The sequence below is a fragment of the Phragmites australis genome, chromosome 7 (genome assembly GCF_958298935.1).
Source record: "Phragmites australis chromosome 7, lpPhrAust1.1, whole genome shotgun sequence".
Taxonomy (NCBI): Eukaryota; Viridiplantae; Streptophyta; class Magnoliopsida; order Poales; family Poaceae; genus Phragmites; species Phragmites australis.
In genome coordinates, this window is record NC_084927.1 from 36867613 (window position 1) to 36997482 (window position 129870).

A 129870-nucleotide genomic window follows, 5' to 3' on the forward strand; every position below is an offset into this window, starting at 1 on the left:
TCCCTTCCTGGCCGCCATTAAAGGCGTCCAAGTAGCGGTCGGGCAGCTGGGCGCAGTGGTGAAGGCCAAGGAGGGGGAGCTCGAGGCCGAGCGCGCCCGCCTGGTACTGGAGAAGGCGCAGCTGGCGGGCGTCCAGGAGGAGGCCCGTGCGGCAGCCGCGCGGGAGCAGAAGCTCCTAGAAGACATCCGCGCGGAAGCCGCGCGGGAACGAGAAACTCTGAAGACCACGCGGGCAGAAGCCGCGCGGGAACGAGAAGACGCCGCCCGCTTGGCTGAGGCGTCGAGGCAGCAAGCTGCCGAGGCCCTTGCCAGGATGGGGTAGGCGCAGGAGAGGGAGGTGGCGGTCGCAGCCCGGGAGCAGGCCGCGGAGGAGCGGCAAGCCGAGCTGGCCCGCCGGGAGGGCGCGGCCGAGAAGACGCGCGCCGACCTCCAGCGCTGGGAAGACGATCTCCAGAAGATCAGAGAAGAATTCAAGCGCTGGGAGGAGGACGTCTCCATCCGGGAAGTGGACAACGAGCTATCGGCGTCGGGTCTTGGTGCCCGGGAGGATTCGGTGGCCCAGCAGGAGGATGTGCTGGCCCGGCGGGAGAATGAGCTGAGTCGCCGAGAAGGCGAATTGAGTCGCCGAGAGGGCGAAGCCGCTGCCGCGGCGGCCGCCGCGGCTACCAGGGCGGAGGAGAATGCGAGGCACGAGGCGGAACTGGCCTCCCGTGAACGCGCCTTGTCCGAGATGGTGGCCAAGGCGAAGCAGGCTGCCGCCCTCGCCGCAGCTGGCGGTTCTTCCGGTCCGGCCGGGGACCAGGGACTCGAGGCACAGCTGCGGGCCGCCAAGGAGAAAATCGAGACCGCCTTTGTCTCGCGGGTCAACCTTGAGCATATGCTGGAGGACATACTCCGGCGGATGCGACGGGCCATGGAGAAGGGTGGTCTCGGACGGCTTGTCGACGACAAGAAGGGAGACGGCCCCGCACGACAAGTGTTGGGGCTGCAGCAGGTCTGCGAGCGCCTCGAGACCCTGCCCTGGGCAGTCCAGGAACTTGCCGCCCGGGAGGGATGTGGCTTGGCACATGCCGTGGCCGAGCACGTCCTGGCCTGCTACCGAAGCAGGGACCCGAACTTCCCATTGGAGCCGGCGCGGGAGGGAGTGGTCGAGGCTGAGGAGGAGGCCGCCCGGGCAGCGGTCCGGAGTACCGCCTCCGTGGTGGCGGCCGGCTTCAGGCGAGAGGTGCCGCCGCCGCCAGCCCCCGGGGACGACTCAGAGGATTCAGCCGACGCCTCCGCCGCCGATTAGACCTTTCATAGCCTTTGCCTTTCTTTTGCCGTCTCAATGGATGTAAATATTAGGAGTGAACCCTTAGAAAAACGCCTTGTATATGTCTTGTGAATATAATGGCAGCTTTTCCTTGGGCTCGCAACTCCAATTTCTCTGTGTGTTTGATGTTTCTTCTGGTGCTCTGCCTGGAAGTCCCGGGGAGTACTCAGTCGGGCCGTTCCCGACCTTCCCATCCCCGAGAAATGAAGTTGTTCCGATCGCTGACGTTGGCGCAGCCAGCCCTCAAGCTCTCGCGAGTCCGCACTGCCTAGGTTAAGAAACGAAGACACAGACTCCCTTGCCCGGGAGATAGATCGATCCTGCTCGGAACACGCCGTGCCTAATGAACACTTTTTCACTTTGCGACCACTCAGTTAGTAGAAGGGAGACGTGTGCGGGCGAGAATGTGACCAAGAGTCCTCGCGGTCCGGTGGTGCCCGGGCTTGAAACGGGCCGGACCGAGCACTGACAACCTGCCCCCGAGACCTGAGCTCCGGACTACCCGAGTGGCTCGAGCGATAGGATTACCCAGGGTACCCGAGGACTCGGTAGTGCTTGGGGTCCTTAAAAGCGGACCGAACACCACGACCACCACGAAGGGCTTCGGTCAGACATTATCGCAAGCACGCTACTCTTTTCTGCAAACCGCTCTGTCGTTCTGGGAAAAAGTAGACACGCGGCAGGGTTTTTGCGTGCGAGGAGACCACCTCGCCGAACAGATTAAACCGCGAGAGCCCCCGAGAGTGACTCGAGGACATAAATTTACTTAAAGCAAACTTGTCTGAATATAACCACTCACCGGACAGCTGTCGGCCTTCCGGCTCATCGATCCAGGAGGGATGTGCTTCCGAGCTCGGGTGCCCGGGGACTTGATTCTTTCAACGGAGCGCCCGAGTGCCCAGAGGCATACGAGGCTCCTAGGGTCGGGCGATCTCGACCACCCATACCTAAGTGGTAGGACCACCCGAGGACCCTTGGGGCCGACCAGAGACCGGGGCATTGAAGCCCTCGCGGCCGAGCTGCTCGTGATCGCCAGCCTGTGACTTAAGAGAAAATAGGATTTCTTTGTCTGGCGCGCTCTGCCAGTGCGGTACTTGTTATAGACTACTCTTGTTTTCGACCCGAGACCTCTCGAACACCCAAACCGGCGGACAAGAGCGGGCAGAGGCATAACCCAGAGGTCCTATGGTTTGGTGGCGCCCGGGTATGACAGACCAGACCGAGCACCGACAGCCCGCTCCGGGGGCCCGAGCTCCGGACTACTCGAGCAGCTCGAGCGATGGGATTACCCGGAGCACCCCGAAACTCGGTAGTGCCCGGAAGCCTGTCACGACACCGAACACCACAGCCTACCATGGTGGACGTAAGTCAGCGGCGACTGCTCGCATGCATACCGATCGGGATTCTTTTATCAGCGGGGAAAGAGAGAGAGCGAACTTTTTCTCGCACAACCGAGCTCCTCACCGGACAGATTAAACATACGGAATCCAGAAAAAATATTTTGACATAGCGATTGCTTATTGAAATACTTAATGTGCAATATTTACAAGGTTGGGCGACAGCGACTTACCCCACGGGGCGAAGCCTTCAGACTGCTCGGGCGGGGAGATTCCCCCGGCCTTGCTGACCTGAGCCGCGAGCACGACCATCTACGGGTAGAAGCGTCGAAGATGCTCGATGTTCCACGGATTCGGGAGTGGCTGTCCTTCCTCCGTCGCCAACCTGAAAGAACCTGCCCGGGAGACCGCGATCACGGTGAAGGGACCTTCCCACACAGGGGACAACTTATTCATTCCTTCGCGCGACTGGATGCGTCGGAGAACTAGGTCCCCCACCTCGAGAGACCGGGCCCGGACATGGCGCAGATGATAACGCCGCAGACTCTGCTGGTACCGAGCCGCCCGGACAGTAGCACGCCGCCGGCGCTCTTCCAGGTAGTCCACGTCGTCGCGCCTTTGATGCTCCTGCTCACCCTCAGAGTATGCATGCACTCGAGGGGAGCCCAGAGTGAGCTCGGAGGGGAGGACTGCTTCGGCGCCGTAGACGAGGAAGAAAGGAGTCTCCCCGGTGGCGCGGCTTGGCGTAGTCCGATTGGCCCACAGCACGGCTGGCAGCTCGTCTACCCATCCCTTCCCGTGCTTAGCGAGCACGTTATAGGTCCGGGTTTTGAGGCCCTTCAGGATTTCCGCGTTGGCGCGCTCGACCTGTCCGTTACTCCGAGGATGAGCGACAGACGCGAAGCAAAGCTTGATGCCGAGATCTTCGCAATAGTCCCCGAACAAGGCACTAGTGAACTGGGTGCCGTTGTCGGTGATGATCCGATTGGGGATGCCAAAGCGGCTAGTGATGCCGCGGATAAACTGGAGCGCCGTGTTTTTGGTCACCTTGATGACTGGGACCGCCTCCGGCCACTTAGTGAATTTGTCGATAGCGACATATAGGTATGCATAGCCCCCGACTGTTCGGGGGAATGGACCCAGAATGTCCAAACCACAGACCGCGAAAGGCCATGACAGGGGAATGGTATGGAGAGCCTGAGCTGGCTGGTGAATCTGCTTTGCATGGAACTGGCACGCCCTGCAGCGCCGAACCAGCTCGGAAGCATCCTGGAGAGCTGTAGGCCAGTAGAAGCCTTGCCGGAAGGCTTTCCCGACCAGCGTGCGGAACGATGAATGGCCACCGCACTCGCCCTCGTGGACCTCAGTGAGAAGATCGCCGCCTTCTGCCCGAGAGATGCATTTCAGGAGGACACCTCCTGCGCTACGTCGGTAGAGATCCCCATCTACTATGGCATAGCGTTTGGACTGCCGAGCAACCCTTTCGGCAGACGCCTCATCCCTGGGTAGGAACTTTTCTTTCAAGTACCCTCGGATGTCAGACATCCACGAGGTATCTTGAGAACATTCGGTGAGCACAGCGCACTCGCCAGACGGCGGAGCCCTGACGGGGCTTCCCACTGAGGTCACCGCCGGGGTCCCCTGAATTGAGTTCGAGGTTTCCCCTTCATCCTGTTCGGCAGGCAGGACGGAAGGCCGTGCGAGTCTTTCTTCAAAGACTCCGGCAGGGACACGCGCACGTGAGGAGGTCAGGCGAGAGAGCTCGTCGGCCGGAGCATTGTCGCGGCGAGGGATATACCGCAATTCGAGGCCGTCGAAGCGTCTCTCAAGCTTCCTGACTGCAGCCACGTACGCCGCCATTTGAGGATCCGTGCACTGGTACTCCTTGGATACCTGGTTGACGACCAGTTGGGAGTCCCCCTTGACCAGGAGGCGACGAATCCCGAGCCCCACCGCAGCCCGGAGGCCGGCGATGAGACCTTCGTACTCCGCCATGTTGTTGGATGCGCGGAACTGCAACTGTACGACGTACCGGAGCTCCTCACCCGTTGGGGAGGTGAGAACCACTCCGGCCCCTGCGCCTTTCAGCGAGAGGGAGCCATCGAAGTGCATGACCCAGTACCCGGGCGTGTTGTGCCCAGGATAGGCAGAGACCTCTTATGGGACGACGCAGGGGACGGGCGTCCATTCTGCCAAGAAGTCAGAGAGTGCCTGGCTTTTGATTGCCTGACGACAGACGAAGTGTAGGTCAAACTCCGCCAGCTCGACCGCCCATTTGACAACGCGCCCGGTGCCCTCCCGGTTCCGGAGAATGGGTCCCAGTGGATAAGTGGTAACCACCGAGATCTTGTGCGCCTGGAAGTAGTGGCGCAGCTTCTGGGAGGCGACGAGCACGGCATAGAGTAGCTTCTGAGCTTGGGGATACCTTGTCTTGGCCTCCCGGAGGACCTCGCTGACGAAGTACACCGGTCGCTGTACCCGGCGGGCCCGGATAGTGGCCCCACCCGGGGGACTGCCACAGCCCTCGGGGTCGGCGGTATGGTCGGGGCTGGCCGGGCACAGCGACCGGTGTACTTCGTCAGCGAGGTCCTCCGGGAGGCCAAGACAATCCTAAGCAGAAGGCCGTAGGTTCGACCCCTACCTGGCGCGCCAGCTGTCGGAGAGTGAACTCCTGTCGCAGGGATCCCGAGAGACCCCTTTTTAGAGATTCGGCCGGAGGGATGATCCTGGAAAAGCTTGTTTGGTAAATAAGCGGGAACGAAAATAAATGCGATGGCTGGTGGGAGACGATCACCCTAATGCAAGAAAAAGTGGGTACGCCGGGTTTTAGACAGGTTCGGGCCGCACGGAGGCGTAACACCCTACTCCTGTATGAGCGCTATACTTATCCTTGAAGGGAATTCTTCAAGGAGGTATCTGGTTCTAAGGGGAGAACTGTTTACAAAGAGCTTGAGGCTCTTATGTTCTAGCTTAACTTGAGCTGGTTCGAGTGTCTGTCGATCTATCTTTGGTCCGGTTCGTCGGGGATTGTTGGTTGTCTGGTCTCTTGGTCGTCTCGTGGTCGGGGGCTATCGTTCTCCCTTTTTTAGTGTTCTCCATCCTTTCCTTTTATAGGCGCGCCGACCTCAACATATCCTGAATGGGAAAGAGGGGACGCGAATGCCAAGGTGCCACGGAGAAAGGCGTAATCATTTTATCTTGGCGAAGTGACAGGGGCGGTGGAGAAATGCGGCGCGCATTCGATCACCAGCCGCCGCGGAAGCCTTTGGGCGCTATAAAAGGGGCCCACCAGGCAGCCTCAGAGGTGCCCGGTGCGCCCACCCCGTCTTGTCCTTCTGACAGGGCAGGGTGGCCGACGGAGCGCTTTGATCCTGGCAACGTTATCCCGAGGCACCCGGATGAAACGGGACGGGACCCGTGCATTTAATGGACCCACGCCCCCCTACCAGTGCATGGCAGGGTCTGACACTGGGGCGTGGGCAGCTGAGAATGTCAGGATGTCAGGATGTCAGGCCGCGCGTGTCTATTAGATGCGGCATTGGGCCTTTGACTGGATGACACCCTGACGACGGGACCCTTCGGGTCGTCGAATGATCTTGCGCGAACCTTCGGGGCACCGAGTCCTCGGGGGCCGCCACGTGCAGCCCCGAGCACTCTCTCCCGAGCACTTCGGCGGAACCTTCGGGGAACCGAGTCCTCGGGGGCTGTCACGTACAGCCCCGAGCACTCTCTCCCGAGCACTTCGATGGGACCTTCGGGGAACCGAGTCCTCGGGGGCTGCCACGTACAACCCCGAGCACTCTCTCCCGAGCACTTCGGTGGGACCTTCGGGGAACCGAGTCCTCGGGGGCTGCCACGTGCAGCCCCGAGCACTCTCTCCCGAGCATCTGCGGATCATCGGGGAACTAGGGTGCTCGGGAACCAGAGGCGGCGGCCCCGAACACCTTCTCCCGGGACTTAGCTTCTTCCTACCTTGCAGGGTGGTGACATGTGGCGGATGGCCGGCCGGGTCTCGGGACTTAGGGACCCCTGGTTCTAAATACACCGACAACCCCCCTCCCGGTACTTAGTTTTCCTGGTCGTCGGGGGACTTGGGTGCTCGGGGGTCACTGCATACCTCCCCGAGCACTTTCTTCCCGGCACTTAGACTTCGCAGATCATCGGGGAACTTGGGTGCTCAGGGGCCACTGATTGCGGCCCCGAGTGCCCTCTCCCGGGACTTAATCTCTTTTGCCTTGCGGAGGAGACTCCGCAGGATGGTGCCACGTGGCGGATTGCTGGCCTGGCCTCGGGATTCGGGGACCCTCGGTTCCTGATTCACCGACAGTGCCCCATCCTCGTCTTCCTGCTACGCACATCCTTCGCACGGCGGGGGTGACGGTAACCGAAGCTAGAGATATGTGGTTTCGGTTCCACCGAACCAAAGAGAGGGGGCGGGGAACGACTTCTTAGTGCGCTCGTACTTCATTGCTGCAACGAGTCGGAGCAAGAGGTATGCGGTGGCGCGATGTGCGGCTATGTGGCTCCAAGGGGTGGGGGAGAGACACAACCTGACGAAAGCAACTCACTCCGATTGAACCCTGCTTGGGCCCTAATTAATCGAACTTCCTTCAGCAACAACCCACCTCGATGAACTACTAACCGTTAACTTTGAATAGATGAAGTACTGAAAGACAAATCACTCAAGGATGAATAGATGAACTACTGAAAAAACAAATCGCTCAAGGAGGACTACTAAAGCATAGAAGAAAGCTGTAAGAAAAGACAAATAACAAACTAATGAACTAACAAATTGATTCTGGTAGAGCTCCTACCGTTTCCGAAAAAAAAGGTTTAGGATCTATTTGGTAGAGATTCTCCAAAAAAAAGTTTAGGGCGTGGTTACTTCTACTACAACATGGTCGTGTTCACCGCGGCCAACTTCGTGTACTTCCTCATGTGCTCGCACTTGTACCGATACAAGGGCGAGCAGGCTGGTGACTCTCCTACTAGACAGGAACTTGCAGTGGATAGTGCTTGCAAAGCGGTACCGATGAGACCGCACACCTGCAGTTGTAGCTACTAGATAGGTGAAGTACATATTGTCTTCTGATAAAGGAGCTGCCTCTAGATCATTATTTGTTTGTTGAAACATATCCAAATTTACTAGATGCAATTATGGTCAAATTAAATCTTAAGCAAATCAGAATTCAATCATCAGACGTGCATGCTCACAGACACCTCGATCGACCCAGAACCAGGGGAGGATCTGGTGGGGGAGGGTCCAACTCCATTGAAGAGACTAGAGGTGAAGGGGAGGAGGAAGTAGAAAAAAAGTAAGAAGAGGTGGAGGTAAAGAAGGAAAAAGAGAGAGTCTTATCGATCGGATCTTCGTCCACCCCTATCTACAACACATGATTGTATACATTAGTGGCGGATACCAAACCAAATTTTAAGATGGAGGCTTAACTTCTTCTTCCTCCTCCTTCCTTTGTTTTTTCTCTTCCTCCTCCTCTTCTCTTCTTCTTCTCTCTTCTATGGCCAAAAATCTTATAAAAAGTTTGAGGAGCTCTCAAATGTTTCTGAAAGGTAGAAGGCTCAAGCCCCTCTAACCCTGTTGAATCTACCCCTGTATAAACGAATCTTTTCTGCTTTACAGAAGCCAAATTTATGCTTGAAAAAATCTATGCGCAGGTGCAACTCGCGTTACCACCTGCTGTACTGAGTAACAACGTCTTTAGGTTGAGGCTAAAACTTTTACGCTGATGTGATGGTAGCATGTGCTTGACTCTGAGGAGACAATTAGACAAGTCCTAAAAAAAATCCGTGTATGCCGGCCACACGCTGGTTCAATCAAATATCGAGGTGATGTAGCCACATCAGAGGCTTAATAATTAGTAATTATGAAAGGGTCCATCTACATTGGATCCGAGCAAAACAAGGGATTTTTGGACCGTAGGATCTTTGATCCAACAGCCCATGCACATCTTCTATCTCCACTGTGATCTTCTCGAGCGAGCTTTCTCTGTCGCCAACCACCCATGTCCAGTCGTCCTGCTTTCATCTCCGGTAGCTCCTACAGTCCCATCGTCGAATCCACTGCTAGCAATTATCGTGATGCCCCCACTCTAACCCTTTCCAACTGGTTATCCTCCGCCGTCTACGGTCGCCAACGTCTATACATCCTTGTTGTCCTACCCCTACTTCTCCTGCCAACATCTGGCCAGCCTACCTCCCACGCCCTCCCTCTAAGCCAGGGATTGGAGGGAGCTCGTCGAAGTCCGAACCTCTAAACCCTAAACTGAATAGCTCACCAAAGATGAACAAATCTCGTCAGAGTTAGAGGGGATAGGTCGGATCTCACCAGAGTTGGAGAGGAAGGTGAAGAGGGAGGGATAAAAATATCAGGTGTTAATTGGAGGAGAAGCACGAGGCTACAATATAGCTTTTTGTTAAGAAAAATGTATGGGACTATTGTAGTGGAGTCTATAACTACCTTTGCTAATCACAGACTCTTCGAAAAATCTCACATTAATTAGAGAAAAAGAAAATATCAAACTGTCTATCTCTGTGGGACCGAGTTATAACGGTTCAGATAAGAGTTATACTCACCTTAAAGTAAATGGGCAGAATGTCTATAAGCCACGAACTCATATGTATGTACAAGCAACAGAATCCTACATCCAGTTCGATAAAAAAAAGGGACTGTGTCCATGTGCAGAATATGTATAAGCCACGAACTCGTTTGTATGTACAAGCAACGAAATCCTACATACAGTCCGGTAAAAAAAAAACAGAACTCCTACAATCCTACCGACCAGAACCAAGCCCATGTAATCCCCCCTATTTGGATAGTTTTTTTAGTTTTTCTTTGAAAAAAAACAGAAGTTACACAAGTGGTTGGTTTTTGGTCTCAATTTTCGATGGCTTTTGGTCGATTGAGGAAACGATTGTGGATGAAATAAACTAAAAACTGATAAACAAGATTTGGTTGGCTTTTCTGTTTTTTGAGTGGGTGGAGAAGCTAAAAATTTATTATAAGGACATGGCTAAACACTGACCATGCGTGCTTTTGACTTCCCGCAAGATCGTTCGTTTTTGGAAAATTGAGCTGAATTAAGCTATCTTTTTTTGAAAGCTGAAGTTAATTAATCTCTTTCTCCTTCACATGCGAGCAGAACAAGCGTCTATGGGCCCACTCAACCTCCACCTAGGCCCACACATGTGTTTTCCATTTTGAGCCTTGTGAGTGCATGCAAAACCATGTGCAAGTGTGAACACGTGAAAAATATTATTTAATAAACTTTGAACGTTTATATTTGCTCAACCGTATATCTGATTTATGATCTGTTTGTACCATAATAATCCTACATCTTTATCAACAAAATAAGATCTGTACTGCCTATATTTTGACATAAAATTTTCGGAGAGACACAAATTGCCTACACCATGATTAAATTTTTTTGCCAAATTGACCCAATTAAAATAATTCAGTGTCTTGCCAAAATTGTTTGCATCATATAATGAAAAAAAAAACATTCACTTATTCAGCTTAGATATTCACCCTCATTTTAATGCATGTTCACCACTGTTCACACCATTCATATTCTCTTCACATTCACGTAAATAGTTCACTTATTCACCTAAGCTATGTAAGCAAGCTTTTTAAATATAGAGAGTAAGTTTTTGAGAAATTATAGGCAAGTTATAATGAACTTGGAAGTATGTTTTCAACCAAGATGCTTTTGAAAAAAAAAAGAGAAATCATCCAAATGTAGAAAACATAGAGAGCATAGAGAGGAAGTTTTTAGAAATTGTAAGCAAGTTATAATGAACTTGGAAATATTTTTTCAACCAAGTTGCTTTTAAAAAAAAATCATCCAAATATACTCAAGTGGGGTCTAGTTTTGAAGCGCTCGTCGCAAGTAACACAATAGTGCAATCAGATTTTAATTTGAATGGCTGGTTTGAAAACTACAACATTTTATAGTTTCTAAATAGTATTGCATGTGGATGACATCAGTAATCTTATCCCTTTTCTTTTCCACATACATACAACACCACAAAGCAGTGCGAGCCTTAGCGCTTGCTGTGTTGCACCATTAACATTGTGTGTGAGACAAAACATACGCATGGTGCGAAGGCTGCAAGATGACTAAGTGGACAGCGATCCAAACGTGCATGCCATACATCAAATACGTGCACGTTTCGAAATTTAGTCTTTATCTTATTATAAAAACCAACAACTAAAATTCAACAGTCACAACTAACTCCTCAACTTAACTAAAATCTCCAAAATCACAGCCTATCCAAAGGCCTCTGCATCGGTTTGTACCACGTCAAAAGAAATGCTACACGGTTAATGTGCTACATGTATTGACATATACAAATTTCAGTAGGAATTTGTCCACGTGTACCGCATCAATAAAAAAAAGGTGCTACGCTTTGCATTGGAGATGGATACTGCGCTACACACGTAAGGTCGTGCACGAGCTCTGAACTGACAAGATAAGAACCTCAATTTTGGAACGCCGTGTGACGGTGTGAGAGCTTACATCGAGTGGCTGTGTTGATCAAACGAGTCGATATAATCAACTTGAAGCACAAGCATGCATGTTTTTTTTTTTTTTTGAAAACCCAAGCATGTATGAAGTTGAGCAACTACGTGTATATTTTTTTAAGACAAGAGTCTAAGCATGATTTTTATAGGAGATCTATATATGAGTGCCAGGGATCAATCTCCGATCGGCTCATACCACCCTTAGTGACTTGCCAATCGAGCTAAGCTTAGTTTCCAACAGCGTGTACATATGGACTACACTAATGACTCGAGATCGGAGTAATGCACTACAAAATACAATACCGGGTCAACAATGAAGCTGAAGTTAAGAAGCTTGATTGCCACACTAATTAACCATGTTGGAGGTAATAATGAACGAGAAAAGGAAGCATGCACAGATGATGGTAGATAGAATCTAAAACAAGCGATGTAAAACCGCATGCACTTGCGCATATACGGTTTATCACAGTCATTTATCCATCTATCTATTAATTTTCTTGATCTACATCATGATTTTTTCATCCATTTCTCTAATAAGAATCTCAATGCAAATGAATAATCCTGATAATTCTTGTATGCACAAGGCCATGCGAAAATTTTCCTCTGAATCCAAAACATACAATGGAGCAGAGACTCAGCAAATCTGTGTTGTATTCCCTTAATTCGCCTGTGCATATATAGGACAAGTAGAATGAAAAACGATCTCTCGTTTTTTCAATCTAGATGCATGTAATCCACAATACTCATATTGAAGTAATGGATCGATGACAAGTTTCTACTTCCAGAGCTCATAAGTTCAGACCTCATGTTGTATACGAGTCCAGTCAAGCTAAACATGCTCCCAAATTGTATATGACTGCATCAGTAATGAGGATGTTTCGGGTTACAAGCTATTCGATCTTGTATTCCTGTTTACCACAATACCTAAAATTATTAATGAGAAAAAGACTACTTTTACTAAATCACGTTTCCTAGAGTCCATGCGCTTGAAATCGCACGAGATTTTAGTGATCTGTGAACGCCAGCGAGTTTAGGAGAGTGAGTTAGAATTCGGGGTTTCAGGTTCACTGATGACTAAAGGTGTTAAATGAAGGCTAGGGCAGCGGCCAAACCGGTGGTGGCGCCATTGGAGCCATGGGCGGCAGGCAGACGGTGGGGTGATGAAAACAAAGTGATTAGCGTGGCGGCAGACTCTAGGCTCGGATTCGGCAGTAGGCATTGCTGGAGACGATGGGAGGAGGGATGGGGCAGGAGAATGAGCTGCACATCGGAAGAAGCACAATGCATGTTTGGAAGAAGAAACTCGCCTAAAGATAATGACGTTTTCAAGCACATGATAAATAGCAGATCCCTTACTAAATATGTTGTTTTAAATAGAATTGCAGTTAAGGTAATACGAACAATAATACATAGATTTACATGACTAACAAACAAGCCCACGCGAGTGCGCAGGTTGACGACTAGTATTAATACTACTGATTTTCTTTCAACTGTTTGATTCAGACAAAACACTTCTAGATGCATGATGAGTGGCATTGGCAACGGATAGAAATATTATGCGAGGAATGTGCCTAGACATTAATTTGACTACGGCATTCATTCAGCGGCCCGATAAATAATTTGACAAGGCCACGAGCTGGCAGATGAGTTCAAGTGTTAGGTCGCAAAAAAAAAAAAAAAAAAACAAAACAAAAGACGAGTTCAAGTGTTCAACCCATTGTCATGCGTGCTGTCCGCACGAGACGAGCAACAGTGGCCAGGCGATTCGCGAGACGAAGCAGCAGCAGAGTATTCTGACTGACTCGCTGGCTTTCTTCTAACAGATTACTTTCCTGGCTTCCTTCCAACAGCTCACGCGATCTAGCGAGAAACGCAGAGGAAGCAGCTGGGTGAAGACTGAAGCGGCAAGGTAGTAGTTTTCTGCTGAATTTTCCAACAGCTCACGCGATCTAGCGAGAAAAGCACAGGAAGCAGCTGGGTGAAGACTGAAGCGGCAAGGCAGTAGCTCTCTGCTGAATTTTCTCAGGGCACGCCGGTACAAATACTGATGTGTATGCGGTCAAATCGGCACGCCCATCCATCCAACGCTGAACGCCTGGTCGAGCTTTGGACACCTGCTCGAGCAACAGGCAGCAGTGGGTATAGAGATGTGCGAGGGTGGACGGCCGGAAGCGTCCATGTCCTCGCGGCCGGGGCTGAGCAGCATCGCGGAGGAAGTGGCTGCGGGCGGTGGAGGAGGGGCCGAGGCGACGCGGAGGAGGCCGAGAGGATGGCGAGCTGTTGCATTCATCATCGGTCTCTCACTACATCTTTAGCTGGCATACAAATATCTTCTTCTTCTTCTCCCTTTTGAGGGTACAAACAGATTGATTACTCGTATGGTTTGTATAGCTGAAAGATAAAAAAAAACTTGAGCTTTCATGATAGTGAGAGGGTCAACATTGGATATCTCATTTTTCACTCGCATTTCTTCTATGTGCATGGATGCAGGGGTATACGCGGCATGTAGCATGGCGTCCAATTCGTTCGTCACGCCCCTACCGAGTTACCTGATCACTCGTTACAACATGAAAGGGAATGCCGCGACAAACGTGGCCAATATCTTTTCTGGCGCGTTCAATTTCTCGCCTGTGGTTGGAGCCTTCGTCGCCGATGCCTTATGGGGCAGATTCAGAACCCTGTTATTCGGAATGGTGGCCGGAATCTTTGTAAGTCGTGATCAAATCACATTATTTCGATCGATATTTAATCCTTCGTTAGAACAGATACTCGATCTTCTGGTCCAATTTACTTGTCATTACAGCACCACGAACATAGAACAAAGTAGAAGCTAGTGTGTTGACTGTAATTTGCATGCTTTGCTAAAAAAGGACGATCATATTCTTCAGCCATCTAAAATTGAAAAAACATTCAAACGATGGCGCCGGCGGCGCCCTGCCACCCCACCCCGTACCCGTCTCCTCCGTCGGGCCTGCCTCCCCTGAGTCTCTTCTAAAGCTGGCGATGAAGGAACAACCCTCCCGCCCACCCCAAAAAAAGCAATTTCCTATCGGGAACCATCGTCGACGTGTGTTCACGAGTGTCTGAATGTAGGAAGCGTGTAAACAAAATTGTTGTCTCTTAACAGCAAAGTGACATTTGCAGATCAAAATCATTTGGCTAAATTAAATGACATTTGTTTTGGACTATAGAGGTAGCATAAGATCGATAGATCTATCAATATGTAAACGCATGGCTGGCCATCCTTGTGGTGTGATACACAGGCAATGGCGGTCATCACCCTATCGGCAACGATCCATCAGCTCAAACCGCCGCCGTGCAGCGCGTTGGAGCAGCAAGCCGGCACCTGTGTCGGCTCATCGGCGCTCCAGCGCGCCGTGCTCTACGTCGGCATGGGGCTGCTCGTGGTGGCCGCGGGCGGCACGAATCCGACCGGCCTGCCCTTCGGCGCGGACCAGTTCGACGAGAGCGACGAGCGGCACAAGGAAGGGCTCACGCGCTACTACAACTGGTACTACGCCATCGCCATGATGGCCACGTTCCTGGCGCTCACCGTCTTGGTGTACCTCCAGGTCAAGGTGAGCTGGGGTCTCGGCTTCGCCATCCCCACGGTGCTCATGCTCGTCGCCTTCGCCGTTTTCCTCTTCGGCACCGCGGTGTACGTCTACGTGCCACCCGAGGGCAGCATCTTCTCGAGCGTCGCGCGGGTGATCGTCGCGTCGTGCCGCAAGTGGAGACTCCGACTACCTCACCCCGACGACGTGCGGTGGCAGGAGGAGCTCCTGTACAACCCTCCCGCCGCGGGGAACGGGCGCCGCGTCTTCAAGTTACGCCTCACGTCGGAACTCAGGTTTCTGAACAAGGCAGCCATCGTGACCGACGCCAACGAGATACGGCCCGACGGCTCCCCGGCGAGGCCGTGGCAACTGTGCAGTGTGCAGCAGGTGGAGGAGGTGAAGTGCCTCGTAAAGATCATACCCGTGTGGATCTCCGGAGTGGTGTGGTTCACCGTGTTGACGGAGATGATCAACTACACGTTCCTCCAGGCTTTAACCATGGACCTCCACATGGGCAGAAGCTTCACCATCCCACCGGTGTCCATCCTCGCTGTGTTCTATCTCTCCGTGGCCCTCTTCGTGCCCGTCTACGACCTGGTCATCGCCCGCGCCTCGCGGCGGCTCACCAAGGCGGGAGGCGGCGGCATCACCTTGCTCCAGAGGCAGGGCGCCGGGCTGGTGGTTGGCGCGCTGGCGTTTGTGATCGCGGCCGCCGTGGAGTCCAGGCGGAGGCGCTCCGCGCTGGGCCACGGCGGCGGCACGTCCCCGTTGTCCGTGTTCCTCCTCGCCCCGCAGCTCGCCGTGATGGGCGTGTCTGGCGCGTTCAGCATGGTGGGGCAGATGGAGTTCTACAACACGCAGTTCCCGGACCAGATGCGCACGCTCGCCAACGCGGCCTTCTACTGCGCGCAGGGCGTCAGCAGCTACCTGGCCACCCTCGTGGTCAACATCGTGAACGCGAGGACGAGGCGGCACGGCGAGTCCGCCGGCTGGGTAAGGGATGACATCAGCGCCGGGAGGCTCGACTACTTCTACTACGCCATGGCCGTGCTCGGCGCGGCCAACTTCGTCTACTTCCTCGTGTGCGCGTACTTCTACCGGTACAAGGGCGAGCAGCCTGACTCTCATGCACCTGAACCTGCACGGGACAGTGCTTCTACAAGCGGTAGTGAGGCCGCGCTCCTAAAGACGTAGTAGCTACTAGATGGGTGCAGTATACATATTCTCTTCTAATAAAGGAACTGACTCTAGATCACTCTGATTTGTATGTTGAGTCATTTTTGAACTTGCTAGATGCAATGAGATGTGATGGAAACAATCCAAGAGTTTATACCTTTTGGAACTTGGAACTTGGAATACGGGAGTTGTTTCTGCAAGAACCGAACTATTTCATGTGAAATTTCAGGAAAACTCTATGAAGTACTACCTGGGTTCCAAGAGGGCCTTAATAGGTACTCCCGAGTCCCAACAACGGGGATGTATCATTGGCTACTAACAAGGATGCATGATCAGATCGGATCAATTAATTACCACGCTTCCTAGAGTCAACATATCTAAAATTTGCGATCCGATCAGTTGACCGTGTAGACACAGTGATGACAGGGTTAGGGCTCTAGAGTTGGTGGCGGTAGTTTCTCGGCGGACATTTATTTGTTGCCAGGCTCATAGGAAGGTTGGCAAGCGACAGGCTGGCCCAACGGAAGAGGCATGCATGGGGCAGCGAGCCGGCGAAGGACCGCCGAATGAGCGGTGCCTGGACCGGGGGTGTTGTCAAAGCGACGTTCCTGGCGAAGTAGGTTAGTGCGGTGGGGGCAGCGAGCACAGATCCCATGGTGGGGACGCCGCCTTAGATAGGAAGACGCGGGCGGGACGAAGGAGCATGTCATAGAGAGAGCAACTGGGCGGGGAAGAGGAATAGGGATGCGCCGACAAGAGGAAGAAGAGAGGATAATGGGCGTTGGATTTTGATCATACGGTGAAAATCAGTCAACTGAGATCAACGCAGTGCCACCCATTAATTACATGATGGAGCAAGGCGGGGTCCACTACTCTCTCTTGGTACATGAGGCACGGGCACGAGGGAACGTGGTGGACGAACACCACCGGCAGCTCGGGCCAATCGTGTTCCGCGGCCGCCTCCGATTTCTTCTCCACCTGCTTCTCCTCGGGTTTCTTCTCCTTGACTGGCTTGGGCGGCGGGCCGATGGTGACGATGTGGGTGCGCATCCCGGCCTTCCTCGTCTGCACAATCATGTCCACCGGGTTCACGTTGCCGGTCACCGCCATCATGCTCTTCTCCGAGTCGATCTCGATCTTGTCAACACCTGACCACAACACGATTGCATCACACGCACGTACGATAGCGTGGCACGTAAGAATCATGAGTTGTTTGCTTGGTTCATCTATAGAAAGAATGATTTGCTTGGTTCATACGAGGATCCAACTCCGTTGCATTGCCATAATACATGTCCCATAACTTAGGCGGGATAGAAAACTGACTAAATTGTTTGTTTTTTCTCCTAATATATTTGGTACTACCTCTCTTGCTGTCCTTTAATAAAATAACTGAGGCGGGCTCGTACCTTGGAGGCCAGAGACGGCCTGCAGGACTTTGCGCTTGCATTTGGCGCAGGAGGTGCGTGTGATCCAATTTTTCACGATTGTGCCGGCAGGTGTTTGCTCCCGCCCGTGGGCCAGTACAAATATTTCCGACGGTTTTCAGGTAGTTGGAGGGACCAACTGAGTAGCTCAACCCCTGGACTGAAAAGTCAATCGACGTGTCCTCGCATCGGCTAGTACTGTAGCTGCTAACATTGTCGTCACCAACTCGATCTCTAACTTGCTAGTGATTATTGACTACACTGCAGAGTCTAGAACGCATTTCACTCGCGCAATTGTTCCGAGCATGCGCCGCCACAGGCCACAGGGGTAGACTCCTGTTGCAGAAGACGTGTGTTGACTGAATTGCAACCGGAGTTATGATGCGAGTAGTTACATGATGTTATGAGTTGTTGAATAAACGTTTTCGTAACTCTGAACTATTTTATCATTGGTATCCTAAACCCTGCAGAAGCTAAGACCTTTGATTTCTTCAAGAATTTCGGCCGGTTGGTGACAAAATTTGCATTGTGACATGCATGTTCCTGAATTCCTGGTACCATAACGAGGTCTAGTTTAGCTGCAATTCTTAACTGTTTAAACAGGAAGCCCTCATTTTGGCAAAGTCTAGAAGCTGGATGTTGAACCACTGTATCTAACCAATTCTGTAAAGGGCGGACGGAGCCGAGTGGATCTGAGGCTACATGCATTCTAGAACCAAGATGAAGCAGGAGATCTCGAAAGCAGGCAGTGTCCACATACATATTTCAAGTCATTACCACCCATTCTAAGTAGACCTGCGTGAGAGGATGAAAGTTTCATTAAACATTGCTGCAGTAGCATAACAAAGCACATGCCATGGGCATAATAGGCATAACACTGGAAAGATGACAGCCTGCGAGGCTAACTTCAGCTCTCATTTCTACCGGGGATGTTACAATATGTGGTTGCCACAGTAAACAGTTCAGTTAGTATATCTCAACGAGCATTGAACGTCCTGGCTAATTTCTGTGACAAGCCACGGTGTATGCACTAGTAGAGTTACAACAACAGCAACGACCACCACCAACAACAGTAACTCCTTGTACCCTTTGTCCCTTTCCAAGGTTGGGATCGAGCCTCCCAACCTTGGGACTGTACTCATCAAGTTACAACAGCAGCGGCAACAAACAACAACCAACACTCCCTGTGCCCTTGTACAGACATAGCAAGAAGCTCCTCACTGTTGGGGCTGAATCAGAGTATCATCGGCTCGTCGCTACTGCCACTTCCCTTTGGACATTGCCTAACCGCCCCACTTGTATAGAAATTGACTATCTTCTGATCTAGTTTAAAATAATGTTTCATCTTATCCAGAGGTTTCAAGTCCAGATCAACAAAATATGCCTACAAAAGGAATGTACAATTGAACACCATTTATGTGGAAACAGGCGTTAAATAAAGAAGTGAATTCACAAAGCAATTCAGTAGTTCATAATGTAATATATAACTAGTTGAGTTGCTGGACAACTAGAAAATGAAGGTAACAGCAAGAGAATTCATAGTAGTATACCTTGTAATCATAGGTTTGCTTCATTGATTCAAGAAATACTGAATCATACTCAGAATCTGTTGTTCCACTCTCTTTTGGCCGAAAGCTGATCATTAGGCTACAGTCCTTTGCAGTGGCAGAAATAAGAAAGTCCCTGACAATCTTCAGGCTCTTGTCCAACGAAAGAGAATGCAAGAGAGTGTACTTCCGCAATAGCTCTGCATCAGTTATATTTTTGCAGACCAGACAAGGCTGAGATATTATGTTGTAATACAAATGAATTGCCCCTTCAATGTCATGATCATCCAGCTTTTGAGTGGCCAACAGTTGACCTAATACTCCAGATTTAAAAACTGCCTCTGACAGGAGCTCAATAAAGTCAGATAGCTCTAGGCCACTAAACTTGCTGAGATCTTCAAGACACTTATCTGTTTCATCAGGATGAACACTATCTGCACCACCTCCCATGCCACCAAAAACTAAAGAACCATTCACAAAAATCCTGAAGTTGTTCTGAGGAGTTGAGAAAAATGATTTGATGGCCATGCGTATTCTTTCTTTTGACCCAGAAAATAGATCAAGAGGATTGTATTCACTAGTCTTCATTATCTGAAATGTGTGCAAGAATGTGTTGGGAATCGACCTGATTTTAAAAAAAACCAAAAGAGATGGTACAGTATTACAAGAAAGCCGTAAGTTACAAAAAGCTTTAAGGTGTTGCCATAATAATTGTATCATCAATACATGTTTCTTTTTCAGTGAGCAAACGAGAGTGGATTCTATCTTGTATCAAGCATACCAAAATACATACCTCCCCCTGATGAAATTTGAAACGTTGATGCATCTTATATCGTGTTACTTGTTTCTTGATAGAACTTTCTTTTGATATATATTCTGATGACGGCAGAAACCCACATTTGGCCTGAAAGGCGAACCATGCCAAAAACAAAACCCAATGGTAAATATATATATATATATATCTATGACAAAATAAGAATATGAATAAAAGGGGAAGCTCGCAATGTACCTTTATCTCTACAGCTATGCAACAGCTACCTCTAGGATTACCTGAGATTAAGAAAGACTTGCTGTAAACAAACATAAATTCAAATTCCAAAAAGCTAGCATAGAGTTCTGAAAAGGCTATAATGAAACCAGTTCAACCAAGTTTTCTCCAAGGAGATGATGCTGTTTGTACATTAGATTTTTTCCCCTAGTTCCTTCGTTAAACAGAAAAAAATAAATAGAACTGGCTTGTTTTTTCACTGACTCATAGCTTAATTCTTGATGAATCTATCGTATTTCTTAATCAAACAAGCATAGAATTATGGTAGGAATTGATGGAGTGTTAAAATATGGTCAAAATGCAAGAGTTTACCAGAAAATAAAGAGTGGTCCGCGATTAGAAGAGCAGCATCAGCAGTGTTATCGATTGAACTTGCATTCACTCTCCAAGTAGGACGGCTGTTAAGCACATTCTTTTCAACAAGCTCCAGAAAATCCCTAGAGACACGTACACGAATCTGCACTATGGAAAGATAGCATAATTTCTTTGTTCAGTCATGCAGATCCAAATAATAATGCCCTTTGATACAACTTAACAACAAATGATAAAATAGCAGCATGTTTGTGACCAAATCCAATAGTTTGCACATCGATGCAATGTTACTCTTATATAGTAGATTAGTAGGGTGACAGCGGTTATTAGGAAATGGTTGCAATTCTCTCATTACTTCTAGAAGAAAAGAATATCCAGGTGTCAAGGATTGTTGATACGTTGCTAACCAAAAGTCACAATAATAGGACATAAATTAATTGAATCTGAACCGTACCCCACCATCGACATGATTGGCACCCAGATGTTGGCTCATAACGTGCACTGCATAGGCTTGAGCCAAGCAATCTTGTTTAACAGACTCAACCAATTCTGGGATATGGCCCCACAGGAGTTGCTCATAACTTGAGAAGACCATACAACTTGGTACCGGTTGCGACTTGTCTTTCAGAATCTTCTTGACACGCAGTACCTTACCAAGCTGTAAACAAACCAAAAAGGACAAATCAAATCATATTCCCCCTAAATGCATCATATCAGGGAACAATGCATGAACGATCACAAAAAGCAAAATCATGGAGGCCGTAATGCATGCTTAATCTATATATAGTATTTGCCATCCATTCTCTCAATCCTCGCTGAGCCACGTTAGCATCAAAATGCGAGCCGTCCGATCAAGCCAGCAACGAAGGAGATCGAGTGAATATACAACGTCTCGATTCTTCTTCTTCCTCCCAGCTCCGCCACATCCGCTCTGCTCACCCTCGCCACCCCCGCCACCACACCGCCTCCGGCACCGCCACCGCTTACTCCCCCATCACCTCCCCACCCCTCTCCGCCCTGCCTCCTCCTCCTTCCGCAGGTGGTGGCTGCTGCCCCCTCCTGTCCTACGCGAGATCTTCTGGTCACCACTGCGTCCGCCTAACTCGGCGCCAACACCTCCTCCCTAACCATCACAGCCAAATCCCGCTGGCGTTCAGCCTCTCCTCCGCCCTCCGCCTCCATCATGGCAGACGCCTGCCTCGGCCGCATCCCCATCCTATCCCAAACCAAATCCCCATTCTATCTCCAATCAAATCTAGTTTTTCACGAGACCGCGTCAGCATCCCTGATCCCAGTGTCATCACTTGTCGGATCAGGCACTGGATCTGGGCTGGCACAGCGGCATCAGTGCAGCATAAATAAAATGCTGAAATTTACAGCAATTCAAGTAATCCATGAGAACAGAACTGGAACCCCCTCCGCGCATACCAATGAAGGAGATGGGCCAGTGTAGCTGAGGATGAGATTCGCAGCGCCCTCCCCTTTGTAAACCCAATACTTGGCATCTCCAGCTTGCAGAACCGCGTCCATCTCGATCGAGAACCTGCAATTATTACATATATGAATCGAAGAGAGGAACGGTGACTAGGGTAGTCAAAAATTCAACACGACGAACAGGTAATTGCCTCTACTATCCACCCGAACACTCGGTACGTGGGAAGGGAATGTTGCTGCACAGCAAACCCAAGCTGCGGTTGACTAATGGACCAAAATCAAGCAAGGAGAAGGAGCAAGCTTGTTCCCGGGCGGTGCGGCATTTCATCGAGCAGATGGTGAGGGTGACGGACGGATAGCTGCTGCAAGGGGAGCAGCCGAGCGGTCGGGCGCGCGGAGAGCAGCTACAAGGGAAGCGGGAGGGGGTGGTGCTTACCAGCGGAAGGAGGAGGGCTGCGCTTGCGTTGGACCCTACTCCGGCGATCACCGCAGAAGCTGATGCTGGAGAGATGCTAATCGTATTCGGGCAGCATGAAGTAGTAGCAGCGGATTCACGTGAAGACGAGGAAACGAGCGAAGCACAAGGAAACGTGGATACCGGGTGGGCGCCACGCGGATGGACGGGGCGGCGCTGCCGGCGCATGTGGCTCCACCTCCTCCACGCCGCGTACCGACGACGCCACATCTTCCGTCAGATTTAGATATACAGTGAAGCAGATTCATCACGGTACAAATGGTAAAAACGGGTATTTACAAATTCATCTCAGGTAATATTATTATACTATTCTCTAACATTATAAAAGCATCTTCTATTTTTATCTTATATTACTCTTTTTCTTTCTTTAAACCTATTATCATTCTCCGTGAACAATGTTACGGGATCTCCTTTCCATCTGTAAATTTATCAATCCTTCCATCTGTCCGATCCCTTGCCGCATCACTATACAAGGTGTTACCATCTTTGTTGGAGACGGATGTGGGTAGAAGAACTATCGGCAAAATTACTATAGCGTCAGAAAGAGACTTTGCTGGAATTGGTCTAATATGATTTTGTTTGTCACAGATCTCAGAGTGAAATTAATGATAGCTCTGTTAAACGATAGTTTTCAGATTTTAGAGTAATTTTATGTAAGTGATTATCTGAAATAAACTAAATATTAAAAATAAAAAAATCAGCTTTCGCTGATCCACTTTCCTATTAAAAAATTACTTTTCCAAATAATTTAAATAAAAAAAACTCTACCAAAAATGTCCTATGTCTTAATCTGATTTTCACATACTGATCTACATTTAAAGCAATTTTTGACTCTACATAAAGATAGGAATCTATTATATATATTAAAAGACCAAGAAGTGGAGCAATTTTAGAATCAAATTACTGTAGTTATATATAAGTGTGTGTATATATATATATATATATATATATATATATATATATATATATATATATATATATATATATATATATATATATATATATATAGGACACCTATTCTATACTCCTAGGAGTATGTACTCCCACATGTAATATACCACCTAAACAAACACTTTATACTCTTTTATCATTTTTAGTATACTCTAATACTAATTCTAAGATACTCCAATATGAGTTGTATGAAAAAAAATTCAATGTTAGCCTTTCATTTTTGCTATATACTCTTTTTTATACATAAAAGAAGTATATACGCAAATTATGATAAAAATCATGGAATTTCATAAAAATTTTCGTGAGATTTGTATTGTAGTATCTTATAATTACTAATGAAGTATATTTAAAGTGATAAAGAAGTATAACACACGTGTAAAAGTGGTATATGAGAGGTGGGAGTACATACACCCAGGAGTACATACTAGTTTTCCTATATATATATATATATATATATCCGTACACATAATTTTTTTTAAAATTCAGAAAAATAGCGAAAGAAATAATAGTTATATTGATAAATCGGTTAAAATAATCTAAAATGCATAAGAAAATATCTAAAACTTAAAAAATATGAAATAAATTTAGTTAGATTCATATTACTATCGTCTACATGTAAAATTATATGTATGTATAAAAGTACCATTGTTTTTCTTATAATTAAATAAATGTGTTAAATATTGATAAATTCATAAAAAAATATTGAGATATCCAAAAATAGTGAATCTAATTTTTTTAATATTCTTTTATCATGCTCCGTGCGAAAAAAAAAACCAGCACGGCTAGGCTCACCAATCCGCTTAGTATTCATAAATCAGCCTGCTCCATAACCATTGTAAATTCTGTGCCGATGCTACGAGCTTCGGTGCCAGTTCCAGAGCAGGTGATCAGATCAACGATCTCGTCTCAACACGTCACGTCACACAATGAGAACTCGCAAACAAGGCCAGGGATTCGGTAGACTACAGACTGTTTGGACTTCGGTAGACTGCAGTTTCAAATATTACAATCGGCAGTAGACTGATTAGTTGCTTGGCATTTTCGATTCCTGGCTAGGAGTGGTAGACTGATTAATTGGTCAGGGAGACAGGGGATCCATGACCTTGTCAGAATCTTGCGAGAGCAATATGATGTGTTCCCCAGCTTCCCATTACTACGAAGTGGCTTAAGCAGAGAAGTGCCCTGCACAAAGCATACATCAAGACGAACCTCAACATAACGCTGCCGGTATCCACTATCCAGTTGCTTCACCAAACTGAGAATCTGACGCATATAACAGAACTCTGGATCCCAGCATGGTGCTTGGCTGCACAGCCAATAGCTCCAGATTCATGCTAGATCTGAAATTTGTATAATAAAGTAAAGTAATTTAAATATTTATTTTTTATTTAAAATAAAAACCAAATGATTTAACCAAATACCTCAATCCATCTACAATTTCAGATCCTGAGATTTTTTAAAGTTAAATATAATCAACTCTAAAAAATCCAGGATCTAGACCCTAACAAATAGAGCCTTAGTAAACAGCGACAGCATAACAGGCAAGCTCTGTTGCAACGATATTAAATTCAGGAATTATGTGCCGAAACTTTAATAGATGATGAAAAGGGAACAAATTGTTCCTGAACCACTTGCTTTACTCTTACAAGGACTATCTTGACCTTCTGATTGTTACATTATAATCTACCCTCGGGATGTTATACACCGCACAACAAAGGAAGATGTCTAAGGAACAGATACTCAGAGAGTCTGAGGGTAACTGTAGAACAAGAGAGTTCGAATGCAACATGTTGTCTGATTGTCCATTAGAGACCACATTTGAAGATCCCAAGCTGATCTCCCCTGGCTTTCAAAATTTTTAGTACCAACTATTCAAGTTGGATAGCTCAATCAATAAAGAGATCAGGAATATCATTACATCAGGTAATGTGCATTCCGGTAATATCTGTTGATGTACTTCGCCTGCAGAAAACAATTGATACAAAGTTAAATCGAGTGCAGGTTCAGATGCTTTAACTAAGTAACACTGACCAACACCACTGCTTACCTTTACTTCGCTAACATCAGGTGTGTCTGGGGTTTTCACAGGATAAAATTTGTAAAATTTGATATTTTCAAATGCCTCTTTTGTCTTAGGATCCATATCATCAATAGCTTTCTTCCTGGCTTCTTTATCCTGCATAAGTTTTGGGGAAACATTGAATACTAATGCACTAAATATCTTGTGAAAATAATTAATATTTCAGTTGATTGTGGACCTGTTTCAGTTCTCTCTTCCTTTCTCTAACCTTTTCCTTTAGAAATTCCTGTTAAAGAAATGTGGCAGCAAAATTAGGAAGTGAAAGGCATCAAGGTACTATTGTAAACAATGCTAAGTTTAGCGTATGGTTGATTAGAACACATTAATATGTACCTTATTTTTCTTTCTCATCCTCCGGTAAGTCTTCATCTTTGACTTCCTCATCAACAAAATCCTGCATTGCAACATGATGATTCAACACAGATGCCCTGTCAAAGGTAGCTACTATAGTCAATCAGAGCAGGGAGGAACAAAACAAATTTCATACAAACCTCGTAAACATCCATTTCCCAGTTAAAGTTGGTAACAATCTGCAACAAGCAGCACAAAGTAAACACAGTGACATATGACAACAATTTACAGCTATATGAAATCAGAACAAGACTAAATTAGGAAGCACTAAGTACACTTCTGTGAACAAAGTTTGAAATACAATAACTACAACGTGGAAAACAGGGTGAGAAGGCTTAATAGTCGCTGCATATCAATAGAAGGAAACTTCAAACAACCCATCCATCCATTTAGGTTTTGCACCATTGAATTGTGACAGTAAATAGCTTACAGGTCAAGCATCCAACCGACTGCGACACAGGTTGTTATGTACCGTAGTAGATGTCCCTGGACCCAAGTAGTGTGGCCGGCCGGAAGGCAGCAGCCGCACCACAAGAGCAGGGATAGGAGAAGGGATTGGGAAGATAGATTATTATTCTTCTTGCTTGATTCCAAACGGTGGATGCGCCCTCCTATATATAGGAGCGGCTCTAACAATCTTGAACTAACTAATCATAATCTGAACTACCTTCTCCCTAAACTGATTTGATTAATGAATCTTATCTCTAAACCGAAAGCTAATCCAATCTAACAAACCGAATTATTGAAGCTAACTTGCCGTGTGTGCGGCTAGCCGCACATGACATTACACCCCTCCTTTTGAGCAGCTTGTCCTCGAGCTGCAGGGTGGTGGTAATGGTTGCAGTCCCCGCTCATAGATATTAGCACTAGTGAGCAAGGTGATGGGTTGAATGCCCTTGTCAACGTCAAATATGACGGAGTCGCCACGAACATCATTGCAGAGGAAACCGATGTAGGTGAACTCCGTCGAAGGGAAATACGTGTGGTGTAAGTGGTGGAGACATTCCGATGAACGCTTGGCGCGTATCGTCCGATGGAACTCGGTGGACCACACAGTGCCCTAGCTCCTCGTCTCACGCCTCCCACAGCAATAGCTTCTACATCCTCCACCAAAACCCAAGAGACGTGCCGTCCCTGATGTTGTCGTTCCTGATGCTTGAATGAAAGGCAACACAACAGCTGCCCAAGATGTGCTGTTCAGCACCTTAGCTCCTCCTTTTCCTCCCACCTTCTGACACAGCTCGTCCTCGAGCTGTGGTGGTGGCCAAGGCGATAGCCCTTGGTAGCTCTACATAGACGAGCAATCACTACGCATTGCATGGAAGATCAGTGGACTAGTAGCAATGATGGTCGAGTGTGAAGGTAGAGAGCCCACAGTGCTGCTCGGCATCGATGAAGTTGCCAACTTCATGGGAAACCAACAAGATGTAGTAGCGACGCCCTTCTTGTTGTGACGTGTGACGAATTCATAAAGAGCGATGCAACTTTGCGATTCTCCACACTTCATAAAGACACGCTATTGGTTGATGACATGAGATAGCAGCAATGGTGCAACAACCTTCTTCCTCGGCAAAGGCAGCCTTGGTGCAATCAAGGACAAAAAGGCCAATAGAGGAGGTGTAGATGTCGTTGTTGGTGATGTTGGTGGCAAAGGCGCAATCATCGTGGTAGGAAACAGCGGCGGCGCGACAGTTGTGGCACGCACCGACAGGTCCTCTGTTGTCATTTGCAGGGGCATGGTTGTGGCGATGGGCTTGTTATTGATGGCGGAGGCACCCCGAGTGGACATGGGGGAACACGTGGTTGACGTATGCGCGGTGGTGGATGCTGGCGCGACTAGGGGTGGATGTCGGTGTGAGGGCAGTGGTTGCAGGTACAGTGGTGGACGCGTCCGCCTCTCCATGCAGCAACGCCGTTGTCGCAGGCCATCGATCTGCAAAGCTACCACGCCGGCGATGCTTGAAGAGGCAACATTGTTCGTGCCAAACAAAGGCACAACAATAGCAATGACACTGTCGTGCCACGAGCGCCTCTGCCACCACCGCAGCACGCTCTTCTTTCTGCTTCTCCTCGGCCACGATCATCTTCTGTAGCATGGGCTTCACCTCATCCATTGTGGCCAGGACCTCCACGAATTGGTACTTGGCCTCGAGGACCCAAGATAGATCAACCACAGAAGCCATGATGTTGGATCGAGGCCAGCCCAGTAGATCAAAGCACAGATGTGCAGCAGCGCGCGTAAGTGAAACCGGTCGCACCTGACGCAAGCAGATCGGCCGGTTGGGACAGCACGCAACGGCCTGAGGCGAGCGGCGAAGGGGGCCGACGGTGAGGGTGCACGACAGCCAGGCTTGGAGTCGGATCTGCTCGGTTGTCCAGGCAGCACAAGTCAGGGGCGACCGAGCGACCCGCGGCGTGGAAGCGTGAAAACGACTGGCGTCCCTGCTGGAGGCGAATCCACGCAGGTGGCGGCAGCCGAAAGAGCGATCAGGGTGGAGGAGCAACTGTTAGATCTGTGAGCAGAGCGAGAGGGACAGACAACGTCTGGCGTTGCAGAGGACGACGGCTGTCGCGAGGCCAAGACGAGTGATCGGTTGATGGAGCAAGCAACGCCCGGTACTTGATGGAGGCGTTGTCGGCGTGTGGAAGACAACCACAGGCGGTGTAGGATTTGTTACGAGGGAGCTGCAGGCGGGTGGATGGGCGGGATCGATAGGTCTCTGATATCAGATGTTATGTACTGTAGTAGATGTCCCTGGACCCAAGTATCGCGGCCGGCCGGAAGGTAGCAGCCGCACCACAAGGGCAGGGATTGGGAAGATAGATCATTATTCTTCTTGCTTGATTCCAAATGGTGGTTGTAAGAGCGGCTCTAACAATCTTGAACTAACTAATCATAATATGAGCTACCTTATCCCTAAAGCGATCTGACTAATGAATCTTATCTCTAAACCGAAAGCTAATCCAATCTAACAAACCAAATTATTGAAGCTAACTTGCCGTGTGTGTGGTCGGCTGGCCGCCCATGACACAGGTGCAACATTCAAGAAGGCATAACAGCACAAGCAATGCATGCACGATCAGATATCAGCGACGGAAGATGGGGAGGGGTCCCCAAGAGCACGTGAGATCAGCTTACGTAGTGAAGGCAATGGCAGCATGGCAGCAGCACCAGACAAAAAACCATGACCTCATAGACCGATGATCATGTCACAGCACGAGTGGCTTAGCGAGCACGGTAATAAGGCAGAAGAAGTCAACTCATGGTTGCAGCTTATATGGTCAAATTGGGATAGTAACTATACTAATTGCACATCATCCCAAATATAGGCCTAGTTAAGCTCACAATCAAAGAAATCCATATTAGGTGTGATGCAGACATTACACTTTCTAGATTTATACCTTTAGTAAATATGACCCTCCATAAGACATAACAAACAGCATAAGCTTCGATAAAAGAGAGAAGTAACAATTCTTGATATTTAGGCAATACCACTAACAGATAACAAACTAAAGGAAGCTTACCGGGGGCTCTAGAGGGTATATGATATTGACAGTTGTGTCATCTTCGTCTTCAGGAGGATTCAGTGGCATATAATCTGCAAGATAATAAAAGATGTCCGTATGCCGATGAGATCACCCTCAAGAGAACCATATCATCAAAACAATTAATGCTGCATATATTTAAATCGAGCGATCTAATCAACTAGTATAACTCAAGGATATGTGCGAGTATTTGTGAACATGGGTTGTGCCGCACAGAGGTTCAGTGGGAGTGTTAGGTTATTTTGAGTGTTTAATGACCTTGTCATGGTTGCACTGTTTTAGAATGTGGCTTCCTAGCCCGCCTAGGCAGTTGTTAGGCACTAGACGTGCAACCTTCCCTTGTAGCATCTAATTGCAAGGTGGTTGCCTCACTAGATGGTGATTAGGCCCTAGGAACCACCTAGCTGCCCGCCTAGCGCTTTTTAGAACACTGCATGCTCAGACTCTTTATAGCATGACTACAAAATGCGCACGCTCTAATGATCATGTTAGAGATGGTAATCTTCAAGGCACAAATAGCACCAAAGACCAACCAAATACACACCAAAATCAGCAAATGAAAAGAAGAGACTTGCTTGAGACCGGATATTATGTGCCATCGAATCGAATTATTAGGAAGCAACTGGAATATGATTTTAACTGATATTATTAAATATGCAATATGCCATTTATGATTTTGTTAAATGAAATATCAGTCAACCAACAAACCAAATCAGCCAACTAAGTCCCTTGAAATTTAAAAGCTACCACATTTGTTTGCTGGCATGTCACTTCAACTACCATTTCAATGAATTAACAATTCGACTAGGAGAAAAGCACATCGCTCCAAGACATAGAGTTGCACCGCAACCATTCAACTGATCAACTCAGTGTTGCAATCTCACAGAACATTATGCACATATTTGAATAGTGTAGTTTACATGATCTTGGACTGAAGAATGCCAAGGATAGGTACAGCATTGGAGCCTCTCTAAGGATAAGGATAGGTACAGCATTAGAGCCTCTCTAAGGATAACAGGTATTCAAAGGATCCTAAAGCTAAAAAGGAAATAACAGATATTCCCAGAGAAGCACAATACAAGCCTACGAAAAAATGAACCCAATTCAGCTTACAGGGCATGCAGTAGTAAAACTTCTTGACTCTCTCAATTCTGAGATGCTTCAGCGCAGACCTGCAAATGTATAAACCTAATATTTGTAACTTGTAACTGGTGGTAAGAACAGCAGAGCTTAAAAATGGACATATACCACCTCAATGGATGGGAATGAAAAATGCCCCGTAAACGAATACACAACAGAAATAGAAATATATAGCCTAAAGCATGAAATATTGGAAGCCTAAATTCATAATACTGACCTTCGCTGGGTGCAACCGAGAGTGAATATTTTTGTTTTCAAACTGTCAATCCTGCTGAGCCTATAGACAGAGCAATAGCAAGTGAGCAACATAAGTTACAATGATTGGGAAAGGTAAGGATATAAGCAACAAAAAACAAAAGTTGACAAATATTGCTCAACATAAATAACACAGAAATACCGGTCCTCAAGTGGAACATAGGGCACCCATGCCATCTTCATCGCCTTCATTGGTACTATTTCTTCGTTTTCCTTTTGGACGGAATTTATGCCAATTTTATCTGATGGAGGGAAATGACAGTCTACCTGCAAAATAAAATAAAAAAATTAAGTGCTAAATCAGACCCACCATCTAGCAAATAAATAGCAAAATTTACTAGGCCTTAAAGAAGTTATTTGATGAAGGCGTTGCAAACTACAAATATGAGAACCAACATTCGTCGCTGCATATTAGAGCCAAAAACACCAATGATGAGGAGAAGAAGACCACCAGCCAAATAGTGTTGACAAGGATACCAGGAAATCCAATAAGGAAAGCTTTGAGCACCAGAATTGTTACAGAACAACGATAGAAGGTACTAAAAATGCCGACAATAATATAGCTCACTTGGTAACACCAAACTATGTATCACCAATACTTCACTAAAACAGACGTACACATATCCAATACCGCCATACCTGTATTGGATAAGGCAATACTTCGTCTATATTACGTATCGCACTATCGCGGTATCGCCATATCCGTATCGCTGTATCGGTATCCCGTATTGGTGAAACATAGACATCAACCGACAAGATAACTGAAGATGCTACCCTTTTTTAGTTTCAAAAGGCTTGTTGCATTTATAATCTAAAATTGACATACACATTTTCTATCTTGTGCAATTGATAATTCTACATGAAAAATAGGCAACAATAGTACATACCAAAGATACTATGCATTTTTGGTAAAGCAAAAGGTATAGACAGAATTGTTTAGCTGGCATAGTTATGAGCTAAATGTTCAGCTCAAGATAATGTACAACTACAGAACCATTTTTCATAGTGCATTTCTCTAATAAAATGTTTTGGAACTCAAAATAGAAGAGTAAATATAATCATGGTATAAATGTTCAGTCAAGAGGGTGGATGAGAACTTACAGCAACTACAACAGGAATAAGTACTATTTTCGATTCACCATTAACATCCAATAGTTGAGCTGCATGCCAACAGATCTGAGCCAATCAGACTTGTATGGAACAATATTCAACAGGCCCATACAACTAGTAAGCAAATGGAACAGACAACCAATACCAAAATCCACTTTATACATCCAACAAATCTATAGTGCTGCATGGACATGTTTGTTGAATCTCACTAAACCAGACTGATAGCTCCTCAAAATAAACTTTACATTAAATTTAGCCCAGATATCACTAGTTTGCTGCTGATTACTAAAATATTACAAATATTAACAAGCATGTATCAAGGATCAAGGGTAGCAAAATTAACTTTTGAAACTGGCTGAAAAGGAGGTATACTTACGCTCGGTGCTTCCAAACAAGTAAAGTGTCTTCCCATAAAGTTCCCCCCTTCTTCTAGCATTTTCTACTCACCAACAACAACCACATATCATTGCGAAGGGGATCTAAACATTAAAAAAAAAGACATTACCTTTGACCATCATACCTCTAAATTTTCAAAGTTCCAGTTAAACTCATTTATCTTCTCAATGTTTTACTGCAGATGACATGCCAAGTTATCTAAGTTGTTAAAAGCAAGGCACAATGCATAGCTTAAGCTGTATGATATGTCCAAATGTGCATCGCTAGCATACACACTACAAAATAAAAGAAGGTAGGGATGGGCACAAACCTCAATCCCAGCAGGAAAAGCAGATAACCACAGATCCTCCTGAACATAGCAAGAAACAATTAGCCAAAATGCGCATAAAGCAAAATAACAAGGTCATCATACAGGACACAGTCATGCACAATTTAAATCATAATGGTAACTTCCAAAAATGGTCAAAGAGATACTCTCAATAGAACGAACTACTGTTGTTGGCGGAAAAAAAATGCAAACAGTACATGCCACCTGTGGCACGACAATGAATCTGTTCAAGTTAACATGCTTGTAGATTCACCATGTTCCAGTCTTATCTTGAACTTTAGTGCTAATCAGGCATGCTTATCTATTGTCATATAACAATCGCTACCACTGGACCAAAGAAAAAGTTAACCTAGAATAAACTGTACACTTCAGCCTAAGGCACACAGGTTTAAATCTGTTCATCAATAACGAATTCTCAAACACCACTGCAGCAATCGCCGTGGTATGCCTCATCCAGAGAATTGTCCCCTCTGTGACCAAGAGGATGAGACGGTTCAGCGCATCTTGTGTTCTTGTGTTTTCGCTCGAGAATTATGGTACAGACATCTCAGCCGGGTTGGATCGCAACAGCTCGCACCATATGATGCCAATGATAATTTTGTTGATTGGTGGCGCCGAGCACAACGGAGAGCAAGCAAGGACAGGCGGAAAGGACTCAACACCTTGATCAACCTTACAGCTTGGTGGTTATGGAAGCATCGCGATGATTGCATTTTCAACGGCACTGCCTCAAGAGTATAGATCGTTCTACAAGAATTATCCGTGGAGGCTCACCTATAGATCTCGGCGAGGGCGAGGGGGCTGGAGGCTCTTTGGCTTGTGTAGACTCTGGATTTTGTTCTTGGCCAGTTGGTGTTTATGTAGCTATGTCTTGTTTTCGAGTTTTGTTTTTTTTGTTTTGCTGTTTTTTCGTGTTCGTTTGTTCTGTTTTGGGGGGGCTTTGTAATGGGACCGGTTTTTCTTTCTATCTATAATACAAAGGAGCGCAGCTCTCCTGTTTCCTACTCGGATGGGGAAATCCAACAATCGAACCAAGTCTAGTCACATATTAAACGAGAGATGCCACATTTGAGCATTGCTCGCAGCAGAACCAAACATCACCCCCCCCCTTCCCCATTTTTTTACCAATCCAAGAAATGCAAATCTCGCCGTGCGAGCACCAATCGAAAATGGAGCATTCCACGAGCTAAATCGGATCAGGACCAACAGACGCTCACTACTCAGTGATACCAAAACCTAACATACACGCATCCGAGACAGGTCATCCTGAAGCCTCCTTACCAGATTCCTCTTCTCGGGGAAGTATTCCGTCTCGGCCTTGGGCTTGGGCGGCGCCTTGACGCGCTTCCCACGCCTCGCGCGGCCAGTTTCTTCACCGCGGCCACCGGATTGCTCTATTCACCGGCAGCCGCCTCCGGCTTGCTCGATTCACCGACCGCCGCCTGGGCTGCCGTGTGCTTCTTGCCCCTCGGACGCGCCATCGCTCTCGGTTGCTAGGGTTAGGGTTTCGGCTCGTGTTTGTATTGGGATTCGTATAAATGCGTTCGAGGGAGGGATGGGTGTCGATTTGGGGGAATCGGCGCGTGAAATCGACGTGACAAAAATTTGAAGCGGGGACGAGGGGGGTGAGCAAGTGAGGAAGACGGCGCAGGGCGCGGGGCCTGTGCGTTCGATGGGCTGTGAGAGCTATCGGATTGAACATGACTTTCAGTTTTGGACCGTCTGATTACGGTTGGTGCGGTTTGTCAAGAGGGTGCGAGATGAGAGAGAGAGAGGTGCCACGTGGAACAAATGCATTTCAGACACTGCTGGAGATCGGCAGGGAGATTCAAATCACGTGCGGATGACACGCGGGTCCACCCGTCACGAATTAGTCTGGTTCACAGATTTTTTTAGGGCAATTTGCATATTTGCCACTGCTTTGTTCCTTAATTCACATTTGCAATTGAAAAAACAGAGCTCGTATATTTGCCGCTCATTTGCTGATATGGCATCTAGACGTACCATTGGTTTGTAACATAGGGTTGATGATGTTAAAGCTCCAATTTTGAGCACCCCAAAAGACATGTGTGACTCTAGTTGTTTATTGCACATTTGACATTGGATTTTGAAAAAAAATACAATATTTTCCCTCCATCAGGCTCATACCAAAATTAGAGGTGCCTAAAATTATTAGATATAATGCAGAATCGGATTTTGAAATTATATAATAAAAACATCACACAATCATCACCCAAAAATTTGACATGCCATCAACATCGATGAGAAATACATGGTTTAACAAAATACTTAGAGATCACATGGTTTAGAGATCTCAAAACAGATCACTAAAAGTATAACATAAGTACTACACATCAAAGATTCAGGCACCAAAATAAGATCCCTTCCTTGTAGTTCTATCTCTTCCAAACAACAAATTATAAATTGCGCTTGTGCTTGCACTACATAGAGGTTATATCAATATCCAAATTATGTGAGGGTTATAAGGCATCGTGTAATTGTAGGTGATTCAAAGTGTTTATTTGTTAGAACCAGTAGCTATTGACGTGCCCCTCCCACCATGGGTTGTAGTCTCTGCAGCCCTCGGCTTATTGCTCCTCACAACTTGTGTTTGCTCTGATGCTGAAGCAACTCTCCTACATAGGTAAGTTACAGTTAGTTTGTATTAGGGATAATGTAAAGATAGCTATAAAGCGTACCTTTGTTTAACTGTAGGGCCTCCTTGATAATTCTTAGCAAAATGTCCTATGTCATTGTATTCAGAACATATCACTTTCCTCTTACTAGTACCAGCCTCTTCAGAACCCTTAATACTTTGTATTCTTGGCCTCCCAAGTTTCTTTCTCAACTTTGGCCTTTTGATCTTGTAGCCAGGATCAACATATGTCCATTGGTGCTTGGATGTCAAAGGGTTAAATACTCCAGCATATGTTTTTGTAACCTATCCACAGAGTAGTACTCATGCGTATAGTCATTCATATCTACTTGCCCAAGTGTACCTATGAAAGCTAGTGCATGTGTGCATCGCTTGCCACTAATTTACCAAGCTCTACAGCTATAGGTCTTCTCCTTTAGGTTCACAACATGCCTTATCACCACTCCAGTTCTGGCTATCACGGAAACTTTAGTTGTATCACCTCCAGTGCCTCTAATCACCTCATGATCTTTGATATTCTTTGTTAATGCATGTAATTTTTTGATAATATCAAGGATTATCTTGCCCTCCATATTCCTGTCAAGCCTCTCTCTAACTCCAAACTTTACCATGATCATCTGCCTAACCTTGTCTGCCATATCCATAAGCTGCATCTCCTTGTACTTTGCAATCCAATTATTGAATGATTCAAATAAATTGTTGTTGATGTAGTCAACCTTAGAAAGCTCAAAGGATTTGCTTCTACTCCATAAGAATGGGTGAAACTCATCCAAACATTGACATGGCTGCTGTCTTTAATCTTTCCCATATGGTAGTTGAACTTCTCAATTGTGCAGACCTTGGTAGCTGGCCACAAATTTTGACCAAACAAAGGGCCAAAATACTTTTTTCTTGAAGTTCTTCCATAGGTATCGCATACATTATTTGTGCTCAACATTTGGATATACATCTCCAACAACACTCTCTAATCTTTCCCTGTATCTGTACTAATGACCAAGCCTTCACTAGTGCCAATATCCTTCTTCAGAATCTGAATAAACCATGATCAGCTCTCTTTGGACTCAACCTCTAAGACTCCATAAGCAACTGGAAATAGCCAGTTATAGCCATCTATTGCAACAACAGTAGCCAATTGACCTCTAGCCCTTCCTGTCAAGTGTGTTGAGTCAATGGCAATGTATGGTTTGCATTCTTGCAAGAAACCATCAATGCATGGTTTCAATGCTATGAAGAGTCTCTGAAGCATATATCCCTATTATGCATCTCAGTGTCTATCTCAACTATGCTTCCAAGTTGAACCCTCAAAAGTTCTTCTCTAAAGGTGGGCAATAGAGCATAACTATCATACCACTTGCCAAATATATTCTATAGGGCCTTCTCCTCGCCCTGAAACACCTTATAATATCCAATCTCGAGTTTGTACTTTTTTCATTCTTTTCCTTGAGGTCCTTTAGTCCTAATGTAGGTTTTTCCTTCAACCATTTAATGACCTTTTCTGCTACACAATTATTTGTGGCCATAACAACACCACACTTATACATTAAGCTGCACGTATGGGCTGGCCTATTGGCCTTCACCTGCATATAAACACAAGTAATTTTAGTAATTGGGCTGTCCTATTGCTTCAATCTTTTTGTTGTTCCTGCAATACATCTCCTCTCTGGTTGGTCAAATCCTCATCTACAAAGGTAATACTCCTCATACTTATGTTTGTTATTGGTTTTGTTCTTATCTTACACTATTCAGCATATTTTCTTCATTGATACGTCTTTGTCCACAGAGTGCATGTGCGCCTATCACATCCTCTAAGAACAAACCCACATCGTCCCGAGTTCACCGTGCAGTGATCAGATGGGTGATAGATGATGGATCTGGTAGGCCTGGGTAATAGCTTTATTTAATGTGGGATATTTGATAATTTGACACTAGATGATGTAAATGTTTGTTGGTTTTGGACTTTGGCAGTTATGTTGCTGAGAGCACCGGCCATTAGGCTAGTAGCCGCCTCTTAAAGCTATCTCCAACAGATACTCTAAAAATTCATCCCTTATAACACTATTACAACATTCTTTAACACTATTACAGTATTATCTATTTTTTTTATCTCCAACAACTATCCTATTTCTTTACTTCTATTACTCTCCCCCTCCCCTCAGACCCACGTGCATACTCAGTGCACAGTGATGCGGTGGTCGGTTTCCGTCCGCATATTTGCCGATCTCCAAACACCATCCGCTTCCCTGCAGCTTTGAAAAAGCACATTTGCCGATTTCGTTGGAGCTGCTTTGGGCGAGTGGCGAGCGGCAAACCTGTCAGGCACAGGGATATGGCAGCGGAAGGCGATTCCCTTGGAGAAGGCCTAAGTATGAAGTCTGCAAATGCTTTGCTGGAAGTACCATCAACTGGGCAGATATTGGTAGCTGGAACATCTATCCAAGCTATACTTATTTCAGATATAATCAACCGTCCTTTGGATAAGCCGCCAGCTGCTTCAAATCCATTCCCATCTCATTTTGGTCCATCTACAAAAAGTATTTCCACAGATGTACCTCAGGTTGCAGTCTCTCAAAATGCTGAAGTTAAAGTAGCAATTCTGACTCTAAGTGACACTGTTTCATCTGGTGCAGACCCTGATAGGAGGTATATCTCTAAGTCTGATACCTTTTTCTTCGTAGTCTATAATAAAAAGGGTCCTACTATTGCATGTGATTTGGTTTCGAGAGCATATTGGAAAGAGCAAACTGTGTGTTGTATTCTCACTTTTTAATATGCACGCAACCTGATACACCTCTTTGCGTTGAGTTGCAAAGGTGTCACTCGATGGCGCAAAAGGAAAGAGTCTAATTACTGTTTTCTCTTCACATAAGATGTGATGCATTTCAGTAAGGACTCTACATTTTGTGATTTATTTGTTCTTTTAGACTTGAAAACAGTGGAGTAAGCATATCTTTTGCTTAGTTCTGTGTGATGTGAACCATGCTTTTGTGGAAGCGAAAAGCAACTTATATCATCTTTGTTTTCTCTCTCTTTAATCATCTTGTCTGCAGTGGCCCAAGAGCAGTACATGTAGTGAATTCTTCATCAGAGAAATGAGGGGGGGGGGGGGGGGGAGCAACCGTGGTTGCTGCTGCTGCTGTTCCTGATGAAGTGGACAAAATCAAAGGCGTTCTGGCAACATGGAGTGATATTGACTGCGTTAACCTCATTTTGACATTAGGTAATGTTATCTTATTCTTCAAGTTATAGTGAATTGCACACTACTTGTTTCCTGTTCACGAGCTTCTACTTCCTGGTGATGATGCACATGCAGGTGGTACTGGCTTCACACCTAGAGATGTCACACCAGAAGCAACAAAATCTGTAATAGAGAAAGAAGCACCTGGTCTCGCATTTGATATGCTTCAAGAGAGTTTGAAGGTGATGGTGGCATTTGATACATACTTACATCCCGTTATTTTTAAATTTAACGTGGTGAACCATCATAGCTGACTATTCCTTCTGAAATTAACCTTACAAATTGAAACCGTTAACTGTTAGTGCTGAATGTTTCATATTTTTAGAGACATAATAATTAACCATACATGTCGCATTGAATGAACATAAAGCGGTATATCCTCTACTTTTCCAATTTCTCGAAGTCTGCTGGAAATGAGATCTTATCTGTACTGAGTGTCTCTGAACTGTTCTTTGCGGTACAGATTACACCATTCGCAATGCTATCCTCGGCTACGGCTGGAATCAGAGGATCAACACTTGTATGTACTACGATCCCCCCCCCCCCCCCTCCCAAAAATGTACGGACCACCTAAACGCTCACTGGTGTTGGTAATATTTCTTCAGATCATCAACATGCCGGGCAACCCGAATGCCGTTGCAGAGTGTGTGGAGGCGCTCCTCCCAGCGTTCAAGCACGCCCTGAAGCAAATCAAGGGTGACAAGAGGGAGAAACACCTCCGCCACGTCCCTCACGCTGCAGCGGCGCCAGTGGACCAGTGGGAGCAGAGCTTCAGAGCCGCGTCGACTGGTATGGGCTGCTCATGCGAATCTTGATAGATTGCTGTACCCGGCGGAGCTGAGAACCCCACCCCCGAAATAGCTACATTCCTTCGTGCTCCGCTGCATGCCTGCGTCCAATTCGACGATGAAGCAGTGGTGGTTTTGGTTTTGTTCGTTGTGATGTCATATGAAGATTTGAATTCCAGTGTGATTTCCAGCTGTCACTCGCGAACTTTTTTCGCTGTGCTACGAATAAAGTACAGTATCATTGTTTTTATTTGATTATGGTCCTCGCTGATGTTTCTCCTCCACCTGTTCCTGTTCGCGGTTTTTTTTTTCTCGATGCTCTTATTGGTTCGTGACGAATCTCACTAAAACTTAACCATTGTTCATACCAAGGTCAGTTGTTTTCCCCGTGAAAATAAAACGATGCTGCATTTAATTTCACTGTTGGAGTATTGCAAAATGGGGACTGCCGAATAGACCATGCAGCACCGATTGTTTGCAGCCTAACTTATACTGGAGTGCATATTTAGTCCCTCGTGTTATACTAACATCTTTGTTCTCGGCTACATTTCTGTTATGCATTCAGTGCTGCAGCCGAATCCTGATACTTCTCGAGATGAAACTACTACAGCTGAACCCTGATATTTCACGGGACGAACCCGAACAGATACATGTACAGTACATGGCCTAAAAAAACCAATACATGGCAAGCCGATGGGCACTACAAATTATACTGTCCAATGCTCGTACAAAAGATCGGACACCCAGTTCTGGAGAACCTCCTACGCTGGCAACCATTGCTACTCCAAAGTTACAGAAAAATTAAAATGACGATCATCATCTAGCCTACCACAACTTGCTTGGAACAAAGGCTTTGTTTGTTGTTGATGATGATCATCATCTAAGCATTGAAATTATATCCAGTCGCTGCCTCTATTGATGTCTTCTCACCATTGGAATGTTGCTCTTCCAAGACACCAGAGGTAAAAGATGTACTGGATAGTACCACAGCAATAATGCAATGTGCTTGTCTCACGGGGACACCCAGGCATCCGGCCCCGTTGGGTAACAAACTGCGCAGTGTCTTCTATCTCCTTTTGACTGGACTTATCGATCTCGACCACCTCTTCCTGTGATGATTAGACAGTCTTTAAGGAGCACTAATAACACAGTTACTGTATAAGTGGGCCAACAAACAGAGGATTCCAGATTTAAAGGAATCTGGCAGTTCTGACAAAAGTCTTTCAGGATTGAAGCCCGGCCAGAATACCCAAGAGTCCAAGATTATTATAGTAGAGTTTAAAGATACTCGAACTGAAAACTTCTTGCAGGCTACAAACTTACAATATGCTATCTTGTGCTTACCATGGAAGAACTTGTGTAGAAAATATCTTTGTTTTCTCAAGATGATACTAAATATTTCCGGGAAAACTATGCAATATTACATTTCAAACATGAGGTTTCTTGTAAAATCCAAATAATGTTTCAATCAAACATGTGCTGTCAAGATACCTAAAATTTGACTTTTTCCCATAAAATTCCTTATTATTTGCAGCTAATCTATTTTCCACAATCAGCTATAGCAAGATTGATAGCTAATCTATTTTCCATCCTGAATCTGAAAACTACCGAAAATTTCATGTTAAACTATCAGCAGGAGTTGTATAATGAAAAGGAAAAATCAATTAATCTCTTACCTGTCGGCAGATGAATAAGGCGAATGCTTGCGGTGAGAATGCTTGCTATGTGGAGACCGCGAAACTCGTCTAGAGATGAAACATAATACTAAATGGGTAAGTGCAAGGATAAGGATTAATGAACCTGATGCTTCTTCACGCAGAAGATACCTGCATGCTCATATCAAATTCACAAAGCATATAATAAACAATTTCTATATGATCCAGAAACCTGCCACGGTATATCTGATCAAGCAGAGCAGTGCAGTTCAAATAAGCAAATGGCAGAAACCCCCATTTGATGTTTCACAACAGTCGGCCATCTCAACGTTAACCCCTTAACCTTTAATGGATAGAAACAATTGCAAAGACGAGAGCATCTATAACATGACTCCTTATGCATGATAGAAGTATAAAAAGCTAGCGATGTATTCCGTATCATCTAGGGGACCAGCATAGACTAAGATCAGAAGCACTACTGATGTCAACAATAAAACATATCTGTCTGCAAAAATACTGGAGCTAACCAGCACATTTCTAATTTCGTTAATCCCAGCATAAAAAACCTAGCATTATAGAATAAAATACCTTTTTCTAGAATTTGGAGGTGAGGGAGACATGCTGTTTTTACACGAATGAAGCTTTCTGCAGCAGAAAATGGTAATGCATTATTCAACAGAACAGGATTGCAACTGATACATGATAAACATCATCATGTCCACTTGAGAATTACAAGTACCTCTTTTTCACACTATCAGAAGGCTCATCACTCGAAACACTCCCTCGAACATGTGAAGAGCTCTCCTTCCTACTTTGACTTCTCCCTCTTGGTGATCGTGACTGTGACCTTCTACTGCTATGACTTGTTGAGCTCTTTGTCATTTGCCTTGATCTGTCCTTTTCATCAGTCCCTTTTCCCCTTCTTCTATTAGTAGTATCCCTGTTTCTCTCTCTCGTATCCTTTCGATCTCCCTTGGCATCATCCTGCTTAGAGTTACCTCTGGAGTGTGGCTCCCTTGTATCAGATTCATGCTTTGCAATCCTACTAGAACCTTTTTCCTCCTTGAAGCTACCCTTTTTATCAACATTTCCATATATGCTATATTTGTCATCATTATTATATTTTTCTGCAGTAGAAGGTTCAAGTTCTTTTGTATGATCAGCCTTCATCTCTTTAAAAAAGTTGTCCTTGCTGCTCTTTTCTAAATGCCTGTGGCTGCTTTCCACATCATTATACTTTTCAGTTTGATGGTCAGAAGAGGCTTTTCTGCTTTGGATATCTACCTCTTCATATCTATCTGCCTTCGTACCCATTTTATGAATTGCACCCTTTGGCTGGATAACGGTTTTGGCATCTAAAGGAAATTCTCCATTCTGTGTGTCATGAATATGCTCACGCTCATGTTCTGCGTTTGTGCTCCTTTGATTTTTTTTGTTAATAGATTTAAGATCTTCCCATGATGAAGTGTTTCCGAGTGAATTTTTGTTTTCATTATGATTCCCGTGTCGTTTACCAAGAGTGCCTTTACCACCTACAATTTAACATGCATCCAAGTTAATAAATTCTTGAAAACCATGACCCGTGAGTATTTTGGTGAGAACTTACCTTCTTCAGGATTAGCAGTGCCAACATTAGTCTCTGATGATAAATTTGGCACAGGAATCTTATTGTCGCTGTCACTGTTATCATCATCTGAATCGTAATTAGCAAGACTGAGAAGAGCACCTTTAGGGGAACTTAACCCAGTACTACCTTTACTATCACTAGAGCTAATATTCGTGGGCTTGACAGGGAGAACAACAATAGCCAAGGTTTTGGTTTTTGATTCTCCCAGATCAGGCTCCTTCGAGCCGAAACTACCAGTGGACTCATTGGCTGCACCACAGAGGCAATGATCAGGAAAGTAAGATATCTATTTAATTCTACAATTCAATACACTCACATTCAACTGATGAATCATCTTCATTCAAAACTTTTGTTGCAATCTCATAAAAAAGATCATCAGTAACCTGAAAGTGAAGACAAAAAGGGTAAAAAAACTGATCAAACAGAAGTATCCTTGTATTTCTTGGACAGATACAACCATACGGATAGTTAAACACAAGTAAAGAACAAAACCTTCAAAAGAACTTCAGTTAACACACGCTTAATTTCCTGGTTGATTGCTGCCGTCCGAGCTGGTTCAATTTCATCCTGCAAATGATTTAGGTTTGAGTATGATTCAAATAAGAGCCATGTTGACACTCAAGTTGAAAATGGGAATGAAGAAGAAAAAAGATTAAGGTCAGCATACTGTTTTAACTATGTGTTCTATTTATCACCTAAAAAGAATAGCAACGTTGGTTCCCCTTTAAATTGGTGTTGCTGTACATGATAGCCTTCCAATAACTAGCAGGGCACAGTATCTCAGTAGGATCTAAACAAGGCACTGTATAACCAAAGTTTACATAACCTAGTAAGTGGTAACATACAAAAAGGAACAGAAAACTACAGAGAGTAAATCAGGCAATAAGGCTAGGCAAGGGAACATGCCCTTAGTAGTTTTTCAAAGCCACTACCCTCCAACTCTAGTCCAACAGCCCAACCTGCTGCCATGACCAAGCTAGCTCACTGCTATAAAAAAAGTTGATCTGGAAAGCATTTCACATCTTCGTTTAGAGTCCTCCACACCACTACTTAGCTTACTAACTGGGACACATTAATCACTACTCAGATCCTCAGATGGATCATTGGAATGATGCTGTTTGGCTGATTTTGCACACAAAAGCATTACATAAAGGCAATATCAATAGCATGATACGTAGGGATTGATAATTAAAATAGTGAACAACACCTCATCATCTTCATCATCTTCAGTGGATTTAGCTGAATCGTTGCTTCTGCTGTCGCTTTGGTCAGGTTTTCTTAGCGGTTGTTCTGCATCATTAGATTCCATGGAATTTAAATTTGCTGAGTGCTGCGCTGAAGCACTCAGTGGAGTTGACTTTTTCTTTAAAAGTTCTTCTCGAAGCCAGTTAGGTACTGGAGGCTGGTACAGAATGGCACAAGAATCATTCAAAGTTAAACAAGTAGAGAGACTGGGAAGGGAAATGCATAGCAGGAAAAAGAGGAGGCATACTTTCTTTGATTTTTCTGCAACATTAAAAGGAGTGTTTGGATCTGTAGGAAACACTTCTGCTACATTACCAACACCAAATGCTGTAGGTGGGACATAGTTTGAACCAGGGACTGCTCCAAAAAGTGGTGCAGGATGCACAGAAGGATCCATCTGTAAGATCAAAAGAGTAGGTATCACTCATGTCAAGGAATTATAACAGAATAGGTGAGTATTACAGACAGGTATATAAACCTGTGCTGCTTGTCGTGGCACTGGAGCTTGAGGGAGAAACCCTACTGTACCAGACGGCATCCATGAATGAGCTGATGTTGCAACAACATCATGATTTGATGCTACTGTTGGAGCAGCTGGAATAGTAGAATTGAAATTCATATGGACTGCCATATCAGGAGCTTTCCTGCTGTTAAATTCCAAAGGCTGGTCACTTGGATCAACTGACTGTCGTTCATGCCCAAAAGGAGGCTGTTCCACTGAGGGAGCAACAGGCATACTAGGGGGAGCCCATGTGAATCCATCTTGAACAGACGAGGCAGTTGGAAATGACTGTGCTTGCGAGCTTGGATATTGAAGCATAGCATTCCCATTACCTGTTATACATGGCATAGTCAAAAAGAGAATTTACATTAAAAATATTTTAGTTTCAGCGTGAACATTGGACTGTTGGTAAGACAAACAAATGTGTTCATCTATATATAATAGAAAAGGATGATCGCTCAAATACATTGTATAACAGTACAAGTGACAATTGAAAGAAACAAATGATATCTGCTTTTCATAGTTAAAAAGGGTGATTAATCAAATATATAGCACCAGTGAGCATTTTTCTTATTTCAGCTAGAAGGACAATACATAAAATCGAAATTATATTGTTGCATTTTTTTTTAATCCTGAGCAGTTAGTATTTTTCAGTTTCTGTTTGCATGCAATTAGTGGTCATGCATTCCAGTTTTTCAGTTGTTAGTGCAGTTTTTATTTAGCAGTTAATGCATAGCTGTTTGTGCAATTTTTATTTAGCCGTTAATGTATGGTTGTTAGATGTATGGCTGTTTGGCTTATAAATAAAGGAGAAAACAGAAAAGCTGCAAGAAGTTCAGCGCAACACAAAAAATTATGCTCGTGTTCGTGTGTGTTCGAATTGGGATTTCCAACAGATATACCACCAGTAATGATTGAATCCTTGATACAATCATAATCAGCTAATCACTGATGAAGAGATTCATCAGCATCTCAATGCATGTAATCACTAATATGCAGCTTTCCTCCATTTGGTCGAGGCCAACACAAAAGATACATCCAACTCACTGCCTCAAATACGATGCAAGTAAAGTAACCACAACGGATACAGCTAGCTAAGTATCACGAGATAGGTAAAGTGCACTATATTCTCTATTCTAAATTAAGTGATGCTTTAGAGTTTAGACTTTTCACTTTTAAAGTCGTCCAACGATCGAATCTGAAAACATACCCAGGAGGGATCAGTCTAATATGATTCAGGCCTCACAAACAAATTAAATTGCCAAGCAAGGCATACCTCGAGCAGAAGAATAATTATAAGATACCTCCAGCTCATAGGTGGATGGAAATGAACCAAAATTCCTTGCTGGCGACACCATTAAACCTCTATCTGCAATATAATCTTCAGCTCCATTCTGAAACTTACACATCCACATTTAACATATAGAACAAGGTCAATAAGATACTGTACCTAGCAAATGGTTTGTTTCCCTACGTTGACCTGTCATTGGAAATGGTACATGGTCGTTACTTGATTGAGGAACTGGTGGGTGTAAAGGCTCTGTAACTTCCGTTGGCAGACCAGCTGGATGCTGATACTGATCATGGTGACCATAATGATGATTTTCAGTTCTAATTGTGGACATGGCACGCTGTTGAACCGGGCGGTTTTCCGTAACAGACTTAGCAGCAGCCCATGCTTTCGCCTTTGTAGCCCAATCTTCCTCATTGCCATGATCTTCCAGTTTTTTGTTTTTTAAGGAAATAGAAAAACTTAATCATCGTAACAAAAAAAATCCATTTCTTTTTTTTCTGCTCCAAGAAGTCTCTCAACAAGTTGACTAACTATTATCAAGCGTATGTGATGTTTAAAGTTTACTCCATTAAGAGCCATCCTAAACAGATAACAGATTTAATAACAACCCCACACTCCCCCCCCCCCAACCCCCGCGCGTGCGCGTACACACAAAAAGAAAAACTTGAACTGAAGATGGAAGAAAGCACATCAAAGTTCAGAAGCAAGGGTTATGTGGGAAAGCAGTACACTATAACAGTAATGTCCAGAATATTTGAAACTATTATCAATTGATATCAACTTAGCAACAAATGAAATACATATTTGGAAATGGATGTATTTCTTTGTATTACATCATAGTACAATGTGTTTAGGCTTGATAATTTTAATGCAAACATCGCATGCACATTCACTAATACGTTTCAGACAGTGGTAGCACTCCAATAATCATCAAATAGCGCAGGAAATTTCAAACCAAAACTAAGCTTTAGTACCCCATCATCAACATGGCCACGATTGATACATATTTATTGTTGACTACTTCAGTAACGTTCTATACAATATCCAATACCTATTGAGAACTTGCATTTTCATGAACGAGGTTGCAATACATGTATAATTCAAACTTTCTAGAAAAAAAATATCCCCGAAGTATAGCATTAGGACTTTTAACACAAATGCAACATCAGAGTGCACACGTTTAATATATTGTAACGATGCCATGTATGTGTATCAGTAATTCAGTATCAACACAAGCAATGAAGTTCCAGTCGTAAAGTATACCAAACATCATCTTGCAAAATTATATATAAAAGAAGTAGAGGATTAGATGATATTGACAAACCTGGGTATCCATGATTTTGAGCCCATGAATGATTGGTCCAAGCCTACAAAATAAGCAACGTCACGCAATAAACTTCATGTTCCATTAAAAATATTGGGAAAAGCATGCAGCCAGCCGCTTGGTTTAAAACTTAAGGCCAACTGAAGGTCACCTCACTCAATCGCCAAGTAAGAGCGTCATTGATTTGAATGGAAGCATAAACTTTCATCCAAACAACCTGGCACCGCATTGTGTTCGCTACTAGGGGTCTAACCCACTTTCCATAAACCCAATACCCAACATCAGACCTACGCTACAAACCCTAATACCAAATCAGCTACCCGTATTACCCACTGCCCCAATAAGGACGCTAACGCATAGCCAACCATCTATTACAGAAACGCGCTTTGTATAAATCCAACGTACCTGCCCCGGCAGCGGCGGCGGCGGCGGCGGCGGAGGGTAGCTGGGCGGCGGGGGCTGGGCGGCGGCGTGGTGAGGCGGCCAGGGGTTCCCAGGCGCCGGTGGCGGCGGCTGATACGCGTACGTCTGCTGCTGCGGCGGCGGCGGAGGGTGGCGCTGGTGCTGGACGTTAGGAGGTGGGCCCCACTGGTGGTGCTGCGGAGGGTAGGGGAGGTTGGGGTGGGGAGGGTACGGGGGCGGGGGCGCGGGGTACCAGTGGGCGTTCGGGTGGGAGGGGTGAGGCGGTGGTGGCGCGTCGCCGGAGCCGGCGAAGCGGCGCTGGTGGTGGTACGCGTCCATGAGGCGGAGAGGCTGCGGGGAGGAAGCGCGAGCTACGCAGCGGTGGATTTTTCTCCACACTGCACCTTGCGCCGGGTCGGTCGGTTTGGTGGTCTGCTCGGGTTTTGTTGCTTCTCCGTGGCGGTTTGGGCTTTTTGGGCCGTGCACCTGCGCAAGCTTGTGTCAACAAGAACGGGCCGGCCCAGATTGAACCGAAGAGGAAACCAAGGAGGGAACGTTGAGCGAGAGAGATCATAGATGGGAGTTCTATGCACGCTCGCTAACAGTCCACGATGTATCTCTAGTATCTAGTACTTAAAAAATCCTTAATCTATATATGTTAGCCTTTTTTCTGTCTTGTTCTTATTCTGCTCTTTGTCTGCACCCACGCTAGCCCCGCTCCCTTTCCCTCCGCCGATCCTACTCACGCGCTCCTCCAACACCGCTCTGCCCCCCCCTCCCGCTCCCTTTCCTTCCGCAACACGCGGTTATCCCACGTCGCCCCTCTATCCCACACAGCGCGCACCTCCTCCCACGGCCAACCCTGTGGATACCTCTCCTCCCACGCCACCGCCCTATCCTGTGCGCTCTTCCCACGCGATCCAGCTCCATCCTCCCACATGCGCCACATGTGGGTCCAGACGGGTCACCAGGCGTCATCACCCGCTCGCAAGTCCGCCCATCAAATTGAACAGTGAGGATTTGTGGTCTCTCTCCTATGCACACACAAACTCATAGGCAATGAGTGTCTCCTCTCCTCTCCCCGCATCGCGTACGGGAAGAGGCCGCCTCTCTCCTGCTTCGGTGGTGCAGGTGCCCTCCTAGAATGAGAACTTCTTGGGGATTCGCGAGATCTAGTGAGCCATCTCCCTCTCCCTGCCCTGATCCCACGTGGTACTTTTGATTTCCGTTTGAGTCCTACATAGGGATGGCAATCCTACTTGTGGGTATCGTGCCCGACAGGTGCTGGCACGGGTCTATAGTTTTGCTCACAGACACGATGGGTCAAGTACCCGTGAAGTTGCAGATCGGGTGAGGGTATGACAGTCCGCCCACAAGTGCGATATACCTGTGACACTGTGCACCAAACTCTAACCTGAGCCCAGAATATTTGGCCCAACCTAATTAAGTGTAACCCTAGGTTATCTATCATGCTCCCTAATCGGCCAACCCCACTGCGCACTCACAAGGTCACATTGCCTGCCGCACTCCAACACTCTAGCTCCAGCAGCCACCCGCCACACTTCAGCATCTAGGACTCCAGCGCCCAGCTACCGCACTCCAAGCCTCCAACGCTCCGCACTTCGCATGCTCCGTGCCGCTCAGCGCTTCGGTTGCGGACAACGCCCGAGTTCGACGCCCTAGTGCCCGGATCTACCTAGCCCAAGGCCGAAGGAGCAAGGAAGAAGGCTAAGCAACGTCTCCCCAAGCTTCCCCGGACGGATCCCATCAGTTTCCTTGTGGATTTCGCGCGCCACCACCTTCTTCCCCAAGTCCAATAACCATCTTCCACCCCTCACCGTCGACACACCGCCGCTGCATGCCTTCTGACCCTTTTAGCGCATAATGAGCTCCAGCTAACCTCGTGCATGCTTGTAGGCGCGTTGGTTTGGCCTCGGGCCGCTACCGACGCAACTGACCGTGGAGCCGAGCGCCGCCGCTAACCCTCACTTAATGCTGGCCATCTTTTGTCTGGGCTCAACAATCGAGGTCCTCTTCAATGCGTTCACCATCGCTTGCTGGTGCTTATGCTGCCTTGATCTGATCGAATCTGTCGTTGGATCCGCCGCCTGGGACGCCTGCGCGCCGACAAAGCTGGCCTGGCCGAGCCGTTGCAATCAAATACCACGGACTACTTGCAGGTTTCGGGTACCAGATGGGTATGAGCACAGGCACAATATTGTGCTCGCCACCCTTTGCGGGCACAGGTCGGGTAATCTAAATCGGGATGCTAGTTGGGTATGGTTCTGCTTCACCTGCACCCGATCTGATTCGTTGCCATCCCTAGTCCCGCGCCTGATGGTGCGTCGATTGTGATTCCATTTTGTCCGTAGTTTGTCCTCGAGGTTTTCTTTTTCCTCTGAAGATGTTGTCTTCATATCTGAGTGTTCACTTGAGATCCACGGTTTGGATCTGATATGAATCATGGCGGCTTCAGTAGGATTTGTGGTTGGCCGATAACTTTGATTCCTCTGCTCCCGATTTGGATTAGCGTTTCGGATATTTTTTTACTGCTTGCTGTTAAAAACGGAATTGCTGCGGTCATGGATCTGGTGTCTGTCCGCCATTCTATTTAGGCGGTGTTTGTTTTAGAGAACGATAGTATACGCAATGGGAATGGGAGCACTGGTCATTTGGTGCCTTGGTGGTGTAATCGATGATTTGTTTGGTTGAACTAAGGAAAGTTTTTAGAAAGCATTAATTTCAGATGTATTTGGTTGAGGAGAGTGGTAGCGGGTCAAACTTGATAAGTAGAGGGCCAGAGTTGTGCTATAAATGCTTAACAACAATGTGATCTGAATACGTAGCAAAACTTCTGGAAAAAAAGAACTTTAGATTCAGTTTGATCTTGCCATGCGTTGTAAACCTTCAAAGCAAACACCAAATTCAAGTAGATATCAAGGTCATCCACTCAACGCATGGCAGTTACTTCTGAACAGAATAATGAGGTCACTCAAATTTTCTGTTGTAGAAATATCTGTCCATTTTTACATGATGACCAGTAACTGGCCTTGATTTTTACTTGTATGTTCAGAGTTTCTTTGAAGGTTATTCTTTTATTGAATATTTCCTATTTACTTGTTTTTTTAATCCTTGAAATCTATCTATTCTCGACGCTGGAGGCCCAGCTTGTTAGTGTTTCTCATGTATATGTACAGTACAATGATATGGTGGGGTGCAAGTTTTTCGAGTTGTGTGTTCTGAAAATAGTAGTCCTTGATGAGGAAAGTTAAATGATGTGGTTTCTTTTTATTTCCTCCGCATCGATTAAAATTAGGACACCTTGGAATGTAGGAAAAAACAAATACTTCTGTAGTATTTGAAATATGGCCGATCATCTGTTTTGGGAGAGCATGATTGAGTCACTTGAAGTAGTGCAGCATGCAAGTGAGCGGGCAGCGGCCTAGATCTGTTTTCGGAGCATTTGGCGCGGATCTGGTGGTGTTTGGTTGGTCCTATCTGTGGGTTGGTGGTTGTAGATTATTTTTTTTAAAAAAACTAGTCTGTTACTAGAGTTTTTAATCAGAGAGGTACGACACTGGGGTTCGAACCTTGATGAGCTAGTTACACCCTTGCTACCTTACCGCTGTGCTCATGCACTCTATTTAGGCGCTTGATACGTAAATCTAGCTACATCCTGCGTCACTATGCATGTAGTTTTGCTTGTTGTTAACATCGGTAGTTTGTCTTTTACTCCAGGGGCGTTGTTCGCTGGTTCAAACGTGCTTGATGCTCTGTCTTTAGTTGGTGTAGAAGCTGATGAATAGTACTGCTTGCTAGCTGAGTAGCTGTTGAGTGAATTGCGATTGCAGCAGGCACCCGTCTGAGTTTATTAGTTGCTTCAAGCCGATTTATGAAGGTGTGGCTAGACCTGTGAATTTTATCGCTGTTCTGCCCTGTGAATAGCTGTTAATGTTAACATCGGCAGTGTTTCTTGTATTGACATGCTCGTTGTTGGTTCCTTCACGAGGTGCTCTTTGTTTACTCAGTGCTGGAATTGATGACTAGGAAATGCTATTTCTCGAACAAAATTGTGATTGTAGTGGGCACAACTATCAGCATTTCCATCATTATAAATTTTTTTGTCTTCCCATACCCTCACTGATGTCATTTGATTGTCATATAATCTAAACTGATGAAAATGTAATTTTATGGCTATCAATTAGGTTGATGCACGATCAGGTTTGGAACCCAATGAACCATAATTTGTGAAGAGCACTGCTACATGTACAACCATTTAAGTACAACTCAAGTACAACTTAGGATCCAATGGCTGAAATTACTTGAATGGAAGCTGATAAATGTGTCGAATGGTTTAAATGCATGATTGCACTTGAGTTGTACTCAAATGTTTGTACATGAAGCATTTCCTATTTGTGAATTGTGACAGTTGTCTTGTTTGTTCCGTCAGGTTGATTTCAATTGAATATGTGACTAAACTTGCGAGTACTTGCCATTACGCATGTATTTTATGCTATTTTGTTCCAGTATGGGAAGCAATGCAGCTAGCAATGGAACTGACCTCTGAAGATTTTTACCAATTTAATTTGTACTGCAAACCACTGTTTTTTATTGTAACCTTGATATCTACTTGAATTTGGTGTTTGCCATGCGTTGTAAAACTTGGTCATCATGTAAAAATGGCCAGTACCTGATTATTCTGAACTGCTCCTTTCTGCTCTTTTCTGTTCATCAGTACAAATATTGTCTTATGGTAGAACAGATAGTTGCATTTGCATAAAGTTAATGTAACAAGTTTTGCTAATGCTAACCATTAATGGGGATGAATGAAACAACTTACTCCTAAAATTTGTTTAGACCTAATGTTTGGGACCTAATATACCCCCAACCATGCACATATTGAAGCCCGTTGAAAACTATAAATATTGTGGTGCGAAGAAGTTCGAGTATGAGACAAATATTGTGGTGCGAAGAAGTTTGAGCATGAGAAAAATTCTGGCAAAGAAGGAGACGAGAAGATGGACAGTTTGGTAAAATCGTGTCAACTCATCCGGTTGAGGGGGAACGATACTATCTTTGAGTTCTCCTAAACTACGTGACTGGCGCCACCTCCTACAAGGACCTAAGAACGATTGACAGTGAGGTCCTACTGACCTTTCGTGAAGCTGTAAAGAGAAGGGGTCTTATTGAAGCAGACAATACATTGGATGAGTGCCTTATGGAAGCTGAGTTATTCCGGATGCCACCATCACTCCGAAGGCTATTTGTAACAATACTAGTATTCTGTGAGCCAATGATATGAATGGACTCTAGAACAAGCACCTAAAGGCAATGTCAGAGGACTATCGCCACACTAATCCACGCACAATTGCTATAGAACAAATGGTTTTGATAGATATTAGGAATATGCTACAGTTAATGGGTAAGAATATAAGGTTGTTTCCTCTCCCCGAGATCGATGAGGCATATGACACGGCAAACGGTGTGCTCAGGAAGATCTTCGAGGAGTCTACAATCAAGCTCAACGTTGAGGACACAACTCTGTCAAACTCCCTCAACACCAAGCAAATGGCCATCTACAATGAGATTCTCTCTACTGTTGACAGTCAGGAGGGCAGTGTGTTCTTTGTGGATGGACCAAGAGACACATGGAAGACTTTCTGTACAAGATGTTGCTTGCAACGGTACATGGGTAGGGTAAGATTGCCGTGGCAACAGCTACGTCCGGTGTTGCAGCTTCTGTAATTCCCGGAGGAAGAACCACACACTCGCGCTTCAAGATACCACTGAGTATTGATGATGGTGTGTTCTGTAGTTTCACAAAATAGAGTGGGACTTCCAAGCTCCTGCAGGCGGCTTCGCTCATTATTTAGGATGAAGCCTCCATGACTAAGAGACATGCAGTGGGAGACGTTGGACAACAACATGTGTGACATAATGGAACAACCAGATCTTCCGTTCGGTGGGAAGACATTTATGTTTGGTGGAGATTTCAGGTAGGTCCTCCCTATTGTCCGAAAGGGGTCAAGGGCTCAGATAATCACATCCTTGCGTAGGTTGTACCTATGAGATTGCATGCGTCACCTAAAGCTTGTACGCAACATGAGGGTCCTGATTATATATGCGTGTCGTATACAGGGAAGGATACAGACCTCGATAAATTGATAGACAACGTTTCCCAATACTTGATGATAATATGTCAGATCTGAACTTCATCACATCGAGAGCCATCTTGTCCACATGAAATGATTTCATGGATATGATTAATATGAAGATGATCGGTTGCTTCCGAGGAGATAAAATGGTGTATCATAGCTTTGATCGTGTAGAAGATGAACCCCCGTAACTACTACCTCCTGAGTTCCTTAACTCACTGACACCTAACGGGCTGCCTCCACACGTGTTGAAGCTCAAGATTAATTGTCCTATCATATTACTTAGAAACATTGACCCCGCAAACGGACTTTGCAATAGGACGAGGCTGGTGGTCCGAGGGTTCCAAAAAAATACCATTGATGTAGATATTGTGCTGGGGTAACATGCTGGTAAAAGGGTTTTCCTGCCTCGGAACCCCTGTGCCTCTCTGATGACGAGATGTTCTATTTCTAGTTTAAGAGGAAGCAGTTTCCTATCAGGTTTAGCTTTGTCATGCTAGTCAACAAGGCACATGGGTAGGTCATCTCCAAAGTTAACATTTATCTGCTGAGCCAGTGTTCTCTCACGGTCGGTTGTATGTTGCACTATCTAGAGCCACCGCCAGAGTGAAATCAGGATCCTCACCGTCCAGCAGATGACAAAAGAAAGTGCTCAAAGCAAAAGTGAGACATACACGAAGAACAACGTTTATAGAGAGGTCCTTATGGCATATATGATATATTGATTGCTTATTTGCCAATTACTCTCCACTACTCAAGCTTTGCTTTTTTGAATTCTAAGCTCCTTTATTTCACCTATTACATCATATTATGACAATTTTTATGGAATATAAATTTAATCTTCTAGACTATTATATGTATATCATTGTATTGTAGTGCAATTTATATCATTTCCACATTTAAAGTCTTTGTCATTTCAATCTCTATATGCAGGAAAGCTTAAGTTGAGCTGCAGTAGTTCATTGATCGTTCACGGCAGAATGAGACAGCCAATTTCAGCATTCCAGTAACATGAATGTCACCTGCTACTAATTTTTTTTTAATGACACATGCTACTAATTTTTTTTTGAATGATTTATGTATCAAACAAGTTTGAGCCACTTATGTGCTTCTATATAATGCATTAAGTGGTGAATTCCTAATGAATTTTTTTGCTTTTATGTCCTTCTAATCATGTGGCGTTGCAACAACTTGAGTATGAATTTTTTATTGGTTCTGATAGAAAATATGTTATCTTGTGAAATTTTTTGTGTTCTGTTATAACGCTCAGGTATTTAACTAGTCTAAAAAAAGTAATCTACGATCTCTATTGTATAAAACATAGTAACACAATTAGGTTCTCATATTATCTTTTTCTACTACTCTTCTCCCATCTAATAAAAATTTCTATAATTTAAATATTTTGATAACTTTTTATCATCTATTCTCATTCTTCAGACTTCCCGTCTTATTACCGACTATATATATATATAATTATACTAATAAATAATCTTATTTTTTATTCTATCTGAAATCAAATTATGATATCATATATGAATCAAACTAATATTTATATTTCTGCTACAACGGAAATACACTTAGCTATTTTCCTAAGAAAACAGTCAATAGTTCCGATCGTGACTCCTGTACATTTTGGATTAAACAGGACCGGAGATATTAATCTACGATCTACAAGACCACAACAAACTAATTCGCAGTAATATCCAACTAGGAAAAAGTTAGAACATAAACCTTCACTTGAGTACAAGGCACGGAAGAAAACAGAAACATGGCAGTTAAGCATCAAGTAGCTGGAGTAATGGAGTTCGTTAGTTTTCATCATCCAAGTCTGGAACAGATTCAGTGTTCAAAGCTGGAAATACCGCAAGTCCACAAGCCACAACAGATACGGCAAGCCAGAAATATCTCAACACCAGCTCGAGGCTATTTCTACAAGCAAACTACTACAGTCTCCAACTCGTAGTACGTCCTGAGCCTGCCAACTTGGCACCAGGGAACAGGATAACCACCGGCTTCGAGTTGCTTGAAGCCAACCTAACTAGTTTGGCTTCCATCTAAGACAACCAGTGATTCCTCAAGTAGCTTTTGTGCCTCCTCCCTCCTCCTGGAGCAAGGAAAATACCGGCTGTGAGAATACTAGCATTGTGCAGTCACAATTTACAATAACACCAGAAGACTTGAAAGCAAGCGATTAAGTTATCCTCCTCCTTAAGAAATGAAGGCTACTCACAATATGCAAACAAACATACAGGATACCATGTAAAATGTTTGTTCACAAGAGCAAAAGTCAATTTTGCAGAATAACATGTGCTCTACAACAAAATTATCAGCTAACCATATCCAGAATTACATTTAATTTTTCGAATTGGTGCAGCAAGCAGCAGTTTAGCGGTCCTTTTGATATTCCAAACTGTAACAAATAGCTATAGTCTGCTTCTTCTTTACTACGCCAAAGTTGCAACTTGCAATACAGTGGTAAGACAGAGAAAAAACACAAAAGGGTAATAATACACAGACAGCACGATTATGCTCGTTAAGAATTTTGCAACAGTTGTGAACAATAAGAATGTCTGGAGTCTGGATACAATCCATTTTCCTAGCTTAACATAACTAAGAACATATAAATAAATATATGATTGCTTCACTGTATAGTCAAACTAACGATGATACTGACACATTTTTTTTTTAAGTAGCATTGAGAAAAGAGCTGAGAAGTCTACACATGTCAGATGGCATTTAAAAACTTATGCAGGCAAGCTGAAGAAAGACTAGTCACTCACTGTTTTATGTCTTCAATTGCTTGCTTGCGGCGCTGTATTTGGTTCTCAAGCATGTGAATTAATGTGGCTCTTGCCTAAAAGATATTTAAAAGTACATTTTAGTGAATTGCAGAGAAATTCACCGCATGGAACAAAAACTGATGTTCACACCTGATGAGGTCGTAGGGAGTTAAGAAGATGATGTAAGTTCTTGAAAATGAGTGAAATATCTTCTACCCTGCGAGCATACTGAGATGGTCTCTCCACTAAAATATCTGCCAGCTCCAAAATATGGAGTTGAAGCTCTCTGTTGAGGGTCCTTAGCTCCTTTTTGAAGTCTGAAATTTAATCAGTTTTCAAAGACCACTTCGTTAAATCAAAGATACAAGTTATCCAGTGCTAGAAGCCTAGAAGTAACAGTAAGAACAACATATTTGGTATACAAAGAATTGTAACTAGCTTATGCTTATCATCACACAGTTGTAACGTTTAAAAGATCAAAAGCAATTGAGTTACATATGCATATGTAGACAAACAAATCCATATTTTCAAGAACCACACGCACCAATATTCGGGCCCTTTGGATAAAGCTGACGAACACCTTGATCCTCCAAGCTTGGCAGCACCACATCTGTCTAGAACCAGAGAGGCAAACCACAGTCAGTTTAACACAAGCAATAGCACATTATAAAGAAGAGTATGATAAGCAATATACTGTGTAGGGAGCACCAAAGAGTGGGTATGGCCCATCAATTGGTGGTGGAGGTTCTGGTGCGGATGAGGGGTCCTGCTCGTAATCCTTGTACAGTCGGTAATATGGAGGAGGTGGAGGGAATGACGATGATGTGGCCATCGCCATCTTGCCTTATGCTGCACAAAACCAGATGGAACCAATTAAAATATCTAGCTTTCAAATAAAAATATGGGTAAATTTGTTCCATGCCATTACAATTTTGCACGTTTTGAAAACTACCACTACAAAGATTGAAATCGGGCCGGTGCCATTACAATTTGTCTTTTGTTTGAACCATACCACTCAAGTACGTATTTTGCATGTATCGAACAAAAATGACCTTATCTTCCTTCTCCAACTCCTATCTCCAAACTCCTTCACCTCCTCTATGGCTGCTGTCACAAAATCTTCTGCCTCCAGCGACCTTCTTTGCACCTCTCTCTTCCTCTCTTGTGTGCGCGCCGGCCTAAAGGAGCTCGTCCGCCGCCACCGCTGCCACCACTGCACCCCTCCACAACACCTCTCCATCATGCCCACCATCACTTCCAGCCGGCGAAAAGGACGACACTCCCCTTCGTTCTTGCCCCTGCATCCCCAGATCCGGCGGAGATCTTGACGAAGGCGCGTGAAGATGACCGAGGAGCGGCTGTACATGCTTCCGGACAAGGCCGAGGTGGAGGCCGTCGAGCTCGCATGCGTGTTCCAGGGCTACAGCACCATGCCAACATGGTCTATGGCGACCACGAGTGGTAGGAGGACGACCATGGTCTATGGCGCCATCGGTCGTGGACGATTCAAAGGAATATGACGTCAGAGGAGGAGATCGAGCAGTCAAGCGGATGCGGTCGCCGAAGGAGGAGATCAAACGGTTGGGGGAGGGTTAGAGCGCAAGAGTAGGAGCTCGGCTGGTGGCAGCCATGGTTGTTGGAGAAGATGATGGATAGGAGGTGAGTTGGAGAAGACGAGAGCAATGTTACCTAAATTTTTACATAATGGCATATGTTAAATATTAGGCAATTTGTAATGGCATCGACCCAATTTTAACCTTTGTACTGATATTTTTCAGAACATGCAAAATTATAATGGCATGGAACAAATTTACCCTAAAAATATATAACTTCTGCAAAGGTCAAGTCGCATAATTGCAATGTTCAGTTCTAGTTTACTTAAGATCAATGGATAAAATGTAATTTTAGGACATGACACATAAGTATAACTAAGGGAAAACAAGACAATCAGTTTCACACTAACACCACTAACTTTTAGATTTATATAATGACTAAAAAAGATATGGACAAATCCTCAGGCTACTCAACTTTTAGGCCTCCACCTAAACGAGAACCCGGTTAGCCCAGTGAATGGAGGCCTGATTTGGCCTTAAGCTCTGGCACCGTCCGATTAAGAATAAATGGTCAAAGGTCTCGTTTTCCCTTCACATCCGGCATCGTCTCTGTCTCACGCCTACCGGCGGCGACGCTCCCCTTCCTCACAACGCGACGGCCGGGGCAACCGACGGGATCGGAGTTGCTCCCCGTACTCATCCTGGTACTTGGCCCCAAATCTTTCTTCCCATCCCCCCGCGTGTCCTCGGCCCTAACCGCAGTCTCATTCATCTCCAGATTGCTAGTTGCTCAAACTGTCGTCTGGTTGTAGGGAAGGGATTGTGTAGTATATTGTGTTGATTGTATTGGCAAATTGTGTTCAAACCAGAGACAAATTGTAATGGCACCAGCTGGATTTCGATATCTGTAGTGGTATTTTTCAAAACGTGCAAAATTATAATGGCATGGAATATTTGTAGTGGTATTTTTCAAAACGGGTAAAATTATAATGGCATGAAACACAGAACACACTTTGACGGCCTAGATTCAGCCGCTTTGACTCCAACTCGATACACGATACTGACAGATTTGAGAAGCAGGGAGCACCTGTTGTTGATGTACTCGTAGAGGTGGCCGTGGCTGCAGAAGACGATGAGCGCGAGAGCACCGAGAGCTCGAATGGACGGCCGATGACGAGGCCGGAAGGGGCGGCGTGGATGGCGACCTCGGCGGACGGCCGACAATGAGGCCGGAAGGGGCGGTGTGGACAGACCGAAGCGGCGGCGGCGGCGGCGCGGTGAGTTGGCGAATGGGATTTGGGAGAGGTCTGAGGTCGAGCACTCTCAGTCTCAGATCTGAGAACTAGCAACTGAGACGGACGGGAATGTGCGAACGTGAATGGCGGAATGGAGTTTGGACTAGGGATTTAGGGTTTTGACGGCGGCGGTTGCCGAGTGCCTGAGTGCGGAAGGGGAGCGGGGCAGCGGACGAGTGCGGAGTGTTGCCGTGTTGGGATGGGCTGGCTGCTGGCAGGCTGGGCTTCGCTGATTCGGGTGATCCGTGGGCACCCCGGATGAAGTTAAAAACCCGCGTCCGACCCGTCGAGTTCGGTACCCGATCCCCTAGATTAATGGGCAGGATTTAGTACCGAACCCACACCCGAACCCGCAGGACCCGGACTCACGGGTGTAGCTGCCATCGCTAGGCGAACCCGACCTTCCGCTTTCGCAAGAAAGAAAAGGAGGGGGAGCCGGGGAAGCAAAGCACAGAGGCGGCCGCCGCAGAGCAGCAGCAACGACGCAACCTGCCAATCACAGGAGCCGACACAGAGGAGGAGCGAGGCCGTCCGCCGCAGATCTGTTGTTGCGCTAGGGCTTCGGCGAGTAGGAGGAGATGGACGTGGTGAAGGCGGCGCAGCTGTCGGGGCGGGCGCTGGAGCGGGTGGTGGTGCACCCGCTGGTGCTGCTCAGCATCGTGGACCACTACAACCGCGTCGCCCACGACACTCGCAAGCGCGTCGTCGGCGTGCTCCTCGGCACCTCCTCCCGCGGCTCCGTCGACGTCACCAACTCCTACGCCGGTAAACCTCACCGTCTCTGTCAGCTAGGGTTTGGGGGCGGCTCGGGCTTGTCCCCGTCCGTCTCTAGAGGGGCTGCGCTTCTACTATGCTTAGGGTTTTGCGGAATCGGTTGTGCTGTGTAGATGTATTTAGATCTATTGGCGTGAATTTCCGTGCTCTTAGATGATTAGATCTGTGAAATTGTTCCGGGGGTAACTTGCTAAATCAGCAATCTGCGATGCCCTTGACTTTGCAGTGCCGTTCGAGGAGGATGACAAGGATCCGAGGATCTGGTTCTTGGATCACAATTACCATGAGTCGATGTTCTCCATGTTCAAGAGGATCAATGGTATGCTGTTTCAGAATTCTCAAAGTTTGTTGGGCTTGCGTTATGTGATTGATTCTGTTGTCCTGATGAGCATGAGTTGTTTGTGGTGCAGCCAAGGAGCATGTTGTTGGCTGGTACAGCACTGGTCCAAAGCTAAGGGAGAACGACTTGGATATCCATGCGTTGTTCAACAGGTATGATTCTCTTCCATTATCACATAGCATGCAAATGTTCGTGGAGCTCTGCCCTCGTATAAATAAGCACGTTTTATATACATTAGTTATAAAAAGAATGTATAACTTTCTTGTCTGGCTATTATGGCTATTTGAAGTGTTATTATCAATAAGCTCGTTTCTGTAGCTGTTTGACGCACCAAGTGTTAATGATGCATAGGAGTAGGCAGTCTTTATCTGTGCTCAAATTTTTTGATCTGTCAGCTAGCTGTCAAGTTCCAAGCCCTGGGTTCTCATAGGTTTTGCTTTGAAATTGTATCTGTTACTATCCTGCCAATGAAATTATACCTGTTACTGTCCTCCCAATGGAGAAGTTCTAATCTAGATTGTTGGCAATGAAAGTAACATCAGGACAACAGTCAGCGTGATAAATTTCCACCCGAGATAGTTTTGACAATTCAATACGTCCACCACATACTTCACTAAAAGAATCATCTTGTTGAGTGAAATTATATCATGAGTTTTGAGAGCCATTAGTACCTTCTGATGGTTTGAGGAGTTCAAAATAAATAAATAAACTTAACTAAAAACCTTGAAATGTCTTATGTATTTCTCTCTCTCTCTCTCTCTCTCTCTCTCTCTCTCTCTCTCTACATTTTCTGCCTTTTTAAGGCGTGGTTGGGTATGTTTATGAAAGAATTATTAGTTTTCCTGTATAACTTAATTATGCTGCCTTGGTCACTGGTGCTCAGCCTGTATTCCTGTGGAATATCCTATATCAATTAATTTCAATTCTTGCTTTCCAATTTGCAGTTATGTTCCTAATCCTGTCCTGGTGATTATTGACGTTCAACCCAAGGAGTTAGGAATACCCACCAAAGCATACTATGCTGTGGAAGAGGTTAAGGAGGTAGTTACGCAGTCCGAGAAGTTGAAAATTTGCACTTGCTTGTTCAGCATCTTGATGTACATTGTTGTCCTTCACAGAATGCTACTCAGAAAAGTCAGAAAGTGTTTGTCCATGTTCCTTCGGTAATTGCTGCACATGAAGTTGAGGAAATCGGTAAGACTCGATTCATTTGAAATTGCATGAGAAAAATGTATGTTTATGTGCCATTTTACGAGTCAGAGGCTATTGTTCAGTCATGTCATCATGTAGGGTTTTCTGTTAGATAAAATCTTTTTTCAGCAACAAAAATATTGATGCTAATTCGAATGCTAGTGAGGAAAGCATCCATATCACCATATGTACTGCAATTGTTAACTGATGTGCTTTGTGTTATCTTCAGGAGTTGAGCACCTTCTGAGGGATGTCAAGGACACAACAATAAGCACACTTGCAACAGAGGTAATATTTCATGAGGGCAATTTGCATACTGCTTTATTAATGCCACGCCCCTGATTTATCCCTTGTCAATGAAGGTCACTAGCAAGCTTGCAGCCTTGAAAGGACTTGATGCAAGGCTCATGGAGATCCGAAGCTATTTGGATCTTGTAATTGAAGGGAAGCTCCCACTGAATCATGAAATTTTGTACCATTTGCAGGTTATTATTTCTCTTGCAATTTGTCATATATTACTTACATTTATATACCTTCAATTCCCTTGCTAGTGTTTTACTTATCCCTATTTGGATTTGGTCCTCTCCAGAAGTTATCATGTCCCTCATCCTCTTATTTTATTAAATGTTTGAAGCACACCCCCATTCCTAAGGCTGTCAGGGTGAACCAACTTATTGTGTTAAACGTTGAATGAAAATTGAATGGTGCTTAGAATGTTTTGCATTTTTTAAATGTAAGTTGAACAATTTATTATGCATTGAAATATACTGGCATTCTAGTTCCCAGTGGTATTGTATTGCAGCCAGAAGTTGAACACATAAGATTAGGGATGGGTGCTCCAATATATGACTCGGGTGGGAAGAACATACTTGTCTTTTAGATGATTGATCAACTTTTCTGTATGCCTTGAATATATTGATCCCTTTGAAACGGTTATTTGTATGATCTTGTTCAGTTGGGCCAAGCTTTACGTGGTTCTACAACATATGGTTATGCCTGATCTTCTAGCTAGTGCCTAAAGTATGCATTGCGATAATTTTAGTTCTGCTTGTGAAGCGATTGTAGATTGTACCTGTGGAGTCAGCCATATTCATTTATTTTTATTTTTTGCAGGATGTTTTTAATCTGCTTCCCAATCTCAACGTAAACGAGCTGATTAAAGCTTTTGCAGGTAATCATGCATTTTGCTGCTGATTAACCATAATTGACCTGATTTTTTTCGTTTTTCGGAATTTCTTATCACAGCAGGCTTATGTTCCTTTTCCTTGGTGCAGTGAAAACAAATGATATGATGTTGGTCATATACCTGTCTTCTCTGATCCGAAGTGTTATTGCCCTCCACAACTTGATCAACAATAAGGTTGGTTGTTTCTGTTAGCTGCTTCCAGTCCCTGTATGCATCCCTTGGACTTCCTGTAGATTGATATAATCTTGACACTATCACTGATTATGGCATTATTCTATTTTACATTCTTTTAGGGATGAAAATCTAAAATTATTAATTTATTGTCATTCCAGATGCTAAACAAGGAGCACGAGAAGGCTGAGGATTCGAAACCAACCGCCATTCCTACTGCTGCTGGGAGCTAAATGTACTTGCGACACATGTTAGCAGGGTTGCGCTCGAACCAAATGCCTTGACCTTGAATGGACATTTTGATGTTTATTTCATGTACGATAAGGTCAACCGCAAGAGACGTTTTACATTGGTCTGACCTTTTTTTTTTTTTTTGTCATACCTCATAGTTTTTCTGTAGATCTCGTACTACTTCATGTGATGCATCATGTTCCGTGATGTAGACTTTCTTATGATTGATTTGTAGTAAATCTATGTCATGCAAGCGAGAACCTTTTTGACATGTTGTGGCAATTTCCAACATCGATCGGACCGTTGAGAGGTTGTGGCAAGAGGCGATCTAATCACAAATGAAAGAACAGCCTGATCAAGAGACCTAAGCCGTATTTGAGGCTCAACTGATGGATGCAGTGTTTTAAGGGTTATTTCTAGTTGCCTCAGCCTTTGAACAATAAAATTTGTTGGATAAAGCATAAGAGAAATACAGCGTACAATCCTTGTCATCCGAACTAGTACCTCCTACTCCTGGTTTGATACTTGGATCAGGGGGGAACGCACTTTAGAGCGGAGTATGTATCGTTCTATCATCGATACCGGTACTGATAAGAAGTGGCCGAGCTAGAAAATAAGTATTTATAAACATAATAACATAATTGACCATGTGTAATTAGACTAACACTATATAAATTTATACCTTATAAAGTATTAAACTACTCTCTAATGACATCTACGGTTTTTAGAGTGCTCAGACATACCAGAACACCCAGAAGCCTTTATTGTTGGATCTCGATCGGACGGACCCAAACGGCCACGCGCTGTAGCGTACGGGATCAGGCTCCCCCTTCCGCCGAGATATCCAACCCCTTAACCGGTTCGTTGCTTTCTACCTCGGAGAACCGGAGATCGCCGTCCCTCTCAACCCATCGGCGTGTCCACCAACTGCGCCTTGCCCTGCTCCCGCATGGCCTTCTCCTCTTTCTCGTGGCCGTTTCGCCGCCGGGGTAGCGGCGGCAGGGGTGGCGGCGCAAGCAAATCCGCCGCCGCGCCCGAGGAGGACGAGGAGCTGGGCGTGACCCCGCAGCTCCTGGACTTCCTCCGGACTCTCTCCCCCGACGCCTTCAAGTCCGCCGCCCTCCAGCTCCAAGGCAATTAATCCTCCACCCCCATCCCCTCTCTGTTCTACTGCCCCACTCGGTCTGGCTCGATCCTGATCACGGTGTGCGTTGATCGCAGGAGGCTCCGCGGAGGCGGCCGCCGGCGACCTCACCAGCTGGCAGGAGCGGCATGCCATGCTCGTGCTATCCAAAGCCAAGGTCGGTTGCCCACGGATCTCGTCTTACTGCTCAAGTGTGCTCTCGTCCGTGGAAGATGGCTCTTGGCCGTGAAGTTTGAGCTGCATAGATGTGCTTTGCGTGCAGGAACTCGCCAAGATCCGGTACGATCTATGCCCTCGCCACATGAAGGATAAGCAGTTCTGGAGGGTATACTTCCTGCTCGCCAAGAGTTATATCTCTCCGTAAGCTCTCATCTAAACAGTAGTCCCATGTGCATGTGATGCTCCAGTTGTAGAACTCGGTTAGGTTCTCGGTATTGACCCATTGTTGATCAATGTGCAAAATTAGCTACAGATTTGATATGGAACACGAGCTCACTTAAAAGATAGCATCTCATTTTGCTCTTTTTTACATAATTCAATTGAGTTCTATCTTCTACGCAGTTCATTGTAATCTAATTCATCAATTCGAGGTTATCTATGATATCCTCGATATGGACATAGTATTCTGCTATCCCTGTACATAAACATTCAGCAAGACGAAATTTTGTCTTGTCAGATGTGAGTACATTTGTATATATTCGGAAAAATGGATTTGTGACTGACGAGATCATATTGAAAATAAGGAGTTGTCCATTAACTGTAACATTACATTCCTAGGCAATGCTTCATCCTGAGATAGATGCATGCTATGATTTGTTTACTGTACTTACTATCATGGAATGTTGGAAAGTGATTGTTTTTTACTGCACAAAGTTTTACTGCTTGAAAGATCACATGGAATGCATTTTCAACTACATAGATGGCCTGAAAAATAGGCGAACCCTCCCTGTTTAGGCTAAAAAATTTAATCTGTAAGTTATCTCGAGAATAAGTGAAGCTACGTGTAGGAATGTCTTAACATGAAGCTATGTTGCCGAGCACAAAATGCAAAAGTCAAGGATTGAAATTAACATAATTGGCAATCATGTGGGGTGGTTGACCAAAACTTTTACTGCTGGTTTCTCTGCAGCCCTGCATAGAATGCCCAATTATCTATTCCCAATTTCCCATCAACAGCCCTCTAAAAAATTGAGAGCTGAACTATGGTTGTTTGATGAGCAATTACCATATAGACTTAGCTTCTGCTGCTATATGATTTTCTCTTTTCCTCCTACCAGCTGTCATCGATTATTGACAACATCAATATACACACATTCTGTTTCTGCAGGTACGAGCTACGTGCCATACAGAAAGAAAAGCTAAGAAGGATGGAGACGGAAAATAGCAAGTCAAAAGAAGTTATTACTGTTGAGGTGGAGATGCAGGAATCAAAAGGCAGTAGTCTCTCAAACATCAGAAGTTGATTTAGAATCCCAAACTTCGTAGTTGTAGCTGCTGACAGGATATTAGCCTAGGTGATGCAGGAAGTGATACTTGGTTGATGCCTTCTTTATGATTCCCTCATAGATCAATAGCCCATATATCCAGTTCAAACGTGCAATGCTCTTCAAACTGTTGCACATGTTCATCAGACGATGCATGGCCTGGATGGCTGGATCTGTATTGCAACTCCCACTGGATTGACATTCTGCTGTGTACTTTTGTATCCTGAAATCAAGTAGTAGTTCGTCACGTAGCATGTCCTAATTGTTCAACATAGCCGATGCTTGTTGGCTGTGCACTGGGCCACTAACATGTAAGTTTATGAAAACTTGACTGTAATCTTGATGCGAAGTTCATAAATATTGTACGTTTCATAGAACTTGCTTTTGGGAATTGCGATATGTTTCTACACATGCTTCCAGGCCTGTATGATGAGGCGAAAACCTTAATTTCTTTTCCTTTTTCTTTCGAACTGGCTATCCTCAACTGACATCAATATTCAAGACAACTTCTGTACATTCTAAGTGTCGATTATCATTCCAACTAATCAAGCTATGGTTCTCCAGCAATTCCTAGACATGAAAATGCACTCAGGCACAAACGGACAGCAATGCAGGTTGAACATCGAGCACCCACTTCAGGAAATAAAGAGGTAAAGCACACCCTTAACAGACAACACTCACATCATGCAGATACGGCACCCAATATCACAATTTCTATGTGATGATGTGTCATTAACCAACTACAAAATGTTCTAAAAAATACCTAGAAAACTGTATTAGCATCTGCAACGTAAGACAGCCCATGCAAGCTGCTCTGTAACAAGTAGCTGGCTCAGATTTTGACCTATCATACATTGGATGAGTAGCTCCATAGCCCATATTGGTAGCCAACGAAATTCCTGTTGAGCATTACTCTCAAGCCATGGCATCATAATCATCCAATGCATCATTGTACTCCATGACTCTTTTCTTGATCTTTGAGGAATCCACCCAGGTGATGAAGTCCTCCATGTTCCTGGTTACAAGGAAGGCAGGATCGGTGACCACCTCTGGGCCTACACGCACATGGCCCTGTTCGATGTATGTCACAGCCTCTTTGTGGTGCTCTGCCATCTTAAGCTTCATCATAACTGTTGCAAGTCTTCGCCTAAAATAATTTAGCAAACAATAAGGTAAGTGGAATCTGATGTGTATTGTGATGGAGCGAAAAAGAGAGAGGTCAGCAGGGAGAGAAACCTGCAGAAGGAGCTCACTGAAAGTTTCTCACATTTTAACAAGCTCTTTTTTGTTGAAATTACACCCATATTATACCTGAAATTTAAGAAACTTTGTCAGACTACACAAATGAGTATACAAAGTAGAAACAGAAAATCTGAAAACGGCCAATACTGATTGGACAAGAAATTATATGTTTTTGTCAAATTGAAATAGGTTTAGATATCTGTAACTAAGATGATGCACTAAACCGACACAATAGCATCAGAAATTTAATGACACCCATGCCTGGAAGTGAAAATAACAGTACCGGAACAAAAGCAACCCATTGCCATTTTCGAGGAACAAGCACTAACACCCCACAAGTGATGGCCTATCAGCCTATGACAATTACGTCCAGTACAAATGCCAAAATCGAGAGTCCAACCTCTCTGAGCTAATATAAGCAGTGGCAAAGACTGTTTGCGTAACCTCTCTGAGCTAATTTTCTCTTAATTATATTCTAATGCTCCTGCTTATGTCAGGCCACACGCTCTTATATTAGCTATGCCTGTGGTTGCGGCATATGAATGTGCTAGACATGCTTGTAATGTAAAAGCGTCAGTTTGGCGGGGGACATGTCCTGGTTTCCTGACGCCTCTACTCTGGTCGGACTGTATGTCCGTCCTAAGTTAATATAGCTTTCGGCTTCTACTAAAAAACTCGAGGGACCTAATCTTAATTCTCCGGCTCGGAATTCACATAAGCAATGCATAGAGAAGCTAAGGGCCAAATATGCATTAACTTACAACTTATCGAGCAGCATGTCCGTCGTCTCGATCCTGAAAGGGTCTCTCGGGTCCATCTGCTTGATGATGTTCACTTGCTTCTGCACCATTAGGCATATCCCATTATACCTGCCACCACAAAATTCGAAATTTTGACATGGAATCGCCCGTGATCAAATGCATCGACAAAATCAATCAACAGATTTGTCATTTGCAGTAACCCTACGACTAATACAACACGAGGAGTTGATCCATTTAACGGGCAATCGAGGGGAGGACGCTGGATTGGAAAGTGAGCAGTCGCACTTCTTGTAGTCGTCCCTCTCGACGAGGCGGTAACGCTGCGTGACGTTGCCCTCACGGTGGCCCTTCCCATGCTTGAACTCCAAGAAGTTGGTCTTCTTGAGGAGCTTCTGCTCGTGGAAGGCGAGCTTCCTCATCCTTCACTTCACGCTCGGCCAACCAACGGAGCGAGCAAACCGCGCGCTTAATGATCGGCAGCGAGAGGTGAGGCCGGCGGCGGGCGGGCGGGCGGGCGGGCGGGCGTAGTTTGGGCGGCTAGGGCTCGGAGGGACAGGTGGGGCTTCTAACTTCTTGTAACTAACAACGACGAACGAGATGTGGTGAGCTGAGGGCCGTGGGCCTGAAAGGCGGTACATTGGGCCCGGCGCGTGCGACTCGCAACCCCGGTGGGCCGTTTTCACTTTACGTGCCGTTTTCAGTCACAAGACGCGGTGACGGTGCAGCGTACAAAGCTGACAACGAAAAGGGCACTGGCCATCGGCAGGCAGAAGGGGGACCGGCTCAGAATAAAAATGATGCAGTGTTCTAAGTTAGTTTGGATTGGTCTGTTAAAGTCTGGATGTACTTATTTATTAAGCTACATATATTATAGACTGTTATATATAATAGATCATTAAAAAATAAAAATAAAAATTTAATCGGTGCGATATACACTTATAGTTACAATATGATACGTCTCTGCCTCATGTGCACTCTTAATTTCTGGGTATGAAAAATAAAGAAGAGAAAGAACGGTGGCCCTCTTTCCGTCATTGGCTACGGCCATGGTGGCATGCAGCTGTCGCATTGACAATAGTAAAAAAAAGGAAATAACTTGAACACAAATTTGGTCGATTTCTATCGGATTGTAGTAGTGGCTAAAATGCGTTCACAACAGCTCGTCCCGGCCGTGAAACTGAACTGTGTGGCCCCGCACCCGGGCTCCCGACCGCCGGCGTGGGAAAAGGGTAGGACCACGGATAAAGCGGGAAAGGACTACGGCGGCAGGTGATTGGGCAACGCCGTGCGCCGGACCCGTGTCCTCTGCGGAGAACTATAGCGTCGCGCACAGTAGTAATATGGGACGGCCTCCACTATAATACTATAGCAAGTTACTGTTGACACAGTAGTCAGCAGCACCGTGCAGCTTTTGCTGTACTGGTGTTACTGTACCGGTTCATCTAGACTGTTACTGTCCAATCAGACGGTGCAGATTTAGCATTAGCTCTCTGCAATTGCCGCTCCGCTGCAGACGAACCAAGTCGCCGTGGCGGCTGGCCCTCGTCCTTGGGCTACTGGAGTGGGTATCAACACACATGCAGCCGGGACCACGCCCCACCCACAAGCATGCCGAGTCTCAGCAGCAGATCGCGCAGCGCCGCAGGCAGGCCCCGCAGCACAGTGAAAAAAAGTTCACCAACCAGACAGGTTCACGAGTCTCTCTGTGTCTCAATCCTTCTCTCTCTTTCCCCGGACTGGATTTTACAGAGCCGTAAACTGTTAATGAAGGCGGTGAGGTGAGGTCTCGCCGGGCGACTTGCTCGTCTGGATAATGGGATCGCCTCATCTTTGCTGGCAGCTGATAACCTGATCCAATATTATTTTCAGGGAGGAGGAGAAGGGGAATCTTTCGCTTGCCATGCTCTGTTCTGTTAAAAATGTAGCCCCATACCGTTATGTGCTAAGAAAAAGATTCCACAAAAGGTAGTGTTAGAAAAAGCTGCAATCCTGTCCCCTATGGTGCCTGGTGATTCACTGCAACTGCGGAACCTGATGGTCTCAGGGAAAAGTACTTTAGTCCCGATCTCAGTAAAGTTACTTGTAGCTTCTAGCTCAAGTGTCAAGTTAACCTTTCATGATGTTGAAAAAAGTTGAGCATAAATTTAGTTGAGCAATCTTTGGTAAAACAAAAAAAAAGGTTTAGTTGAGCAAAACTTATGTTGTGTTACCAATTACTACTAGTAGTATCAACCTATTATTCGGTAGGTGGTGGCTGATAATACCATAATCATTGCGACCAGCCTAGCAATAGGCTAAAGATATATTATAGTGAACTTTTATTAACTCCTACGCCATTCCTTTCTGTGATATTTTTTAAAAAGGAGAGGAGAGTATGCTTTGTCAAATCCTTTTCTAAGTCTACCCCGGACAATTCGAACTAATAAGAAGTTCCATTTGAAAGATATGCCAAATCATGGGGTAAATAGCCATCACCTTAGAAGGGGGCTTTGAAGATCTGGGTCCTAAATTACCACTCAAAATTAAGATTTTTCTTTAACAGATATTTCATAATAAATTTTCAGTCGCTTTCACACTTAAGAAGATGGGCTGAAATGGGAGTCAATATTGCTAGCTGCGTAGTAAAATTGAGAATATCAACCTTTTTTTTTGCGTGTGCTTGCACAGTTTTCATAAAGTGTTTTGAGAAAAGTATTTTGTTGGAATGGCTTTCGTACATCAGTAGCCGACTTATGGGCAGAGCTTACTTCCAAAGTTGTTTAATGTCTTCCAAAACCTAGAGATTTTCCTCCGTATAGGTATAGCTTGGGCTCTATAGAGAACGAGGAACACAATGACAATTGAGAATAGGTTCTCCAAAAGGCATGATGCGGTATTGATTCTCGCTCTATCGTTCGTGTAGAAATTAGACATCCTCCTACGTGTTGATAATAAATTGAAGGTGAATGGGGCCTCCGTTCACCTCTGGGAATGGCTGCAGGGCTTCACGCCTAATTCTAGCCCCGTCTATGATATTAACGAGCTATGATCTATTGTTGTCATTATTTGATGTAATTGGACGGTACCTTATAGTCTCAATACAGAAATAATGGTGTGACTGTTTAGATCAATAGTATCCCTAGTTTTTTTTTTCTTGTTCTGTTAACTGTATTTTATACTTATAGGAGTGTGAACTTGTTTATTGGCTTTCAATACAAGCGGATGTAATCTTCGGTAAAAAAAAATAATAATTAAAAAGAATAGTCATCACCCAGAGGTGGATACCGGCAGTGAGTAGAAAGAAACGCAGTTAAAACCATGTGGTTTAGTTCGAAGTTGCAAGGTTGCAGTGCAACTGAGTCACTGATAAGGGTAGGAATGAATATTTTCACTTGCAATGCTGGCCGAATCGCAGTAGTACATGTATTTACAGTGGAGGATTATTAAGTGAGAGGGAAAAAAAAGAAAAAACAAATCTTCGCCACTAAATTTTCCCGGATTTTGACAAGGGAATGAATGGATGACTAGACTTGACTGTCTAAAAATCCGGAGACTTTCTCAGCCATCTCACTTCACCGCCTCCGGCCGGCCGCACTCATCTTGCTTGTTTCCGTCGCGTCTCAGCTCCTCTCGAGTGGAAATGGAGGGAGCGAGACCGAAAAGGAGAAGAAAAGAAAAGAAAAAAGAACAGGAGTGCTTCACCACACCGCCTTGTCGGCGGGGATGCCGTGGAGGAGCGGGAGCGCCTCGCCGGCGGCGGCGCAGCAGCAGGAGAGCGCGCCGCTCTTGATGTCTTCCAGGGTCACGGACCGGGACGCCTTGGACGGGGAGGAGAGGTAGCGGAGGACGTGCTCGAAGAGCCCCTCGTCGCAGGGGAGCGCGATGGGGCCGCTGCAGGCGCCGGAGGGGAAGCCGTACTCCTCCTCCGCCTGCCGGAGCAGCTCCCGGAACACCGGGTGGTTAAGGTGTGCCGCCCGCACCACGAACCGCCGCGACGCGCCGCCGACGCACACCGCCACATGCCCCGCCGGAACCACCGACTCCCCTGCCGCCACCGCCGCGCGCGCCGCGGCGCGGGACCGCCACCGCCGCATCGTCTGCCGGAGCCAGACGATGTAGCGGATCTTGCTGCTGCATTTGGCCATCGGCGTCCGCGGTTGGGCTGCGGCCGTGGAAGAGTTAGCTGCGTGGCTGTTGCTCGCTCGTACTTGGGTTAATCAATGGCGCGGGAGAGGGCGGGCGAGTGCGAGCTGGTGCTGGTGCTGGTGCTGGAATGGAGCCGGCTCTTGGAGGGGGACGGGGCGGGAGGCTTTATAGGGAGGGGTCCCTTGGCGAAATGGGGGTTTTGCCTTTCCGGTCGTCCAGTTGGCCCAGCATAAATTATATGCATGAAGGCGATGGGACTTTATTCAGCTAGCAGTATTATTGCACTCCTTTAAAAATACATTTTCGGTCATAAATATATAATATTTTAGACAAGATATGATCTTTGATATATAGTTTTGACTATTTTTTTATTAAAGTATATTTATAAAATCTATTGAATATGTGATATTATGTAAATATCTTTTAAGATAAAATTACACATATCATTTTAAGGTTTTTAAACTAAATATTTTTAAAAGCTACCGCTAGTCAGAGTTTTAAAAGTTAGATTAAAGTTTTTTTAAAATAACATGTATTTATGATCAGAAAGAGTACAAGTGATTTTTTTTTATCTCCTCTTGTGTGAATTTTCAATGTGTGTGTTTTTTTCCAGCTGGACAAATCTGTATAGATTACTTCTATGATAGAGTGTTTTGTTAGTACTTTGGTAGTTTAAAAGAGAAAAACGAAACCATAAGACACATGTCAGTGATTTTCCAACATCAGTTTTGAGATATATAGTAGTTGAGGTATAGTCAAATGCCATTTTAAGAAACACCTCTCCAGCTACTTAACTTGGTCTTTTTTATTTATTTTCATGCAACTAATGGCCGGTTTATTTCAACTTTGAATTGTAAAAAGTAGTTTTTAATTATGGATTGTGAAAAGCTGAAGGACTAAAAGATAAGGGTTGTTTGGCTACTGGATTGTGAGAGGATTATATGGCAGCTTATGTTTTGCAATGTTTGTAATACCTTTAGTTTTTGTGTAGTACATATTTCACCTATTTATTCCTTTGTATCTATTTTAAAATACAAATTTGCATATAATTTACCTTTTCTCTCCTCAAATCAAAGACAGCTGCTCACATAGTACTACCACGGCACACATTGCTTCCTCTTGGAACATCTTCCATCACTGGTCGACGTGTTGATAGTGTTCTAACCGTCAGTCTGTGAAGCCATCACCACCACCATGCTTGTCTCGACCGTGGAGTCCCATTTTGCTATTTTCTAGGACACCTCGGCTAGTACCATGCCGTTGGCTCAAGCTTCGGAGCTCATCCATGGCAAGTAAGGAAAGGAGAACAAGCTCTTGTGCTCTCTTCCCGTACGTCCTCCTACGCCGCCGTGCTATCTTGACCTGTGCGCATCGATCGCCAGCCACCCACGCGTGCCACGCCGCCTCCTATTGCGCCACTCCGACCTCCCTGCTGGTGAGCTTCCCTTCCCCTCCGTCCATCTTTCACCCGCACCCCTCTACACCATTGCACTGTGCCGCGCATCCCACCCACATGTCGTCATCGTGCGCACAGCCGCACACGCTATGATGCCACCGTCCCGATAGCCCGAGGCCGCCACTACTCTGCCTTTGATGCCACCACGCAGCCAAGGGAACGAAGCGGGTGTGCTTGGCTCCCAGTTCCAGGCGAGGAGGCGCATAGATGGTCGAACGCGGAGCGTGTTGGGCAGCAGGGAGGCGCACTGGACCAGATTCGGTGGAGAGTGGCCAGATTTGATGAAGACAGATGACTGGGCGAGCTAGAGGAGTCGAGAGGGAGGGGCCAACCGATGTGATGGGGTATTTGCCCAGTGGCAGAAGCGGGTTAATACAAGGTGTGGGTTTGGGTTGTTTTGTTTGTCCATCTCACACAATACAAAGAAGCTCGGAGGAACTAGATTCTGGATTGTACTATAATTTGGTCTCAGATTATGGATTATAGATTGTAAAATCTAGCTATTCATTTCGACTTTTATCTGTTGCTACTAAAATCCAAAAGCCAAAGAGGAAACAAATAGGATCTTTCTATGTAATGGTCTGTTTGTTTCCACTACAGATTGTGAAAAACAACTTTTATAAGTTGATGTGGAAACAAACAAGCAGTTTTTATAGTCTAGATTCTACAATTTGCTTCTTGGATTGTCACAATCTAGTGGGGAGCAGCTTCTCTCAGTTTTTGCTTTGTAAAAAGACCAAAATGCCCATTAAGATTGGGTAGTATTTACCTACCGATGCCATTATAATCTCAAGCGAACTGTTTTTTCTTGTCTCTCTCCCTGTCTCGTTCTCTTCCCGGTCATCATCGCCCACCCCTCCTCGCCGCCAGTTGTGAAGCTTGGTGACCTTGGGAACGAGCGGTGCCTTAGCGTGAAGAGGGATCAACGACGAGCTCCACTGGTGGCTTGGCTCCCCGCGTGGGCTAGATGAAGGGCACAGGGAGGCTGGTAAAATGCCCAAAGCAGTTCACCTTCGTGCGGGGAAGCTTGTAGGGGCTCGTGTTGTCGTGGAGGAGGCTTAGAGCAACGGATTGGTGCAGGTCCATGGGGAATTTCTATGGCGGTGGTGGAGCTTGTCCCGCGGCCGAAATCGAGGAGTATGGCACTTGGCCCAACGTTTCCTGCGTGGAGGGGAGGATGGAGCTATGGGGAACGACGGAGGAGCTCACTGCGGAGCCCTCGATGATCGAGTGCTGCTGCCGCTATTCCTCACCGTGCGGGCGGAGGTCAGGCGGCCGACAACGGAGCTCGGGCGGCACGAGCGGAGGTTAGGCGGCGGGCACCTTAGGTCGGGCGATGCAAGCAGAGGATGGGCAGCCAGCGGCGAAGCTTGAGCGGGCGGCCAGCGACGGAGGTAGGGTGGCGCATGCGGGAGAGAGAGAGAGTGGAGAGAGCCGATGACAAGTGGACCCTACCTGACCTCCAACCCTCTCACAATCTAAATAGCCAAATAACTTTTAGTTTTTTGCCTTCTAATTTTTCACAATTCACAATCTAAAAGCTATTTTTCACAATCCAAAGTTGAAATAAATATGTCCTAAGTCTGCAACCACTTTGGATTGGATAGATCCGTATTCAGAATTTCACTGCACACAAACAAAAGTCTGTCATTCCTAGTTTAGCGCTCCTTTGGAACGCATGATTGGAAAAACTCAGGAGTAGGAAAAACATTGGAATATGATAGGGTGGCAAGTGGAAAACTAGAAATGAAAAACATTGAAATTTATAGGAATGAGCTTTTGGATGAGCCATAAAAGAAGCATAGAAATTGTTAGAGCCAACAATACATTAAGTTAATTAGTGACAAAACTATAGCCCTGTACATCTAAACAATCATCGTCATTTTTTTCTCTCGAAGAAATCATGCCTTTTTCCTAGTTTTTGTTCTTCTTGTTCCTGTTCTTCTTCTGAGCTAGCTGCAGTGACGATGAACCGACGATGTCATTAGCTTCGTTCCTACACGAGCTGACAGAAAAGAGGTTGGAGTGGATGTTTCAAATCTTATGGAAATCCTATGTTTTCATGGGTTTGCGATACTATTCCTCCAAAATTCCTTGTGTTGTGTTCCTATGAGCTAAAGGCATGAACAATATCTAACAAGGATTCACAAGTCCTAAAAAATCCTGTGGAAATCCTATGAACCAAAAGGACCCTTACTCTGTACTCTGCACAATTTCTTCCCGAGTTCCTGCCTTTCTGGTAAGTGCACATGTTAATATTTTAAAACCTCACCGTCAAATGCCAGGTGCATAAACTAGCTTTCTGCAGCCTTGTACGAAATGGACTGCACAAACCTTCCCTCTTGTGCATAACCAATTTTCTCCTTCCACTTATTCAACGCGTTCCTTTTTCGCGTGTATGTCATGAGCCATTTGGGATCGGCGGGCAATAATCCACTTTGGCTATTATATTTTCTAAAGAAATGCATACAGCGTACTACCAGACACATTGAAATGCCGCTGTTATGCGGAAACAGATCATGCACACACGCACTGCTTGTGATCTTTCTGAAACAGGAATACCAGTGTGGATCATAACGCAGTGTCGAGCAAGTTTTGGCATTTTTGCGAACGTGTGATGCAGCTCGACCAGGTCATGGCCACCAGAAAACCATATCAAGCTTCGTGTCCGATGTGGAAAAAAAGAGAGAGAACCATACACGGCGCGAGCATCATGCATCGCATAATGACAGTCACATCACATCATCGGCGGTGTCGAGGCCAGAGAGAGAGAGAGAGAGAGAGAAGGCGAGGGGCGGGGGGACCCTTGGCTCTGACGAGGCGGCCAGGCGTAGTGCCTCCCGGCGGTTGGATCAGTGATCGATCAGGTGGCGCCGTGGCGATCGAAACGGCCTCTGCTCCTCGTGCATGTGACCCGGCGCTGTCCGCAGCTGGGCGGGCAGTCAATCCGGCTGCACATGTCGCATGTGCCCGGATTGGGCCTGTCTGACCTCAGCGATTTCTCGACAGATTCTGCGCCTCTGCGCTATGCAATCCTTGCCGGAGTAAATTTTGCCGAAAGGTGCGTTTCATTTTGGTCGAAATCAAGACGTCTCGTTCCGGTAACTTGCTGTGCTCGTTTCAGGCAGCGTTGTGCCATGACAGAGATAGAGGTAGAGGGTTCTTTCATGATCGAAGCGCATATTTTCTCCCGAACATTCAGTCAAATGGGCCTGTCTCATAACGCTCAAATAGCTTACTAACGTCACACTGTTTATCCATTTGCGCATACAGTACTGCATCTGATCCATGCATGCATCTGTGGATCATCAAGAGTCAAGTGTCCCCTGTCAATGCCATGATACCAGTTAACTGTCCTTTACACATGCTTATGCTCCCTAACTAAGCAATTGCAGCCTCTAATTTCCGCCCCTAGCACTGATCCAAAACCCTAGGCGAAGGAGTCGGAATCGCAAAGGCAGCGACTACTGCTGCACGTGCCACTGATCCAAAATGCGAGCTATTCGCCACTTTAGCATGCAGAACGATACAAATTCCGGATCGATGTAGAGAACACTAGAGCAGAGCATCTGAGCACAGCATGCACACAGCGCCATGGACGGATCGGTGACTGGGACCAGACGTGCGGGTGCGGCCAGCCGATAACCGAGTAGAGCAGAGCAGAGACGAGCCAGTGAGCTAGTACCGGTCAACCGGAACGGACGCGCCCGCACCGACCGGCCGCAGACTCCAGGATTCGCTAGGTGGGGTGCGTCCAAAACTTGATACGAATAACGCGGCGCTCGGCCAAGTGCGGTGAAGCGCGGCGCGGCGCGGCGCGGCGACGGGAGCGAGATGAACGTGGCGTCGTTGAGCCGTCGCCAGTGGGAGCTGTCGCTCCGAGCCAAATTAATGGCGCGCGCGGGCGCGCGGCCTTTGAATACGCCCGCGCCTGCGTGCGTCGCTCGGCAGGGATAGAGCCAGAGAAAACAATCACCAAGGAGGCTAAATATTAAAAATGTCAAATATAGAGTTTTTTCTATTTTGCATGATGCATGAAAAGATATAGTAGCGTATATAATAAATTATTAATAATAGGGTGCCAGCCTCCCCTCAACCCCTCCCAGCACCGTCCCTATCGCTTAGCACGCACGGCGGCAAGTGAACAGTCTCCACAAGTCTATATCTATATGCAGTGACGGATTTAAAATTAAAAATTATGAGACTTAATTTCTTCTTTTCCTTCTTTCTTCTCTACTTTTTTTTTCTCTTCTTCTACTCTTCTTTTTCTCTTTTTTTCCCTCTTACGTGCTAAAAAATTATAGGGGCTCAAGTGTTCCCCGGAGGTATGGGAGCCCCCCAGCTCGTGGATCCGTCCATGCCCATGTGCCGCTGCCACGTCCTCCGTGGGCGCGGTGTCCGGCGGGTTGGTGCGCGACTGGGCATTGGTTGGGGTGCGGCGCATTCACCGCGCGGTCCACTCTACTTTTCCGTGGCGTGCATTGCATGGCACCGCATGCAAACGCACGGCGTGGGAGCTGTGACGCGTTCCCTCGTTTGTGCATCGGTCAGTTTCCAGTACTGACATGGAAGATCCATGAGATGGGATGCGAAGCATATGGAACCCTTTTGTTCTGGTTGTCAAGTCCACATCTCCCCATTACGACCAGATCAAGCAGATGCTGATACGGAGTAAACAAAATTCTGTTAACCAGTAACTATGGTTGTTCACGAGCTGGCTGGACTTTTGGTTTGGTTGTCATGTCGACATCTCCCATTGCGAACCAGACACTGCTACAAACAAAACTCGCCTCGTACGTCCCGTTCTCACCAAAAGAGGAAAAGAACACGTTACGATGCTCAGATCGCTGTTCCAGGAATACATACAATGTAGTAGTAAATCAGTGGGGCAGCCCATTGCACGGTTGCTTTCTCGTCGTACACATTCGTACGTACCTCGATCTCGTGCATGGACACCCCATACCTCAGCAGATGGAGGGAAAAGTAACTTCATCTTTCTCGCTTTCATGCTGCTGTCGACCCACCAGATGGCAGAGAATACCAGCAACAACAAATCATCGAGTTGCTTGACATCTCCTGTTCCGATCGATCGGCCTTGCACAGACGTGTGATCAGACTCACTCCGTCACTCGTGCACACACCAAACCTGATTCCAATATGATGCCACTCGACGGTGTTTCAGTACTACGAAATGTACCATTTCCCTATGAATTCCGGGATAAACAACTCGCAGGTTGGTACGCCGAGTACTCCCTGTAGTACTACTGCATGTATGCATCGGCCAATCGGAGCGAAGGAGCACACGATGTCACGTACAGCTAGCGTCGCAAGTTGCGGCGTACAGGGTGACAGCTGCGATTTCCTCTGATTCGGTGCAGACGGAGTTGGACGGCGCACACTGATTGGAGGATAGTAACGGAGCAGGGAATTTGCCAAGTTCCCACTTTTATGTTGGTATTTTGACAAAATATTATCTTTTTTACTGACATATGTGATGAAAATTCTTATCTACCTGCATGTGCTCCGAGCAAACGACTGTTGCGTGGGGTCATATAAATTCCCTTAAGACTTTTAAACCAAACTTTTTCATTATTTTTTTTCAAAACTTTTAAGTTAAAATTTTCTCATGCAAACTTTTTCTCAAAATTTTTTGAGCCAAACTTTTTAAAAAAATAAAGAGCGGAGGCTGTCAGAAGGTGCACTAGGAGGCCTGCTCATGCATGCGCGCAAAATAGCAGTGTCCCATATGTGGCCACTTATATCAATAATATGTAGAACAATACTCTAAATTAATAGGAGTATATTGCATCTTTAAAAAAACCGCTAACTTAATAACATACAAACAATTTTCCTCAACGGAGCACAATGCAGCAGTCTTTTCCTTCCGTCGCTCCTCGGAGTTTGAGCGAGCTACTCGTAGCCGTCGGCGCCGTGGAGCAGCCACATGCACATGCGGCAGTGCCGCCGCCGGCAGTCTAGTTGCAAACGTGCAATGGTCCAATTGCAGCAGTATTTGACTACTGCACTGCACTGACATTCTTTATTTGTTTGAAGTTCTATCGTTAATTGCTTACTAGAAACGTTTTATTGCGTATCCTTGTTTAAATGGTGCCGATCAAAGTGATTTATACATGTTTGTTGCTTCAGCACGGAGAGTCGGTGACATGTCGGTGCATAAGAGGATCATGATTCATGAAAGATAAAAAGGTTTAATTCGGATGTGATTTTTAGTTCTCTCTTTGGTGAACTGACTTATAATACAGATAAAATGGGGGTGAGCTCATACTCCCCCGGTCACGAAAATAGTACTACAGTTACAGTAGTGCTGCATTTTTCAGCTACTGGGAATTTTATAAAGTCCACAAGCCAGAGCTGGGCCTGTGAAATGTGAACGTCTGATTATTTGGTAAGAGAGTCCAAGCCTTCAGTTTTGGCGCAACTACCGAGGCAAGCACAAGTGGCACAGTACTTGGAAGGACATGAAAAGTGTACTTTAGTCCCCACGGATTGGTCCTGCAAACCTTCACAATTATGTTTGGAGGATATTAAACTAAGTTTGGAGTGGTAGCAACTAACTCTATGAATATTAGGAATTAAATATTTCTAACTCCATTATTTGTGAAGATAGAGCTAGAGGTACATTAGAAGTACTTGAGTGTGCTATTTTGTTTCCATTTTATACTAAAAATATATGTTTAAATTATTTTATTTTAGCTCACAACCTTAATCGGAGATAGAGCTAGGAATTGAAGTCCTGGCGAACAGAGGCTAGTTATCACAATGTTCAAGTCCAGGTTGCCCATTCCGGGCGGTGAAAGTTCAGGAAAGGGACTGTAAAAAGAATTCCTCATCCCCTGCTTTTTCAGGCTAGATCGCTAGTTTTCTTCAGTACCATCAGCACAAGGTGAAATGGTTCTTTCCTCTTTGTTTAGCCGTTTAGTCCGTGGCCGTTGTCTACACCGGTTGTTGCCGTCGAGAATGATGATGATGACGGCTTACTTTCCTATCCTCTCTCGCCTTTGCATCCTAACCTACTGTCTAATACCCTAACTCCCCTTGATTGTTTTAACGTTTGTGCTAAGTGTCGTCAACGAAGTAATCATACATGATCGTGTATGCACGGCAATGCTAATGAACCAACTCAAGGACCACGAGTGCGTGCAACGGGGTGCAGCTCAAAGCACACAGCACGCGCTTACGGTCGTCATCTTTTCATGGTTTCACCATTGACATTTCTATTACGGGAAAAGACAGAGACATAGTAATAGAAGGGAAATCGGCATAGCATTAGGATATCATACTGAATTTTTTTTTATGTCCAACCACTATGCTTGTTTTTCTCTGAAACGACACCTATCGTGGAAGGCCAAAACAGAAAGAATCAAATTTTTTGACCTATGTACAACAAAGCAGACAATACCTGCATAAGGATCGTCATACTTTTCAGTTGAAGCTCTGCAGGAGCATGATCTGCTACATTTTTATCTTCAGTCTCAAATTTCAATTTCAGGGGAACAGATAGAGCCATAGTAAAAGGGAATCCTCTTAAGATCAGGATACCATGCTGAAATGTTTAATCGTTAACCACTACGCTTGTTTAACCTCTGCAATGACACCTATCGTAGAAGGCAAAAGCAAAAAGAATCAAAATTCTAAACGTACGTACAGCAAAGCAGGCAATACCACCTGCATAAGGATCGGCATACCTGTCAGTTCGAGCTCTGTATCTGCTACATTTTTATCCCTTGTATCTCATCCAAGCCTTCAGCGAACATTGCTACTACAGATCAAACAAATGAAAATATGAAATAGATTAATTTTATCCTGGGCATAAATTAGTGTACGTGGTTTACAGCATTAGTATATGCTTCCAACCTTTTATTCTAACATTATCTAAGGACTTGTCATACAGCGCCAAAGAAGAAAGAATCGGCAGGGCGTGCAACAAAAGTAGGCGAGGCCTTTGCATCTTTTCTGCTTTTTCTGCCAGCGAAGCTGGGAAAAAACAGATGGAACAGAAACAAATATGTTACTCGTCCCCAGTTTAAGTGCCCCGTACATTGTGTTGAGATTATAGTTTTGTAATGTGTACCCATGAATCAGAAAAGAGCTAGGGTTCTTGCTTTGGTCATCAGGACAGAGTGTCATCTGTCTAGATGGGTTCTTGCTGTATCGCATTAAGGTTTACTTAATTCTACAATATCCAGATGACTTAACACGTACGGGCTCCTCCTTGTGTAGTACCGATATGCTTTCGATGCTAATGAACTTAGTTGTCCTGTTCCGAAGGTAACCACTAAGTGTTTTTTTTTTTAAAAAAAAATTTGCTAGGTAACACTATGAAGGACTGGCAAACGAAAGTAATATCCAATTTGAGTTTGAATCGAATGGAATTAATATAAGAGCTAATTGCAACTTCAAAATCATTTTGTTTTAAGATGTGTGCAATCAAACTCCATTGTTGCAAACAAAACTTTTTAGATTTTCTACATAAATAAGCTTGGTGTATTTCCATGAAAAAAAACTTTATTTTTTAAAAACTTACTAACATATAGCTAAAAAATGTAATGGCCAAATGGTTGTACTGTAGATTGTGCCAATGTCCAAAACAGCACGTAAAAATAATAGAGTTTAGAATGATTCAACAAGTGGATTAAAAAAAAGAATTGGTTGGAATGGCACAAAATCCGACTCTTTTTGGTATAAACAATCTAATTGTTGTGGTTAATATGCTTTGTCTTATTGATTTTGGGCTAGCCTACCTAGAGGTGCACATTTAAAATGATTTATGTCCTTCACTAACATTTTGTTTGACTATAAATGATTGCTCAAAATGATTAACCAGACCAGATGCCATGATATTATTTATCCCCTTTTCCCCAACCTAAACTGCTTCACCGAACAGATATTCTCTCTTCCGATCTTCCACTGGAAAAGGTGGGAAGGGAACATGAGGAGATTTATATGTAGGCTTATCAACCAAATAAGGGTTAATTGGCCAATCATATGGCGCGCCAAATCAAGCTTTGTTCTGTGACTCTCCTAGATGCTCTACGTGTCAACTGCCCAAGCTAAGTCCACACTTGTAGATGCCCTGCAATTTGCAATGATGACTCAAATGGCTATACATGTGGTGGAGTGAGAGGGGAGCATGTGGCTGACTCTGCATGGCCATATGCTACACTAGATTCTTATGACTTACATCGTAGAAAACATGCCACGTAGCCACAAGCATTTCTCTTCTAGTTTAGTTGGTTAGCAATATAGTTCACACCGAAAAGAATCACTGGCGAAGGAGCTGAATCTTAGGCCTAATCTATCGAACAAACCGCATATAAATTGGGCACCAAACAGAAGTGGTGGAGTGCTAGTTGACAGTCACAATTAGTTAGTACAACTAAGCACCAGGAGGACAGATGCATGTATCCTGCCACGCATGCATGTTTGTACATGAGTGAGCTGAAGTGTTTTACTCTAAAAATAAGACCCCTTTCTAAAATACTAATCGAGCAGCTAGATGATGTGATCCCGCAACCAAAAAGGGCACGCGAATTTCGGTTGGAGCCGTCGCTCAATCCACGGGCCGGGCGCCATTATCATTGCTCTGCTCTCTCCACAAAGATTCTGCGGGCTCGCATGTTCGGCGCCCCGGAGCGCGGACACGTACGTACGCACGCACCGGTCGAGATCGCCGGCGTCGTGCACGAGCGGAGATGCTGCAGGCCGCTGGGATTCAGCAAATTTTTAGTCGGACAGGGTGAGCGCCGCGCGCGATAACGAAGTTAAATGAGATTGGATCATTCTGTATGTATGCGATGATATAATTAGCTTATTTGGTAGTTATATGAGATAATACGATAATATATTTAATTTTTAAAAAACCACATATTATAACCATATATAATTAATTATTTTATAAAAATAATAATTTTTATATTTATTATTGTCAACAAACTATGCTAATTAGTATTGATCATTACTAATTCTTAACCTATCAATAATCATCAGTAAATACCTAAAATAATAATTAGTTATACTTAATAACATCTAATTGTAACTAATGTTTAACCACAAACTCACTTATAATTACTTATAATCATTAATTATCACTAATCGTAAGTGATTAACATAGTTGATAGAACTCGTAGGAAGTCATTCACCAATTTTACTAAATATGGTGGTATATGATGTTAAGAGAATATTCCCAAAATATGTATCACTCTATCTTGAATGAGATGGTACAATTCAGACAATCAAATATAAAGACATAAGCATATTCAGGATGATCCCTATAACATCTCAAGGAACCAAACACTACTTGTGTGTTTGGTTGTAAAAAAGGGGTTGCATCGTATAGCCTGGCTGAGTGAAAGCAGGTTTGGGGAGCTGTATAGCTCTTGAGAAGAGTGTTTGGTTGGCTGTATAAGCAAATACAATGATGGATACAATGAACATATAAAGGTGTTTGGTTGTCTATATGAGTAGATGTAATTACCCTATGATCTGAAACTGACAAGTGAGTCATATTTACACTATAGCTCATATAGAATGTATCCGTCCAGCCTAAATGTGAAGCTTAATTTGGACATATCGTATAGTCAAAATAACTCATGCAAATTGTATCTGACATGCATGCAACCAAATAGACTTCTGTATCACTCTATCTTAAATGAGATGATACAGTTCAGCCAACCAAACACAAAGACATAAGCATATCGAGGATGATTGTCGGTGACACAGGAACCAGGGGTCCCGAGTCCCGAGGCCAGAACAGCAGAGTGCCACATGGCGCCCTCCCGTGGGGGTTATTTCCCTGAGGTTTAAGAAGATCAAGTCCTGGGAAAGGGTGCTTGGGGTCATGAACGGTGGTCCCCGAGTACCAGAGTTCCCCGATGACCCGAGAAGTTCAAGTGCCGGGAAGTGAGTGCTTGGGGCCACGAACAATGGCCCCCGAGCGCTCAAACCTCGCGACGACAAGAAAAGCCAAGTACCGGGAAGAGGGTGCTCGGGGCTGCGAACAGTGGCCCCCGAGCACCCGAGTCCCCCAAGGATCCAAGGGAAGTCAGTTCCAGGAGACAGTGCTCGGGGCCATGAACAGTAGTCCCCGAGCACTCGGTTCCCTGAGGACCTGAACAGCCAGTTCCGGGAGAAAGTGCTCGGGGCTGTGAACAGTGGTCCCCGAGCACTCGGTTCCCCAAGGATCAAGAAAGGGCATATCCAGGAGAGAGTGCTCGAGGCAACGAACAGTGGCCCCCGAGCACTCGGTTCCCCGAGGGCCTGAGAAGTCCTTCACCGGTGGCCTCCACAGGGGCCCAGCGGTGAGGTGTCAGCTGGTGAGAGGCCCGATGCCGTATTTAAGAGGGCGCGTGGCCTGTCACTTCCAACTACTCCCCCACGCTTGCTGCCAGTTCCTGTCACGGCCTGGCAGGGAGGCGTGGGGACATTTAATGCATAGGTCCCATCGCGTGACATCCGGCGCGCCTCGGGATAACATCGCAAAGCCCAAGGCGCCCCGCCTGCCGCCCTGCTGCGTCAGGCTTGTTCTGACCAAGCGGGCACGCCGGGCTGCTCGGTGGCTGCCCGGTGGGCCCTCCCCGCGACGCCCGTTGAAAAACGGCATGATGGCGAACAAGACCGGACCGGGGGGGGGGGGTGGTGGGACGTTTTCAACCCTCCCCGTCACCTCGCGCAGCAGCCTATGATGGTTGCTTTTCATTTATTGCGCCTTAGAACTCGCACCATCCTTTCTGAGCACGCTACCGCCCCGGCGGGTATAAAGGCGAGGCGGGCTCCCCGGAGAAAAAGATGACAAGTTCGGACCAGATCAAACTCTGGACAACTAACGATAAACACCGAAGCATAGATCAACCGAAGAACAAGGAGCACGTAGCTCTAGACTAGACAAATATTCTTGTACACAGCAGATACTCAGAGAGACATTCTCAGAGTATTTATAGCATACATACAGGAGTAGGGTGTTACGCTCAATGCGGCCCAAACCTGTCTAAAAATCCCCCGAGCATTTATTACTTCCTACATCTGATCATTCCACTCCACCTGCATCTCGTTTACGCCCATTTATTTCACCTGCAAAGCGGATTCAGAATCATCCCCCCGGCCGAATCTCAAAGGGGTCCCTTCGGATCCCCGCTTGAGGAGTTCACCCTCCGATAATGATCCTTGTAACATCTGAACTAAACACTACGGGTGTGTTTGGTTGTAAAAGATGGGTTGTATCATATAGCCTGACTGAGTGGAAGCAGACTGGAGAGCCGTATAGCTCTTAAGAAGAGTGTTTAGTTGGTTGTACGAGTAGATATAATGACGGATACAGTGAACCTGTAAGGTGTTTGGTTGCCTATAAGAGTGTATATAATGACTTTGTAATTTGAGACTGACGAGTGAGTCCTACTGACATTGTAGCTCATGTAGCATGTATCTGTCTAGCCTAGATACAAGTGAAACTCAATTTGAACGTATCGTATAGGTAGGGTAACTCATGCAGTTTGCATCCGTCATGCATGCAACCAAATAGACTTCTGCATGAAAATGCATAAACGGATGCAAATTTCTCGTATATGCAAGCTTGAATGCAGCAAACCAAACAGACCATATCTAACTAGCCAGAATCCATCACGGGATCGCCCTGGCCCTATTCACGATCTCTATCCTCTTGGCTCGGACCGCTACGTGCCAGTGGATGGGTTGCGTGTGGTGGGTTGGTGAAAAGAGACATTGTGTTTGAATGTCGCGAGGCGCCAAGGGTATGTCTGGTTGCCTGAATTCCCCCAGCCTAGCTCGGTGCATGCATATAATCTCATAAAGAAGTATGTTTGGTTGCTTGCATCCACCGTTCTCACCTACATAGGCGGATATAAATATACGACCTCATCCTAGCTGAGCGGATATAGGTTCTATATCTACTCATGCAGACAAGTCTACTTATTTATGTCACAAAATCATCTTTATTTAAGTAACTAATCACAATCTCAACTTTTTCATTCACTCATACGGTCTCAGATTTAGTCAACCAAACAGAAAATTAGCTCAGCCTATCTAGACCGATACAATCAACAAAATATTCTTCTTTTCAACACATATAACTCCACTCAACTTGCTTCCAAAACCTATTTATACGATACAACTCTATAAAACCCCGTTCGAACCACCAAACACTACGTAAGAAACCAGCAAAAGGAGACACCATATTAGTGACGGCTACTCAACATGCATCACTAATATCCTATTAGTAACGGGTCCAATAAGGATACGTCACTAATATCCCTTCTGATCAGAACCAAATATAGACATGTCACTAATGAGTGGTCATCAGTGACGGGTCGTAAAATGACCCGTCACTAATGATAATAGTGACTAGGTCATCAGTGACAGGTCGTCCTAGGCTAGTTATTAATGACGGGTCAAATTGTGACCCGTCACTAATAATAAGGTCATCAGTGACGGGTCGTCGGGTCATGACTTGATCCGTCACTAATATTCTACTCATTAGTAACGAATCATCCTATGTCAGTCATTAGTGATGGGTCAACTTGTAACCTGTCACTAATGACCAACTCTGATCACTAATTACAGTATTCATAAAAAAATTTATTTTATTTTTCTCTTATTTTTTCTTACCTTACCAGCACTAGAATAGAAACTATTGTACATTTTTGTTCAAGTTTGATGTAAAGTGTGACAGCTATGGACACAAAAGCGCGTTCCAAAAACAATGCAGAAACTTTTGGGGGTGAGAACTCAATCTTCCAAGCCGTTTTTGGCCTCCGAAAATTCTTTGAATTTGACAAAGTCGGGAAAAAACAGATGTAGCTTTTTTATTAAGATGTACGTAGAGTAAAATAGATGTTAAAATCGGAGTCTGTATGCAAATACCCGTTTTACCGAATGCACTCCAAGTCACCTATCAAATTATAATCGTCGACAAAATTTGGCAAAATTAATCATTAGTGATGGATCATGGTTATGACGCGTCACTAATGACATTCAGTAAAGAAGTTTAAAAGGATAAAAATATCCGGTTTCTATTACAACTACGTGATAGCAGAGGTGTTAATGTGGCTACACATGTGAGGAGGAGGTTGCGAGTTCGATTCCCATAGAATGCAAATTTGAAAATAATATGAAAAAAAATGTCTTATGAGGCATATGAGATGGGGCTGCGTTAGGATGTGTCAGGTGAAAAAAAATATTTTTTGACTTTTTTATGTTCAAAAAATAAGAAAAATGTTCATCGGTCATTAGTGATAGATCATGATTACAAACCGTCACTAATGTTCAGTCAATAGTGACAGATCACAGTTACTGATAGGGATGTCAATTAGGACCCGATCCCCGATTTTCCGCGGGGAATTCCCCTATTATGGGACGAGGATGGGGATATTTCGTCACCCGCGGGGATATAAATGGTACAAATCATATCCCCGTCGGGTCTAGCGGGGATGGGTATGGGGAAGCATTCCCCGTCCCCGTTTCCCCGTGGGGACCCGTTTCGGCACAGCGGTGGTGGCCCAGGCGTGCACGACCGGCCCAGGCGGGCGCTAGAGCGCAGCCCAGCCAGGCAAGGCCTGGAGCCGTGGCATTGTGTGGGTTGGCCCAGTGAGTGGCCTCGGCTTAGTGGGCTGCCTCGGCCCAGGTGGGCGGGGATAGGTTTCTCGTCGAGTCTCCATTCCCTGTGCGGGGACAAGGACGGAGAGAAAATAGTCCCCGCGAGTGGGGGTGGGGACGAAAAATTTTCCTTCGTGTGGAAACGGGGATGAAGAGCCATTCTCCGATGGAAAATTCCCCATTAACATCCCTAGTTACGAACTATCACTAATGAACTTATTAGTGATGTGTTATCACCCGTCATTAATAATCTAACATTAGTGACGTGATAAGAGTAACAAGTACGACCAGTCACTAATAACAGTTATTATCCATCATTAATAACTTTTTTTTTACTCAGTGAAACACACTGCAAAGTATTTGCTTTGATACGATGCGGGGGTTCAGAACTTGGTGCACATGCTGTTTGTTCTGTCTGACGATGTGAATTTTGGAGCAGTACCTGGCAACCATATCAATTTAGAACGGGAGGCCCTCTGTGTTGTTTCACTAAAATTGATACATTTGTAAGAGACTTTGCTCGAGACTTGTCGAGCACATGCGCTACTGTTAGATATGAGCACAATCGCCTCAGGTCGGATTGGCTAGCAGCTTGAATATTAGCTATAGCCACGTCGGGCATAGGATTTGAGCTTTGCAAGCCTAGGTTATCCATCCTATCAGGTTATCCTGATCCAGCACAACAGGGTTGTGCTATAGTTTCCGAACTAATATGAAAGAAAATTTCAGAGTTAAACGCAGGACCCAAGGTAACCTATCCTGATAAGTTATTAGTCTTAAGGAACTAATTAACCACTTGTTTCAAAAAGAGAGAGAGAAAAAAGGGACTTAACTAGTTCGACCTTTTGGCATTTTTTGGACCAAAGTTTCAAATCCAGTACCTTGTATTTTGCTTCTGTATACACGAAATACACATTGAAAACACCTTTTGTACTATACAAACCCCCCTCCACTTTTCCATCCATCCTAATCACGGACCCAATCTTCCCGTTTCTCAGCTCTCACCACAAGACCTGAACCAGGTCGACCTTGCCTGTCCCTGCTCAGTTGAGAAAACCCGAACACCTGATGACCTGAACGATCTGCTTTCTGACTATTTCCAGAGTATTTGCTACTCGTACTAGTCACCATTACATTTGCCACGTTCACTGCAGAAGTCTCAGTTCTTTCCCCTCAGGTAATTGGCATGTAAAACGCGACTAACGTCAGCCTGCTAGTGTATACAGCGAGAGTGACAGTTCAATGGTTGATCACATCTATGCATGATCCATTAACGACAGGTATACCGCGAGAGTGATAGTTTAATGGTTGATCAGCATCACAAACACATGCATGGCAAGCGACGACGAAATGGTTCTACAAGGAGCAATTCTTTCTTTATTCCAGGCAAAGAGTTGCACAATGATCGAGTGATTACGGAGAGAACTATACCAAAAAATCATCACGCACCCTCTTGAATCAATTTTTACGACGATCCTAGCTGTTAAACAATCCATAGAACAGCTGGATGGTGCTGCCTTTTACGTAGAGCACGGGAGGACGCCCTTTAGTCGGATGCCCCGGCGCTTGCTGCCTGTGCGTTCGCGCACGGTCTTCTCGGCCGCGCCAGCCGGGCGAGCTAGCCGCTTTCGCCCTTCTTTTTCCCGCGAGCTATCTGCCGGTGCCGACTTGCATGCATGCTCGTACTCGCAGAAACCGAATGAATCACCACCTCGCCATCGCTCTGATCAGCAATGGACACAGCCTAGTAATGGCTTATATGTACGTAGGTTGATTCAGCTGGCGGGGCTGACGGATCGATCACCAGACAAGCTTCTCCACGGGCATCCCCTGTAGCAGCGGCCGCGAGTCGCCGCGCCCGCGCCGCGTGGCCGGCCCGCAGCAGGAGGAGGAGTCCGAGGCCGAGGACACGCCGCGGAGGACGTCGAGGAGGTGGTCCTCGTCGCAGGGGAGCGCGATGGGACCGGGGGCGGCCGGGAAGCCGTACTCCTCCTCCGCCTGCCGCAGCAACTCCCGGAACGCCGGGTGGTTGAGGTGCGCCAGCCGCACCACGAACCGCCTGGAGCCGTCGCCGCCTTCCACGCGCACCGCCACGTGCCCCGGCGGCACCGCGGCGTCGTCGTCCGTGGTCCGCTCCTTGATGCCGGAGCGCCACCGCCGCACGGTGCGGCGCAGCCAGACGAGCGACGGGATCGTGATCACGACCTTGCACATGCTTGACTACGCGAACTTGCTCGAAGAAGCGACGATGGAATGGGCGAGTCACGAGTGAGTGGTTTCCTTTGCCGTGGCCGCGCTGCTCTTGGCTCGGGAGTTGGGCGGGATGGGGTGGCGATATATAGCGGTCGCGCTGGGCATCGGCCGCTGGAGTTCGCGGAAATTGCAGGAATGGCACCGCGGTGCGTCGTTTTTGGTGTGTGCAGCCGTGCCGTGCGTGCATCGGACAGGGACACTGTTGTGTTCCGCAGCTGTGGCGGTGAAATATATATTTAATTTGTTTTTTCAACTTTAAACTGTGCGTTGAAAGATAATTTTATGTAACTTTTGTTTGCCGCATACTAGCAATAGAAATTTGATCAATAATTCGTACTAGCATGAGAGAAAAAATTACTCGTGTACTAAAAATAGGAGCAAAATAGTCTATTTACAATGTCTAACAGAGGCGATACCATAAAAATAAGAAAACTCGTTATTCGATGGCATCAAAGGAAACCAAATCTATTCAATGATGAATCATGGAACCAGTTGATATTCAATGGCAAATAGTTTATTTTCTCTTTTTTTTTGAATTTCTAACTATATGTGGTGCCGATAAGTGAATCTGAGCCATTAAATAGTAATATAACCACATGTGAATGGATATATGTTCTTTTGTTTTTCTTGAACTAATGTGGGAATTTCTAATTACTTTTCCTTTTTTATTAAGGGGAATTTTCTACTTCTGTCATCAAGAAGTAACTGTGAGGCTCCTATAGGAGACTCCACTTAGTATCCAATGAAGATAAAGAATACACCTCTTTGGACTTCTTTGTTTTGATGTTTCGTATTTTTGAATCCTTCAATTTCAATATAGATGGATTCGGTAAAATGTAGCTTGTGCTCACATTTATGCGTTACATCTCCCTGCATGACTTCTTTGATGCACATACTTAATTTATGTCGTCTCTCTCTCTCTCTCTCTCTCTCTCTCTCTCTCTCTCTCTCTCTCTCTCTCTCTCTCTCTCTCTCTCTCTCTCTCTCTCTCTCTCTCTCTCTCTCTATATATATATATATATATATATATATATATATATATAGGACACCTATTCTATACTCCTAGGAGTATGTACTCCCACATGCAATATACCACCTAAACAAACACTTTATACTCTTTTATCATTTTTAGTATACTCTAATACTAATTCTAAGATACTCCAATATGAGTTGTATGAAAAAAAAATTCAATGTTAGCCTTTCATTTTTGCTATATACTCTTTTTTATACATAAAAGAAGTATATACGCAAATTATGATAAAAATCATGGAATTTCATAAAAAATTTCGTGGGATTTGTATTGTAGTATCTTATAATTATTAATGAAGTATATTTAAAGTGATAAAGAAGTATAACACACGTGTAAAAGTGGTATATGAGAGGTGGGAGTACATACACCCAGGAGTACATACTCCTTACTATAATATACCACATAAATAAATTATATATACTCCTTTATCACTATAAGTATACTTATATACTCATTCTAAGATACTCTAATGTAAACTATATAAAAAAGTTGAAAAGAAGTCCATCAATTTTAATAATTTTTTATAATACTTTTATATTTGTACATAAAATATAATATACTCAAAAAATATGTTCAAACCAACTAAAAAAGTATACATACTACTTGGATGATCTTATATACTCACATGCTCTATGTACATATCATTTATCACATGAGATACTTCCTAAATTATGAGATACGTATATGGAGTACATGCTCCCAGGAGTACCAAACATGTTCCTCTCTCTCTCTCTATATATATGTGTGTGTGTTAGAATATCTCTAACTGACTCCTTAAATCTCGCTTCCTGAGATCCTCTTCAAAAGATTCTCTCTATTTCTCTACGCGCTACAACTGACTTCCTAAATCTTGCTTTCTAAATTCCACCCACTTATATTTTGTTAGTATTCTATAAATAAAAAATATTTGTAATATCTATATTTTCAATGGCTAAATTTTGTATATGTTTGAATTAAAAGAAGAATATCACATTAAATAATAAAAATATAAATAAATGAAGCATTAAAAGGAACTCACTTTTGAACAGAAGAGATCGGAACGGAATTTGGACTGTCGAGATGCTATCCTCTCCCGCTCGCTGGACGTGGCGAGTCAGACGAAGCAGATAGCTAGCACACAATAGCGAGCACACAAATATAGCGAGGCAGCTGGAGGGCTGGTTGAAGATGTTTTTTTGAGCTGATTTATGCGTCCATGCTTGTGTAGCGTGTGGAGTTCAGTTGTTAACGGGCCCAGTTCTTATTTAGATGACATCGTTGGTTTCTTTAAGTGTGCATGCAGTACCACGTAAAACTAACAGTAGACATATTTGCTTCCGAGTTCTGTACTAGGCGCAGGAGTATGTATTGTAGTATTCGGACGGGACTTTGCAAGTTCAACGGGATTTGCATCGTGTTCGGCCAAGACTGTATTATTGCATGTAAGGAGTAACTACGACGTATATCATAGCCAGTGGCAAGAATTACACGTAGGGTGGCCGGGCAAACATTATCGACATCTCGTGCTATAGACTGAAGTGTCACGATGGTTTGGCGTATTGCTTTGTTGGCCCTAAATGTTTAGTTGGGTCTGGGCGGGCTTTGGATCTATCAGCTGGGCTGGTGACGTTCTGTGCGTTGGATTGAATCTTAGGAAGTTAATGTTATAGGATCCAACAGTCATTGTTGAATACGATCCATCGATTTTTTAATTTTGTTAGGCATCAAAAAACAAAGGTTAGATATTTTGCTTTTTTTGGATTTTTTTTTATTTTTTTCTTATATTAACGTGGCTCATCCAGAATCACCGTGGAGTTTCTGGAGTAGTCTCCCCAATTAGTAAATTATGGTTGGTTAGGTATCAAAATCAATAGCTAGATGTTTTTTTCTTTCTAATATTTCTTTATTTTCTTAGCGCGTCTTATCAAAGTTACCGTAAAACTCATGAAAAAACCTACAATTAGTAAATATATGATGATACATGATATGATAGATATGGTACGACTTGTGTTTGCATACGTACAGCCTGATCTGTCGTTGCAGAGCATGCATGCTTTTCGTGACTAGTGAGTTTGTGCGAGGGACCACGACCAAGCTCCAGGCTGGCACAACCTGATGTGGTCATCCACAAGAACCAAGGTTCAATTCACCATGAGGAAATCCTGGATGCAACGTGAATCATGTACTGAATTGATCGTGCAAGACGAAAAGGAAACGAAGAACATGGGCGATATATTTGCTTGTTCCGGTGCCGTGGCGTTGCGTCATCGTGGTGAGCCCTCTAGGCCGGTGACTAGCTGGCTCAGGTGCATGTGATCCTACGATCGACAGCTTTCACGTCCGATACCGTTGGGGCCTCGCCATCAGCAGCACATGTCGCTGTTAAGAGCTCGAACTATAGCGGACTCCGCCTTTTCCTGACAGTTTGCAGCCAACAGATTGCAAGAAACCGGTTTCCGGGCTAACGGGTTTGTAGTCCGGTGGCGAAGTCTCAGTGAGAGGTCGAGCTGGTCACGGTTTCAATTCTAGCCTCCTGTTACGTCTTGATCTTTAATGAAAATTATGTAGATGCGTCGCATTGTTAAAAAAGAAACCGGTTTTCAGAGACGCAGGCATGATGGATCGTCCACTCTTTCGGATAACTAAGTTGAAAACAGTGCTGTCATGGCACATGGCCGCACATCAGTCATCATAGATTAGTCTACCATGTATGCTAGTTGCAGCCTTATCCGTGCACCATAATCGGAGAGATGAGCAGTCTGCCTGCTTGTCATCTAACCGTAATGTTTCTATCTTCATCGACTTTGTACGGACGAAAGACAAATTTAATACTCGTAGCCCACTGATCAAGTCAGTCTAGCTATGTGTCATGAGCAGCCTGGAACAAGCCTTGCTCGGTTTCGGCGCACACACAGAGACCGGGGGCTTGCCGTGGCCGCCATGGATGGAACAGCGCCGCGGCATGGGCGGGTACGTACTAACCCCACCCGGGTCATGCGCTGGCCATCGCCTTTCTACTACAGAGATGACTGCGCCGGCCGCCGAAGCACGCGCGCGACCACGACGGGTGCAATGCAACGGCAACGCGACCTTGCCGCCGGGTGTGACAGCCGGCCGCCCCCCACGCGCGTACGCTTCTCCTGTGATGTGTTTCCTGCGCGCGAGGGCAATGCACACACGCGCACGCGCCCTGTGCGCGCCGCTCGAGCGAACGCAACTGAGCATGTTGCAGCGTGCCTCACCCTGAGTCGCCCTCGTTTCGTGGGCGCCGACCGGCCATTTCGTGCACCCCGGGCGACACGTGACGGTGCCGGGGTCGGTGTGGCACTTGAGGCCCGGAGTAAGGTTGGGCTATTTGAAGAAGGCCTTGACGAGCGCGTCCATCTTGGGGACCATCTGCTCTGAGGGCACGCCGAGGAGTTTGCAGTTCAGGCCCATCGGTCCGGGAGATCAAAAACATGGACATGCATCTACATGCCCATGGTATGATCGCCGTGCCCGCCCGCAGCCGTGTACGATCGGTTGCACTTCATTAGAGATAGATGAGATCGATCGCGACCAACGGCTTTCATAACAAGGGTTTTCATCCACTCACTCATAATAACTTTTAGTTCAGATTTACATCTATAAATTTAAAATATTTTTAGATATCTATAAGATTCGTATATCGTTTTGACTATCACACACGTGTGACATATGGCCACGGATCATACTGTGTTGTCTCAATTGGCTCGTCCAACCTGACAGGTGTGCGGATTGACTCATCTCCATAGCTCTTATGGTGATCAGCCGAGCTGACCTGATCAGCACGATTAAGCCCTCTATGCGAGGCAGATGAGCGGCGCTAGTTAATTCAGCGTTGGACAGAGTTGCACTGGGGCGATGAGCTCGGGAGTTAGGAGGGGAGTGATGCAGTGGAGCCAAACCGTGAGAGCTATGAAGAGGAGCCAATCCGTTCGCCCGCCACGTTGGAGGTTGGGAGAGCCAACGGAGGTCATACAACAAGATCCGTGGCCATGCGACGCACACATGTGATGGTCAAAGCAATATATGGATCTAAGAGGTATCTGAAAACATTTTAAATTTGTAGATGTAAGACTGAACTGAGTGGGTAAATGAAACTCTTATGTCATGCAAGTGGGTTTTTGCAATTTTCACTAAATCTTAAGTATACATATTTGAAGTCACATACATTATAAAAATGTTGAACTTGGTATTTACGATTGAAAAAAAAGTATTGACACTAAAATTCTTCAATTTCCTGTAGCTTGAAGTTTATGTTCTCCTCGGACGTTGTAGGAGAAGCATAACCTCGCCTGTAGGATTTTGTGAAGCGTCTGAGGAGGTAGAAGCTTATCTAAACTGTTGTGGCACTTTGTAAACCTTTTTGCAATTATTTTATTTTCATTGTCACTGTTTTCCAAACAATTCTATTAATTGTACCGTTGGCAATAAAACTTTATGCTCGATGGTATTCTGCGGTGAAGGTCCCTGTACACCCATCGTAGTCAATAGTGTGGTAAAGGCGCTTGAGTTGCATGATGCTAATGCATGTTTTATATTCTTGAAATTTTGATGGTTAATTGCACATTATTTCGTTCAAAGATTGGTACGGAATTATTTCAAAGAACCTGACTTGTGCGATTTTAGGTTGACGGAATGCCGATGATGCCATGACTCATGAGGTGCTGCAGGATAACAAGTTAAGTGGTGTGACCAACTGACTACCTCATCATATTTTCTCTTTGGCTCAACTGTCTAATATAGGCCTTTCTGGTTTACTTACTGTTGTGATATAACTTTAGGATAGGATCGGTTAATCTTTTGAGCGTATCGTGCATCACATGAAAATGAAAATCCATATTGAAGGGTAGAAAGCAGGGCTTACTTCCGAGTTCACTCTCACGTATTCTAAGAAATTGGCCTATCTTCTTAGAGAAGTATGTGCTCTTACCTACGTTATTGAGAAATGACGACTGAACTTGTCATCTCAGTACCGGAACCGCACATTCAGAATTCATATGGAACACACTTAATCTGCACTTAATCTGCACAAGCACACTAGTAACTGACTCGATTTCACGGACCACACATTATTAATATTTTTCTCAACCATAAGAAGAGACTCTCCTGGACGTTTTTTAAATTTAAGATAGGGAATTACCAAACTATAGTGCTAAAACTAGATTTTTAAAGAGATATCCACAAATCAGTGCATCTCATGTTCAAACCTAACCTAGATGATACTGACCAACTGAGGTACTACTTAATTCGCCACACATTATTTCATAGCGCTTAATTACGATAGCTAAATTGATACGAATCACGCACCAATCGTGGATTAATGGTTTGATCGCCTCAGGCAAGAATCTCGTCGAGAGACTTGGTCTTCGGCACCGCGAACTCCTTGGCACTCTGCTGCAGCTGCAGCTCCTTCTCGGCCTTGGCCTGCTTCTTGAGCTTGGCGAGCTCGAGGTCGCGCGCCATCTTGCGCCTGTACATCTCCGCGAACGTGATGGGCTCGTCCAGTATGGGCGCCTCGCCCTCCCGCACGGCCAGCGGGTACACCGTCGCGTCGGGCGCCGGGTTCTGGAACGTCGCGATCGACAGCCGGCCGCACTCCGAGTTCACCACCGCCTGGTGGTCGGCGTTCTTGAACCTGCCGTTGCTCAAGAACTGCACACGCACGGTCAGGAGGCTGCATGCTTTGCGTACAGCCGTACACAAGCACCAGGTAGTAAGTACATTACAAGCTAATGATTTCAGCTCACGTGGCCGTGGTCGCCGAGGTTGACGACGAACGCTCCCCCGATGGGCTGCACGGTGATCCACGTCCGCCCGCCGTCGCGGGTGGCCTGGAGGCCGCCGACGAGGTCCTGCAGCAGCAGCGTGATGGTGCCGGGGTCGGTGTGCCGCTTGAGGCCCAGCGTGAGGTCCGGCTGCGGGCACTTGGGGTAGAAGTTGACCACCACCTTCTGGTCCATGTCGACGCAGGCCTCGGCGAGCGCGTCCGTCTCAAGGCCCATCGCTTCGGACAGCACGCCCAGGAGCTTGCAGGCCAGGCTCATCAGCCGTTCACTGTACAGCTCCACCACCGCACGCCACGCCGTCGGCTTGTCGGGCCACCGCGAGTGGTCACGGGCCTTGACGGGGTACGAGAAGTATGTCACGATCTCACGCCAGTCCTGCACCGCCTCCCCCTGCACGCTAAATTGCGTTAACAGCGAAACAATCCTACTCGAAGATATTGTGTTGTTACTAACTTAAGAAATAAAAAGAGAATTGCAGCAATTTCAGATCAGTTTGCGTATAGTGGCCATACGCATATAGGGGCCACACTTAATACGGGCCACGCTTAATACGTGAAGGTTATATATTCGCCACACTTTGCTAAACTTTTTAGAGTCGGTCATTTATGGCCCCAAAATAAAAAAATAAAGCTATTGTTATGAGCAAATTCATAACATTTGGTTAAGCCACATTATTCTTATTTTTGACTAAAAAGGATGGTTAAATCATATTATTTTATTCTATAAATTTTAAATCCTACATAGATCTTAAAGTTGTAGCTATGCTAAACACCACCTTAATACGTGAACACGAAAATTCGATGAATTTCGGCTACCATTTTTCCGAAGTCTCTGCGTGATCTAAGGAGACCAAGCCTGCAACTCTGCATCTAGCTAGCTAGACGTTGGACGAACCATGCTGCGCACGTACGAAGTTACGGCGCGCGCGCGCGCTTACACAACACGCACGTACCTGGAGATGGCTGGAGACAATGAATCCGCCCTTCTTGCCGCCGGACATGTCAAACCGGAGCTTCTCCTCGGGCGGCAGCGCGAAGAACTCGCGCGCCAGGCGCGACATGTCGGCCAGGAGGGAGGCGTCCACGCCGTGGTCCACCACCTGGAAGATGCCCCAGTCCTCGGCCGCGGCGGCCACGCGCGCGCGGATCTCGGCCCGCCGCGCGCCGCCGATGCCCTCGAGCGACACCACCGGCACCTCGTCGCTGAAGCTGTCGTGCGCCACCTTGGGCCGCTCGTCCTCCTCCCGCACGAACGACGGCCGCAGCGTCGCCTCGTCCGACGCCGTCGGGAGGAACGTTGTCACCGCGCTGCTCGCCGTAGCCATCTGCACTGTTCGTCCTGCGTGCTGGGTTAGTGTTTCTCCGAGACGTGTTGGGCTGTATCGTACACAGTATCCTGCTTGAGCGGAGTTATATAGCAGCATAGCGTGGAAGTTTGAGCAACAGAGGCGACCTGCAGTTAGCACGCACGTAAGCTGCAAATAGCGAAACCTCCACGGGACTCATGAAAATCTACTATTGCTACTACTAGTATTTGCAGTAGCCACAGTGTGTGTCTAATACTCGAGCTCAACCTCCAGCTCCTGATAGGTCTGTAACTACCATTCCACATCGGTAAGAAGCCACTGATCCCCTAGAGACTTTCATGTAAAATGCTATGGTTGAACACGCATACGAGTTGATGAATTCGATCATTCAGTCCAAAAGACCTAAACATTAGCAATGCTAGAGGTGTACTACCGTGTTCGCACCGTCCACGACCGACTGAACGGACGTGTTGGAATATCTGCGTAAGTTCATATGGTAGCCTGACGTTCATGTCAAACAACCACCGTGTCAGAATTGGGTCTTAGACTAGTAGATAGCAGGGTCTTGATCCAGTTTGGAAAATCCATCGACTGCCAGTTACCATTGGAGTCAGATCGTCGCCCGCGACCCACGTCGAGCCCAAGAAAACTGAGCTCGATCTATCAGTAAGCAGCGCGGCAGCTCGCGGTCGGAATCCGTGAGCGAGCTAGTCGTCACGCACGCAGCGAACTGCGCCGAGGGCGCCGCGCCGCGCTAGCTTGGCATGTGCGATGTGGCGCGCGCGCGCGCTCTGATCTTGTCAGGTACATTGCTCTATGCAAGCTCGTGGGAAGTGTGGGCGGGCTGTTTGGATCTTCAGGTCATGCCGCCAGCTTGTAGAGATTTTAATAGAAACAAAATTCACCACTGTATCTGAGTAACTATCTTTCTCGAAACATACCTGAGTAATTATCTTTCTCGACAGAGCTGCAGATTCAACACTACAATAAAACTGGAATGATCTCGACGAAATTGCAACAACGAATGATAATTTGACAACAATCTAAACATATCTAAGTAAATATTTTTCTTGGCACAGTTGTAACTATCACTATTTATTTGAAGTGCCGTACAAATGACAGGGTACAACACAAGAGAACCAAACCCCTTTGATGCTTTCTTGTGATATCCTTGATAGTCTTCGACGACGAGAATTTGCAGTCATCAAGCAAAGGATATTTTGTATGGTAATGACAAAGGATCAGTAGATCGGCAAACATTGCCACCACTGGATAGTAACTTCCAACCATATGATTTTTTTCTTGCAGTGCTTTTCTAAAATGACAACACGGAATTAAATACCATGTATCTTTTGCTAGAGATACAATTCATACCACCGAACCAGCTGTATCTAAAACATTTTGCAAGAAGCATGCCTTGGCAGAAGGGTTGGTCAAAAACTGGCCCAAAACTGCAATTGTTGCAGTGCTGCTCCTGATTTTCTCTATTCCCCTAGATATCATGCAAATGTGGTTGGCCTCTACAACAACCATGGCCCCACTATGTGAAACAGAATAAACTGCTTCAGCTATCTGCCTTGTCATCCTTTCTTGAACTTGAAGCTTGCATCCATAGAAATGAACCAAGGCCTGAAAATGTGACCGATCAATGCCTTCTCCGCTTCCATTGTCGAAGTAACCAATGTGCACTACCCCATAGAAGGGCAGAAGATGGTGCTCACATTGAGAACAAAATGGCAAATGCAGCTCAGAATGGATTGCTCGACGATCAGCCGCATCTCCACCTGGTCTCCCATATACAATAGCACTATTAAGTGTAAATCCAGTCAGCTTCACCTCAAGATTACATGCTCTGAACTTCATCAGCCACTGCACGTAACGCTGAGGAGTACCTAAAAGTTCTTTCCTGTGAGGATCCTCTCCAAGGGATAGGAGCATTGAGCTAACAGCAGAAACCATGTTAGAGGGGCTGGGAGCAGATTTGGGTGAAACTGCGCCATTGGCTGTGCCCTTTTTGCAGTGCCCATTGAAGAGTAGAACCTCATGAGACCCTAAGGGGCACCAAGAATGAGAGACAGAATGATTGTCCATCTCCATGTCTATGCCCCTTAGCTTAAGAAGAGCCAAGAAGTCGTGCCAAAAGGAGTTGTTCTCAACCTCGAAAACTCCAGAGCGAGATGAATGTGAAGTTCTTATCCAACCTTGCAAAGTCTTGCATTCCAAGTTTTCTGGCAAAGGAATGTGCCAGCAATGCAAAGCAACAGCCACACCAGCAGGTTGAATGCTAGCATGCAGAGCACCACAGACTTCGTTAGCTAGTCTTTGAGGGTTTTGCAACCTCTTGGCAAAGACATCTGCTACTCTAGAAAGCTTGCTTAACCCAACAACCCTTCCACCAGAGGGTACATATCCAACATGGCATTGTATGCTGAATGGAAGCAAGCATGACTCACAGTATGAAAAAAGTTCAATATCTCGAACAACAACTTGCCCTCCAGTTCCACCAGCAGAGCCAGTCCTTTTATTGACACCAACCTCTGGAAACAGAGCACCTTGCACAATGTCCTTTACTTTTTTTTGGTAACCTGCAAGAGTAATTTAAGCCATAGTCAAAATAAGGATCAAGAAGCAACTGCATTACAACTAAACAAAAAGTAAGAGCCTCAAACATCTTCATTGTAAAAATGAGATGGTGTAAAATAAAAGAAAAATATGATGTCGCTACTCATGGACAATATAGTACTGGAACAGAACATTAGCTATTCCCTTCATCATCACTAGTAAAAGGTTTCAAGTTTCACATAGAAGTAGAAAAACAGGGTTTGAACTGTTTAATTGAAGCTGTCAATGAAATAAAATGCTAATAGAATTCTTTCAAATACTTTTAAGAGTATTGCTCACTCTTTCAAACGTAGCCAAAATGACACTAGAGGAACCAAATATAACTTCATTTTCAATCGCACCAGGCCTATCTTCATTACTGATTATCGCGTGACTGAATTTATCAATCTTTTTGCCAATTTCTCCGCTAGAGTACATCCATTCCAAAATTCCCCAGAGATTTATGAATTCGTAAATAGATGATAAAGCATGGCCAACTTGATGTTTAGGTTCATTTTCAATAAATGAATACTCTTAAAAACAATAAAGTAGTGTAAGGCAGATTGATACACCATGTGCCTGAAGAATACAATAACTGACAGCTGGTCAGAAAAAGATACTGTTTCAACCAGGAAAAAATTCAAGCAAACTTTCATTTCATAAACATAAAAATATCTTAACAGTCAGTAAGGCATTATAGTAATGCGACAAAGGAGTGAACAATATCCAGTTATGATCAAAATTTACATTTTGGCCATGAATCAATCAATGGACATACGCTTACAATTCAATCGTGGTAGTAGTTAGAGTGAGAAGTGTTGATGTGTTGACAAGTGGAGGAAAATGGCCATGGAAGTGGACGAGCTGGTGGCTGCAGTTGGGATTTAGCGTATATGGAGGAGCCTAGCAACGGTACAATAAATGGTCAATGAAAATTCAGTGATGTATAAAGGCAAACCCCACACATCACTATCTTAAATCTTAATTACAAAGTTTCTATGTGTTGCATCCTATGCGAAAAAGCGTTCTCATAACTAAGCGACAACCATGACGATTAAATACAGAATTTCTCAGTGTTGCAGCCTGGGACAAACTGGACCCGAAACAAAATAAATAAATAAATAAAATAAAAAAAATCATAAGATCCCTTCTGTTGGCCTATTGCAAATTTGCAGTAAGACTGCCACTCTCTCACACTGGAATCCACATCACATGCTCATCGTAGTAATAGTGCAACTGTGCAATACCCACCCATCCAAGTCCTCTGTGTACGCTCTAGCTGCATGCTTTGGCCATTATGCTCATGTCAAAGGTTGCAAGGTGGTCGGTTGCTAAATTTTCAAAGCACGGTCTGTCAATTGCCAAAACTTATAGCATATGAGCGACGTACTAGCCCAATAGTAAATCTACACCGGCATAATGATCAGGGCAGGTGAGAATCGCACCAAACTGCACTCAACTAAGTTGGACTGGACTGACAACCAAAATGGAATTTGCTCTGGAACAGTGTCAGGTCCATCCCATGTCCCTAGTTCTGAGGTCCGGGCAATGACAACACCATACGTATTCAAATGCCACACGGTGTTGTTCATCTTCACCATTTACCAGGTGTTTGGTGCTGGACAAAGCTCCCGCATGGCAGGTACAGTGGCGCACTACTCCACAACGGTGAGCGTAGCAGGAAACAGATCACAGATCGGATACGACGCCATGTTTCCACAAAACACAAGCACAGTTAAGATTGGCAAACGGATCCACGAACTCGTGGAGAGGGGGGGAGGGGCTCGTCGTACCTCGGGTGCCGTCGCGGAAGGCCTTGGCGACGCGCTTGGGCGTCCGGCGCAGCCCCTCGCGGCGCTCGTCCTCGCCGAGCCCCACCAGCAGCGCGCGCACCGCCGGCTCCATGGCGTCGCCCGCCGCCGCCGCCTCGCCGTCCCCACCAAGCAGCTCGAGACCATCGTCCTCCTCGCACGCGCACGCGGCGGCCAGGGCGGCGGCGAGGTGGGGCTCCTCGAGCGCTCCCATGGCGGTGCTCTCCACTGCCCACAGCGACTATTATTAGGAGGCGGCCGCGAAATCTAGCAAAGAGAAAAAATAAAAGGTTAAAAAAAACTGGTGCTGTGGTGCGAACTGCGAAGGAATAGGTAGGTGGGCCGAACTGCGTAGCGACGAAGGGATGGGGTGGGGAGCGGGTGGATGACCTCCGCGCGCTCGAGATGAGGATCGCCTCGCCTGACACGAACGAATAATCCAGCAGGATGAAACGAAGGAATGCGGGTGAATTTAGGTAGTTGGATAGATAACTTGGATTGGAGATTTAGATGAACTTTACCTTAAAATTAGAGTTTCAGAATATTCATCCATATCCCCTTATAGACACCGACTCAGCCCTTTAAAGTCCGGGCTTAATTACACTTATTGTTAATGCAAATTAACATAATAAACACTATTTAATGTCCGCAAACAAGCTGAAAAAGCAACACACACCAGATTAGGTGCTAACTTAAGGTTAATTGACGATAGCCGCCGGATATCTGATGGATGACTCTCCTTTGCTAACGCTTCACTTGAGAGTTGTCTGAATATCTCTTCAGTGTGGTCTGAATGTTAGCATTCCTGACAATGCCCCTCCTTAACATCCTTGTCCTCAAGGATGAAAATTTGGAAACACCTTCATGATGAAATCTGAATCTTCTCAAATAGCTTCTGATTCTAGTAGATTCATCCAGTGAATTAACCATTGCACAACTGGTTCCTTGTTTCTTGGTATGAGTCTCCTTTCCGTATTGACACAAGTGCTATTTTGATGTTGCCTTTATCATCAATCAATGGTAAATCAGGAGTTGGTACTGCTTATGGTCCTATGTGCTTCTTGAGCTGACTTACATAAAACACTGGATGAAGATTGCATATCATTGGTAGTAATAGCTTGTAAGCAACTTTGCTAAATTTTTCTAGGACTCTGAAGGGTCCATAGAATTTTGAGTGTAGTTTCAGTGATCTGTGAATGCTCAATGAAGTGTGTCTCTATGGTTGAATCTTCAAGTATATCATATCACCCACTGAAACCTCTATTTCTTTTCTATTTTTGTCAACTTGATTTTTTATTCTTGTGTGAGCCTTTGGAGATTATCTTTGATGACCTGAGCTACTAAATCTCTATTCTGCAAGATCTATGTAGCATTATCATGTGGACAGTCGTGTATTACCACTTTAGCTACCATTGGAGGTGGAAAACCATATAGAGCTTGAAAGGGTATCATTATCAAGGATGTATAATATGAGATATTATACCACCATTCTACTAAAAACATCCTGTGAAACCATCTCAAATAATTTTTTAAATATTGATTTACTCTTTCTGTTTGTCCATCAGTTTTAGCGTGATATGAAGTACTAAATCTAAGTTTGACTCCCAATGTTTTGAATAATTGTTGCCACAATTAACTAGTGAAAATCTTATCCCTATCGGTTACAATAACTGTAGGTAACTCATGCAACTTGAATACATTATCAACAAATAATGTGACTATATATTGGACAATATATGGATGACTGAGAGTTATAAAATGAGCAAACTTAATAAATCTGTCCACACTACAAGAATAACATCTTTACCTTGTAATTTTGGTAAGCCTTCTATAAAATCCATAGATATGTGTATCCATATCATATATGGTACAGGTAGAGATTGTAGGAGACTTGGATGTGGTCTTTTTTCATATTTGTTTTTTGACAGGCAGTGCATTGTCTCACATAATCCTTTACTTCTTGATTCATGTGAGGCCAATAGAATACCAGTTTCAATCTATGATCAGTAGCTTTTTCTCTTAAATGATCACCCAGAGCTGAATTATGAAAGGAATGTAATAATTATGTTTTCAGATTTCCAGTGTTCTCAATTACTAACTTTCCTTGATACCTTAATATGCCATTTTGTAGATTATAGTGAGTATCTGTAGTTGAATCAATGCTGAGTTTTCTAATTAGCTCAATGCACTTGGCATCATCTTCATAACTCTTCACCACCTCATCAATCCACACTGGAACAACTTCTATTAAGGCCGTAAGTCGAGGTGTATGACTTGCTCTTGAGAGTGCGTCAGCAGCCTTATTTTCTCTTCTTTTTTTATTTCACCCTGTAATCATAGCTTAGTAGCTTGATTAAAAATTTATGTTGTACTCCTTCAACTAGTCTTTGGTCTTGTATGTACCTTAGAATTTGTTGATCAACCATGATGATCAATTATGTACTTGCAAAGTAATGTTTCCACTTCTTTAATGTTTCGAGTATCGCTATGGCTTCTTTTTCATATGTTGACAAGGTTGCTTGGTCCTAGAGTTTTGCTCAAATAAGATATTGGTCTTCCTTCTAGCATTAAAACTGCTCATATGCCATGTTCACTAGCATCTACTTCTAATACGAATGGCTTGCTGAAATCAGGAAGTGCTAGCACTAGAGCATTGGTCATGATTGTTTTGAGATGCTGAAATGCTTGTTCTTGTCTTTCTCCCCATTCAAAGGAATTCTTTTTGAGAGAATCAACGATGGTCCGCAGAATATATCATAGCCTTGTATAAATCTTCTGTAATAACCTACTAGACCTAAAAATCCTCTCAATTTAGTCACATTTACAGGTGTTGGCCAATTCTTAATTGCATCCACTTTCATTGGATCAGTTGCTACTCCAATAGCACCAATGATGTGTCCTAAATATTCTACATGTGATTGACCAAATGTGCATCTGCTCATTTTTGCATATAAACTATTTTGTCTCAATACGTCAAAGACTATACTCAGATGTGAGATGTGATCTTCCATAGTTGCACTGTGTATAAGTATGTCATCAAAGAAAAATAGTGCAAATTCTCTCAGAATTGAAGCCAATACGTGATTCATTAGTGACTGGAAAGTGGCTGGTGCATTTGTTAGCCCACATGGTATCACCACAAATTCATAGTGTCCCATATATGTACTAAATGCAATCTTGTATATATCTTCTTCTTTCATTTTTATCTAATGGTAACCAGATCTCAGATCAAGTTTTGAGAATATCTTTGCTCAAATAGTTCATCCAATAAATCTTCTATGATTGGTATTGAATACTTGTTCTTAACAGTATTAGAATTGAGTTATCTATAGTTTTAACACATATTCTCTAGGTGCCATTCTTTTCTCGACTAAGATCAATGGTGATGAGTAAGGACTCACATTGGGTCTTATCAGTTCTGATTTTAGAAATTGTGCAATTAAATCCTCCATATCATCCTTTCGTTTGTGTGGTAGCCTGTAAGGTCTGTGAGGAACCGTCCAAATAGTATTCTAATTAATCATCAGGAGAATCATTATTCATAATCACAACCTCGACGATTAACCAGAATACCATTCCGGTAGTCCCGGCACGTGTTTTGTGCCCAGGATCGGAACACATGCCTTCCAACTCAAATATCACAACACAGTTTAATAGAGAGAAAATAATTAAACTGGATTACCATTATTAAACATGCAACTGCTTCCACAATTTACAATAAAAGAGGAACAACAACAACTATGCAGCGGAAGAAAAACCTATACAACAAAAGAGTATGGAGCCGTATGCCCTTAGGCTCCATACCAAAAGCGCCGGAGTTCGGAGTAGAAGGTGCTACTCCTGCCCGCCACCCTGATCGGCAGGCACAAAGTAGCCGAACACAGCCTCTCCCTCGCCAACCTGCGAACCTGAAAGCAACTTAAGGGCAGCACCCCTTAGTACGAAGGTACTAGCAAGACTTACACAGTATGAGTATATATATTCTCGACTCCAAGAATCATGCATTTGAAGCTGTAGCAAGGATTAAGACATGTTTAAGTTCATTAAGCAGTAAGCAACCTAGACTCTAGGTATAAGCAACTGACTTAACCAACCACCGACTCAAACCCTACCAACCAACTGATCAGAACAGACATATGAACAACAAGTGTATCAAAGCAAACAATTCCCACCAAACCACCAACCACATACCGACCAAACCACCCCAATCCAACCATGCCACAACCCACATCGAAACTCTACGACCAAAACATGGTCGCTCGGTGGAGATAAGCGATAGCGATGCTCATGACCGAGAGCGCGGCAGTTCGAACTGATTATACACCCTGCAGGGGGATACTCCTGGACCCACACGACACAGGGACCATACGGCTTGTGCCACCCGCTAAGATGCACACAAGGGGGTACCCGTGACAACCTTTCCTAACCAGGCCCAACCATGTGGATCAACCATAGCTCGGCACGGCGGTATTAGAACTACTCCCCGAGCAAACTAATACCGCTAAAAGCCCGAACTCAAACCGGACTCACACCGTCTATGACGAGGCCCACATGACCACGTCTGCGAAAGGTAATCGGCTCGCCTACCATTATATCAGCATGTGGTGAGTAAGGTATGTGCTAAAGCCGACTACACCGACGGTCGGTGCTTAACCGGTGCAAGCGGTCTACGGTGTCCGGGTTCCCTCCCCGAACTGCCTGAGGACTCCTCGTGAGCAGATGACACCCCTAACACCGCCCACACCTCGTCTCAACTCACCACTCACCAAACCGACTCATCATCAATACAACCATAAGTGTGAACAAGTAATAAGCCATAGGCTCGCGACAACGGTGGACGCCGTCGTCGACTTCTACCGGAAAGCCTAAGTACCACTAAGCATAGCAAACTAAAATTAGACCACGACGACACCACTAGGCTACTAGGAACAACACATGACACGTGACCGAAATGGGATAATGCATCGGTATAGGTTCTACCCAACTCGGTACCCGACACATGCAATGTATACATAAGCGTAGATAACATATTAAATTTTCAAGTAGACACGGTGCAATATGAACGATGCTTGCCTTGCTACCCTGGATCAGAAAGGTGGGACACCTCACGATCGCCCACGGCCTCCGGGATCGACGGATCGGCGTTCACTATAGAGAGCAACGCGTGCAATGTAATGAGCATGTATGAAATGCGACCATATAAGAAAAATATGCTCCACAATACATGACAATAACAGTACCCGGAAGTGCTCGGGGTGAACAGTGCTCGGGTGCTCGGGGTGAACAGTATCCGGGGGAGTGCTCGGGTGATCGGTGAACAGTACCCCCCGGAGGTGCTCGGGTGAACAATACCCGGGGGACTGCTCGGGTGCTCGGTGAACGGTGCTCGGGTGAACAGTACCGGGGTGCTTGGTGAACAGTACTCGAGCGCTACAGTAAAATCAGCCTCCTGCAGCTTCAGAATAGCAGCCATTACGAAGGGAAAAATTAGGCTAAATTAACCTGGGAGTCTCTCTAAATCAAAGGTTAAAATGCCTAGAAGGGTGTACAGGGTCTAGACTTTGCTCAACCGTATAGCAACATGATTCCTAACTCAAATCCACATAAATCCTCATTTGTTCCCAGACTGAAGAACTTTACCACCCTAGTTCCAGATTCAAGATCTATCCAACCAAAAATGAGCATACTTGCCATGGGAGCCTAGCAGACTCACCCAAGGTCCTTTGCTGAGGTTGGTGACCGCCAGTTGAAGGAAGAAACGACGGAAAATGGCTTGGAGAAGAGAGGAAAAACTGCTGCTTCCTTGCTTCACCCAAAGAACACCAAACAAGTTCAGAACCAGCTCGAATTCCTTCGGGGAAACTGAAAATGAATTGGATGGATGAGTAATCCTTGAGCTGGTGGTCACGTGAGTACCACATACGTACCTTGATCTTGCTCCCAGAGGTAAGGATCCAAAGGGGAAAAAGGGAGCCTAAGAGAGAGAGTGAGAGACAGCCAACTCCAACTTGCTTCCTCAAAAAGCCTTATCTGGTGGAGTGGGTGAGTAGTACGTATGGGCAAGCTTTTTAGGGGGAGAGAGAGTGTTGTTGCCCACCTATAGAGAGATATTTTTCACCCAAGTGGGCCCCATTTACCTAGAGGAAAATCCAGACTTGCTTCTAGCTCTTTTATTTCTCTTAATTTTTCCTTCTCCCACCTCATTGATTCAAAGTGAGGTGCTCCAGTGACCCAAACTGGAACATGAAGCTGAAATTAAATGTTTTAGGATTAAAACACACAATTACGGATTTCAGGACGTGACAAGGTCTTTGGCTGACAACCTTAGCTTCAGGTCTTAGAGTAATAGTGTGATCAATCGGACATGGTATTTAATTTATGACTGTTATACCGTGGGCCTTATAAGTTGTCGCCTGTTGACTGGGCGATACATGGTTGTCGCCCTTTTAATGGCCGACAGTAATCTTGATGTGTAATATTTTAAAATAGATATATATTTTTACAAACATTAAAAAATCAAAAATATAAATAAAAAGTTTCTTTGTTACTTGGAAGACAATTGAGAGAAAATGAGCGGCTGCTCATCGGCGATAGGTAATCATGATCGTATCCTAGGTGTAGTATTGCTAACAGTGGCAAATCTTCTGGGGGCGGGGGAGGCTCCCCGCTACGCCGGCAGAGTATGAGGGCTTAAGGCCCCCTAGCCCCTTGACTCTTGAGGACAACACCAGCCGTTGGAGGTGAGAGCTTGGTCGGCAGGCGCAGGGCGCTCCTACGCTGGGGAAGGATGGAAGGTAGAAGAAGAAAGGTTGTGTGGGCGTATGGGCAGCAGGAGGCGCAGTTGTGCGACGCGGCGAGAGGCGTTGTTGGGCGGCGCGGCTGTGAGATACGTGGCGGCGGGAGGCCCAGGACCTAACACTTTGATGTGGATCCATCACTCACTACTGATCATGATCGTGTCCTAGGTGTTGGCGTGTAGCTGTGTAGAATCGTGATCGTGTCAATAGGACGGGCCAACCACGATGATGACTCAGTGAGTGAGCAAATCGGGCTCATTGGAATTTTGGTTTATAACTAAAGACCTCGAGATATGCATGCACGCTTACAAGAACCATGGATATTTGAGAACCAAATGTGGCCTGAGTGAGGAGAGCTGATTCTTTGGCACACCATCAAAACTTCAAGGATGTATTTATCCATGTACTTCTACAGTTCTAACCACATGTACTAAGTGGATAGACTTATTTCTTAGGTTCGAAATACAAACTCGCAAACAATTGATGATTTTTTTCCTTCTTTTAAAAAGTAAAATTGAAATGATATTTAAAAAAGAATTAGGAAAAAATTGTAAAAACCCACTTACAAGTCGTGGGTTTCAAATATACATCTAGATCTAATTTTCTTACTTCTAACACCTGCAACATTTATACGTTGTTCAATGTGGCTATTGCCTAGTCTCCGTGCTGTCTCTCTCCTCTTCTTCCCCACCTTGCTCGTAGCATTGTGGCTAAGTAGTCTATAGTTTTCACGTCAAACATGTATTGAAAAAAGTATTGATTTTGCATACATAAGGCGTCCACGAGGTGACGATTCTTTATCTCTTTTGATTTGTTGGCACTTTTTTTCGTGCAACACTTAATTTATTAAGCTTCATTTTAAACTCCTTTTTTCTGTTTAGTCTCCTCCGGCGCGAAGCACTGTAGTGACACTGTGGTTAGCAAGCTTGGTCTCCTGTCTTCACATGATTGAATGCTTCACGGGCGGAGCACTGTTCCTTTGTGAAGACCAAGTGGGAATAGTACTCGAGCCTTGATGAGTGATAGATGAGTAGCAGTAATGAAGCTTGAAGATCCGTTACTCGCTTGGTCACGATTGTCAAGCAGTCAGCTGTCCTTTCGTTAGGCCCAGGTTTTTGGTTTGGTTTTTTATGTTTGAAAATTTTGATTTTTAGAATATGCAAACCCAATATGCTATAAAATATTGGAAAACTGTTCATTTCGATGTTGGTTTTTACGGTTTTGATTTTCACCGTAGTTGCAGTCCCCGTTGGCTAGCTCGTCTACTCAGGAGGGTTGTGTCTGGCTGCGAGTGGGTACAACCGCACAGGGGCTGGGCGGGTGACATCCGACGGCACGCGGCAGGCTTCTCTGCTCCGGTGGGCGGTGTCTAACGGCAGGCACAACCGCACAGAGGCTGGGCGACATGGCTCGCGACGGGCTCGTCTGCTTGAGTGTGGGTGGGCGGCATCTGGAGGTGGCGGAGGGCGCTGTCCAACGATGGCTGGCTAGGGTTAGGCAACTCAAGCGTGACGGACGGCTGGGCGCGGCTAGGGCTATGGGGGTTAGGGGTGGTTGTCTAGCCGGGTGGTAGGGTAGGCCACTGTCACACTTCAAAACCCTAATATAGTCATTAAGCATGCATACTTATTATGACATCATGCTTAATGTTGTTGGTTTTGTTTTAAGTTTTAAATATATTTTGAAAATGTTATGTCATTGATCAACGCGTATTTCTACCATATATATTATGAGTGAAAATTGATTAGAAATAGTTAGGATGATGCAAAGCCATTTAGGAAGGAGAAGAAAAGGAAAGGAAAAGAAAAGAAATAGGGAAAAAAAACGTAGGTTTTCAGCATGTGGGTCTCACCCGCGATCTGATCACCAGAGCATAGAGGCACCACTTAAAGCCATCGGCCGACTCTCACTCACTCTCTCTCCTTCATTCACTCACTCCCCTTCACTAAACCGAGAGAGAGGAGACCACCTCGACAGCCAAATATTGACGGAGAAAACTTCCTCGAGCTCCCAAAAGGCTTCCTCGAGCTCCTTCCAGCTATCTTCTTCGTCGGAGATGCTTTTCACGTGACTTCTTCCACCTCGATGTCAATCACCACCCCCGAGCCCGATCCTCGAATCGAAGCTTTCCCAGAGTTGGCCAAACCCCTAAAAACTTTCTCAAGCCAAGGTGAGACTTTCCCTACCATTTTTCCATCGTTCCCGAACTTCAACTGGTCCTGATTTCATTTAGACCCGAGCTCCACCCTAGCCATGGACTTCATCCATAGGGTCCTAGAGTTTGACCCGTGCGTGTTGTCCAAATCACTCAAGAAACAATTCCATGGTCTTGTATAGTGTTTTGGTACCATTCATGATCGAAGGTATCGTCGGAGCCTTCGTCACAGACCTCACTAAGGTGTCGTCGGCCAAGCCTAGCAGTCTGACTACCGCTAAGACTGGTCTGACCGTTAGGCCTACTCAATACCGTTTTCTTCTCTGTTCGCCCCCCACGGTTTGATCGTCGCTTGGGCCAGTCTAACCGCTAGTTACTCAGTACCCTGTGACCTCAGGTTGTCCCATGAGAGGTTCAAACTTTTGTTAGCCCAATTGCTTAGGCGTTCTTTTGCAAATGCTTCTGTAACATTGCTCATTTAATCTCATTCACGATCATTCATCATAATCATACATTTCTATTCGTTCATTTGTTCATTCGTTGTGTTTTGAAATTATTTAGAGAGTTACGCATCGACGATTCAAGTGGTCGAGACCGATGTCAAACAGAACTATACATGATCGAAGTGCAAAATCAGCAAGGCAAGCATATAAGTAAATTCCACCTTCTACTTTGGATCTTATGGTGTCTAAATTGATAAGTTATTGTTTTTATGTATATTGTGCATGTTCCTACATTGAATTATTGATGATTCTCATTCTTATAATCTGGGTATAACAGTGTTGATGCCTAACTTAAAAATTATCTAAAATGCTTAACAATGCATATATCATCTGTAGAAGTCGAGTGGTGGTTCGACCATTGTTTGCGAGCTATAAGATTTAATTATTGTTTCACAATAGAATGAAGCTGGGATGGATGAGATGTGCGTGGTGCTAGTTGTAGGTCGGGAGAGAAAACTGAATGTCATATATCATTTGTATCGATTAAACACCGACTGTTGTTTGCCGTTGGCTTAAACACTTTTTGTACATTCACGTATTCATCAATCGTACTAATGAGCCAATTATCATTCGTCGTGCTAACGTTTGACTTGCGGTCCTATGATGCGTAGGAGAAAAATAAAGAGGAGAAGCAAAGTGATGTGGAGTCAGAGGTGTTCGGGATATACTCGCGGTAACTCTGGTGCCATAGGAGTATGTTCAAGTGGGTAGTTTCAAGTATGGAAAAAGTTGTCTCGAGGGTCAAGATGATGGACCCAGGTCGTGTGTGTAAAGATGTACTCCCTGCAGAGTGTAAGATTAATTCGAATTGCCGCGCTCTCGGTTATGTACATGGCTATGCCGAACCACATCAATCGTAGAGGTTCGATGTTATGATGTATTTGGTATATTGAGAAGTGGTTTTTGTTTGTTATGCTGAGAGGAGTATGATCATGTGATAGATATGTTATGGAGATATGATCTTATGATAAAATGGTACTAATTGTTAAGATATGTAGATGTTCATATTTTTGAGTCGATAAAATACTTTTGGAAATAAATTCATTTAACCTTGTGACAGATTCTTTGTTACACATCCCTAAATGCATGATTATTGGAGTTTGGTTATTATATGTAACCAATATGGATTAAGTGTTGCGAGTATCTTCGTATTCACCTTGTTTTTGTTGAGTTTCGTAGGTGAGGAAGAAGTAATGTACGATTACTTCATGTCTGTCGATGTTGGTGATAGGCAAAGCAGTATGGGCTACTCATGGTGATTCGATGGTGCCTTAGGGCAAATGGTGCCACCTCTTTTGATGTTTATAGATGCTAATTCCATTGCGTATTAAATCTAACATGCTAGGAGATAAAACTCGTGGTATTTTGTTCTTCTAGCTTTCGTCGTTCTGTAAATTATTGAACTTGTATTAACTTAAAGACTTATAATTTATTTGCATTACTCGCTCTTTATTTTGTCTTGATGTGATGAAGCTTGTTGTAAAGGCGTGTGTTCTGATTCTGAGCATAAAACACATGCCGAGAGTACTGAAATTGGATTCTAGTTAATTTATGTGCTACCTCACATCTTAGCAAATGATCATCATAATGATTGATTCGAATACAATTTGGATATTTCCTCACAGCCGCTTCGGCCGTCGGGGCCTCGAGAGAGTGGGATGAGAAGTGTGAGATCGCCAAATCGGTGTGATGAGAAATCATTTGGTGTTGGGTTTTTGCCAACTGATAACAGAACCGACCACAGAATAGCACGAAAATAATAACTGAACAGACTATCTAACACCAAAAAACCAATAATGTCGAATGGATACCTCGCGTTCGACAGTAGCAAGCTGCGACAGAGTACTAATCGGCACATGATGCAGGTGATCTCCCTCACAATCACGGGCGTTGAGAAGCAAGTGGCCATCTCGCGTGGCGATTCCAGAGTCGAGACCCAATGTGCAACACCATTGTGGGCAGTTCGAGAGAGGAACAACAACGACAACATGCTAGCAGTCGGGAAGGAGAAAGAGAACCCTAACCTAAACCTAGATGCAAAACGGAAGTAGGGAACAATAAAATAAAATAATGGTTATATGATTTTGGTTTATGCTATCGTGAATAGGCCGTCCCCATATACTTATATAGCGCTTGATCTGTGTCTACTCGTATTTAAATCGGCTGCTAATGGTATCCGAGTTAGATTTTAAAAATAATGACGATCCTGTTTGCACATAATATACAACCTGCCAAATTTTGCTATGAGCATTCTTAATATCTACTTTGGGTGTAGTTAGTGGGTGTTGTTCGTTAGTTTTTTTAGTAGTGTTTTATTCTTCTGTGCTATTCTACAGCAGAGTTCCCCCAATGTGATCAACTTGGGCATGAAACTGACACTGAGGTTTGTTGCTACTCTTCGACACAGCTTCGATATTGTTTGAATTTGTTATCAATTCTCTATGATTTGGTTATGCTATTTCAGTACAACGCTGAAGATGGATATGTCAAGTTGACATGTGGTCCTCAGCGCCGTCCAGGAGCAATAGCTGCAATATCTGGGAGAACTGTAGTCAAAGTTGCATGTGGAACCGATCACACATTAGTTTTCTTCTTTCTTTCTTTCTTTCTTTCTTTCGAGCCTTCATTTTATAACACTGATGTCAACATTTTTTTTTTTACTTGTATGTTGCTGTTGTAGTTGCAGTTGATTCAAGAGGCTTTGTTTACACGTATGTGTTTTATTCACCATTTGGTTTACACAATTTCAAAATTGAAATACTTAATAGTCACAAGTGCCCTATCCGAAAAAATTTCCAACTTAGCTCGCAACTTCCCAACTTGAATTTAATTAGGAAAAATTCAATAACGAAGGTTAGAAAAAGAATAGAATATTCTCTATTTGACACGGCTGGAGGGGTATTGTTGAGGTCCACTGAATGTGCAAAATATGTACAACGTTCATTACTTCTTCCTTCATCTCCTTTTTCTTTCTCATTCCACACCTCTCTTCGATAAGCCTTTTCATCTCCTCTATCGAGCCCTAACCTCACACATTCCTTTTCATCATCTCTTGTGACCATTTTACTGTGCGCTTACCTCTGTCCCATCCTTCTCCTCCGTTTTTGACGGCTCCCCGTTGTCAACTGCAACAACGCTAACTTGGCGTTGCTAGATGGTTGATTTGATGCCCTCACCTCTGGCCTTGCTCATCGCCCTCCTACAATTCGCCATTCTGATGGTGCCATTGCCGTCCTGCTGTCATGAAAGACCATCGACGGTTCGATCACCGGCCCTAACCATCCCTCAAAGCTTGACCCAATCTACACCAGCTCTAACCCTAGCCTTTTAACCTAACCTCGAACCCTAATCCGAGGGGCGGTAGCACGAGAAATGACCAATCATGCCATTTCATAAACACAAGTATATATAATAAGGGGAAAAAAATCCAAAAACACTCCCACAAGTCACCTTTATTTTCAAAAATATACCCACAATTCTATATGTTTCAATTACCCATCCAGAAGTTCCCTCTTCTTTTATTTGCCCACCTCTACCTAGTTTTCTCTCCTTTTCTTTTTCTATTCCATCTGACGCTTGTCGGATCTTTTCCTCACCTCCGCCCAATGAGGTACTCAGTATTTGGTCATTAGTCAAAATACATATTTTGTAACTAATGTAATATATTAGTATTTGGTCATTAATCAAAATCACCACCAATACACCATCAAGATTACACGGACCCATTGCATCACCCAACAAGATTCCAACTCCACTGACAACAGACCCCACCCCGACCCCGCACGTCAGTGACCCGTTATCTAATCACGCACGGCTTACTTATGTCGGCTTAGAAAAATGTGCACGAGAAAGGCAAAAAGTTCAACCATGGCCATAAATAAAAACTCTGGCCGCAGAGGAACATAACTAAGCCGAATGACATGTGGGCCCGCAATGCAGTATAATGCCACCAGTCATGCTTCTAGCTACTAGTAGTGTAGAAATATCTCCAGGTCCCCTTTAATTAGCCGGTCCACTAGACGACTCCACTGTACTATCTCATTTGGATAAGTTTTTTAAATTTTGTTTTAAAAAGTCGAAAGCTATTTGAACGATTGTTTTTTATCACGATTTTTTAATGGTTTTTAATTAGTTAAGAAAGTAACTATGATTAAAATGAATTAAGAGTTAAGAAATATATTCTGACTGTCTTTTCTAATTTTTATATGCTAAGAAACTAAAATTTTATTATAAAAATTAATAATAATAATTCAACCGCCGCAGCAATTTTTTAAGGAAAGCAAAAACTTCAAAACCACGACCATCCAAATGGACCCTATAGATGCGCCCACCTGCTCGCAAAAAAGTTTCAAATCCCTCCTGCTTCCCCTCTCCGCTTGCTCGTACCAAATCTAGGGTTTCCGATCGAAATAATCCTCCACCTCCCCGGCCGCCGCGGCTACATCGTGCGAAAATGTCGGCCAGCGCCGAGGACGAGAAGAACGCCGCTGCGGCCGCCGCGGCCGCCGCCAACGAGGGCGAGGAGAAGGAGGAGGCGAGAGGTGGCGGTTCCGGCTGGGAGCTGCTGTACTGCGGCGGGACGAGCTTCGACACCATGGGCCGGAAGGTGGTGGGTGGGCAGCAGGGCAACCTGGTGTCGCCGACGCGGTTGCGGCCGCTCGTGGGCGTCGACATCCGCTTCGTTGCCTCTGGATGCAGTGAGTCCTGTCGTCCTTGCCCTGGTTTAAGATGATTTATGTGTAAGTTTGTGGCGGGATGGGAGCTGGAACCGGTGCATACCTAGAAGTAGTTAAGTTAGTGGATGACCAGAGACGCAATTAAACGAAGGCAGGTCGAATTGCTCTCTGGCACTTTTTTTTGGAGTTCGTGGATGCTTTCAGTGGTTGTATCATTGAATGAGTCATACTGAAATGTTGGCCTATCTGGTCTCGGCAAGTCTATACTGGAAATGGCGGCAAACGACATGAATGTATATGATATGTAGGACTTTTGAGGACAGCCTTAGTGGCACCGAGGCGGGCAGGTGGCTATGTGAGAGAACTTGTCAGTTGGTGCTTTTCTGATTTAGGCATGGTTGAATCGAATAATGTAGTGAACCTAGTCATTTGATTATATTTACCATTAGAAACCCTAGTTTACATTTTGCAATCATGTGTGGAAACCGATCGAAAATTCTAGTGAATTGCTTGATGGATAGGGTGGTAAGAAGAGCACGGCTGGTCGGGATTAGAAAGAAAGGTGCCAGTAGAGTATTACCTTCTTCAAGAAGACTAGTTAAAAAAGAAGAATGCAAGGGGAACAAGGAACTGAAAATTACTCGACTCGACGCCTCTACCTTTTACCTTCTACTTTTATCAAAAGTTGTAATTGCGATAAATGCAAAATGGATCTGATTAAGACTAGGAAAGGGTGTATGGAAAGTTAAGAGCTGGCCAGAACTGGCTTGCTACTATATTTCCCTCAATGAGACACGCTCGCCCGGGGGGGGGGGGGTTGAACAAATGCAAATCGGCTGCTCTACTTGACCAAAACAACAAAGTGATGGAAATTCCCTTGATGTGCACGCTCGTGGGGTTGGGGTGGGGGAGGGGGTGATGGAAGCCCTAGGTGCCCAATTACCCTAACTTCCCTCCTCTCCTTTTGCCTCCTCTGCTGCCCACCACTCTTTCCCCCTCTTCCTCTGTGCAGGTGGAGGGATGGAGCAGCAGCAGCCTGGAGGCCAGGAGTGCTTGTTGGTGGCATGTGGGGGAGGCCTTGACAGTGGCGGCGAAGGCTGATTTGACTTGCCTACTCAGATTGCTACCTCGCTGATTATGGCTTAGTAGTCTAGGTGGCTGCCTAGGACGATTTTTCGAACACTAGTTGAGATGATCAATGAAAGAGGTGTAGAGCTGTACAGCAAGAAGATACTGTGAATAAGCACGTGAAGGATAATTGAGCTGATTATGTGCTGGCCTACAATAATAAGTTTTTTCTGTATATGTCTAAGCTGGACCAATCAGTTGTATGTCTGACAGCTGACCCTTTATGGCATGGGAGAGAAATGGGCAGGGGATATAGCGGTGTGGAGATTGCTTGAGATGGAAATCCCCAATCTACTGATCCTAAAAATCATCTCTTGCTTGATGTGAATTGTGACATAAGGTTCCCCTTTTAAAGTAACATAATCGTATATAACGGTTACTTTACCATGATGTGTGTTGTTTTCTGTCATCCAAATTTCTACTCAACAGTAGTTTGATACACTTTTCAGTCTTTGCTAATGACCTATTTTAACATTATTTTCCCAGCTGCTTGCCATTGTGTTGCTTTGGATGCTGAAGGCCGATGTTATACATGGGGTCGCAACGAGGTATAAATCTGAATAGTCAGTTGCTTGCACTTGTTTTATTTATTACTTAACACTATTACTTTCTAGCAGAAGGGGCAGCTAGGGCATGGGGACACTCTTCAGCGTAACCTGCCAACTGTTGTTTCCCAACTATCAAAGTAAGATCACCAAACGCTTTACCTGCATTTTACTGTTTGATAGCTGTGCATGGTATTGCTTAACTCATGAGCTGACTAGGTAGTATGATTAATGTGAGTGGTTTAAAATTGTTATACGTAGTCATTATGTGTTCCAAAATGTTAACAGATACTTGTTAAACTGCAGATACAAAACCATTAAAGCAGGTGTTGGAAGAAATCATACAGTGGTTGTAACTGACGATGGGAAATCCTTCTCGTTTGGCCACAATAAGCACGGACAGTTGGGGACAGGCTCCCTAAGGAATGGTTGGTGCCTTTCAGTTCTTATTGTCTGTTAGTGATCACAGTGTTACCAGAACATGTCATTTTGTTGTGCAAGAATCATTCTGTGTTTGAAGTTTAAACAATCATGGATATATACACTCTGCTAACATTTAAATATTTTAATGATACATTTTCCCTATTATGTTTGATGAGCTACTAGTATTATGATGTAGCGTTTCATGTGAACTCAAAGTTATCCTTGAATGCATGTTGGGAAATGGTATTTCATACATTCCTTTTATCCCCAGTGACAAATCATGGCCAATTTATATTTTGAACCTGTTTGTGGGACAATTGATAAACTTAAATTTTGGCATATCCTTCAGCATAATGATCCTATCATTGTCATTAGTCTTGAGAATCTTATGGTCTCCCCCCTCTTTTGTATCTTACATGCTGCTCTTTTTTTTTTGTGATTCTACAATTGCTGCAGAAATTGAGTCATCACCAGTGCCCTGTCTTGTTGCTGAAGCAACTAATGCTTTATGTGGAGCTGATTTTACCGTCTGGTTGTCGTCAGTCGAAGGCTCTTCTATACTGTATGTCTTACTGAAAATACAAAACTAGAGATCTTCAACCTCTTTTGATTAATATCTGCTTTGGCTGTAGTTAGTTGGTGTTGTTCGTCAGTATTTTGAGGCAGTATTTTATTCTTCTGTGCTATTATTCAGTACAGCAGGGCTTCCCCAATATGGTCAACTTGGGCATGGAACTGACAATGAGGTTGATTGCTACTCTTTGACACAGCTTGGCATTCTTTGAATTTATTATCTATTCGCTATGATTTGATTTATGCTATTTCAGTACAATGCTAAAGATGGATCTGTCAGGCTGACATATGATCCTCAGCCCCGTCCAAGAGCTATAGCTGCATTATCCGGGAAAACTGTAGTTAAAGTTGCATGTGGAACTAATCATACAGGTTTATTTTCTTCTTTCCTTCTTTTGAGCCTTCATGATTAACACTGATGCCAACACTGTTTTTTACTTGTGTGTTGCAGTTGCAGTTGATTCAAGTGGCTATGTTTACACGTATGTGTTTTATCACCATTTGTTTTACACAATTTCACCCCATTTGTTTTACACAATTTCAAGAATGAAATAGTTAAAATCCACGAGTGCCTCTATATATGCTGTCTGAAGTCCGTGCATGTGCAGGACATATTCTTTCTTCAATTTTAATGTTTCTTTTCTTACTGTTTCTTTTTTGTTTGGCAGCTGGGGTTTTGGTGGATATGGAAGGTACAATATTATTGACATGTATCCCGCTGTAACCGTGGTTTAGTCCTAGTCTAAGGTGATTCATACGATGACTTGCTTATTACGTAGGTTGGGCCACAGAGAACAGAAGGATGAATGGCAACCTCGCCTTGTTGAAGTCTTCCAGAAGCACAATGTTCTGCCTCCTAATGCTATCATCTCAGCTGGTTCTGCAAGTTCTGCATGCACTGCTGGTATGGTACAGCTAGCTCCGATGCACAGACTATTCTTATGGCCATTTTAGTTTTACTCTATTTGGACTTTGGAGGCAAAATGTTTGTGAGGTATCTTGGTTGCTTGCATGAATGAACTATAAATGATCATTGTTGGTGATGAAGCTTAGCCTTTTGCTACCCAAACCTCTTGCCAAATTTAGGGAGTCACAATTGTATCATTTCTTGGCATTTTCCTTATGTTTGCAACTTGGCATACGTACGCCTTTAAACCCAAGTCTTTCCCAACACCTGTAAGCTGCTATATTGTTTTTTAAAAGGGCTCATCCTATGTGAACCACTAGTGGAACAGTTGTCCCCAAAACTTGGTTGCTTCTTGAATCATGAGTTCATGACACTGTTGCTCTCACATTAGACATTAGTTCATTTGAAGGTAAACAATGTGCATATGAACAATTTTATTGCGTACTAACCGTATGCCTCTTCTTTTACTTTGATGATTGAAAATTGGATGCTATAGACAAAGATGATCTAGATGTGGCTGAGTTAGGTTCTGTTTGACATTGTGATTGATCATGATGATCCAATTTGGTGGAGCAGCTTTTAAACATTTTAGTGTTTGGTTTGCTGCTTCTAACATGCTGCAGAATTGGATATTATTGCTTTCTAAACGACAGCAAATATGGTTTTAGTTACTAAAACTTGAGAGAAAATAGGGAGATATTGGCCATTTGATGATATCATTTTGTTAAACAATAATCTGATTTACCAACTATGCTGGTAAGTTTTTTTTGCACCTGCTTTTCTACAGTAGCTTAAAAAAATAAACACATCACAGCAAGCACAAACTAACCCTTAGTTACGTTGTTTTTTAGATGTGCAAATATAATGCTTTATCAGATTGTCAGTTCAACTAAGCTATTTATTGCAAGCCTATTGACTCTGGTGACACAATATGTGAGCCTTGAGTCAACGGTCCGGTTTGTAGGTTAATGACTTTTACCACTCCATATGAGTGAATATTTTTCTGAAGTATGTAAGGCATATATATGTTTATTTGTCAGTAATAAGGTTTCTGCTTATGCCTGGTTTTAGGTGGCAATTGCAGCACTAAGCATATGACATTATCCTTGAAGTATCTGGGCCTGTAATTAAACTATGTCAGATTTTATACCAATTTAATGAAAACTATCATTTTGCATACTGCTATTCATCTCTTGTGAAAAATATTGTTGGTACAGTTTGAACTCTGCTAATTAGGACCCTGCTGATTGTATTGCAAAACCTACAATTTCAATATTGTTGTTAATTGTTGGCCATTTGGTTCGGTTGTTAGGTGGTGGGCAGCTGTACATGTGGGGAAAGATGAAGAATACAGGCGACGATTGGATGTATCCAAAGCCAGTAATGGATTTAAGGTTCCTTGCACACTTGTCCTAGTAACACAGAATACCATAATCAGCCATACTTCATTGTATTGTTCCTTTTTTTTTTTATGAGAGGCTGTTACTATTTAGTTATTTGTCACAATTAGCTGCCTGATGAAATAGTGTTATCCTGAGTTATCTGTTTAACTGACTTTTTTTTTTTTTTTTTTTTGCTTCAGTGGTTGGAACATTCGCTGCATGGCTTCTGGTAATATGCACCACGTTGTTGGTGCAGATGATTCTTGCATAAGCTGGGGTGTTGCCGTGCATGGAGAGCTTGGTTATGGGCCTAATGGGCAGAAGTATGTTTATCTAAAAATGTTAATAATATGCTGAGTAATAGCATACAAAACCTTCAAATATTAGACTTGTCTCACCAGCCATTGTTGTGCAATATCTTTGTAATGTAGGTCATCTGCAAATCCTAAAAAGGTTGACATTCTTGAAGGAATGCATGTTACAAGGTAATTATACTAAACAAATATATGTGTCTGTTCACATTCCCGTTTAATATTTGCAGTCTATATTAAGTCGAGAACACTTCTCCAGTGTCGGTTGTGGATATGGATTGTCTCTGATTGTTGTGGATAGAGCAAAGGTTGGTGATCGATTTGATCAGGTAACTTAATAACACTTTGCTGCATGGACTCTTTGGTTACTTAATGTCAGGTTAAAGATTCAGTTGAATGTTTTATCTGTGAGGTAGCAAAAAGAAATGGGTCTGATTAATTACTAGCTGTCCTTTCCATACTGGTTATGTGGTATACAGTTTTAATCTCTGATGTTGTTCACACTTCTTTATTATGTATGTTTTTTAAACATTCTGGGTCTTCCACTGGATCATCTAATCTTAAATTAGAGTTATTTCTGTGGTCAACAGCTGAATCAAAATAAATTAGTAATACACCCAGATCATTGATAGCACGTGAATGGCAAATATGAGGATATAACTTCGAGGTTACAATGGAACAAAAGTGTCTTGCAAATGTTGTTTCTTTAACACGATTTTTTTGGGTCGTGTTATATCCTTTAGCAATGGATGCAGCATATAAGATGAGATTGCAGGTTTACCTATGATACCCATTTTCCCCTGTTTGTTCCTGATTCTTGGATTCTGTGTTATTTCTTGAATTATTTGGATTAATAGGTCTCAACATACAGCACCTATTTCTCGTTTATTGCCTCACGATATAGATGTGCAGTTAGCCTTTTGCATTCTTTCATTGCGCGATGTACATGTTTTTTTTAATCATTATGTTTTAATGCATTTTTTTTTGCTCAGCTGGAGATTTATGATGGTGATACCTCCACTCAAGGTCTGTATTCCCTTCTATTTTGTTTTGGAATGACACAATTAAATGTACTTTTCTCTGCAAGCTTGACACATTTAAATGCTGGGTAAACTTCATCCTAGTTTAGGTTGATCTGTTTAAAAAGAAGCTATTATTATTTTGTATCCAATTATTATCCAACTTGTCATAACGATAGAGTTTATGCTTCTTTCATGTCTATGATGAATGCAATACTAGTAACAGTATGTTTTCGAAGCAAAATATGCAATACTAGTACACCTAAGAGATGTTGATTTTATGTTTATCTTCTAATGCACCGTTTCTGTGAATAGACAACCAAAATTGAGTTGGCTTTGGTTAACCGCTAAACTTGATTTTTAATTCATGACTGCAGTAGCGGAGGTGGAGGTGCAAGTAACCAAGAAGGCATCTGCCAGCAATAGTTCACGTGCCAATAAGCGCAAGCAAGCGAAGGATCTTTCCGAATCGGAAGAGGATGATTATGAGGATGAAAGTGGAGATGATGAGAATGGAGAAATAAAAGAGACGAAAGGTAGACGTGGCCGCAAACCCTCTAATAGAGGGAGAGGCAGGGGAGCCAAAAAGGCAACTCCTGAGCCAAAGCCATCTGGAAGGGGCAGAGACCGCCCTAAGAAAACTGGGAGTCCTGCTCAGAAAGCTGGAAGCTCGGGACGTGGTGGAAAGAGAGGAAAAAGAGGAAGGCCACAGAAGTGATTATCTGATCTACAGTAAGATGTTTTTGAAATCAGATCAAGTGATCTCTAACACCTGATGTGATCCAGGCTTTGAAGAGCCATTTTCTTTGCAATGCCCCCTGCCCTCTCCCTCGCTGACTGCTGCTATTAAAAAACCTCTTCTTTTTCTATTTCCCAAATGAAGTGTGCCATCTGATCGTCTAGAAATGCTTAACCTGTACATCTGTGTTCTTTATTCGATAAGTTAATCTCACATTGGATATCAGGTTATTATGCTCCCCATCAATATAGTGATATATCCTGTTCAATCATATGGATCCATCAGTTAGCCGCCACCACCAACACCTCTTGCGGTTATGGAGCAGCCGATCTCCCCAGTTTGCTGTACTGTCAGCAAAGCATTAAGGATTCCTTCACAAAGATCCGATATTTGAATTTACTCTATCAGGTATGTCATACCCCGTCATATGATCTTGATGACTTGATCTGTTCTATTGATATGACAAGGTAAGTTCTATTGTCTGCTTGATCTGAAGAGGGTTGGGTTTATTGCACCTAGCTCTTGTGGTAGCACCAATCTGGGCTTGAACGAGCCTATCGATGCGGTGGGTTTGTCCTGCACCAACTTTATTCGCTGAAAGCCAAATGGTCCAAAACATCTTCCACTGTAGGACCACTAAAGGACCTCTAATTTGATTTGCCTGTGCTAATGTAAGGTCCGATCGGTAAAGCTCTGTCCAAATTCGTTGGAGGATGTGATTATCTAGGAAAAGTGATTTAGTGGTTGAAAATAATTATATAGGGTCAACTGTATTAAAAAATGATCATGTGATAGGTGAATTAGTGGAAGCTAATTTTTTAGCTCTCAACATCAGTTTATTTTACAGAATCACTCATTCTAAAAGATGAAAACTGTTATTTAACAGAGCTTTTTTATTTTACTATGGGAGCTCCGCCAGCCCTGAACTCTACTGAGTTACTGTTCATTCCGTTTCCATTTCCTTGTTGCACTGCTGCAGGAAATTTGAATACGCCTGGAGTATACGTGGTTGCGGGCACGGGGAACGTAAATGTTCACAGGAGTATTCTTTGAATCTACTCGTTGGCACATACATCTCGGAGTTTTTAGCGTAGGATTCGATAAACTACGCCCTACCAGCCGAGCTACACTCACAAACTACTCGTAGATAGATCAAGAATGAGTTCTACAACTACTGTGGTGTCAACACGCTGACTTCCAGCTCCAACCGCAGCCGTTCACTCCAGTACTTAATTAAATCTAACAGCTAATAATCGCCAGCAGTTGTTTGTACCAGCGGCTGCAGCTGGACACTGCGTTAGTTGGTTTCTATAGGAGTAACATGCAGGCCGCGACGAATCCTCGTGCTACGTCGCGGTTCATGTGAGGACGACGACAAGACGGCACCACATCGGCATGGGCGACGAGAGGAGATGACGCGCCCCGATGCCGCATAAACGGCGTCGCATGTGCCTGCCTCCAGAGCGCAGCAGGCAATGCATGCATGTTAACATGAAGCGATGTTATGTGGCATGTCGCCATGTCGGAGCGTAGGCAGCGTGAAATTTTATATTTTGACATTGTTAAAAAACATATTTTATAAATAAACTTTCACGGGAATAAATTTTGAAAATATATCTTTTTGCACAATACTATGATATTTGATGACGTGGTTGAATAGCACATGCTATGATATTTTAAAAATAGTACCGAAGTCCCTGTCTTATGAGAAGCCATGTGCAGCCGGGAAATCGAGCCTGCACCGGCTAGCTCCACTCTACATGCTGATATTTGGTGTGATGCTAGTGATATTCTATTTTGGACTTGAAAGATCATACGCGTTAGGTATGTAATATTAGTTGTCACAGCGTTGTACTATTTAACTATGATATCAAATGAAATGATGACGTAAAAAATATTTATTTTATATATTATTTTTCTATACATCCATATGTAGAAAAAGTTTTTTAAATGATCAAGATTTAAAAATTCCGCACGGGCAGCTAGCTAGCCAGGCTCCGAATGGTTTACGAGGAAGATTCTTCTGAGGTGAATGGTGAGTTGGTGATTGGTTTTGGAAATCGCGTGTTGATGGTAGGAGGTAGCAGCAACTCTTGGTAAAATTCACCGTACGCTTAACTGGCGGCCAGAGCTCTAGTCATGCACGTGCTATGGCCTATACGCACCCGTGCTTGTGGATTTGCGGAGGTTAGAAATGCAACATGAATTGGAGTACGTTTGTTTCCCTTTTGGATTATGTCTTTTAGTTTTTATAATTCGAAATTGAAAAAAAGATAGTTTTTTTTATAATTTTTTACAATTTATTTTTTAAAGTGTGAAAATTTAAGAAGCTATTTTCTCTCAGATTTTTTTTATATTATATAAATTTATTTTACTAAACCGCTCATCAATATTTTTTAAAATTCACAATTTAAAACCTTTTTATAAGTCCTAATATAAAAGTTACTTTTTAGATTCTCAAACTAAAATAAATAGACCCTTCGAATGTCCAAGGGAAGGAGAAGTGCGAGGAACCGTGTATGGAACCCATGGGCAGTGGCAGAGGGCAGAGGCTCGCGAGCAGATAATGTAAGGCAACGGGTGGTCAGCTTTGGTTCAGCGGGTATCGTTGGATCTAAATCCAGAATCCAAAAATCAACCCAACTTTTTCAAAGATTCTTTGTTATAACTGTTGAAAGGTCACCTATCTTGTCTCTATCGCGCACACATCCTTGATCCTCCATTCATAGGCTACTATTCGTCCTCCAGTAGACAAGAACATTGCTCATACCATGACAAAAAGCTGCAATCTTTGATCTCCACATTCTAACCTGCAGCATGAGCAACTTCTGGGGGTGGCTAATCTCTGATTGAAGTGTGCTGTCAATGAAATTAGGTGGCACAGATAGGAACCACTGGAAGATGGCGCTCTTCTAGCTAACCAAAAAGAAGAAGAAGGAAAACCATAAACACACTGGAGTTTCATCTAGACGTACCATTAGGTGAACTTTCCTTGTCCTCGTGCCAGTTATGAAGCCTAAAGTTGGGATTAGAGCTACCCTGCTAACCCCTATCATTTTCAGTTTTCTCCTCTTTTGAAGATTTCTAGCTGCTAATAAGTTATGCTGTCGTTGTTTGGTTTTTTCTTCGAAGTCTATCATTCCCTTGTCATACGATGGAGCAAATTAAAAAGATTAGTGTTAGTTGAGGTAGATTTGCATGCACTTGTCCCATTGATTTGCATCACCTTGAACCTAAATATCCTTTGTTTTGCCGTCCCGTATCTCGTCCTTTAAAGTATTCACTGAAATATGTTCCAACTGATTTACTACCAAGGTATTTTTAATGGGCAACAAGAAGATCTAGGGAAAAAAAAAGAAAATTCAGATAATAGGATCAGCATATTACATGTCTAAAATATAAGTGTTTGATGTATATATTTTTTCTAAGATGTATATACTATTTTTTAAGATGCACATACTCTTTTCTAAGCATTCATTAAAGGAGGAGCATGTACACTTAAGAGTACAAAAAATGCTTCCTATATACTCACTTATCCAATAGACTTTTCCAGCTGCATAAGATTCTCTAGTAGCTCGTAAACCAATTAGTCAGCATAGACAACCATTTTTTTTCTTTTTCTCAACTAGCAGAGATAACATCCCACCTAAAGCTGTTCTATTAGTAGGTTTTGCTGACAAACAGGCAAATCTGATTTGAAATCGAAGTCTGACCTCTACTTACTATTATAAGCCTTGATTTCTGTTGAAATTTCATTTCAGAAAAAAAAATCCTCTTCAAATTAAATTTTCTTTTCCTAAAACAACCTGTTAAGACTTGTGAATAATTCATGGCATAACATAATAAAACAAGTGGAATTTCCTCACGGCCAGCCCCAACCACAGGAAGGGCTTGGTAGGTAGATGTCCCAAATATGAAATATGCTCTTAGTGCATAAACCCTTGTGATCATTTCGTGAATTTTGTGTAGCTCTTCCACTTCTAATAAAAATTTAGGTGTCCTTGCCTGATACTAAGCACCAGTAGGTTGGTGAAGTATAATACTAGCATGAGAAAATGCTATACGTTTGATGGGTTCTCCTCCAAGCAGAATGAAGGAGCCCATGAATGCAGTTATTCTGAGGCATATTGCATATATATATCTGGTGTCACCGTTTGCATCATATCAAAAATCGTCATTCCTGAGATTAGCCACCCGCCGGGGGAATTTATAAACAAAAAAATATCACTAATTCCATCTTCTATACTGAGATATACCATTAGACTTGTAATATGATTCGTGACACCAGAAAGAGAAAAAAAAGATTCTAAGGAATCAAAAAAAAAGGAAAAACTGAGTTTATGTTCAACGGAAATTCTCAAAAGTAAGGAAAAATATTTTGTTTCGGTTCAACCTGCAATGACATATGAAAGAGACGAAAGGAGAAATAGATGACAAGGTATCAACCCACATCTATCATTGCATTTCCTATGCATAGGATAACACAGCTATCGTATCATTGCCAACATGGATCCAGGTTAATGCATGGTACTACGTACAGATCGCCAGATTAGATGGCGATTAGCTCCCAAGCAGAAATCCGAAAACCTTTCGTGCATGGGCATCGTTGATTATAGTCATAATCACAAATATTTCGGTATGGACATGCTGTGCCTGTTCATGTCAGCGCAGTCCAAATTCAGAGCTGTTTTTATCACTTACTGAGGTTTCTTTAGCAAGCTGATATAATTAGCACCGAATTTGTGAAGTCTCTCCACTTATTATGCATAACTGCACCTCAAGAGAAGGAAGCCAAACTGCTAGAATCATTTTATTTTGCCCCAATCATTACTGATTAATTATTTTAGGGCTTATTAGAAGGATTGAAAATCAGAAGAATTTTCGAAGTGAAAAAAGAAATAGGAGACCAGAATTATTTATGGATGACTTATTGGCGCCTTTACTGTTTAAATGCATCTAGTCCTTGAATTTTCAGGAAACAATTAATTCATTCTCCAAGAACTGTTTTGAAAGGTGTTGAAGAGTTATCAGAGGCTGCTGTTCTATGACAATAATTCTGTTCTGTATATGCAATATCCATAATGGTTGGACCTAATAATAAGCAACACAACCCACTGGATCTCATTCTCAGATGCCAGTCTCCAGTCCCCTCTGATGGCATGTGGCCTCACACCTGCTCTTTTTCCTCCACAAGCAACATAGAGTAGCCTGTCACTGCCTCCCAACTCTCTGACAGTGACCTTTCAATTTGCCACTAATTGATCACAATTAAGTAAAAATAATTGGACAGTCCCAACAAACCCTAACCTAAGACTGCTCCATCTGAAGCGATTTGAGCTAGCTGGTTCATGGCATGAGATCTCTGTGCCTCCAATCACTGTTGTCTCCTTTTTTGGCTGGGAGATTACTGTTGTGTGCTTCTGAAACAAGCAACCCATTGCAGTGAGCAAAGAAAAAGAGATGGAGAAACAAAGTTGCTGTGGTGCGGTGTGACCCTTTGCTGGGCATGACTTTTGTTATCCATTGAAGATATGCTTGTTGCTTTCCTTGCCTTTGAGTGCTTAAGAAATGCTAAAGAATTTCATTGAATTATACCATTTCTTTTGCTAATCTCTCGAATGAATTAGCTGACCCAAACCATACTTTTAGAACTTAATCAACTGACCAAAATTACAAGAAGTATTTTCTTTCCTGTACTCACTAGCTGTTCCTGTCAATCACTGTGTTCCAACATTGTTGCTGATCGAAATCGCCATTTTTGGGCAATGCCAATGCTAGGGTACCTAATGTCTGGAGAAAAAAACATGTTAGTGTGCCCAATAAATAGCAGGTGTTCATTCGCTAGGATAAAGTACCACGCTGAATATTAGGGACCGAAATAATCATGGTTACCTTGGGCTATTGCAGGATTAATTATCCTGCTCTCTCTCTCTGCTGGTCATTCTTTTCCACGGGGCCTTTTGATTCAGCGTCATTGCTGCCAAAAAAAGCAGCTTCGTGTTTGGACGCACGCTCTATGATTCCAAGCATCAAATGCCTAGTTACTGCCAGATCCAGCGCTTTGACCGTTGTTAGTGAGGTAATTACAGGATAATTAATTCCTTTCCGAGAAACACGATGCTTAATTTAATCATGGTGATCAGAGCTTCGGAAGAGACCAGTACAGAGGGCGCCGTAAGGATAGTGTTACGGCTTTCGGGAGGGGTTGGCGCCACTGCACGTGGCGGTAACGTGCGTCCACGTGGCCGGTGGTGTCGCGGGCCCACTTGCAGCACGGGACAGAGGCCCTCGTTTACGCACGTGGCCCACCATTCTTTCATATGTAACTCTTGTGCTCAATGAGAGGAAGGAGAGATTGAAGGT

At 44.4% G+C, this 129870-nt stretch overlaps 12 protein-coding genes and 2 pseudogenes across 15 annotated transcripts; 5 read left to right on the forward strand and 9 right to left on the reverse strand.

Moving 5' to 3' along the window:
• The first annotated feature begins 13035 nt into the window (after window positions 1-13035).
• Window positions 13036-15958, forward strand: LOC133925168 (protein NRT1/ PTR FAMILY 2.13-like). 3 transcript variants are annotated; one of them, XM_062371026.1, is made up of 3 exons: window positions 13036-13564; window positions 13679-13896; window positions 14452-15958. In XM_062371026.1, the coding sequence occupies exons 2-3, from the start codon at window positions 13699-13701 to the stop codon at window positions 15937-15939; spliced, it is 1686 nt and encodes a 561-aa protein (XP_062227010.1). In that variant the 5' UTR covers window positions 13036-13564; window positions 13679-13698; the 3' UTR covers window positions 15940-15958. The 3 variants fall into 3 exon arrangements, with proteins under 3 accessions (XP_062227010.1, XP_062227009.1, XP_062227008.1); XM_062371025.1 differs by having other exon boundaries at window positions 13036-13543; XM_062371024.1 differs by having other exon boundaries at window positions 13036-13483.
• Window positions 15959-18147: 2189 nt separating this feature from the next.
• On the reverse strand, window positions 18148-22312 carry LOC133925169 (inositol-pentakisphosphate 2-kinase IPK1-like). Its single transcript, XM_062371027.1, has 8 exons — window positions 22123-22312; window positions 21681-21795; window positions 20707-20910; window positions 20253-20397; window positions 19902-19942; window positions 19686-19796; window positions 18896-19483; window positions 18148-18729 (listed from the first exon to the last, which is right to left on the reverse strand). The coding sequence occupies exons 2-8, from the start codon at window positions 21780-21782 to the stop codon at window positions 18580-18582; spliced, it is 1341 nt and encodes a 446-aa protein (XP_062227011.1). The 5' UTR covers window positions 21783-21795; window positions 22123-22312; the 3' UTR covers window positions 18148-18579.
• Window positions 22313-25026: 2714 nt separating this feature from the next.
• On the reverse strand, window positions 25027-33799 carry LOC133923698 (protein HEAT INTOLERANT 4-like; annotated as a pseudogene).
• A 2344-nt stretch (window positions 33800-36143) lies between these two features.
• On the forward strand, window positions 36144-39024 carry LOC133925640 (molybdopterin biosynthesis protein CNX1-like; annotated as a pseudogene).
• Window positions 39025-39599: 575 nt separating this feature from the next.
• Window positions 39600-47470, reverse strand: LOC133925170 (uncharacterized). The gene is made up of 14 exons (XM_062371028.1): window positions 47050-47470; window positions 46645-46687; window positions 45477-45743; window positions 45303-45395; window positions 44003-44358; window positions 43772-43921; window positions 43487-43681; window positions 42772-42846; window positions 42596-42662; window positions 42259-42528; window positions 41392-42184; window positions 41241-41297; window positions 40674-40742; window positions 39600-40106 (listed from the first exon to the last, which is right to left on the reverse strand). Exons 1-14 carry the CDS (start codon window positions 47383-47385, stop codon window positions 40064-40066), a joined length of 2814 nt encoding a protein of 937 aa, XP_062227012.1. The 5' UTR covers window positions 47386-47470; the 3' UTR covers window positions 39600-40063.
• A 7484-nt stretch (window positions 47471-54954) lies between these two features.
• LOC133925173 (mediator of RNA polymerase II transcription subunit 7a-like) lies at window positions 54955-59058 on the reverse strand. The gene is made up of 6 exons (XM_062371030.1): window positions 58622-59058; window positions 56676-56830; window positions 56526-56595; window positions 56132-56298; window positions 55982-56055; window positions 54955-55305 (listed from the first exon to the last, which is right to left on the reverse strand). Exons 2-6 carry the CDS (start codon window positions 56817-56819, stop codon window positions 55236-55238), a joined length of 525 nt encoding a protein of 174 aa, XP_062227014.1. The 5' UTR covers window positions 56820-56830; window positions 58622-59058; the 3' UTR covers window positions 54955-55235.
• Window positions 59059-59199: 141 nt separating this feature from the next.
• LOC133925172 (26S proteasome non-ATPase regulatory subunit 7 homolog A-like) lies at window positions 59200-62991 on the forward strand. Its single transcript, XM_062371029.1, has 10 exons — window positions 59200-59594; window positions 59830-59922; window positions 60014-60095; window positions 60888-60984; window positions 61062-61137; window positions 61364-61422; window positions 61497-61619; window positions 62248-62305; window positions 62409-62494; window positions 62653-62991. Exons 1-10 carry the CDS (start codon window positions 59408-59410, stop codon window positions 62722-62724), a joined length of 933 nt encoding a protein of 310 aa, XP_062227013.1. The 5' UTR covers window positions 59200-59407; the 3' UTR covers window positions 62725-62991.
• A 600-nt stretch (window positions 62992-63591) lies between these two features.
• On the forward strand, window positions 63592-65759 carry LOC133925175 (uncharacterized). Its single transcript, XM_062371032.1, has 4 exons — window positions 63592-63855; window positions 63944-64023; window positions 64129-64226; window positions 65194-65759. The coding sequence occupies exons 1-4, from the start codon at window positions 63672-63674 to the stop codon at window positions 65327-65329; spliced, it is 498 nt and encodes a 165-aa protein (XP_062227016.1). The 5' UTR covers window positions 63592-63671; the 3' UTR covers window positions 65330-65759.
• A 200-nt stretch (window positions 65760-65959) lies between these two features.
• LOC133925174 (uncharacterized) lies at window positions 65960-67864 on the reverse strand. Its single transcript, XM_062371031.1, has 4 exons — window positions 67639-67864; window positions 67354-67461; window positions 66587-66661; window positions 65960-66497 (listed from the first exon to the last, which is right to left on the reverse strand). Exons 1-4 carry the CDS (start codon window positions 67770-67772, stop codon window positions 66266-66268), a joined length of 549 nt encoding a protein of 182 aa, XP_062227015.1. The 5' UTR covers window positions 67773-67864; the 3' UTR covers window positions 65960-66265.
• Window positions 67865-70707: 2843 nt separating this feature from the next.
• LOC133923699 (indole-3-acetic acid-induced protein ARG7-like) lies at window positions 70708-71605 on the reverse strand. Its single transcript, XM_062368984.1, has one exon. It carries the CDS (start codon window positions 71475-71477, stop codon window positions 71031-71033), a length of 447 nt encoding a protein of 148 aa, XP_062224968.1. The 5' UTR covers window positions 71478-71605; the 3' UTR covers window positions 70708-71030.
• Window positions 71606-89084: 17479 nt separating this feature from the next.
• Window positions 89085-89844, reverse strand: LOC133923701 (auxin-responsive protein SAUR24-like). The gene has a single exon (XM_062368985.1). It carries the CDS (start codon window positions 89771-89773, stop codon window positions 89360-89362), a length of 414 nt encoding a protein of 137 aa, XP_062224969.1. The 5' UTR covers window positions 89774-89844; the 3' UTR covers window positions 89085-89359.
• Window positions 89845-96179: 6335 nt separating this feature from the next.
• LOC133923702 (flavanone 3-dioxygenase 1-like) lies at window positions 96180-97997 on the reverse strand. Its single transcript, XM_062368986.1, has 3 exons — window positions 97584-97997; window positions 96593-97021; window positions 96180-96497 (listed from the first exon to the last, which is right to left on the reverse strand). Exons 1-3 carry the CDS (start codon window positions 97953-97955, stop codon window positions 96180-96182), a joined length of 1119 nt encoding a protein of 372 aa, XP_062224970.1. The 5' UTR covers window positions 97956-97997.
• A 938-nt stretch (window positions 97998-98935) lies between these two features.
• Window positions 98936-102832, reverse strand: LOC133925176 (GTP cyclohydrolase 1-like). Of its 2 annotated transcripts, none has more exons than XM_062371033.1 (3): window positions 102698-102832; window positions 102332-102616; window positions 98936-100522 (listed from the first exon to the last, which is right to left on the reverse strand). In XM_062371033.1, exons 2-3 carry the CDS (start codon window positions 102561-102563, stop codon window positions 99306-99308), a joined length of 1449 nt encoding a protein of 482 aa, XP_062227017.1. In that variant the 5' UTR covers window positions 102564-102616; window positions 102698-102832; the 3' UTR covers window positions 98936-99305. The 2 variants fall into 2 exon arrangements, with proteins under 2 accessions (XP_062227017.1, XP_062227018.1); XM_062371034.1 differs by having other exon boundaries at window positions 102740-102757.
• A 13272-nt stretch (window positions 102833-116104) lies between these two features.
• Window positions 116105-123732, forward strand: LOC133925177 (uncharacterized). The gene is made up of 16 exons (XM_062371035.1): window positions 116105-116501; window positions 118095-118156; window positions 118226-118293; window positions 118460-118581; window positions 119033-119138; window positions 119271-119322; window positions 119404-119521; window positions 119601-119631; window positions 119818-119841; window positions 119929-120053; window positions 121369-121450; window positions 121639-121761; window positions 121870-121923; window positions 122009-122078; window positions 122742-122775; window positions 123146-123732. Exons 1-16 carry the CDS (start codon window positions 116126-116128, stop codon window positions 123484-123486), a joined length of 1788 nt encoding a protein of 595 aa, XP_062227019.1. The 5' UTR covers window positions 116105-116125; the 3' UTR covers window positions 123487-123732.
• The last annotated feature ends 6138 nt before the right edge of the window (window positions 123733-129870 follow it).

What these genes read in the sequence shown, in the direction of transcription:
- LOC133925168 (XM_062371024.1), top strand. Translation starts at nt 13,336, where the DNA reads ATGTGCGAGGGTGGACGGCCGGAAGCGTCCATGTCCTCGCGGCCGGGG. An exon ending in AGCTGTTGCATTCATCATCG is followed by an intron (nt 13,484 to 13,678) that starts GTCTCTCACTAC and finishes GCATGGATGCAG; the next exon opens with GGGTATACGCGGCATGTAGC. An exon ending in GAATGGTGGCCGGAATCTTT is followed by an intron (nt 13,897 to 14,451) that starts GTAAGTCGTGAT and finishes TGTGATACACAG; the next exon opens with GCAATGGCGGTCATCACCCT.
- LOC133925169 (XM_062371027.1), bottom strand. Translation starts at nt 21,782, where the DNA reads ATGGACGCGGTTCTGCAAGCTGGAGATGCCAAGTATTGGGTTTACAAA. An exon ending in CCAATCATGTCGATGGTGGG is followed by an intron (nt 20,398 to 20,706) that starts GTACGGTTCAGA and finishes TCCATAGTGCAG; the next exon opens with ATTCGTGTACGTGTCTCTAG. An exon ending in TCAAATTTCATCAGGGGGAG is followed by an intron (nt 19,484 to 19,685) that starts GTATGTATTTTG and finishes CACACATTTCAG; the next exon opens with ATAATGAAGACTAGTGAATA.
- LOC133925170 (XM_062371028.1), bottom strand. Translation starts at nt 47,385, where the DNA reads ATGGACGCGTACCACCACCAGCGCCGCTTCGCCGGCTCCGGCGACGCG. An exon ending in TCAAAATCATGGATACCCAG is followed by an intron (nt 45,744 to 46,644) that starts GTTTGTCAATAT and finishes AAAAACTGGAAG; the next exon opens with ATCATGGCAATGAGGAAGAT. An exon ending in TCTGATAGTGTGAAAAAGAG is followed by an intron (nt 41,298 to 41,391) that starts GTACTTGTAATT and finishes TTTCTGCTGCAG; the next exon opens with AAAGCTTCATTCGTGTAAAA.
- LOC133925173 (XM_062371030.1), bottom strand. Translation starts at nt 56,819, where the DNA reads ATGGCGATGGCCACATCATCGTCATTCCCTCCACCTCCTCCATATTAC. An exon ending in TCCAAAGGGCCCGAATATTG is followed by an intron (nt 56,299 to 56,525) that starts GTGCGTGTGGTT and finishes ATTAAATTTCAG; the next exon opens with ACTTCAAAAAGGAGCTAAGG. An exon ending in ACTCCCTACGACCTCATCAG is followed by an intron (nt 56,056 to 56,131) that starts GTGTGAACATCA and finishes AATATCTTTTAG; the next exon opens with GCAAGAGCCACATTAATTCA.
- LOC133925172 (XM_062371029.1), top strand. Translation starts at nt 59,408, where the DNA reads ATGGACGTGGTGAAGGCGGCGCAGCTGTCGGGGCGGGCGCTGGAGCGG. An exon ending in ACATGAAGTTGAGGAAATCG is followed by an intron (nt 61,138 to 61,363) that starts GTAAGACTCGAT and finishes TGTTATCTTCAG; the next exon opens with GAGTTGAGCACCTTCTGAGG. An exon ending in ACAACTTGATCAACAATAAG is followed by an intron (nt 62,495 to 62,652) that starts GTTGGTTGTTTC and finishes TTGTCATTCCAG; the next exon opens with ATGCTAAACAAGGAGCACGA.
- LOC133925175 (XM_062371032.1), top strand. Translation starts at nt 63,672, where the DNA reads ATGGCCTTCTCCTCTTTCTCGTGGCCGTTTCGCCGCCGGGGTAGCGGC. An exon ending in CGCCGCCCTCCAGCTCCAAG is followed by an intron (nt 63,856 to 63,943) that starts GCAATTAATCCT and finishes CGTTGATCGCAG; the next exon opens with GAGGCTCCGCGGAGGCGGCC. An exon ending in GCCAAGAGTTATATCTCTCC is followed by an intron (nt 64,227 to 65,193) that starts GTAAGCTCTCAT and finishes CTGTTTCTGCAG; the next exon opens with GTACGAGCTACGTGCCATAC.
- LOC133925174 (XM_062371031.1), bottom strand. Translation starts at nt 67,772, where the DNA reads ATGAGGAAGCTCGCCTTCCACGAGCAGAAGCTCCTCAAGAAGACCAAC. An exon ending in GAGAGGGACGACTACAAGAA is followed by an intron (nt 67,462 to 67,638) that starts GTGCGACTGCTC and finishes TTGTGGTGGCAG; the next exon opens with GTATAATGGGATATGCCTAA. An exon ending in TCAGTGAGCTCCTTCTGCAG is followed by an intron (nt 66,498 to 66,586) that starts GTTTCTCTCCCT and finishes AAATTATTTTAG; the next exon opens with GCGAAGACTTGCAACAGTTA.
- LOC133923699 (XM_062368984.1), bottom strand. Translation starts at nt 71,477, where the DNA reads ATGGCCAAATGCAGCAGCAAGATCCGCTACATCGTCTGGCTCCGGCAG.
- LOC133923701 (XM_062368985.1), bottom strand. Translation starts at nt 89,773, where the DNA reads ATGTGCAAGGTCGTGATCACGATCCCGTCGCTCGTCTGGCTGCGCCGC.
- LOC133923702 (XM_062368986.1), bottom strand. Translation starts at nt 97,955, where the DNA reads ATGGCTACGGCGAGCAGCGCGGTGACAACGTTCCTCCCGACGGCGTCG. An exon ending in TTGTCTCCAGCCATCTCCAG is followed by an intron (nt 97,022 to 97,583) that starts GTACGTGCGTGT and finishes TTTAGCGTGCAG; the next exon opens with GGGGAGGCGGTGCAGGACTG. An exon ending in ACCTCGGCGACCACGGCCAC is followed by an intron (nt 96,498 to 96,592) that starts GTGAGCTGAAAT and finishes GTGCGTGTGCAG; the next exon opens with TTCTTGAGCAACGGCAGGTT.
- LOC133925176 (XM_062371033.1), bottom strand. Translation starts at nt 102,563, where the DNA reads ATGGGAGCGCTCGAGGAGCCCCACCTCGCCGCCGCCCTGGCCGCCGCG. An exon ending in CTTCCGCGACGGCACCCGAG is followed by an intron (nt 100,523 to 102,331) that starts GTACGACGAGCC and finishes TTACTCTTGCAG; the next exon opens with GTTACCAAAAAAAAGTAAAG.
- LOC133925177 (XM_062371035.1), top strand. Translation starts at nt 116,126, where the DNA reads ATGCGCCCACCTGCTCGCAAAAAAGTTTCAAATCCCTCCTGCTTCCCC. An exon ending in CTTCGTTGCCTCTGGATGCA is followed by an intron (nt 116,502 to 118,094) that starts GTGAGTCCTGTC and finishes TTATTTTCCCAG; the next exon opens with CTGCTTGCCATTGTGTTGCT. An exon ending in TGGTGATACCTCCACTCAAG is followed by an intron (nt 122,776 to 123,145) that starts GTCTGTATTCCC and finishes TCATGACTGCAG; the next exon opens with TAGCGGAGGTGGAGGTGCAA.